The sequence below is a fragment of the Sarcophilus harrisii genome, chromosome 1, assembly GCF_902635505.1.
Source record: "Sarcophilus harrisii chromosome 1, mSarHar1.11, whole genome shotgun sequence".
Classification (NCBI taxonomy): Eukaryota; Metazoa; Chordata; class Mammalia; order Dasyuromorphia; family Dasyuridae; genus Sarcophilus; species Sarcophilus harrisii.
In genome coordinates, this window is record NC_045426.1 from 307732293 (window position 1) to 307876471 (window position 144179).

Sequence of the window (144179 nt, forward strand, 5' to 3'; positions counted from 1 at the left end):
TGAATTCCTCATTGTTCCTCATTTTCTGCCATATTGGTGGATTCCCTTCCTGGACCCTGAAGTTTCTATTTCACTGCCTTGGAGAGTGTCTGGGATCTCTAATCCTGTGGGACTTTGTGTTCTAAAATCTGAAGTGTCACTTCTCTTATCTCAAATGAATGTCTCTTCACCTCACTTACTTTATGGTGCTTGACCCAGGACTTAAAATTGCTAATTATGATCATGGTCCTCAAGAATCTTAATATCTTAGAAAGAGAGACAAGACTCATATATGGAAAGATAACTAACAGTACCAGGAATCTGAACATAAAGAAGTAGGGACAGACTCTAGAAATGCCATTGGGTACTATAAGAATTCAAATGAGAGACAGATCATCATAGGCTGGAATGATCAAGGAAAGATTCTTAAATAATCTAGGACCTTAATTATATTTTGCTCATCTGACCACCATTTTACCACAGCCTACAGAGTCACTATTGTGCTATAATAACAATAGAGGATCTCTAGCTTGAGATAGGGTATAAACTCACATGTTCTTCTTGCTTGTGGCAGATAGATTGACAAATAGATAGACAGATAAGTAGATGATTTGAGACAGACAAAGTTTTACTAAGTGCTTATTGTGACAGGTACTGGGCTAAATTCTGATCATACAAATACAAGAAAATAAGATGGTTCTTATTCTTAAGGAGATTAGATTCTAATAAATGAAGACAAAACATTAAGAGGAACTAGAAAGGAGAGGGGTGGGAAGAGGAAAACATTGTTTTTTTAATAATAGCTTTTTATTTTTCAAAATGCATGCAGATAGTTTTCAAAATTCACCCATGCAAAACCTTGTGTTCTATACTTTTCTCTCTCTCTCCCCACCTCCCCCCTTCCCTAGACAGCAAAGTTGGTAGAGAGAAAGTAGAATAGTGTAGTGTGAGATGGGATTGCTGACCTATGTTTCATCATAATAAAAGACAATGAGCTAAAGTGGGCCATATGTTGGATTAGGAGTAAAGAGACTTTCGCCTAGGTCTACAACTTCTATTTAGAAGCTGGGTACTTTTTTGCTTGTTTGCTTTTTGGAGATATTTGGAATTAAGTGATTTGCCCAGGATCACACAGTATGTGTCTGAGACTGGATTTGAATTCAGATCCTCCTGACTTCAAGGGAAATGGAGTAATCTTAAGCAAACCTTTTTGCTTTTGTGGGCATCATCTACAAATCGGGAGATGGGACTGGATAAATTCAAATCCTGACTTTGCAATTTATGACTTGTATGATGCTGACCAAGTCACTTAGTATCTTTGGCCAGCAATAAAAAGGACTAAATGCGCTCTCAGATTTTTTTCTAGCTCCAACTCTGAATTTAGGACTGTGCAGTCTCTAGTTTCCTTCAATAAAGCAAGCAAGTAATTTATCTCTCTATCATAAGCAGTTATTAAATGCTTACTAATGTGCCAGATGTTATATTAGGAGCTGAGGATACCATGACAACAGTAAACAGTAATTGCCTTTAAAGAACTTATCTTCTATTGGGGATGAAAACATAACATATATAGGTATGTAAAAATAATTACAAATTATTTATAAATACAAAATATTTTAAATATATAATATAAATATCAATTACATAGATATATAAAAATAAATATAAAAAGTATCATTTCTGGCTCTCATATTCTTGCTCTATGAATATACTATGTGACCTTAGATAAATCATTTCATTTCTTGGAGGACTGAAAAAAAGGTTAATTTAGCAGAGTGATTTCTAAAGTCTTTTTCGTCCATATAGTTCTGACCTCTAAATAATTTCAGAACAAACAAGCAAACAACAACAACGATAAAACCAATAGGGCATAAACTACATAAAGATGCAGTCTACTTTGGGTCATGATGTTATAAGAGTAAACTAGGATTTAAATTGAACACATTTGACCATCCATGTCTGGGTAAAAGAAATTAGGATGGGTCAACATAGAACACACATTCAACTTTCAGACAGGTTTGATGAGGAGGAAGAAAAGGCATTAAATCCATCAAAATAAGTAGAGTCTCTTGTTTCTTCTTGCCATTCCAGGCTAAACCTCAACCCACACATCAATTTGTTAGATGGCAAGACAGAGCAATAACAGAGGCAAGCTGCCATTAGCAGACAAGACAATTTCATCAAACAAAATCTCACAAATAATATATTGTTGTTTGTCATCAAGACACTTAATACACGAGAGGCCTTTCCAAAAGCTCCTCTAATCAATTTCTTCTAATTTACCAACTCTGTGGATCCATGAGAGCAATAGTAATTTCATATTTTACAGAGCCACAGAGGTTACGACAATTGATTCAGTTCTGGAAGGTATTGTAATGACTTTGAATGAACTTGAAGGATTTTGCATTTGTTTTCAGGGGCTGTTAGAGAAAGTGATTCAAACTCTGCCACACGGGCACAATTTGTAAAGGTTGTACATGAAAACGACGGGATTAGCTTTTTCACAGAGACAGCTATCTTCTTGTCATAACCTCACTGCTCGCGAGGCAAGCTGATCCCTGCGCTGAAACACTTGACTTCCTTTTTTATCTGTATCTCTGCGGTAGCAGAAATCATTTCTAAACATCTGAAGGGAAAAAAGGCAATTATTGAAAATCCGCCTAGAATGACTTGGTTTTCTAAATTGTGTTTCTTTAACAAGCATACCCAAAACAAGCTGGCTGAAATAGAGTGGGGGGGATTTTGCTTCTTGGTTTTAGTTCTGCTGAAAATAAATGTTTCCATTCATTTTGATTGCTCTGACATTGGCCCCGTCTTTGGAGATACAGTGAAATCTGAACTAACTGCAGTGTTGGAGGAATGAGGTCATAGATTATAGATTTAGCTTTTAGAGGGACTCTAGAAACTATTTTGTTCAACACTCTCATTTCACAGAAGAGGAAACTGAGACCCAGAGAGGTTTAAGTGAATTGCCTTGGATTGTACTGGAAATGAGAGGGTGATTCAGGAAATGAACCCAGATGCTTCAATGTTCAGTTCAATGGTCTTTTCACTATATTAAATGCTTGAATTTATTTAATTTTTCTAATTAGCTGAGGCAGCACGAAGTAATGAATAGAGAGTAGCCTACAAGGTAGGAAGATCTGGGTTCAAGTCCTGTTTGTGACATATTATGTGTGTAAGATCTTTGTGTGATCTAGGCAAGACTTTAAGATATGAAGAAGTAACTGACCTAGATTGGTAGAGAGACTTTCCTCATCTAGGAATTCCCTTTTCCAATGAAATAACAGGTCTAGTCCCTATTCCCATTCTTGCAGAGGTTTACGCAGAAAGTCTCTCTTTTTAAAAAAAATAATTAATTTGTTTTAAATACACATTGCTTTATGAATCACATTGGGAGAGAAAATTCAGGACAAAAAGGAAAAACCATGGGAGAGGAAAAAAAAAACAGAAAAAAGAAGCAAACATAGCATGCGTTGATTTACATTCAATTTCCATAGTATTTTTTCTGGATGCAGATAGCATTTTCTGTCCAAAGTATTAGGATTGCTTTTAATCACTAAAGAACCAAGAGTTTCACACTTGATCATTGCACATTTTTGCTGTTATTGTTTACAAAGTATTCCTGGTTCTGCTTGTCTTGCTCAGTATCAGTTTGTATAAATCTTTCAGGCCTTTCTAAAATCAATTTGTTCATTATTTTTTCTAGAACAATAATATTCCATAATATTCATATACCACAATTTCAGCCATTCCCCATTTGATGAGCATCTATTTATTTTCCAATTCTTTGCTATCATAAAAAGAGCTGCTAAAAATGCTTTTGCACATGTGGGTCCTTTTTCATCCTTTATGATTTCTTTGGGAGATAGATCCAGTAATGGCACTGCTGGGTCAAAAGAATATGCAGTTTGATAGCCCTTTGGGTTTTGTCCCAGATCAGAAAGTACTTGTTGAAAAAGAATGTTTTTAGTAAAAATATGTTTATTGCTCCTAATGCTTTATTGAGTATAATCTATGGAACATATGACTTTATCTTTGCATATTGAGAATCCAGCAGCACTTACATTACCATGAAGATTATAATTTCTTATTGTCTAGGAAGGTATGTAGCCCTAGATGATGTAGGCTTATAGGTGGAATCAGTATGCCAATCACTCTACTTGTTTTTATTATGACATGTTCCTTTATACTAAATATCTACTATGTAGGAGAATGTTCTAGTGAATTCAAAGTTTTGAACAATTGAAATCTTCCTCCCTCCTTGCCTCCCTCCCTTTCTTCCTTCCTTCTTTCCTTCCTCCCTTCCTCTCTTAGTTTCTTTCTTTCTTCTCACTGGGACTTGGAACAAGGGAAAATAATAACTTGGATGGTGGGTGAGCTTTAACAAAATAAAATGAAATAATGAAGTTGTTTGGAGGCCAGTTGATTGACAAAGAGTTGGTTTGAAGCTCAAGGTTTATGTAGTTGTTAAAACATAAGTCCCTCTGGTAGAAACAATATTTTTGCATACTGTAGGAGATTCATATGTGGGGTAAAGGTTACAGGATCACAAAAATCTTAGAACTGGAAAAAACCACTGAGGCCATCTAGGCTAAAAGTGTCTGAACAAGAATTCCTTGTGTAAAATACATGTGAAAAAACTGTCATTCATTTTTTTTTTACCAGAAGACTCCCAGAGAGGAAATTACATTATCTCTTGAGATAGCCCATTTCTTTAATTTTTCCTGATAGACCTCTTTCCAAATTCTAACTCATCAGAAATTTTGTTCTCTGATCCCTAGAAAAAGCAGTTAGATGGCATTATATATACATCACTGGACATGGAGCCAGGAAGATCCAAGTTCAAATACTATCTCAGACACTTACTAACTTTGTGACTTTGGGCAGACCATTTAATCTCTCTCATCCTCACTTTCTTCATCTGCAAAATGGGAATAGCAAAAATCATTTTGTGAGGATTAAAGTGCTCTGTAAATCTTAAAGATTTATAAAAATGATATCATTAGTTAGTCCTATTTTCTCCTTTTCATGGCAGTTCTTCAAATTTTTGAGAGCAGAGATCATGTCTTCCTTAAATCTTTTTTTTTCCCAAGCTAAACATTCCTATCAATTTATTCTCATACGGCATGGATTTAGGTCTTTCACCCCTTTGGTTTTTCTATTCTGTCTGTTTTCCAGAATATCAATGTCCCTCAAAAAATATGGTTCCCAGAATTAATAAACCCAATCCTCCAAATGTGGTCTAACTGTAATAGATCCAGAGGTATAATCACCTTTTTTGTTCTGGACAAGATTCCTTATTAATGCAGCCTAAATAAATAGTAAACAATAAAGCAATTGCTTTATTTTCTTGGCTGCCATATCATTGTTTCATGGTATTGAGCATAATCTTAAAGTTACTTCAAATTCTAGGATTATATGACTTTAAGTTAATCATTTAAATTTTATAGTAACAGAGTTTCAAACAATAGGTTTGTAGATTCAAAGTTGGAAGGAACTCTTGTGAGTGTCTAGTTTTATCCTCTTATTTTATAGGATTTTAGATTAGAATTTTAGAATTCATGTTGGTTAAGTGGCTGTCCCAAGATCATTAAACAGCAGAAGCAGGATCCAAATCTAGCCTCTCTGACCCCAAATTCAGAGATCACATCCTTTCCTAGGAGCAGTTTTATGGGAAGAAAGCACCCCAGTCATTCCAGGTAGACTAAATGGCACAAGGAAATCTGAGGAAAGGACAAAGAACTAACTAGGAGGCTGGTGACAACTTTACTGGTGAACCCATTTTCTATAGAATGGGTGCTGACATTTCAGAATATACGACCAATTTCTTAAAGTAGGACATCTCAGTTAAGAGTTGCATATCACCAGAGCTGCCTCTGCATTTGCTTCTTCTTCCATTTCTTCCATTTATATTCTTTATCTGCTTTTCCAAAGGAAGGAATTTTTTCTTTGACATTAATAGAGACCTTTCTCATATGTCACAACCTGACAATAAGCTTCCAAATTCTCATGACTCAGACTCACTTATTATCCATGCATTCATTCAACCAACAGATATTCATTATGTGTATTCTATAGGCATTTAGAACACAAATAGAATGAATGAAACAATTCTTACTTGCAAGGAGCTTAAAGGAAGCTTAACAGATTGAATAGGAAAAGGCAATAAGGACAATAAGACAATTCTGTGTATAATTACACAGAATAAATATAAAAAAATAAATACAAGTATTAAATGAAAGGTAGTTTGAGAGGCAGGAGAGGAGATCAGGAAAGACTTCAATATAATGCTTGAACTGCCTCTTGAAGGAAGAAAATATTCTTTTAGCCAGAATTGAGAAGGAAGCACATTTCAGGGTTGGAGAAATGCTAGTACAAAGTCATGGAAACAGGAGATGGCAAGAAAAGGGTAGTATGACTGAATTGCAGAGTGTATATATATATGCGTAGGGAGTAATGTATAATTAGGCTGGAAAGTCAGATGGGGACAAGTTGTGAAGGGTGCTAAAAGCTGAACAGAGGAGATTATATATGATGCTAGAAGCAATTGGAAGATAGTGCAGTTAGTTGATTAAGGGGATGACAATCAGTTCTAGACCTCAGGAAAATCATTTTGATAAGAATGTTGAGGATATAGTGAGGTGGTAAAGAACTTGAGATAGGGACAAATTAAGAGTTTGTTGCAATTGCATAAGTGGCAGGTGATGAGAGACTGAACTAAAATGGTGGCTGTGTGAGTAGAGAAAAGGCATCAGATGCAAGAGATGTGACTGCTGAAATGGCAAGGGTTGTTAGAATATAAAGTGAAGTAGAGTGAAGAGTTAATTATAGTGCCAGATTTATGAACTCAGGAGAGTGGCGTAATTCTGGTACTTGTAATAGAAATAAGGATTTTTGGGAAAGAGTTTTGAGGGAAAATAGTTTTGTTTTTAGATATACTTGACATGTATAATAGACAATTGGTGATGAAGACTGATGTTAAGAGTAGAAACTGGGACTGGATATATAGATTTGGAAGTCATTGACATTGCACAATAATTAAATACATAAGTGCTGATGAGGTCATCAAGAAAGAGACTTGTGAGGAGACAAGAGTAGGAGGTTTAAGAGAAAACCTTGGGGCAATAGACACACTTAGAGGGTATTATTTGGATGGTTGACCCACCAAATCTGATGAGTGCCCAGACAGGGGCAGGAGAATCAGTAGAATAGTGTCACAATCAAACGCAATAAAGAGATCCAGAAGAACTAAGAATGCAAAAAAGATGGTCAAATTTAACAATTCAAGTCAGAATTTACAATTCTGGCAATTTTGCAGAGAAATTTTAGGCCAGTTATCAGACTGCAAAGAATTGAGGTGTGAGTAAGTAAAGATTAAAATAGAATAGGGATATAAACAGGATTTTCTAGGAGTTTGGCTGAGAAATAGAGGAGACATACTGGATGTATAGAGATGGGAGAATTTTTTTTTTATAGGATGGGGACTTGGGATTATTTGGATATAGTGGGGCAGGAGTCTGTAGATGGGGAGAGGTTGAAGATTAGAGAGAAAATGATGATGGCAAATAGTTTTCTGGAGAAGTTAGGAGGAGATGGGATCAAGGAAAGGTACATAGAGGCAGGTTTGCCTTGACAAAGAGAAGGTCATTTAATATATAGTTCCTCTAAAAACTATTCCATGTGTGAGACAGCCTCCACTCAAAATCTTAACTCGTAAGCCTCCTTCCCCATGTTTATTTTATTAGACTAACTGCAATGTACATGCACACACACAAGGCCATACACATACACATACACATATATGCATCTCTCTCTCTCTCTCTGTATATATATATATATATATATATATATATATATATATACACACACACACACACACATATATGTATATATGGTAGGTTTAAAGTCAGACATTTAATTAAATAGCATGGCAAAACCCACCTGCTGAAAGAGGTGATAAACTCAAGAAGCAGAATAAACCATATATTTTTTGAAATGACCAAGGAGGGATTTTGTTGTGTTTGATCATGAACATTTGTTATAGAGATTTTGTTTTTCTTTTTTTTAAAATTGGGTATTAGTGGGAAGGAGGGGATAGGACTAGAGTTGCAAAAAAAAAAAGATAAAGTATGTTTCTTGTAGCTTTTCTTTTCCTTCTCTTCCCTTTTCTTCTATCCCTCTTTTCTCCCTCCCTCCTTCCCTTCCCTTTCCTTCCCTTCGTTCGTTCGTTCGTTCGTTTGTTCGTTCCTTCCTTCCTTCTTTCCTTCCTTCTCTCCTTCCTTCCCTCCCTCCTTCCTTTCATAGCAAAATGGATAAGGAAAAATTTCCCTATATGACTAGGGGTACATTCTTCCACACATTAGCAATATATAAAGGGAAGAAGAACATTTCCCTAATAACTGCTTCTCTGTGAAAAGTCTAAGCAGTGAACTTTTTGGCTTTAGATGAGGAAGGGTAGTCAACACCTTCAGAAACTTTGTAGGTGACAGTAATTAGCTGCTATAGGGCTGGGAAGTGGAGCAAGAACTTAGGTATAGCCATCTGAAACATAGGTGAGAGTTCTTTCTTTTGGTCCTACTAGTGTTGTACTGAGAATTTCTGCTACACTATTTGGGAGTATTAGAGAGCAATCTGTCAATCACTCGATAAACTTTTAGATTTTTACTATGTTTTATTAGGCATCTAGGCACTGGGGAGACAAACATGCATATGAATATGCATGAATACATATATACAGATATTTATATCTTTAATCACATAAATGTATGCATATAGAAAAATATACCAGATAAATACAATAACAATCATAGCTGGCATTTCCATATCACTTTAAGGTTTGCAAAGTCCTTACATGTACCATCTCACTTAATCCTAATAGCAACTTTGTGAGAGAGATGCCATTATTATTCCCATTTTACAAATGAAGAAACTGAGGTGAGAAGAGGTAAAATGATTTGACAAGGGCTATAGCTAGTAAGTTTTTAGAGCAGGATTTTAATTCATGTCTTACTGACTCTAAGTCCAGCACTCTATCTACTATGTTCTTCCTAGTTGCCTCTTACTTACTACAAAGTAATTTTTCTTTCCCCGGAGAGAAAGCAAAAACAGTTGCAGAGATAAGAAAGGTATTATGTAGAAAGTGGCCCTTGAGCTTAGCTTTGAAGGAAACTAGAGATTCCAAGAGGTAGAGATAAGGAGGGAATAAGTTACAAGTATAAAGGATAGATTGTACAAAATCATGGAAACAGAAAATTGCTGGTATATGCATTGTGTGGTGGTAGAGACGCTTTCCTGATGAGGGGCTATGGTGGCAATAGAACACTTGGGGAAGATGAATGCAGAATAATGACCTGTATAGATTGGGAATTGTAGTGTAGTGTCAGGGTACAAGAAGTTGATCTGGGGTTCCTCCCCCTGTGTTGTCACTGGGAAGTATTAATAGGTAGCTGCAGTCATGTGGGTCTATGTCTCATGCTTCCTCTGCACTTACACACAGCATGTGTCATTGGAGAATTATGTGATGATGACAGGCAGTGATAGATTGGATCTAGCCATAGCTATCTGAAGTAAACCAATTGAGCTTAGTTCCTTTTTCCTGTCTCCAGAGAATGAAGTCAACAGTGATACTGAGCTGGTGGACCCCTTCTCCCCATTAAGTTTTTATTTCCAGATGTTTCATCTTTCTGTCCTTTCAGAGTCATAAGATAATCCATCCTGGGTCCAGTGAAACTACTCTTTCCAGCTCCATCCACATCCTACTTTACTTGTTAATAACCCATAACTCAGGTATTCTATACCCTCGCCTCTGAAACCTCCACAATACATTCATTTTATAATACTGTAAATATTTTAGACATAGAATGATAAAAAGAATTTCTATTCAGTGTTAAGAGAAAGATCATTTCATCATTAGGAACAGTGGGAGCTGAAGTTTGAAAGATAACATCCTGGTTACACCCAACTGGCTCCAATGAGCCCTTCTGACCTTTTCTCACCATTGCTTCATAGCAGTTGCCTTGAGGAAACTCAGGGAAGTCTGGGCCTTGCTTCCAGGGGAGTTTCTGATGACCATGTCTTCCCACCTGCTCACTTATTTCATTATCTCTCCCTTCAGCACACCAGCAGGCTGCTGCCAGTGTCCGAAGCTAATGTTCCTGAACAACCCATTCCCAGTGAACTTGAACATGCTTTCAATTATCCACTGCAGATCTGCAGCCTCCTCCCTGCTTGGAGCCCATATCAAGGGTTGATTTCTCTCTTTTAGAACTTTCTATCAGGGGTCTGGGTGCCACTGTGAAGTAGTAATTAGGAAAGTTTGGTAATGGAAAAAGAGGTTGAAGTTGGGAGGGATGGGGGAGTTAGAGAAGGGACTGTCATGTGATTCCCGCCTAAGTTCTTGAAAGCTCATCTTCCAGGGAGAGAAAGAGCTGAGAATTAGGAGAAGGAGAGAAAGAATAATAACAACAATAATACTTAATAGATATGGATTTCATCTTAATAGTTTTAAAAGACTTTTCATAAAATTGATCTCATTTCATTTTCAAAGCAATGTCAGTTAGTCAAAAATATTTATCATGCATTTATTATGTGCCAGGCCCTGTGCTAAGTGTTAAAGTTGCAAAGAAAGGCAAAAGTTTGTTCTTACTGTCAAGGAACTCTCAAGGAGTATAATAGAGAAGTCAATATACAGAATAAATTAGCAATAATCAACAAAGAAAGGGCAAAAAGCATTAAAGGTAATACTTCTTGTAGGAGGAAGAATGTTAGTTGTGACTTGAAAGAAGCCAGGAAAACTAAAAAGTAGAGATGGGGAAGGGGAGAATTACAGGAAGGAGGAATCAGTGAAAATTCCAGGAGTCTGAAGGTGGAATGTCTGGAAGAAGAATTTCAAGGAGTCTAGTATCATTAGATCAAAGAGAATGTGGAGGGGTTGGGGACAGGCAATAAAATATAGGAAGACTGGAAAGGTGAGGGGACATGTTATTAAGGACTCTGAATATCAAGCAGAGGATTTGATATTTGATCTTGGATTAAAGAAAGCCACTCGAATTTATTAAGAATGGGAATGATACGGCCAGTGCAGCACCTTAAGAAAATCACTTTATTAGCTGAGGGGAGGATAGACTGGAGTGTTATGAGTCTTGAGGCAGATAGACCCACCAGGAAGCCATTGTAATAGTCTGAGGGTGAGGTGATAAGGTGGTAACAATGCTAGAAGAGAGATGAGAAAGAATTTTAAAGATGTTATGAGGAGAAAATTAGCAGGTCTTGTTAAGAGGTTGAATATGAGGGGTGAGAGAGAAGGAAGGGTTGAGAGTGACACTTAGGATGTGATCTTGGATGAATGGGAAAATGGAGGAAAATACTCTTGACAATATAGGGAAGTTAGGAAAAAAGAGTAGAGTTTTCGGGATTGGCAAACAGATGATGAATTTAGTTTTGGACATATTGGACTCAAGATGTTTGTGAGATATCCAGTTTGAAATGTCCAATAGACCATGGGAGATATCGGCTTGGAAATCAGCAGAGGTTAGGATTGGATAAATAGAGTGAGATTAATCAGTATGGAGATGATAATTGAATGAATGGGAATTGATAAGATTATCATAAGCAATAATACAGAGAGGGAAAAAAAAGGGATCCAGGGCAGAGCCCTGGAGAAAATCTTCAGTTATTGCATGTGATCTGGATGAAGTTCCAGCCTGAAAAGGAGCCATCATAGAGATAACAGAACCAGAATAGAATAGATACATGAAAAGCTAGAAAGAAGAGAATGTCAGTAAGAGAAAAGAGATTGACAATATCATCATCTGCAAAGAAAGATGATTGAGAAAAGACCATTAGATTTAGCAATTAAGAGATCACTGGTAACTTTAGAGATAGTAGTTTCAGTTTGAATGTTGATGCTAGAATCTGGATTGCTGGAAAGTTAAGAAGAGAGTGAGAAGAAAATGCTTTGTGTAATAGACTGGATTAGATTTGAAAACAGAGAGAAGCTGGGAAAGAGTGATCTTTTCCTTACCCCCTTACCACTAGAATGTTAGTTACAAAGCAAACATTGGGATTGGGACTGGGCAGAAAACAAGAGGCAGGAGTAGGGGATTGAGGAAGAAGGGACAGAGGAAGAGGCAATGGTCATGAGAGATCAGGGCAAAGAAAAATGAAAGAGAAATAGTTTTTCAATAGCAGGGAAACTGAAAGTTATCAATGTGTCATATATATACTTTTTAAGTATTTTGATATAGTATTTTTCCTTGTCCATTTAACACAATCATTCTTAAATGCTGATAACCAATTATTTGTTCTTAGACTATTATTTGTCTGAAGATAAGTGGTATTGTGGAGGGTTCCATAAAAAAGCAATTAGCATTGTCATCTATCTCAATGAAAGACAATAATATTAATTAATAGCCATACTAGAGAATAACACAAGTTTTTTTTTTAAAACCCTCTACATTAGAGAAATCTGCAGGGGCCAAATTTTCTCCAACTGCATCTCTGACAGGTGCCTATTTATTTTTGTAACAAGTGGATACTGTCGGCATCTTCAGTCACAGAAGGGCAATTCTTTAATTCTGTCATTGGGGCTGTGAGGAAGTATCTAGACCATGAGACTGAGGCTGAATTGGAGACTGAGAAAGCAGGAAAGGATGGTGATGGGAAAAGACAGGGTCAGGACCAGGAGTCCTTAGCCATACATGGTGCTGGGAACAAGGGATGCAAAGAAAGACAAAAACCAGTCTCTGCTTTCAAAGTGCTCACAGTCTAGTGGAGGGGAGCATGCAAAAAACTATACACAAATAAGTCATAGACAGAATAATTTTGGGGATGGTCTCAGAGGGATTAAGATTAAGGAGGATGAAGAGAAGCTTTATGATGAAGAGAAGAGGTTTATATGGGAGATGTTATGAGGTAGAAATGATAGGACTTAGAATATGATTGGATACAGAGGTAAAAGAGTCAGATTTTCATCACACAAAATCTAAAAGCTATTTCATTTTTCTTATTTATTACATTGCAATTTGGGTATTTGTCACTAAATATTTGATAATGCTCTTTTATGATACTTAATCTCAGCAAATAGACTATTCCAGATGTGAATAAAATGAGACTGGTGAGATAAAGTACCCAATTAAGTCTCTTAACCTTGTTTTTTTTTTTAAATAAAAATCTTATTAAAATAATAGAATTTGGACTATATTTGTAGAAATGTAAGTCACGTTCCAAATGCAGGCCATGTGCTTAAAATAAGATCACTTTGAAAGGCATACACACAAATATGTATATGTAGATGTTTATAACTTTTAAAATAAAAAAGTAAGGATTATAGACTGCAATTATGTTTTTTTCCAAGTTATATTTTGGACTTATATTTGGACCAGTGTTGTATTAATTAAACCAAACTCAAAAGGAAGTATCTAAAAATCCAAGATATAAGATGGAACAAGATTTAAAGAAACAAAACAGTCACAACTTGGTGGTATCTTCTCTCTAATTTCAACTATTTTTTTTCTGAGACAATTGGGGTTAAGTGACTTGCCTAGGGTCATACATCTAGGAAGTGTTAGGTGTCTGAGACCACATTTGAACTCAGGTCCTCTGGACTTCAGGGCTGGTGCACTAACCACTTCACCACCTAGCTGCCCCCTAATTTCTACAATTATCAAATTCTGCTTAATGAAGTATTTGACATTTTCCCAGATCTGAGTTACATACTTGCTCTCTCTCTTACTTTCCAGAGTCAGAAATATTCTAAGGCTTTGCTTCTCTCAAGTCTATATGGGTTTTGTGTTTCTTTACCTGAAAAATTATTTCCAAGATGGACCAACATGCCTTTTGATTTTATCAAAGCTCACCAATCAATAACTAAGCCTCCAAGGGCAATACAGGTAGACTACTCAATTGTTGCTAGAATAAGTCAGGAGGCAATCATTGCAGGGCAGTAAAAAGCACCACTTATTGTCTGACATTCTAAAGGTGACAGGAAGTCTGCACTAAGAATCTCAGGTTAAACATAAAGCAATCCTGAAGTTTTTCCATCTATTGGCAGTTTTCATATTGGTAGTGATGGTATGTATATGGTTGCATGAGGAAAGACCCTTCAACCCCTGAGATAAGTTATTTCCTAATACATAGTTCATCTTTTATTTTTCATTTGTGCATTCATTGATTCACCTAACTTTCCTTCTGGTTCCCCATTTGTGCTTTCATAAGATTCTCTCTTTTCAAGTGACAACTATTGTCTATAAAATTTCTACATGATGCATCTTCTCATAATAAAATACCTCCGGTTACTCAATTCATAAATGTTTTAAAGTACCTACTCCATGTAAATCTATTTCAAGTGCTAAGAATGAATACAAAAGCAAAAATTAAACTATGGATACCCTCTATGAGTTTATATTTTATTGCCATCTTTGACCTTTTGTGTAGCTGTTTGCCACATGATTTTGTAGGGAGATGCTGAAAGTATCTGCTCTTTGATCTTTTTTGTGAATCAATATTCTAATACACATACTATCAGGATCTGGGAATGGAGTGAAATTCAATTCTTTTCAGTTTGATTCAGTTTAATTTGATTCAACAATTAAACAAATGTTATAAACCCATTGTGTTCTTCCACCATGTACATGCTAAATTGTATAACTACTAGTTTTGTTGTGCACAAAGTTTAAATATGTGTTAGATAAGAAAAAAAGATGCATAGTGAAAAGGCATTTCATAAAGAGATTTTTTTAAACAAAATTCATATTTTAGTTAGGAAAAATCATTTTGTAAATGTCCTATTTTCATTGTCCTTTCTCTTATAATATACATATGTTCTTGGTGATGCCCTAGGGTTCTTCAAATTATTAAGTTTTGTATAGATTCAAATGGATAAGATATAGCACTTTAAAAACCTATACAGGCTATAAAAATGCTACCTATTAGGGATGCTAGCTATATAGCTTAATTCACTCATGGATACAGTGATGAATAACCAATTAGTTGAGTTTTTTTTAAATTTCTGTATCATTTTTACTTTTTATGATAATTCCTTATATTTTGATTTTATAATAATAGTCTTTTATTTTTCAAAATATATGCAAAGATAGTTTTCAACATTCATTTTTGCAAAACTTTGTGTTCCAAAATTTTCTCCTTCCTTCCCTACCTTCCCCTTCCCTAGATTGCAAATAATATAGGTTAAATATATGCAATTCTTATGAACATATGTCCACATTTGTCATGTTGCACAAGAAAAATCAGATTAAAAAGAAGAAAAACGAGAAAGAAAAAACAAACAAGTAAACAACAATAACAATGAAAAAATAAAAATATTATGCTGTAATCCACATTCATTTCCCATAGTCCTCTCTCTGGATGCAAATGGCTCTTTCCATCACAAATCTAATGGCCTAAATCATGTCATTGTTGAAAAGAGCCAAGTCCATCACAGTTGATCATCACATAATCTTGTTGCTGTATACAGTATTCTCTTGGTTCTATTCACTTAACATCAATTCATGTAAGTCTCTCCAGGCCTTTCTGAAATCATCCTGCTGATTGTTTCTTATAGAACAATAATATTCCATCATGTTCATATACCATAACTTATTCAGCTATTCCCCTATTGATGAGTATTCTCTCAGCTTCCAATTCCTTGTCCCTACAAAAAAGGGCAGCTATAAACATTTTTGCACATGTGGGTCCTTTTCTCTTTTTAATGATCTCTTTGGGTTACAGACCCAGAGAGACACTGCTGGATCAAAGGGTATGTATGTCCAGTTTGATAGCCCTTTGGGCATAGTTCCAAATTGTTCTCCAGAATGCTTGGATCAGTTCACAATTCCACCACCAATGTAGGTCCCAGTTTTCCCACATCCCCTCCAACATTTATCATTTTCTTTTCCAGTCATTTTAGCCTATTTGAAAGGAATGAAATGATATCTTAGAGTTATCTTGATTTGTATTTCTCTAATCAATAGTGATTTCAACTAGTCAGTTTTACTGATAGATTGACAATCTAATTGAAGTGACTGTTTGTGAGCCTTCAGACATTTCTGTGATTCTTCAAAAATTCCAGTTCTTAGACAGCTTTGGATTATTTTCTGGAACAGAGAATCTAGGGTTGGTGGAAATTCCCAGGGATCATCTATTTCAGGATCCTGCCTCCAAGAATGATGACCAAACATATCCAAATGAGCTTCATTCCTTTTTGTGGGGATCACTTTTATGCAATCAATCCCTAAAGCCATTTCTCCAGGCCTTGCTACTTCTTAAACTTTAGACTTTCATTTCTAACTGATCATTGTATATCTTCACCTAGGTGACCTACTGACACTTCATACATAATAATAATATTAAAAACAACAATGTCTAAAATCAACCTTATTTTCCCTTAAAACATGCTTTTCCTATTCTCTTTATTTTTGTAATGATATTTCCTTCAAAATCTTAATGTTAACCTTGACTCTTCTCAATTTCTTACCTTCTACCTCTCATCAATCAACAAATCCATTTATTTTCTGGATATAATATATTGCTTCTGTCCCATCTTATATCCATTAAAAGATTCCCAGCATAGACTGTTGTTACCATCTGTCTTAATGACTTTTCAACTACTTTTCCATTTCTACTTTTCCCTCATCCTATATTAATCTATCCTTCTAAATTAGTTGGCCAGAATTTTCTTCCTTTTACATAGGATTTGATCACTTCATTGATTTGCTTAAAATCATTAAATAACTCTTTGTTTTCACCTTCTTAAGTCTATCAGGCATTCCCCCAAAGAAAGAGATAGACATCTTTTATAATTTTATCAAACTATGATGCAATGAACTGACATTGCAATTGAATTATAGACAAGTCAACCATACTTCTGGGATTTTGGAGTTGATATTTGTCTCAGCTACCATTTCACAGATCAAGTTGTAATCACAAAGCGTCCAAGATGATGAGAAAAATTCAAGCAACAATTACTCTCCCATCCCCTTTATTGATCAGTGAACCAACAGAATACATCCTTTGTATGAAGGAACACAATATTCAGAATATTGAGATAAGATTTTCTTCTGTGCATCAGAATCTTTCTCAGTTATATCAAGTAGATGCTTAAGAACAACAATATTCTGTAGTCAGTGTTTGTATTGTATTGTAATGCAGTCTAGCACAGAGATGCTAATATGATTCCCCAGAACTCCATCTCAATTACTTTCTTCATCTATACAGTCTGGCTGCTCTGTGGTAATACATATTGGCTATCTAATAAAATCCAGAATTTTGTCTGACATTAAAAATCTTCTACAATCTCATATTAACTTTCTTTTCCAGGATTGTTTCTTACTAGTCCAGCCAAATCCATATTACAGCCAAAACAGACTACTTGCCATCTCTTATAAGTATCCCATATGCTCAAGTTTCTATATATTTGGTCATGGCATTTCTTGTGCCAAGAATGTCCTCCCTCCCATCTCTATCTGTGGAAATCCTAACCATCCTTCAACTCTGAGCTCAAATACAATCTCCTTAATGAGGTCTTATTTGGTTTCCCTATATACAGAAATAGTTTTTCACCCTCCTCAGTCAGGATCATGATTTTCTCTTTATAGGGATAACAGAAATCAAAATCTAGTCCTTCCATTTTTACAGATGAAGGAAAATGAGACCCAGAGTGGTTAAGGAACTTGCCCAACATTACGCAAATGATAAGTGGCAAAGGCTGAATTTGAGCCATTTTCTGTTACTAAATCCAATATTCTTCCCATTGGACATTGTTTTGCTTTCTACATGTGAAGTAATGGAATGTCTGAAGGGTGAACTTATTATAGGAAGGTGGCAAATCCAGAATTAAGACCTGGTTCATATGACTGTAACTTTTGTATCTTTCAACTAAAACATGCTATCTTATCCTATCCTATTTATATGAAGAGGATCACACAAACTTTCATTATAGAAAGACCTCTGGGATTATCCATTTCATCAGGCCTGAGTTGAAAATCTTCAAAATCATCCCTGACAAATCAGCATCCAGCCTCTGCCTAGACTGCCAATGTTGGGAACTTACTAACTCTAAGATAGTCCATTCCACTTTTGGACATCTTTAAGTTTTATTTGTTTTTTTTTCCTGAGGCAATTGGGGTTAAGTGACTTGCCAAGGTCACACAGCTAGGAGGTGTTAAGTGTCTGAGATCAAATTTGAACTCGGGTCCTCCTAACTTCAGGGCTGGTGCTCTATCCACTGCACTACCTCCTTGCCCCAACATCTCTAAGTTTTATATATAAAAATAGCAGTAACAAAAACATTTTTATATAGTACTTTTAGATTTGCAAATTCTTTTTAAAGCAGTGAATACTTTCTTTGCTTCTTCCTTTTCTCTTTCTCTTCCCTTTTCCTACTCTTTCTTCTTTTTCTTCTCTTACTTCCTCTTCTGCTTTCCTTTTTCCTTCTTCCAATTCTCCTTCCTCTTCCCCTTTCCTTTCTCTTCTCCTTCCTTTTCATTTTTCCCTTCCCTTCCTCTTTCTTCTTCCCTTTCCTCTTCCTTTCCCCCCTCCCTTTCTTTTCTGTCTTCTTTTCCCTTCTCTTTTCCTTTCCTTTTCCATTTCTACTTCCTTTCCCCTTTTCCCCATCTCTTCCTACCTCTATCCCTTTAGTTCCTTGGGCTAAATTTCAGTCCCCTGTGGAAATATGAACAAAAATCCTGGAAAGAATTTGGAAAACACTGAAGATTCAGGCTGTTTAGAACAGATATCTCTGAGCCCTGAAGAATCCTGGAAATATCTGTAAACATAAGAGGTTATCATCTCATCCTTCTTTTCTTCCTTTCTGGACTTATGTTATTAAGAACTGAAATAAGTAAAAATGTTCACTCAAATCATGGCTCTTCTTCCTCCTCTGAGAAGCTTGGTCTTTGAGGAGTTGGGCCCCTGGCACTTGGCATGAGGCCCTTCCTGTAGATCCTTGATTTCATTTATTTCTGTCTCATATTTCCTTCCCCCTAGGAGGCTGGCATTAGTAATTTCTCATCAGGTTGGAGAGCTCAGTCTCTTAGACTTATTTCTCTGACCAATTTCTTTATCAGAAGCATATGTTTCTAAAGGGAACAACCTGCAGCAGTCTGTGGCCTCTGACAGCCAAGTTACTAATAGAAAAAACAGTTGTTGAAGTGTGAGTTTACTTTAAAAATAAAATAAAAGAAAGGAATGGGGGGAAACAGCTTTTGCTGGCTTCCCTCTGTTTAGGCCTACTGGGCTACAACTGCTGTTTCTGCTCCTCTGGCTTCAGTTTTGGAACAGTGGTGAAATGTTTGCTTAGATCCATATCAGTCTTCCTCTCCCTTGTGCCCTCTAAACTCCTGGGCTCCAGAACTGCCTCTGGCTTTCAGGATCAAGGTTGGAGACCCTCATAGGCTTCTGATATTGCACATAGAGGGGCTCAGAGGAAGTGCATAGGAACCCACTGGCAGCCCTTCCTTATGACTTCATGCTGGGATGAAAGAACATCAGGAGGTCTGTGGACCTACCTGTCCCCCAAGGTGGTGTTTTTGATGTACACCTCTCATCTAACTCTCTTATGTAGCCTTGCTATTCAGGTGTACCTTGCTTTATGCAAAAAAAAGGTTTTACAGATTCAGAGTATTGGAAGGTACTCCAGAGATCATTTAGCCTAATACTACCATTTTTGTGGAAAAGAAAAATAAAATGTAGAAATTAAATAACTTGTTCAAGGTTACACAGTGAGTTAGAAGCAAAATTGAGACTGAAACCCAGATCTCTTGTTATAGGGAGTCCTTTCTATTATATGGTAGCAACTATCCTAGACAATTTATTTATGGAAAATGAATTTACACACAATTTCTATTTTTAATATGATAAAGGAACTCACTTCCCTAGAAAAATCTTGTGATTTATCCTTTTTCTATATTCCCCTCCTTTATCATTAGGGCAGCTAGGTGGTGCCACAGTGCACAGAATACCAGTCTGGGAGTCAGGAAAACTCATCTTTCTGAGTTCAAATGTGTCCTCAGATATACTAGCTGTGTGACTCTGGGCAAGTCACTTAACCTGTTTGCCTCAGTTTCCTCATCTGCAAAAATGAGTTGTAGAGGACATGGCAAACTATTTAAGTCAAGAAAACTCCAAATGGGGTCACAAAGAGTCAGACATGACAGAAAAATGATTAAACAACCTTATCCTTTATTTAAATCCAGTTTTCCATATATCAGCTTTTATTAAAGTGAAGTTCACCCATATGTATCTGCTGATTATTCTATCATGAGATGATACTCTGAAACCACATGAAGAAACCCTCTGGAAGAATTAAAAAACTGATGAGGCAGTTCTTTTTCACACATGATTCCAAATAAGATATGATTTTTTTCAAGAGGCAAAAATCTAAACTAGGTACCTTTTGCAGGTCCTTTGGGTACAAGGCTTTGTTCTTGGCCCTTTTCTCTCTGACAACCTTATTCACTCCCATGGTTTCAATAGTTAACAGTCACTTTGCAGACAATAGTTAGTGGCCAAATATATTTATTCAGACCTTTTATGTGATAATTGTGTCAATGTAAGTAGTCTATATTAGATTGTGAATGACCACTGAGGTTTTTCCAATTCTGGATCTACTGTCCTATAAGTAGAGTAATGAAAGAGAAATATGGTCATTGGTTTTAATGATACGTATACATACATACATATATATATATATAATACCATATATATGTGTTGTTGTGTTTTGTTGGTGAGAATAAAAACAATGGAATCCATCTGATTACCATCCCATATGATGTTTATACTTTGAAGTCATAGGAATTTGACAAAAGCACAAAATGAATGTTATTTGTGCATTGCTACCTTCTACTTCTGTAGAGATGGTGGGTAGGGTAGTGGGAAAGGATTAGAGTTCTTAACCAAATAAAGCACTGATTTATAGGCTTGGACTTTGAGACAGAGAAGAATGGAGCTTAATTCCCATACTTTATTAACTGTATTATCATAGGTAAGTCATTTTACTTTTTAGAGCTTCAGTTTCCTTTCAGGTATAAGAATAAAATTAGATCATTTATATAAAACATTTTGAAAACCTTAAAGCACTGTAATGAAATGTCAGTAATGATGATGATGATTAAATACCTTGAATTGGACTTGCATACTCTTACTATAAATGAAACAAGAAATGAAGTTACAGCTAAAAGGAAGGATAACTTATAGGTTCTCCTCAGAGAGATTAACAAAAGATTTGGTGGGGTATTCTATCCTGATTACTGGTTTCTGAGGCTGGCCAGAATCTTGCTTCTTATACCTGTTTTTGTCTTTGCTTCTATCAGGCACAGATGTGGTTTCTGCCCCAGTTTCCATGCCCTGGAGGCACCTTTGACCAAGTACGGACCCCTATAATCTATCATAGTTTTGTTCTATACAGACTGAAAGAGTCTAAATATTCTTTGACACTCTGGGGTAGTTCACATAAAACTGGGAGATGAGGGGAGAAGAATAAATGGAGCTGGGACTAGTTAGGATCCCTGGTTTGATGTCATACATTAGTTATATTTCTGGAGCTTTGATGGAACATATATATAGAAGACAGGAGGTAGAGGGACAAAGTAGGAGGATGGCAGGGTATCTAGAAGATTTAATTTAAAATTCAGGAGTGAACTTCATCCTGTTTCTGTTAGGTAAGAAACTCAGGTACCCTCCTGTTTAACCAGAATGTGGGCTGGATTCACAATCTGGCTGGGTTAAAGACAAGTGTCTCTTGCCTTGTAAAAACCTTGTGGGGTGGGTTGTGTTGTGAGAGGATCGATAAGAAGTTCCCACAATGTCATTTTTATGCTCCCCTTTTGGACTATAACCCTGTTTTAAGAGGCTTAGACAAATTCAGTCTCCTTACGCCAGGGATATCTTGGGCTGAAGGATCAATAGTAAATTTTTTTTGGTTTTGTTTTGTTTTTCTTTCCTCTGGGCAATAGCTGAGTGATAACTGGTGAGAACCTGACATCTCCAGAATTCTTGATCACTGGAGACATTGTCGGATTCTACTTCAGACGAGGGGCTTTTTCTTATATTTCATTTCCAGGTTTATACTGAACTTTACCTGGTAGCATCAACCATTCTGACCAAATCTTTTCCCCTCTCCAGTAAACCTGCTTTTAGAACCACAGACCCACAAAATGTTAGAGCAGGAAAGGTAAGACATTTTCTCATCTAACACCCTCATTTAACAAATGAAGAAACTTAGGGATAGAGGAATGAAACTAGTTTGTGGTAAAACTGGGAGTAACATAGTCATTTCTCCTTTCATTAGTTCAGGCAGCCCCCTATCTTTAAGCCCAAGGGTCAAAAGCAGCCCCTGGAAAGTTGTTAATTCACCAAAAGGAAGGAAATACATATATGTGTGTTTGTATATTCTATAAATATATAGATATATACATATAAACCTATATGTACATGTATACATATACTATAAAATATATAAATATACATACACACCCACATTTATATAAATATTCAAATAAGAGATTTTCTAACATTTTAGCTTGGGAGAACCTAGGATTCAATCTTGTCTCTGCCAGAGGAAAGGAAAGTTGATGTTTAATCATATTTCTTATTGTTGTTTAAGAAATCTTTCATTTTTGATACTTAATATATCAGTAATATATAAAGAAAATAATATAAATAATGAACATTTGTTTAATATATCATGAATTACAAAGGATTTACATATGTTCCCCTAAAAGATTCTCATAAGATACCTGTGAGGTAGACTGTACAAATGAGAGAATGAATAATATTTTAATAATATTTTGACGAAGCCTTCCTCTCTATCTCTGCTTCATAATTTGAATATTCAGGAATATACTAGCTACTTGTCATTACCTCCCTTACCCATTTTCTTTTTTTAAATAATATTTTATTTTTCCTCAATACATGTAAGAACAATTTTTGACATTCATTTTAAAAAAATGTTGAGTTCCAAATTTTCTCTTTCTTCCCCCCCCTCTCTTTTAGTAAGCAATTTAATATAGACTATGCATGTGTAGTTATACAGAATCTATTTCCACATTTGTTATGTTGTAAAAAAAACAGACAAAAAACCCTCAATAAAAAATAAATAAAGGGAGGAAAAGTATGCTTTGATCTGTATTCAGACCCTACCAGTTCTTTCTCAGAGGGTGGATAAAGTTCTTCATCATTGGATCTTTGGAATTGTCTTCATTGCTGTATGCTGACAATAGCTAAGTCATCCACAGTTGGTCATTGTACAGTGTTGCTGTTACTATATATAATATTCTCGTGATTCTGTTCACTTCATTTAGCATCAGTTCATGTAAATCTTTCCAAATTTTTCTGAAAGCTTTTTGCTCATCATTTCTTTTTTTTAATATAGCTTTTTATTGATAGAACATATGCATGAATAATTTTTCAACATTGTCCCTTGCAGTCACTTCTGTTCCAACTTTTCCCTTCCCTCCCTCCACCCCCTCCCCTAGATGGCAGGCAATCTCGTACATGCTAAACATGTTAAAGTATATTTTAATTACAATATATGGCTCATCATTTCTTATAGCACAATCATACACAACAACTTGTTTAGCTATTTCCTAATTGAAGGTATTCCCTCAATTTTGAATTCTTTGCCATCACAAAAAGAGCTGCTATAAATATTTTTGTATAAATAGGTTTTCCCTCTTTTGAAAAATCTCTTTGGGATGCAGATCTAGTAGTAGTGGTATTACTGGTCAAAGGGCATGCACAGTTTGCTAACTTTTGGGGCACAGCTCCATATTGCTCTCCAGAATGGTTGGATCAGTTCGCAATTTCACCAACAATGCATTAGTGTCTCCATTTTCCCACATCTTATCCAGAATTTATTATTTTCATTTTCTGTGATATGTGTGACATAGTACTTCAGAGTTGTTTTATTTTGTATTTCTCTAATTAATTGTGATTTAGAGCATTTTTCCCCATATGACTATAGATAGCTTTGATTTCTTCATCTGAAAACTGCCTGTTAATATCTTTTGACCATTTATCAAACCCTTATCCCATTTTTCAATGCAAAAACCCAGTTTTTTTTGGGATTCTTATCTTGGATTCTTCCTTGAGGAATGGAAACCAGACATGGTAGAAATTAATAACTAGGCTAGGAATGGGGAATAGGAGTCATAGGTAATTCTGATTTAGAGTTCCCTTAGATTCTTGTGCTACTTCTTCCCTCCTGTTATAGCCCTGTGGAGAGGACACTAGCTTTAGAGTTAGAGGGCTAAGTTTTATTGTGTTTTGGAGAAGGAGGAAGAAAAAGGAACAGGATGATGAGAATTAGGAATGGTCTTATGATTTAACTAGCATGTGGAACTCTCTGTGGAGAAACTTCCCTTTCTTACAACATTCTAAAAGCCTTGCCTTTGGGACTTCATAGTTATCAGTTAACGTCATCCAAAAGGAAATGTCACCCCTTTCAGAAGTCAATTGGTGAGTGAAAGGTAAGAGGAACGTAGTTCCACTGTACTTGGCAATGTATTGTCCTAGAGGTGTCTAGGACACTGACAAGTTAAGTGACTTGACCAGTGTCACCCAGTTAGAATGTATTTGAAATGGAACTTGAACTTAGATCTTCCTGATATTGAAGCTACCACTTCATCCATTATGCTAAAGTTGCTTCTATAATGATTTTCGTTAAAATAAACAAACACATCTGAATCCTTCCTGAGCCAAAATAGAAAGCAGGTCAGATTTAATGAGGGCCTTTTTTTAGACCTTGGGCAGGGGTGGAGGATGGAGGGGAGAAAGCTTCCTTTTGATTATTGGTTTTTGCTATAGGTACAAGAGGGACCTAGAAGATATTGCATAAAGCTCCCAGAGGGATTTCGCTTCAATTCCTGCTTCTCTCATTGCCTGAACCTTGACTAAGTCACAGCCTATTTGGGCCATGGAATCCTCAGTATAAGGGGTTAGATAACCAGCCTCTGAGGTTCCTTCCAGCTGTGTGAGCCCATGAATGATTCTCCCACAGAATACCTGATAGATGGGGAGGTGAGAGGGAATTCAGAACAGTTCATCCATGCATACTGCCTGCCTTGTGACCTTTGCAGCAAGGGTGACCCTTGAATAATGGTGGTGGGTGAGAGAAAGGTGAGGTGAAGGTCAGGTGAGGTACCTGCAAAGGCAGAGGAAGCTAAGAGAACCTGGCTGGACATGCCTGGAGAGGCCCACTGGAAAGACAGTAACTGTCATTCCATTTACTGTTTTTCTCTGGGTAACATAACCAAATATAGGGCCTGTTAGCTGTGAATGCAAGCTCTGGCTTTCCCTTTCAAGTAAATTGGTGATGCTGTATTAGAAAAATTCTCCCTGCAAAATGGAAATGCGAGCAGTGCGGTGGTGCTTAAATTTTATGTGTGTGAGATTATGACTAGATACATAAAATGGGAGGAAAAGAATCTGCAACTGTCAAGAGTTCAGTACATAATTATTTCTCCTCTTCTTTCCCTCCTGCCGCACTCCCGCCTTCCCCTCTCCAAATGGCTTCTGGATGGGGGAGACTTTTCCTTGTGAAGAAAGTTAACAATAAAACTGCTGACTGGAAGGCAAGACATAGAGGTACAGCATTAATATGACCGAACAGGAAAGGCGAGACACTAGGCTGTTCGGGCTTCTTTAGAAATGAATCAAAGAATGTCGAAAACACTGCAGCCCATTTAAAAATAGTACTTCTCCCAATAACCAAATAGAGTGTCATTTTGGATGCAGCAGGCAGGCACACATCTCCCTTTATCCTTCTTCTCCCTCCCAATCTGAGCTGCTTCTGAGGCTGAAACCCTTACTGCAGGATAGAACAGGCAGAGAGTGAGCACTGGGGGCTGAGATAGGCAAGGAGGGGGAGAAGATTCAAATACCCAGTACATACACACAAATAGGGTAGGGAGAGACAAAGAGAGACGCAGAGAGAGGGAGAAATAGAGCTCACGAAAAACCTATAATGTAGAAACTTTTGAAGGAGGGCAGGGACAAAAAAATGAGCATGAGTTAAGGAACCTTTGTAACTTTCCAGTTGTGACATCCCTGGGGGAAAGGAGACAAAAATTCACCCCTGTATTTTGGGCTTCAGTGGGTTTAAGATGGTGCTTAAAATGAAGCTTAAGGAGGGAAGATTCAGGTCACTTTATATTGTGGTATATAAATGCCACTGAAATCAGGTTCCAGGGCCATAGATAGAATTGGGGATTGCTTACTGATGAAAATTAAGTAATACTAGGAGGTCACTGCTGTCTGCTTCTTGTTCTGAATGGTGCCAAACACCCTTTCAGAGCAGACAGCTTTACAATGCAGATAACTCCTGAAGAGAAGATACAGTAACTCCATATCATTCTTGTTTCTTCCCTTTCTTCCTTCCTTCCTTCCTTCCTTCCTTCCTTCCTTCCTTCCTTCCTTCCTTCCTTCCTTCCTTCCTTCCTTCCTTCCTTCCTTCCTTCCTTCCTTCCTTCTTTCCTTCCTTTCTTTCTTTCTTCCTTCCTTCCTTTTTGTTTTCCTTCCTTCTTACCCAGATCCTCTAACTGAAAAAGCCAGTTTTCTTTCCAGAGCATCGATGCCTGGAGACACTGAGAAATGAAGTGACCTGACTATATTCAGTATGAAGATTTCAGAGACAGAGCTTTAATCCAAATCCAGCACTCTCTAAACTCTACCAGGTTTTCTCTAGATTCTCTATTATTATTCAAAGATTGTTGTTATTATTATTATTTTGATCAAGACTTATGATTTCCTTAGTGTATGAAACTTCTGATATGAATGCAGACTCTATTTATATAGTTCAGTAATTCATGAACAATGTTCAATATGAAGGAGTTTCCCAGGATGTTGAGAGCTTGAATGAGTTTCTCATGGTCAGCCAAGTAGTATATGTCAGAGGCTAACTCAAGCTTTCCTCACTCCAAGGCTGGCTGTTTATCTATCATACTATCTCCATTTCTTAAAATACAATGACTATCTTAATATATTTAATATGATGATGGTCTCAGTTATTGACATATCATTAACTTGGAGGGGGTCCCTGGAAAATTAGCCCTTCCAGAAAACAGATATGATTTTTTGTTGATGAAAAATCAAGATCTCTTTTATTTCATCCTGTATAACTGGCCTTGATTGGCCATGTCCCTGAAGGGGCAATTCCAAAATACTTGGACCAAATCTGTCTAAAGCTTTAAATTCAGAGACCATAACTATCTTAGCTAACATTTATATAGTGTTTAATATGTGCAAGGCATTGTGCTAATTTGATCCTCACAACTTTAGCAGGTAGGTGTTATTATCCCCATTTTACAGATGGGGAAACTGAAGGCAAAATAGAGATTAAGTGACTTACCCAGGGTCATACAGCTAATAAGTCTCTGAGATCAGATTTTAACCCAGGTCTTCTTGACTCCAGGCCCATTATTCTACCCACTTTTAGAAAGAAGCTTGGAATTGTAAAAAAAAAAATGTTATGAAAATATCCAAATGAGACTCCAGCCCATTCTCTTTCTTCTGTTCAATTTTGGACTTATGTCAATCAATCAATAAATCAATCAGTATTTGTTAAATACTAATTATATTCCACACATTGTGCTAAGTAATGAGAATACAAAAAAGGAGCAAGATGAGCATCTTTTTAATGGACTTATTTTAAGGGAGAGAAGAAGGGAAGAAAACATATACAGACTTGTTTCAAAGGCTTATAACTCCACTGACTTTTGGTATGCACTTCATAAGTAGAAGGATACAAGATAATTTATAGAACTTTTGTCCAAGATAAACATATTGATTTACTGGCTCCTGATTGCATGTCATTGTATGATTTACACAATAGAACTTCTTTATCCATTTGTTTTTTCTGGTTTAGAGTGTTACTCCTATCTCCATTTAGTTATAGATTTCACTCAGGAAAGCAAACCAGTAGCATTCTGGGACTTGATGTCAAGAGCACAATATCATTTACTAACTGGAGAATCTGGGGCACTCCACTACTTTTTTTTTAAATAGATAATTTCTCTTCAATTTGCATTATGTATGAGACATTATTCATGATAAACGATTTGGTGATTATGCAGTGACTTTTTTATAAGTCAATTGGTAGTGATAGGAAGAGAAGGGGGTCATTGAATAAAGTTAAATATAATTGCACCTGTTGAAAAACCATATCTTTGCATATGTACAGGAGAAAATTTGCTTGAAAAGAATATTCATAGTTACATTTTATTCTACTGAGTCAAGTATTTTTTTTAAAAAATGTTTCAGGTCATCTTTTTTTCAAATTTATATTTAATTTTCCCTCCAGCGACATTGTAAAAATTATTTACATTACAAAACTTCTGAGTTTAATAAATACAGTAAGACATCATATAAAAGATATATGATCTTTTCAATCAATTAGATGACTGTGATATGGCCTGCTATAAAAATTGTCAACAAAAGTCAGCTTGTTTCATTTACATATATTTATCAAAGATATACATATAAAGTATTTTAATCACTGCATGTTTGTATAAAATTAATATTTCCTGTAAAAGTCAATGTTCATTTCAGGTATGTATGATATATAGAGAACTTTAAAGGTGATTTTGCATCTCTGAGTTTTAGATGAAAAAATGTTCTTTGTTGCCAGTTACTGAAGATAATAATAATAATAGTAATAATACTATAGATATTCTCATCCAAGTTTTTTTTACAGTTGAAAAAACTGAGTTTTAGGGAGGTTGAAGGACTTGCTCAGTCCCATAGGGTGTATCAGGATCAGAAACTGAACCCAAGTTTTCTGGCTTCATATTTAACATTCTTCCACTATCCTGAACTGTTTGTCTTTCAAACTGGTTGCAGAAAATATATTTTAGGTAGGATTAAAATTAAGGTCTCTTTGAATGCCAGATCTAGTACTCTTTTGACTATTTCACTCAAAGCTAACTATAGGATTTATTTTAGAAATGAGTTGAGGTAGTGTACAGCCTTACTTAAGGGATTGAGATTTCCTTGCTCTGAGTTGTCCTGGTAATACAAAGTGACCTGACTCTCAAGGATAGTAACTTAATCTTAATACACCAAGAAGCATAATGTCCAGGCTGAGGGAGATGAGAGGGATGAAAATTTTATTATGCATTGTTCAGACCACATATGGAATACTAAGTTTAGTTCCAGGTGTCACATTTTTAGAGGATCATGGCATCACAGAACAAAGCTTTAGAGGTAGAATGGAGCCCAGATGTAATCAACTCTACCCTCTCCTCCCACCAAAAGATGAGCAAAATAAAATTCAGACACATTAAAAGACTCATTCAAGATCACACAGGGGACCAGGATTTCAACTCTGGCTTTCAAATTCAATGCCCTGTCCATCAGATTGCCAGAAAGACTGTTTCAAGTCAAAGTTCAAGGGAATGGCAAGCAGACTTGGGAAGATGTTTTAGGGTCTGGAAAAGGAATTAAAGATATTTAATATGGAAAAGAGAAGATTTAGGGGAAATATGGTAGTGATTGTCAAGTACTGAATAGTTATCTTATGAAGGAAGGAATGTTTTCTGTGTAACTCCAGAGAGTATAATGAGGAATAATGACTGGATATTATAGGGAGGCAGATTTCAAGTCAAACAAAGAAGATCTTTCTAACAATCTAAATTATCAATGTGATAGATTATTTTGTTTGGTAGTGAGTTTCCATCATTTCCAATTTTAAGTCAGTTATGAAGTGACCACTTATGGGGGAATGCTACAGAAAGAAGTAATGCACTGATAAGAAGGTTGAACTAGAATAAAGATTCTTAATTTTTTTTGTATTATGGACCCCTTTGACAATCTGATAAAACTTTGAGATCACTTTTTAGAATAATATTTTAAATAAGTGAAGATAATGCTAAATTTCAAATAGAGATTAATAAAAATAAAGATTTATTTCCCTCAGTTTTAAGGACCCTCAAAAGATACAAACCCTTTGGAGGATCATGCCCCCCAGAATCAGGACCCCTGGACTAGATGGTATCATTTGTGGTATATATAATCATGATAGAATATTACAATGCTCTAAAAAATGATAAGGTCCCTAATATCCTTTCTGGCTCTATATTGTATGACTCTATGGGATCAGTACTATGACAGGTCCAAGGTTGCGAGATATTAATAAGCAGGTGGAGACTAAAGTATCTTTTCTTGTCATAGGATAATAAGTTCAATTATCTCTAGAAATGAAAGGGATTTCAGAAGCTATCTCGTCCAGTTCTCTCATTTATCATATCAAATTGTACCAGCAGGCTATTCTACTTACATGTAAAGACAGTCTTATAGGAGGGAGTTCAGTTAGACTGGAGTAAGAACTTATATTCATCTCTGTCAGTCTGTCAGACTGTCATCTCTCTCTCTCTCTCTCTCTCTCTCTCTCTCTCTCTCTCTCTCTCTCTCTCCCTCCCTCCCTCCAGTGGGATAAGGAATCATAAGGGATCATAGAAAGTCGTGAATTTCCCCTCTAGGACATCATCATAGAAAATAACAGATAGAACAATGTATAAAATATATTTGATATAGCCAATTACATAAAGATCATCTATCAATTAGAGGTTTGGACAAGAGAGTTAGTATCAATGGTGCAAAAAGAACAGATCTCAGAATCATGAGACCTGGTTTCTAGTTCTAGGTCTAGCCCTGATTTATTATGTAACCACAAGCTTTACCAATAGGAGCTTTAATATTCTACTCTATCATATGAAAGGGTTAAATTAAGATAACCCCCAAAGTCTCATCCAGATTGCTGGACAACTTCATCCTTACTCTTGCTAACATCCTACTTCTGGGAGCTTCATTCTATCCTTCTTGCTAGCATCTGGACTTTATTCTTGGTGTGAGTAGCTTCATAAAAGGTAGATACAGCTGCTAGCACCTCTAAGAGTCAAATTCAATGCTGCTGAGTCCATTTGCAGCGACATTTTCATGGAACTCAGAGCATAAAAAAATCTTCCACCTGAAACAAGACTGCTGCTAGAGGTATGTGAGGGGACTTGGCAGAGGGCAAGGGAGGGGCTGCCTGTGGGGCCCTATCAGTATTGATTCCGTGTCAGAATCTCTTCCAGATAGACTAAAGATTTGATGCCTTTCCTGAGCACTGGTTTTCAGAGAATGTTAATTTGTGTTGAAACTCTCCCTGATGCTAGTTGAAGGTTGCTGTGTTCAGACATAGTATAAAGAGGTGGTACATTTCCACAGCTCACTCAGACAAAGTGGTTCTGACTTGGGAGTTGAGATGCTCACGTCAGAAGTAACACTGCAATACCTAATCAGGAGAAGGCTTTGGCTCAGTGGTGACTGCAGTGTCCTAGAGTTCTGGGATTGACCTATTCTACCCTCCCTTTCCCCTAGGAACACCAGCTGGTCTCTTTGGGAGTTCTGCAGTAAATGAACAATAAATCATTCTATTATTTTTTGAGTGCTGCTTTTGATAATCACCATTTAAAAATTCCTTTCCCCTCTGTCTCTTTCCTTTTATTCCACATTGTTTCTCTACAACAACAACAACAAAAAGCAACTAGTGCATAGCACTGCAGCATTAGCACGTTATCTCTGAACAAGACCGTTACAACCAGACAATGATGGCTTTCGTAAGGGGCAACTAGGTCCATATGGAACATTTGGTTCCAATCAGTCATACAATAATAAGCTTCACTTTGATTATTTGTGTTCAGTGACAATTCCAATTCATATCATTATTATATTTTGTTGACAAGATACCTGATCAAATCAAATGACAGATTTTGGATCTTGGGTCATTACTGAACTTCCACCTTTACGTAAAGATAATTCAGACAGTCAGAGCATCAAGTGTCAAGGTCCCACAATCTCTGACTACAAGAGTCCAGAGACTTCCAACAATAGCCATAAATATAAAAATAAATAAGGGAGGGATCAGAAGGTGTGTCAAGGACACAGCTTGTCACTGATTTTGCAACAGTCGTTGTCAAATTCTTCTGAGTTCAAGACCTTGGACAGCTCATAGCACAGCTCAGCATTCACTATTTCTCCAGCAATACAAAGCACTAGGGATCACAGAGACACATAATGAAAGCCACCCAGGAAAAATAGACCCAAGGAGTAACATTGCTCTAAAACCGAGAGGGCAAATGTGACTCACTATCTTCCTCATTTTAAGACCAACAGCTCTGCAATAGCTAAAGAAGGGGTCAGCCTAACAAACAGCATCACAATTCTCATTTTATCTGCTACCCGCAGGCAACCTAAAAGTTCGAGAGAGGCTGATGCACACTTCAGGGCTATTGCCTGCAGCTGCTGCTCACCACCCACACAGCTCAACTGCTCTGGCTTCCTTGGGATGGTAACAATATCACCATTTAAGTTGTCATCCTCCTTCCCCACTAGAGAAGGAGGATTACCTTTATTCTCTGCATGTTTCTGGAAATGGGGGTAGTTAGCATAGGCAAAAGTATTTCATGTCTGAGTTCTCAAAATACGTTTAGAGAAATGGAACAAAATCTCAGAGCAAGCCCCATATAGGGTAAAGTGGGGAAACTACTGACCCTCAAGTTAGAGGAGACTGGCTCATATTCCTCCTCTGAAACTTATTACCTGTGTGACATTGGGCAGGTCATTTAATTTCTCTGAAGCTCTCTTTCATCATCTATAAAACAAGGAGATTGGCAGTTCTAAATCTATGATAATCTAAGAAATCTCTCTGAAAAGACTTCTCATGTTGGACTCAGCCTTTACCACAACACAGACCTTTGGGAATGGGACATGGGAAGAAGTAGGGTGAGGTAATACATAGAGACATTTAGTTCCCTAAGGCCACTTTGCTGAAGCTTAGAATCCTCACATAATGGGAATTTCTTCTTGGGAAACCCAATGTATAGCATCATTCCTACACTTCAAAGAGTCAAGTAATTCTACATCTTTATAGGTAAATTCCAACTTGCCCAAAACAAACAAACAAAAGTCAACCAATTTAGTTAAGCTAAGAAATAGTTTCTTCCTTTTTAAATTTCCCTAGGAACATTATGAAAAGCTCTTACAGGAAATGGACAATGTGTTCAACCCACAGGGATTTTGCTGATTTTTTTTTAGGGTTAAATGAGGCAGCTACTCACAGGTTAACTAGTCTCATTGGCTACAGTTTTGATTGCCTCTCTAATGAAGGTTAATACTAGCTTGGCTTAACTCATACTTTGTTGCTGCTTGCAGGCTTTTTAGCTATTCTCTACAGCTACTACCATCCTGTTCTCATGACTTGGCTGCCCTAGCTTCCTTATTGCAGTAACAATAAGAATGTGGAAGAGGTGAAGCCAAGGATTCCCTACTGTAGAGCTCCCTATTCATCCTGGGGTTGTTGAATTGCATCTGATTCAGAGGATTCCTGGGATGAAGAAGATAAAAATATTGATCTAAGGGCACTCAATCTGCTTTGTGTGACAAAGATTCTTTAAGCTGGGAAAACTACTGCCTTCCAGAGAAGAGATTCAACTTCATGTTGCCTAATAAAAGGTGGTACTTCCTGAAGAATCTCTGTTGTTAAAACCTGCCTTCCAGATACCAATCAATCAACAAATATATCTACTAAGGGAATATAAAGGCAAAAAAATGAAATAGTCCCTTCCTAAAAAGCGTATATTCTTTTAGGATAAATAGTACATACTTATAAGTACAATAGAAGAAACCTAAGAATTGACTAGTGCAATTCTCAAAATTTATACGAGAAAAACTGAATTATAAAGGTATATTATGCATTTAGATGGAGATCAATGACAAGATAATGGGGATGACATTGTGAAGGGGGCATATTCCAGTCCATTTAGCCAGAAGGGTGAAGTGAAACAGATACCATTGCTGAAAGAAATCCAATATTTAGCAATGGGGGACTTCATGTGTACAAGCACCAGTTTTTTTTTTTTTTTTTGCTAATAGAAGAACTTCTGAAGAATTATTGAGTTAGCATTGTCATACTGACAACTTCATTCTTCAAAAGATGGAAGAATTGACAAATAGAAATGCTTATTTAGGGTTTGATTCTAAATATTGTGTAGAAGCTTTTTGCCAAAGTGGAGATGATGGGAAGAATAACCACATTATCTTTGAGTTTGAAATAGATAAGAAGGGGAATTCTAGCTTGTTCCTTGGCTTTAGAATAGATTTTTTTAAAAAATTGAGAATTACCTAGGTAACAAGATTCTACAAAAAAAATTGGCTTATTATACATTTTTAATAATGAAATTTGGATAATACAATTACAAATGATTATAATAAGAAAGAAAGAGAGGATAGTTTTTCAACAGTCCAATGTTGTTACATAAGAAATCTCTCACAGACAAATTTTAAAATGACATCTAAAGAAAATGGCACTAAGAGTAAGTAACTGATAATAGGAAGCATCATGGAAATTTAAGAAGGATGTCAGAAATACTAACAGCCTAGTAAGACAAAATTTTTTAATGATACTGATGCAATGACTTTATCCTACTCCCACCTCTTTTTTGTGACTACTGAATGAGGAAGAGGAGGAATGGCCAAATGTGAGTGCTAAGTGGTAGACATAGGATGAATAAAAGCATGTTTATTAAATGTAACACAATATGCTAAGTTCTGGGTTTACAAACACATGGTATCATGGAATAGAGATAGGTGATCTTTCATCTTATCTTATGTGATCTCTGGACCCACTTTCATATATTCATTGATTTATTATAAAGAACACTTTCTGGAGTCAGGAAGATCTGAATTCAAATCTGGCTTCAGACACTTATTAGCAATTTATTTAACCTATCTATTTACTATTATGTAAAGTGAGGATTACAATAATCTGTCTCTCAGGGTGTTGTGAAGATAAAATGAAATATTATTTGTAAGGCATTTTGTAAATCATAAAATTCTATGTGAATTCTAGGTATTGTTTTTTTCATCATCATTATTACTTACAAAATAAAAAGACATAGATTGAATGAGGGTGGAGTGAGGTGGGAAACTAGATGGTGCTGAGTCTGGAGTCAGAAAGATATGAATTCAGACTCAGATATTTATTACCTTCATGACCTTAGTCAAGTCACTAAACATTGTTTGCCCCAGTTTCCTCCTGTGTAAAATGAGTTATAGAAAGAAATGTCAAAACACTCTACTATTTTCCCAAGAAAACTCAAATAGGGTTATGTAGAATTAGGCAAGATTGAAATGACTAAACAGGAAAGGAGCTAGGTAGACTTAGAATTAAATGAATGATTACACTCCAAGGATAGTAAGGGTGAGACATGAGGACATCATAAAACTCTATTCTTAGAACAACTTTAGTAATTTGATTCTTAACTTAGATGAAGGTACATGGATGGAAGGTGGATGAACTGAAAGTTTTAGATGACTGGTAATTGAGGAAGAGTATTGGTTAGTGAATGTAGTTGATAGCAGAACAGGATCCAAAAGATTTTGGCAAGCCAAAAAAACTAGAATCTAATAAATATCCAATAAGATAAAGTTCTAAAATAAGCTACACAAATACTAGATGGGGAAATATGGTTAGACAACAATTCATGGGCAAAAAACCTTGGCGTTTTAGAGGATTGTAAACTCAAAATAAGTTAACAGTGTAGTGTGGCAAAAAAGACAACTCTGAAAAGCTAACAGAATAATGGGCTGTATTTAGATAAGAATTGTATCCATAACAAAAGATCCTTTTCCTAACGCCTTCTCTGGCTAAACACACCTGAAGTATTGTGTTGAGTTTTATTTTATGAAGGCAAGTAACAAATTAGAGTGAGTCCAGGGAAGGGGTGACCAGAATGATGAGGGCATAAAAAACAGGCCATTTAAAGATTAGTTAATGGAATTGGGGACGTTTATCTTGGAGAAAGACTTATGGGAAAGGCTTGCTATTTCTCTTCAGACATTTTAAAGCTTATCATGTAAAAAAGGAGTTGACTCCAGAGCACAGAACTAGGAGCCATGAAGAGGATAAAGATAAAAGATAAAACATTTATATCTGTTCAAAAGATATGCTTCCTGATAATTCAAAAATGGAGCTGAATGACATGGAAAGTAGTGAACAACACATCTCTGGAGGTCATCAAATAGAGAAGGGTTGATCATTTGTCAGGCATGGAGTCGAGGGGATTCCTATTCAGATATGTGTTGACATAAATGACCTCTAGGTCCCTTTCAAATCTGAAATTCTGTTTTTCTACAGAATGCTATTTGAAAAAAGTTAGGAGTCTTGCTTTATTCAAAGAGGTGCCTTGGGGACAATTGTGTTGTGGGTCACATTCCGAAAGTGAGTTGAGGCTGATAGGAAGGGCCACCCCCCTACCGCCCCCCATTTCAATTTCTCCTCCCTGTGTTGGCAGAGATGCTCCTCTGAGGGACATACCTCTGTTCCAAAGAGGAAGCTGAATTCAGATTCCAATTAAATTTGCAAAATGAATGAGCCACTTTCCTCCTAGGGTCCCTGGGAGATTTCTACACAAGCTCTATTTGGGAGCCACCTCTGAGCCCGCTAGGGAGGCCTCCTCAGGTTTCCTGCCAGACCCTAGAAACTTTAAAGCAAATGTAACTTGAGGAAAACCGCTCTTACCACTTAGTAATTAGGCCTTGATTGTTGTTTATATGAGTCCTCTACTGTAACTCAAATGCCTTAGGCTGGTGCTAGTGCTGGGGAAAACACAATTTTCTCGAAACTAATTTAGTTTTAAGAGGAAAATGAAAGTTTAAAGTAGTTTAATGTTTCGGTAAAACCATAATGGCTGAGGAAGATTGGACTATGTGAGCCAATAAAGAACACTAATTCTGATAATAACTCAAGTCTTAACTCTCCCCACATCATACCCAAATTCTCTTGGTGACACACGATAGAGGAGCTCTTTATAGAATTAGTTGATGGTAAACAATAACTCTTAAAAAATTCTTTCAAGTCTGAGTTTAGTACAGAAGCAACACTTTGACCATAGAGATGGCATAGTTGTGCCATTTTCATTCTCCTGTATTTATCTTAGAAAATAACAGCAGCAACCATAGTTTACATTTATAGAATGCTTTAAGATTTGCAAAGGATCATAGAAAAGCATGTGATCATGCTCATTTGATCTTCACAACAAGGCTGGGTAGTAGGTGCTATTATTATCCTTTTTTTTTTTTTTAACTTTTATGCTTTACAGATTAGTAAGCAGAGGGTGGGAGAGGTTCAGTAGCTTTCCCAAGATCACAGACAACTAACATTTTAAGGGAGGATTTGAATTTAGATCTCCATAATTTTTAAGATCAACACTCTATCTACTGAGCTATCTAGAGGAGGAATTCCACAGATGGTTTTAGGACATTTATCAGAACTTTACTCCAAGTTGGGGAATTTCCCCAGGGTTCATGGTAGGCATGAGAAGGAGCTGAAAAAAAAATAAAGCTTCTATTTATATATTTTTATAGTATCAGGATTTTTAATGCTCCAGCCAAGGCTGACAAAATTTGACTCTGTCTCTCTTGTGGTACATACTACATATTATTTTATATGTAAATATAAATGGGATGCACAAACACTTTCTTAAAACATCACATAGTGCATTTAACATAATAATTACTTATTAAATTCTTGATGAATGAATTGTAGTTGTTCTTGGATATGTCTTTCTCTTCCTTTTACTCTGTTAACTCCTAGAAATCTGAAACACTATCTCGTTTATCTTTCGGTATTCCTCATAGTGCTACATATGAACTTGGACATAGATGATGCTCTCAATAACATCTTTTTGAATGAATAAAGATTCCAAAGGACTTACTCTCTTATTAAGAAGAAACAGGGATCAGAAAAAATTAGACTCTATTTTAGATTCTAAGTTTCCCGTGGGCAAGAAGCACAGCTAAATTGCTTGACTCAGTGTTGGACAGTGTTAAACTTATGGGCAGGAGAGGGGTTCAAATTTTACTCTGGGCACTTCTGGTGTGACCATATGTAAGATTCTTAATTTCATTAAACTTCAGTTTATTTGAAAAAGTAGCAATAAAAATCTTGATCTCATAGTTGCTTTTCAAGTTTTAAAGCATTATAGAAATAAAGTTTACTATCAGTGCTTTGAAGGACCACATTCTCTTCTATTCAGGGACACTGTCCTCCTTGTAGTTCCAAAACCAAGACACTCAATTTCTCAGTTCTGAACCTTTTCTCTGGCTGTCCCTCATGCTTGAGATTTCCTCCCTCATCATCTCAGCCTATTGTTTTTCCTGGACTCCTTTATATCCCTTATCAAATCTTATCTTCTGGAGCAAAGTGTCTTAAACTCTGGGTCACAATCCCAAATGAGGTCATATAACTGAATGTGGTTTGACAACAGTGAAAGATATCAAATATTACACCAAGATTTAATGCTTTATGTTAAAAATAAACAACCACATCCATCTTATTAGTATGCAAATTTGTTTTTTTCTTTAATAAAGAGTAAAATTATGTGTGTACCAAAGAATTGTTTTAAAATAAATTTATTTTAAAGCAACTCTTTGGTATACATATAATTTTACCCCAGGTCATGTAAAAATTTATCAGATGAAAAGGAGTTGTGAATGGAAAGTTTAAGTATCCCTGATCTACAGGAAGTCTTTCCCAACTCCTCTTGATTCTAGTATTTTCCCTCTGTTATTTATTTCCCATTTATCCTGAATATAAGTTGTTTGGGTATATTTGTTAATTGTCTTTCTCATCAGATTGTCAACTCCTTAAGGGCAGGACTATCTTTCTTCTCTTTTTGTATTGCCGTTTCTTAGTGTAGTGCCTGGTTATGTAGTAATAATCACAGCAGCAGCAGCAGCACCAGCAGGAGCAGTAGCAGTAGCAATAGTAGGAATAGTAGGAATAGTCGTAGTAGTAGCAACAGAAGCAGGAATAGCAGTAACAGTAGCAGCAGCAGGAACAGTAGTAATATCAACAGCAGCAGCAGTAGTAGTAGTAGTAGCAACAACAGCAGGAGTAGCAGTAGTAGTAGTAGCAGTAGGAGCAGCAGCAGTAATAGTAGTTGTTGTTTGTTCAGTTGTTTTAGCTGTGTCCTTTTGGAGTTTTCTTGGTAAAGAAACTGGAATGGTTTGTCATTTCCTTTTCCAGCTTATTTTACAAATGAAGAAACTGAGGCAAACAAAATTGTATGTCTTACCCAGGATTACGTATCTAGAAAGCATCAAATCTGAACTCAGGAAAATAAGTCTTTCTAATTTCAGGCTCAGTACTCTATCCATTTTACCACATAGCTGCCCATGATTTATTTATTGTATTTTTAGAATAATAATTTGGCACCTATGTGGGAGATGGATTTTATAGGATAGAGGAGGCAGAAATGCAAACTCCCCCCAAAATATTTGGGTTTTAGGCTTCTCCCCCTACAGGCCACCAAATGTTGGGGAATGAGTGTTGGAGCCAAAAATATATTGGAGTTTCAGGCTGCTGTCATAAGGTATCTCAAAAGAATTTGTACATTTACACCATTTCCAAATCAAAAGGTAAATATTTTATTATGCTGCTGACAGTGGGTTAATTTCCAAAAGGGATTTTTAAACAATTAACTAGGGGAAGGATTTAAGAGTTAAATTCCCTAGCAGAACTCATAATTAAACAGAGAAAAGACACTATAGGGCAGGGCAAATTCCTAATGAACTAGCTATGAAAAGACTCCTTGAAGCAGGCAAGTTTCTAGAGAACTTGTGCCATAAGGCAGGCAATTCCTAATGAACTTGAAATGCCATAAAGCAGGCTAAATTCATAAAGTCATTAGTCATTGTAATGCTTAGTAAGTGGAGTAACAAGAGGTAGCAGGGGATTATGCCATTGATTGGTGGGCTAACCCCAAAAGAAGGCAGTTTAAATGTTTAAACTTAAACATTTATTCTTAAAATATTCTTAAAATTCTTGAATCTTTCTTTGTTGACTGGAAACCCTACAGGCCTTGTAATCATCATAGAGAATACAATCTGGGATAAGTCTTTAGAGATTCTTGAACATTTTGTGGATGTTGATTATTCATGTGCTTATTTTTATTAAATCCCCAAACTTGGCTGCTTTTCTCATTTTACCCAAAGTACCAAGAATCATTTCTAGTCTACAGAGGGTTCTACTCAGCCTACTGTTGGCTAATTGAGAATTTATTCTGACTTAAATGGAGATAAACTTGTAACAGAGAATCTAATATTCCATAGACCTCTTCGCTTCAGAAACAGAAACAAGAAAGCTTAGAGCCTCATTTATGGAACTCAATTCAAGTCACAAATACCTATTTGTTAAATACCTATTTATTTCTATATTGCTGCATTAGGCACTTGGAATGCAAAGATGAAAAACAACTGCCCTTGAAACAGTGGTAGGCAATCTACTGAGGAGGAGATAAGATATACACATATACAAGATGGTAACAAATATCATAAGAACAAAGGAGAGATCTAGCTAAAGTGTTCTAGGAAAAATTGGGGAGGGAGAAAGCATTTAGAATCTGGGCTCCAATCCTACTTTTGCCACTTATTACTACCTATATAACTTTATTCTTCCTGGGTCTCAAGTTTCCTCAACTGTGAAAATGAGGAGGTAGGACTAGGTAACCTCTTGAGATCCTTTCTAGATTTAGCTTTATGATTTTCAGCTGAAGGAGCAAGGAAATACTTCATGGAAGAGAGTACTGGAGCTATATATAAAAATGTAAAAAGCATTTCAATTGGTAGAGATGAAGTGTTCATTTCAGGAATAAGAAATGACTTAGACAAATACACAGAAGCAGAAAGAGTAGGATTGGAGAATAGCTTTAGAATATTGACCTTGCAGTCAGGGAAACCAGAATTCCAGATTCATCTCAGTTATTTACCTGTAGTTTCAGAGGTTTACAGATTTAGACCTGAAAGGGAGCTCAGAAATAATCTAGTCAAATCTCTTCATTTTGCAGATGAGAAAACTGAGGCCCAAGGGAGTTAAGTGATGATACAAGGTTTTACAGATAGTAAGTTTTCAGAATTGGGATTGGGAATTTAGTCTTCTTGCTCCAAATCTGGTGCTGTGCCATGATAATCCTGAGTAAGTCACATAATCTTTTTTAAAACCCCAGTTTCCTCTGTAAAATAGTATATTAGTTCCTGTATTTACTCCTCAAGATTGTTGTTAATATCAGATAAGGTAATGTATGTAAAGGACTTTGTAAACTTTGTACTACATAAATATCAATTACAACTATTATTGGTTTAGTTTGGCTACACTAAAGAGAAAGCATCAAAGAGGTTTGAATAGGATTGTAAAGGACTTTAAATCTCGAGAAGAATTTGTACTTTTACTCTAGAAGCAATAGGGAGCCACTGAAGAATTTTTTTGTCACATTGTGAAAAAATATTGATGTGAAAGGAAAGCTATAAAAATCAGACAAGCCAGTTAGGAGGCTAATACAAAAGTCCACGTGAAAGGTAATGAGAAGGTAAACCAGATTAGTGGTAATGTGAGAACAGAAGAATGGAGAGATTTGACAGATGTTAGAAGCAGCATCAACAAAATTCTAGTGACTGCTCATTTGAATTTCTACACAATTGCTCAAGCTTCAAGCAAATAGCCACACACACGCTCTTTCATAAAAGCTCAGCTTGCACCTGCATGGGCTCTAGACTGTATTCCAAACATTTATTATTGAGTTAATCCTTCACCCTACTTTCTACTGGTGTGCAAGGAAAAGGACTTCCCACTGAGAATGTTTTCTATCTTCTCTCTAATCTAAGTCCAACCATTTCTAAGTTGACATTAAATTATGGCAATTTCTTCCCACGATGATAATAAAAAAACATTTTTTCATATTAACAACTCAAAAGTGGCTGAGCCACTCAAAAGTGGTTTTTAGTTCAGCCCAGAAAAAAAAAACAAAAAACACTTGCCTTTGGACTGAGACCAAACATGGGGCATTTTCTGCACTAAAGAATTTTTTTCTCTTTTTCTTGTCAGAAGGCCCTGTGCTACTCTTAAAAAAAAAAGAAAGAAAAAAAAGGGATTAACCCAGAAAGCATTTGGTAGTTTACTTTTGATAGTCTGACTTCCTCAGCTTCTTCCACCATCTCAGCACTTCTTTGTAAAGGGAGGCAATTCAGTCTTGAGAGGCTGCAGAGAGAAAGAATGCATGTATATCTATCAATATTAATATAACACACAAGGTAACTTTTCAAAGCCATGCTCAGGATTTCAGCTGAGTTATACCTATTAAAATCAATGGGATTTGCTTGGCTTAATCCTTGGACATTCCACAGTGGGTGTGCAAGACTGGGACAGAGCAGGGTTTTTTGAATTACTACAGCACATGTTCTAATGAAATGTGGAGAACACTGGTTCAGGTATGAGATAAGGAACCTTGAACATTGGAGACAAGGTGTAAAAGTAAAATTAAATCCAAATGGAATCTTATGGTTAAGAGTAAGGCTAGTAGGAGCAAAGGCTTGGAAATGAAGGTTGAAAGTGAAAGCTGAAATAGGGAGAATTTTAGGGGAGGAGATATGGGGAAAAGATGTAATGAGATGGAATTCTGAACTGAGGATTGATTGAGGGCTGAGTATAAATGCTTAACAAAGGGAAAGAAGATGGAGGATTTGGAACAGGGAAGAAAGGGAAAACTTTCATTTTGGATCAATTTATAAAAAAAAAACATTTAAGTGTTTACTATGTGCCAGGCACTCCAGAAAACACTGAGGAAACAAAGAAAAAGCAAAAACAGTTCTATCTTTAAAGAAGTTAACATTCTAATGGGAGAAACAGGTACATCATGGTTATATACTAAATAAATGGAATATAAACTTAGAAGAGAATGCTCTACAAATTGGGGAGATCTGGAAAGACAAATGGTATATGGACACACTTAAGCTGAATAAGGGGAAGAAGCAAGGGATTCTAAAAGGTGGAGGAGATGAGAAGGAAAAGCACTCTAGGCATAGTGTCAGTGAAAAGGCATGGAGCTGGGAGATGAAGGATCATGTGTGGAAAAGAATAAACAGACCAATATGATTGAACTGAAGAGTTCATGGCAAGGAATATTCTTTTACTCAGTTAAGAAATATGAACTATCTACTATGTATAAATTGCTTTAGAGGCAATACAAAGATAATTCTGAATGTCCTTGCCTTTTGGCAGTTTATGAAGCATTCAATTAAAAAAAACATTTATTAACTGCCTATAATGTGCCAGGCACTGTGCTAGACCTCGGGGGGATATAAAAAAGAAGAAAAAAGAAATATTTCCTGCTCTCAAAGAATTGTACTTTTGTTAAAAGGAAAAATCTTTGTTCAGGCATTGACTAATGAGGTAAAATACAGGAAAAAGAGAATTTTAAAAGTTTATTAAAATATATATCAAAGTAGCATCACTGGAGATCAGCTGAGGATTCAAGATGGAGCCAGCTTTTTATCAACAATCTTTGTAATAAGGTAAAGACAATTCAGATTGGTCCATGTCAGCAAAAAGGGAATGGACCATTGTATTTCAGTTTCCCACAAGATCACAAATTATGATATTTAAACAGATAGGAGATGACGCTAATAAGTAGCAATATGTGCTGGGTGGCAGTAATACAAGAGCTACAGACTGGGTGATGCCTTCCCCAACACTGATTACAAAGCTGGATTGGGAACCTTGAGTTATAATTTGTATAGATTTTAATACTTTACTGAGGAAAATTTATAACAATATACACAGATAAGGAAATATAAAACAGAACATGACAGGTAAAATACAAGGAGCATAGCATTTGATGAGATCTAGAAGGCTGGTGAGTTCTTTTCTAGCTGAAAGAGTCAAGAAAGGTTGATGGAGGAGTAGGGAATAAATAATTCACATGTACACAGTGATTTAAGGTTTGAAAGTATTTTCCTCAACAATTCTGTGATGTAGATAGCATTAGTAATATTAGCAATATTTTGCAGATGAGGTATCTGAGGTTCTGAGAGATTGACCCAAGAATACATAGCTAATAAGTGTCTGAAGTTGTATTAAAGCTCAGATCTTTTGAATCCAAGTCCTTCATTCTATCTACTGTTATACTCTCTTTCAGATTGGGACTTGATGAATAGCTAGGATTTCAACAGCTAGGGATATTCATTAGAAGGCATTTTAAGTATGGGAAATTATGTGAACAAAGGCAGGAAAATATATCAGAAGTATGAATAGTTTATTTTGGGAGCCATAAAACAGATGAGAGGTAAAGTTTAAAATAAAATGGAAAAGAAAGATTAAGTGTAGAGACTTTCTGTAGAGCACTGAATGCCAGACTATAGTCTTGACTTCATTTGATAGGCAGTGAGGGGTCACTGAGGATTTTTAAGATATAGTCTAGTTTAGTGGATGGAAAACTGATCTTTCAAAAAGGCATGGGTTTAAAGGTAACTTCTGATACATATTAGCTTTGTGACTTTGACCAGGTAACTTAATTTTCTCATTAGTAATATTAACAAGTTTAGGAATATATGTCATTGAAGAAGTTTTCATGTTGGAAGTTTCCTGCCCCAAAGAGACTATAATTCTTATCTAAAAAATATAATGAACTCTAACTTAGGCATTAGGAAATGCCTAATTTCCTACCAGGATGGAGGAGAGGAAGGTCCTCTTGGAGGCAAGGAGATCAGTTTCTCACCAGTCCAGGTGAAAGGAAATGAAGCTTGAACTGAAACTCTCTACATAGCTTTACTTTACTTGTTTTATTAGTCCAGCACCAGGTACTAATATTGATAACAATAGCTAACATTTATGTTGTGCTTACTGTGTGCCAGACTCTTGTCTAAGTACTTTATAATTATCTCATTTGATCTTCACAAGGATCCTGGAAAGATAGGTGTTATTATTATCTCTATTTTACAGGTGAAGAGAGGAAGGCAAACAGAGGTTGAGACTCGGTCACACAGCTAGTGTCAGAGGCTGGCTTTGAATTCAGAGATTGGGTTTGAATTCAGGTCTTCCTGACTATAGGCTCAGAACCTTTGTACCACTTAGGCACAATGCCAGCAAAAGACCAAATGAAGGGGAGAAACTGGTTGAGAGGAGATATAGATCTCCCCAACCTCTTTTTAGCACGTGTGGCGATTACCCTGCAATAATCTGTGTGTAACCTCCAAGTCTCAAGTATCTTTTTTTCTAACTGAACTTTCTTGACCCTTTTTCTCTGGCTCTTGCTTTGAGGAATTGGGTATAAATGGGTAAGATAGGACAATCAAGATAACTTGTAGAAGTTATCTTCAAAAGGTTTTTAAGGAGAAATTATGTGTGTGTGGGTGTAAATCTCAGGCTGTGGAAGAAATATGTTTTGTGTAGGGAGGGAACCTTGTGGTTCCCCCAAATCATAACACAGATGCTTCTTATGAAAGTAACCTCCATTAAACTAAGGTGTTGAATGTTCTTCCTGGAGAAAAGTGAATGACTGTGGGTCAATGTAGTTCATCATCTTTCCACACTAACACAGACGTCAGATAAATAAAATTCAACAAATGATAGATAATATACCCAATAGACAGAAAGAGCTGGAGAGGACTGGAAAGATTATTTAATTCCTTCTAAATGTTCCCTTTGAGATTCAAACACAGATGGATTGAACTCATCAACTTCTATATTCCCAAATAGGAATGATTCAGAGATACACATGTGTATATTTACATATATATGCTTATATTTGCACATGCACATATATATATGTATACATGTATGTACATGCCTGTATTTTGACTCTTAAATTAACAAATTCAGGTTTTTGTGTCTGTTCTTTATATCCTATGTGATCTTGGAAATATCAGTTAACTTATACACATATCAGTTTATTCATCTATGAGATGAGGGGATTGAATTAGATAATTTCTAAAGTCTCTTCTGTCATTAAATCTATGATTCTCTGTTCCTAATCTTTTGGATATGGCTTGTTGGAGGTATGAGCACTTGAGTTAGAATTCATCCCATTTTATTTGAACTATTAAAGGAAAATTTAAAAATAATCTAGGGCCTATTTCCACATTTATCATGCTACACAAGGAAAAGCAGGTCAAAAAGAAAGAAAACGAGAAAAAAAGCAAGCAAGCAAACAATAACCACAACAAAAAAGGTGAAAATAGGATGTGTTATCCAAATTCAGTTCCCATAGTCCTCTCTCTGGATGCAGATGACTCTATCTCAAGTCTTTTGGAACTGTCTTGAATCACCTCATTGTTGAAAAGAACCAAGTACATCACAGTTGATCACCACATAATTTTGCTGCTATGTACAATGTTCTTTTGGTTATACTCATTTGAAACATTTTTTTAAAAAGATAAAATATACCTACCATGTGGTAGAGTGGGATAACTAATGATTCTAGAATCAGAGGTCCTGAATTTAAATTTCACTTCTGAGATTTTCTGACTTCCTATATGATCTTGGATACATCATTCAGTGTCCCCGAGTTTCAGTTTCCTTATGTATAAAAATGAGGAGATTAGATTAGGTGGTCTTTGATTTCTTCTCTAACTCTACTCCTACAATCTTGCTTATTTTCTCTAGTATCTTTTCCCTAAAGAGGACAGAAATGGTTAATCTTGCAAGCATATGTAAACACACCCAGGGCTGAGCTCAAATGAGGATATAACACAAGTTATTTAATAGTTCAGACTATTTAGGATTTAACATTTAGGAAAAAGTTTTTAACATGTAGTTATTTGAGCAATACCACCAGAAAATCAGAAAAAAATACGATCTCAGAATAATTGCTAACCTTGCTGAATTCTTTTAATTTAACAATGCCCATTGCTTTTAGAATCTCCTGAAGCTCCCCTGAACAAGGACTAGAGGGCATTGTGTACCTTATAACCAAGCTAGATTTCTTTCTGGGAGTTGGGTTTTTTTTTATTAAAAAAAAAAAAGGCCTGCTCATTGATGAGGTAACCAGTAGGTCCCTTCCTGTTCAACAGTGATAAAATGAATTTGGGGCCCTGTGGAGCCAAGAGAGAAATCCAGAGCTCAAAACTTACTTGTCTATGTGTTGTCCTGATTTTCACACTGATAGAACTTTAACAATTCATCTGCATAGTGGCAGTTGTTGGTTTTGGGAAGTGGACCAGATTCTGACAAGGGCTGATGCTGTGATGGAAAAAGAAATAAATCAGGAGACAATAGACCTGGGTACCTATCTCAGCTCTAGACCCTTTATGAATGACAATGGAAAATCCTCTTCTCCTTAGGTTTCAGTTGCCTCATCTGGAAAATAACAATGTTGGATTAGATATATAAAGACCTTTCTAGCTCTGACATTCTGTGTTGCTAAGGTGATGTAATACAGGAAAACAAATAAAACAACACAAAAACCCAACTCCTTTTTTTCAGACCCATTCCCTTTCAATCCAATAATTTGTCTCTGCTCTAGCCACAATCGCTCCTCTGTGCCTTTCCCTTTCCCTGAAGATGGGGTCATATTTGTAATCTTATTTTGTTCATTTATTTTAAATTATTCTGTTTTTTTTTAGAATGTATTTTCCAGCTTAGGGATAGGGACTGTACCTATGAGTTAAGTGCTTTAAAGTTTACAAAGTGTTTTGTAGGTATCAAACCTGTATAAAAATCAAATCAACAAAATAATCAATAAATAAAGTAAGGCATTTATTCAGGGTTAAAGAATTGCAATCTGAAACTATGTCTTGTCTTAGGGCAGTGAAAAACAAGTTAAATATACTCTGGAGGATCAGCTTGATATAATAGTGGGTGGGTAACAAATTATTTACTGCAGGAATGATAACCATTCCTAGAAAGACCACAGGATGAGTTTAGACAAGTTTAACTTTTAGTCAATAGAGGCAAGCCCATGACCTTGTCCCTAGTCAAGGTCACCTGTAGAGTCAAGAGAATAGTTGAACTGCAGGAAGGGAAGGGTTGCAAAAGTGTCCTTGGAATTATTTCTATCCCTCAATAGGGGCAGTTAGAAACTGCTGATCACAATGTAGGTTCTTAGAAATTTACCTTGGGGAAGCAGATGTTTAGAAATTCAAATATTTTTGACTTCAGATTTAATTTTCTATCCACTGATCCACCTAAATGCTTTATTCCAAATTGAAACCTTAGATTTCCTGGTCTCTTGGGGCCTTTACTTGTGCCTTAACTATGAAAAACCAATCATATTTGCCTGAGAGAGATTTTTTAATACAACAAACTTGGAGCAATCCTGATCCCAGAGGTCCCCTGAGCTTTCCTTATATGAAATGATGACCGCAGGACTCCTTAGGGAGCTGGGTCAATCCTTACCCAAGTCCTCAGCTAGCCACATCAAGGATATTTTCCTCCTTTTATGATTTGAAGAATAGCACAACTGAAATACTCTGGGTTACAATCCTATTGTCTCTTTCCTAATCTGTACTATTATAGCTTTGTAATTGTTAGTCCTAAACCCAAGGTAAGGGATTGGCCTGCCCTAGGTTGGAGATCTAAGTCTTGGGTCCTATCTGAAAGAGTGTCAGGTTGTCCTACTACCTTTCCCTTAATTGGTCCTGTTTAATCTTTTATGCTCCCTGGGGATCTCCAGTGAAACAGGCCTAATGAAAGGGCCCAATTGAACACTGTGAATTTTTCTATGAACTCCCCCCTCCCCCATGAATTTTTATAAGAATACTAGCTGCCTTGGGCTATTTTTCCATTGTTATTTGTCCTTTTTTTCTGGAAAATGATGTGAGACCATGACATGCAAATGAATTAGATTTAAGTGAGGAGGGCTGTGCAAGGTCACCTGCCCTATTTTCCCCTCCAGAGCCATCTGGTCCAGTGGCAATATATAGTTTAGAATGACTGGAGATGGCCCTGAATGAACTATTTGTCAAAAGAGAAATGGGGAAGACAATTAGGAAGAGAAATTCTATATGGTGAAATAGATTTGGAAGCAGTAGCCAGAGAAGCATGATGCTAGGTTAAACCCCTGGGTTTATGACTAGGATAAGGATAGCAACTGCATCTGTGATTTCATTGGTGTAGGGTGAGAATTCCCAGACACAAGTTAGAAACATCTATTAATGCAGGTTAACACCTTTGATGAGATATATTCTTAGAGAATTTCCTGGAAAGGTAGGGAGAAACTCAAATAGAAATAAATCCCTACTGGCTGCATAGTGATTTAGAAAAACCATAAATTATAACATTATATACATATATGTATATATATATATATATTTATAGATATATATATAGTTGTTGTATAATTTTATTTTGTTAAACATTTCCCAATTGCATTTTTATCTGTTTTGAATCATAGTTGGCAATTTTGTATTGTGTGATGCCTTCTCTATTTCAAGTAGAAGAAACTGAAAAATTGAGTCATTTGCCAAAGATCACACAAACAGTGTGTATCAGAGATGAGACTTGAACCCCGGTGGTCTTAATAGTAAAAGCACCTCTTTATCTGCCATGACACACTGCTTAATTAGTGACTAAAGAGTACACATATCTGTAGGAAAGAGTAAAGTATAGTAGCATCTCTTGGCTTATCAGGTGAATAGTGCTAACTGAAGGCCCACCTGCTTAATTCCCCAAATTCAATTTGTTTGCAAAATGTGCATTGGCTCTGGACCCTCCAATGCTCCCTCCAACTTTAAAATTTCTCCTTCTATCTCATAAATAAAATAGAAAATAAATAACACATGTGATGCAGTAGAATGAGAGCTGGATTTAGAATCAGAGGATCTAGTTTCAAATCTTGTCTTTAATAGTAGACATGTGACTTACAGTTACATGACATAGTATTTAGAGCATTGGGTCTGGGATAAGGAATTCAAATCCAGCCAGTTATTAACTAGATATACTAACTAGCTAACAAGACTGTCTGCCTCAATATTGTCTACTGTAACGTGGGGGTAATTTAACACTTTTCAGGGTTGTTGTGGCTATCAAAAGAGATGATATCTGTAAAGCATTAGCACAATGCCTGGCACATAGTAGGTACTTAATAAATGTTTGTTCCCTTCCTTTCTTCCTTATTTATAAAATAATACTTGACAACAGAGAACTTTAAAGTTTACAAATTTTATTATGAATATTTTCATTTGATAGTCTGAACAATCCTCTAAGGCTGGTGCTATTATTATTCTACGTTACGTAGATGCTTCCGTACTTGAACTAGATGATGTTCTAAGGTCTATTTCAATTTTAAATGTATGATCAGTGAGCTCAATCTCTGCTGATTGCAAAAATGTTCAATATATTCTATTTCAATACAATTGTACTTTGTGTCCAGTGCCACTATTTTTGTATCCCTGAATTAGCAGAGTTGAAATGGCTGCCACTTTCCTTTTCCATCATCCATCATCAATAGAGAGGGCTGGAGATGATCACTATATATTTCCTGCTTCTTCTCAGTGGCAATGGCCTTAGCCATAGTCTAGTAGACAGTAAATTGTCTGGGGGGTTCTTCAGATCCCACTTGTTTTGACTCCATCCCATTCCTTTTATATCCCTCTAAACACTGGGGTGTAGCAATGCCCAAAGGGAGCCTCCAGAATACATTTCTCAAAGAAAAGACAAGAGAGTAGAAATTCTAGAATGATACTAGTTAAATTTGGGACTTATGAATGCTGTTGGGAAAACAGATACCTCAGGTTTTAGTTGAAGTTTCCCAAACTGAAATTCCTCTGGTGAGAAATAATATTAGGTAAATCACAGACACAAAAAGAGCAATTCTCTGAAATCTTGTGGACTCTCTATTTGTCTCAAGGATGTTTTCCACCTGCAAGACACTTAGAATGAATAGGTTGATTGCACTGCCTTGATTGATCTAAGGGTCATGCAGAAAGTCATGTCTTTTAACCCTGGTGCAGAATGACTAATTTAAGGCACATGGATATATTAGAACATTACTATGCTATAAATTGAATATGAGAAACTCATAAAAACATTGGACTATATATGAAAAAATACAAAAGGAAGAAAGGAGAACAAGAAAAACAATTTGCAAAGGGTCTACAAAAATGTAAATGAAAAGAGCATTTATGCCTGCACATCCACTGTGAGGTCTCATCCTGGAACTTTCCTCAACATCTAGCTAGCCTTGCCCTAGACCATTCAACCATTTCTTTGGTCTTTTTAACCTGATATATCCCTCTTTATGGTCTGCTAACTTCTCTCATTGGTGAGTTCCTCCTAGATTCTCCATACTATGGAGAGATGCAGGCTGATCTTCATTCTCTCCCCTCCATTCTCATCTCCCTCCTCACCTCCTTCACTCTAATTCTATTCCTGGCTCCTTGATATCAAAACCATGCTGTCATGTTGAGTATCTTCACTTCTCCTGTCTTTTTAATCTCCCTTTTGTGTATTGTGTCTTTTCATTAGAATGTAAGCTGCTTGAGGACAGTGGTTGCTTTTCTTTTTTACTTGTGTTTGTATCCCTAGTCCTTAGTACAGTGTCTGTCATATATTAAGTGCTTAATAAATGTTTTCTTCCTTTCTTCACATATCTCATGCTATGTTTCTATCATAGTGTAGAAGATACTATAACTATACACACACATATTATGGAGATTCAATTCCTTGGCATGCAAAAGCTTTCCCATTCTGAGCTTAAATTAATAGCAGTGGACATCTCAGTAGGGCTTTGGTTGACATCTCATCTCATTTTCATCTATGGAAGCCAAAACATAATACCATACAAATATTAAAACTTTGGGGTCAGTCCTCTCAGATATGAGAGGGAAACAAGTATGTAGGAAGGGTCATATTTTCTTATTGAAATTATGTCACTATCTATAAATCAGGAAATGGCTAAGGAAATTGTGGTACATGAAAATACTAGAATATTATTGTGTGACATAAAACAATGAATATTAATAATTTGAGAAACCTAGTAAGACATGAACTAATTGCAAAGAGAAGTGATCAGAACCAGGAAAATAATAAATTCAATGACTACAACAGTGAAAATGGAAATGACAACAAAGTTGAAACTGAACTTGGACCTAAAGAAAAAATTTGAGAAGTCACTTCCTTTCCTTCTTTGCAAATGGGGAGAAGGAATTACAGGATTTGAACATTGCATGTCTGACCTGGTTGGTATTTTCATTAGTTTTGCTCAAATGTCTATTTTTTTCTTATTTATTTTAAGTCTTTTAAGAGAGGTAGAGGAAGGGATATATTTGTACAAGAAGATGATAGAAAACAAATGACAGCAATAACATTTTTTTAAAAAGAAATTTTGTGCCTGTAAGAAAGCTATCACCTCATTTTCTCACTAATGATTGATTTCACAGATTTGCAAAAAAGAAAAGAAAAGAAAAGAAAAGAATAGAGAATAAAGAGCTTAGGGGATGGGCAGAACTTCTGAAGGCACTGATTTCTGAGTAGAATTTACTCAGAGCTATAATCAGTAATTGGCAGGAAAATGATTTGATATTTACTTTCTTTCCATTACAATGAATAGAATCCCAATTATTCCCTTGATTGTGTTAAAAGCAGAATGCTACCTCTACTGCTCAAAAGTATCTATCTACTAATGATTCTAGTTGTTTATATGTCTCTGGTGAGAAATACAACTAATTGTATATTATATTTAATTCTAGGCACCACATTTTAGGAGGGTTATTGGGTAAATTGAAGCCTTTCTAGAGAAAGACACTAGGATGGTAAAGGACTTTAAGACTATGTTGCATGAGGTTTGTTTGAAGCAATTAGAGTTGTTAATCTTCAAGAAGAGAAGCCTTGAGGGATGAGACATGCAGTAGCAGCCATAACCTATTTGACGGGTTATCATATAAAAATGAAATTATGTTTATTTTGTCTGACTCCAGAGGGAATAATTAGGACCTATGGGTACACGTTATAAATAAAGAGATTTTGACCTAATTATATTGCAGAACTTCCTAACAATTAGAAAAATCCAAAAGTAGAATGCATTGTTTCAGAAGGCAATGAGTTGCCAATCACTGGAATTTTATCCATCATTGATCATTTGGAACTGAATTGGAGAAGATCCTCATATTTATCAACAGTAGACATTTTAAAAGTATTTACTATGTGCAGAAAGTCAGGCACCTAGAGACACAAATTTTTTTTTCATTACAACATAGTCCTTTCTTTAAGTAATTTATATAATCTATGGGGGAATAAAATACTACACATTTCCATGTATATTAATTAAAAAATAAAGTATGATATAAAGCTCCAAAAGAAAGTGCATCACTGACTGGGTAGGGAGAGAAGAAAATTAGGAAGATCTTCCAGGAAGTGGTATTTGAATTGAATTTTAAAGAATGAGTGGGAATTCAATAAGAGAAGAAAGGGAAGGAAGGAATTCTAGCTATTATGAAACAATATAGGAAAAGTCTGGATGTGTGAAAGAACAGTGTATTATTTATTTGAAGAAAGTTGTTGAATTTAGTTAGAATGTAAAGTACCTAGAGAATTATAATAAAACAAAATCCAGGAAAGGTAGGGTGGTAGCAGTCTGTGGAGTGTCTTAATACCATCTAGAAGAATTTGAATTTTATAGTTGAGAGCCACTGAAGAAAGCTGAGCAGAGGACTGACATGATATATAAGATTGATATATATTGATTGATATTTAAGATTGATATACAAGAAGGGTGATTTGGGCAACAAATGAAAAGAAGGATCAAAAAGAGAAATAGATGAAGTGGGAAATCTTGTAAAGAAGTGATTATGATATTCATTTATGTGGCAATGAGAGGAATGGTGGTAATAATGAAAAATAGACAGGACAAAACAGATTTGCAATATATCTCAAAGCTAGAATTGAGAGGACCTAATGACTAATTGAATATAAGAAAGAAAAGATAAAGGGTATGGATTTGGGGAACTGGCTGGATGGTAGCACTACTGACAGAAATGGTGGCCAGCAAGATCAATTGTAGTATAGTTGATTTTAGTTGTAAAATTAGTTGTAGTAAAGTTGTAAAGATGTAAAGTTGATTTTAGATATATTTATGCAAGAAATCCTAGTTCATTGTGTCATCATGACATGGAATTGGTCTGGGTTCTCAAAGACCAGGTGAATGGAATGTTTTTATTATGGTAGAATGGATTCAAGGGTAGATTTGAATCTACTCTCTAAGGATTAATCTAGTAAAATTGGGAGCTACTGCATCACCAATAGAATGGTCACTTCTTTGGCCTTGGGAAACTGATACAAAATGACATTGGGTTCTGTGTTGTCTCTTTTGCTTCTACAGTGACAATAGTGGAATAGTAGAAAAGTGATTCTAGGGGCATAGTTTGAAAGCTAGAAGGGAAAGGTTATCCAGCCCCCAAATTTTAAAAATGAGAAAATTGAGGTTTGGAGAGATTAAGTAAGTTTCCTAGGCTCACACAAGTAGAAATTATCAGAATATCAGAGCTGAAACCTGAACCCAGAATTTAGGGCTTCTCCCCCCACTTCCAGCACTGGACTGCCTCTTAATTCTGATTTTCCCCAGAGGACAATAAGACCTGTGCTTGTGGTGATACAGTAAAAAGTGTGCCATGTTGGGAGACATTGGACCTTGGTTCAAATCCCACCTTTTTAAATTTCTACCTGTATGATCTTGGGAAATCCATACGCTTTAGGCAATTTGGACCTCAGTTTCCTTATCTATAAAATGAAACAGAGTGGATAACTTCTAAGGTTCCTTCCAGCTTTAAATCTTTAATAATATCAAATTAATTAATATTACTTGTGTGTGACATTGGTCAGCTTTTTCTGGATTTTCTTTATCTGTAAAATAAGAGGATTAAACAAGGAAAATGGAATGGAATAATCATTTATTTAGCATTTATCATATTCAGAAACTGTGTTAAGTTTTTTATAAATATTATCTTTATTTGATTCTCATGATAATTCTGTGAGGTGAGTGCTATTATTATTTTCATTGTGTAGTTGAGGAAATTGAGGCAAAGAGATTTGTCCAGGCTGACACATATAGTAAATATTTGAGTCTGGAAATGAATTTAGGTATTCCTGACAGTGTTATATTATTCATTTTGCCACCAAGATGCCTATGTGAATATTTCAATATCATTCTAGCTCTGGGTTCTATTACTAAGAGACAAAAAAAATTTGGATTTGAATCCCAGTTTTTTTCCCCCTATTATGACCTTTAGAAATTGCTATATCTCTCTGGGATTCAGTTCTTATCTGTAAAATAATCTTTAAGTGTCCTTACAGATTTCAACATTATGTGAATCTGATTGAGAGACTAGAAGTGTAGTTGAGACTGCAAAATGTGGTGATCTAAAGGATGGTCCTGGATCTTCTTTTCTTGTGATGTTATTATGTTACCTGGTGTGTCTGTATTCATCTGGGACTGAAGCTTTCTGCTTCTTCAGATACTTAAGATTGTACATAAAGGTCCAGAATGAGTAAAATAAGGATTAATAAAGGCAATGGTTAAATCTATATTAAAGACATGCTTTTCTGAAGTATACCAGCAGAATAGACTCCCATTTTTCTTTTCCTTGAAATTCTGGTGATGGGTATCAGGCATGTGTAACACCTGTGTATAGGGAAAATAGGTAAGATTGTTGCACAGAATTTAAAGGAGAACTGGGAAGTTATCTTCTATCCAGTCTCTGAGGTCTAGGATACAAAATAGGCAGAAAAGGAAGTTGGGATTAACTGGAAAATTGAGATTAACCCGAGACACTGAGGAGCCTAGGAAGGGAAGGCATTAAGTAACAATATACTTAGAGTATATGACTTTCATTTTGTTAGATATAAAAACAAAACAAAACAAAACAAAAAAAAACCTTTCTATCCGTGAAGGAAAAAGAGAACAACTGGTGGTCTTCACAAAAGCTAGAAAAAATTCATCAATTGAAAAATGGTTAAATAAGCTGTGGTATCTACTATAATGAAATAGTATTATATTAATACTGTAATAAATGATGAAAAAAAAGAATTTGACTTTCTTTTTGTTGTTTTCAATCATGATCAATTCTTTGTGACTCCATTAAGTTTTTTTTTTTTTTTTTTTTTTTTTTTTTTTTTTGGCAAAAATACTGAAGTGATCTCCCATTCTTTCTGAAGCTCATTTTATAGATAAGGAAATGGAGGCTGAGTTAAGTGACTTGCTCAAGGTCACACAACTAGTAAGAGCCTGAAATCAGATTTGAACTCAAGAAGATAAGGGATATTTTATGTGCTACAATACGTGATTTTGTCAGTTGATATTGTTGTGTATGTATGTATATGTTGGGGTGGAGGGGCTGCTTTTTGTTATATCTATGAATAAGAACCTGGGCTTGGAATATTTATTTATTTTCTACACACAAAAGAATGCCTAACACATAATACTCATAATCATACATTAACAAACTTAAAAAAAACAGGCAAAATTAAAAGAAATGCTAAACACATAATATCTATACATTAACAGACAAACTTAAAACAAACTTAAAAAAAATTCCCCCAGGAGATTAATACTTAGACCTCATCAGAGCATAAAGCAGTTTGTTGAATATACATTATTATATTTCTATGGAACTCTGCTCTGTCTCCTTAAAGTTCATGTCAATTGAACCAAGTTCAGGTCCAAGTCAGAGCTCAAGCATCAATTCTTGTCAGTGATCATCTTTTCTGGAGCAGAAATTTACCTACCACCTAAAGAATCCAGGATCTCTAGATCTCTTAGACTCACTATGTAATTTTCAATCCAGGACAACATCCTTTTTGAAATCATTATTTGGTTACTTAGGGTCAGGTAAAGAAACCTTAATTCTAGGTTCAGTTTTGCCTAAACAGGACATGTGTGAAGCAACTAGATGGTTTAATGGATAGCTCAGTTTTACTCAGTTTTAGCTCAGTTTTGTCAGACGATCTACCTAAAGGGTTACTATGAGTATCAAATGAGATAATATATGCAAAATACTCTGCAAATCTCAAATACTATATAAATGCAAACTATTATTATTATGTTCTTGGCCATTCACCAATGTTTTATTGTTTATATGTCTAAGTGAGGGTGGACGGGTAGGAGTGAAGGTGGGTTAGGTTCTCGTAGGAGACCTATTTGCCACACAGAGTCCAAAGAAAAAAGATCAAGAATGGAATCACTCCTTTTAAAAATATCTAATGTTTTTCCTATTCAACAGAGGGGGGCTTTTCTTATCTCAAAATGTGAGTCCTTTAGCACTGGGAAACACAAGACTGCTTGAATTAGCACATATAGTTGGCAAGAATCAAGAACAGATTTGTATATGGTCTGTTAATCCTCAGTTACATGGGGGAAGGACTGGTGTGGTGGGAGAAGTATGTAAGGAAATGACTATGATTTTTTAAGGCATCAATTAAAAAAAACCACCCTCGAAAAACAAAACAAAAATAAGGCCATTTGAAACTGTCCACATCTGAACCAAAGCAATTAGGCCTACAAGGAAGAGCTAATTTTTTTTAATCATAGATTTGAACCTAGAGGGGACCTCCTGAGCCATGTAGTCCAAGCCCCTTAATTTTTTACAGATGGAACCTAAAGAGATTTAAATGGGATCTAGAGAGATGAAGTAACTAGATCAAAACTATACAGAGAATAAGAACCACACCAAGGATTTGAATCCAGGTCCTCAGATTCCAGAGCCTGCACATGTTTTGCTGGACTACATGGTCTCCTTACAAGGTGACAACTAATGACAATAGCTGTCCATCAGTACTATTTAGCGATGGAAGCATAGGAGCCCTTTGCTAAAGTTTAAAATGACAAACTAACTAAACTCCCCAGCTGCATAAACATTGGCTAGAAATCTTGGAGCTTTCTGGCATTCAAACAGGAGCCATCTCTCCTGGTAAAACATAATAAATGGGAATCAAATTAAAGGCCATTCTTTTCCCCATTTGCATAACTCTTATAAACACATATCCTCTAGAGTCCTATGGTGATTGAACAATTAAGAAATTCCTGAGATCCATCTTAATAGATTAGTGGTCATTAATGCTGGTAGTTATAGATTTAAAACAAATTGTTAGTTTTTAAAGTTACTTCTTTTTCCCAAAGGACAGAGAAACACACTTGCCCCCAAATCCCTTTTTTGCTTATGCAACTTCTCCATAATTGTTTAAGAGGAGAAAGTTTTTCTTCCCCCTACAGCCAAGATTTGAGGTGAGAGTGGCAGATTCAGGATTGATAATGGGTTCTGGGGAGAGATTGTAGCTTGAGAGGTAAGATCCCTGAAGTCAAACCCTTCTGTGTGACATAGTACAGTTCATCTCTCTGGTTCATGGTTTCCTTATTGATTATAATTATAATAATAACAATAATTTATATTACTATAGAGTACAGGTTTATAAATCTTGAATTGATTGCCTTCCAGTGCCTTCCAGTACAAGATTTATAAACCTGTACTCTATAGTAATGTCAATTATTGTTATTATTATAATTTCACATTTCACAAATGAGAAAACTTGCTTATAAATGACTAGTCCAAAATCACACAAGTACTAAGTAGTAGAGAAGGGATTTGAATCCATGTCTTCTGAGTATTTCAGAAGTATCTCACTAAACTCCCTTGAATTCTGGCAAATAAACAAAGTCTTCTTATTCCCTTACTAGATAACAAATTCTTGGAGTAAGACTCATAATTCAGCTAAAGCTTTTATCTCTTTTGGCAATTAACCATGTGTTCAGGATGGTGATCTCATGCGTGAATGGCATGGAAACCCTTATAAAAGCGACCTGGTGGTCCTTCTCTGCCCCCACCCAACTCTCCAGGTCTAGCCATATTGATTCTGATCTTTGTTAAGACATCCATTCCTTTTTAGTCCTATGGCAACTCAGAACTCCCCAGTTAAAGCTCTCTACCAGCTTAAGCTTTCCAAAGTAGTAGGCATCGTAGGTTTGTCCTACCAAACTTACTGAATCTGAATTCAGAGAGGTTCCAGACCTCATGTATCAGTTAAATTAAAGACACTTTTTAAAAGTATCTACTATGTTCTGTGAGATATAATTCATTATGACCCTTACTCTATTCTGATCAATATTAATCATTTCAGTGTGATTCCATAAGGAATTAGGATTATTAGTCATTATTAATGATATGCTCATCTAGTAATACATATTTAGTAAGTCATCTAACAATAGTGCAAGAATAGACGTGTACTAATACATATTTTACAGAAATCCTATAGGGATAATTAGATAAGATAGATTTTATAGGCCTTTATAATAGGCCTCAGACTTTAATCCAAGGTTCAACACTTGTTTACCAGTTCATGAAGCTTACTTGTGCAATCAAAATAATGCTGACAAAAGTATCTGCATCCTATTTTGCAGGACACCCAAACCTTGTGTATGTGTGTGTGTGTGTGCATAGTGTGGAAAATGCCCCAGTTTATTTTTGGTATCTCTGTATGGCCTGTATCATCTCCTCTTGCCCAACATGAAGAGAAATCCATCCATCTTATGATCGGTTTGTCAGAAGAGATATCCTATGCTTCCATGACCACATATAAAACTAAGTCTATTAATCAATGGAATTTTGTATTTTCATTACTCTTCAGAGTATCTGTGTATCAACTACTATAAAAATAGAGTCCATAGGACAGGGGCGCATCTCAGACTATGAGGAAGGTCTGAGGTCTACTTTATTAGAAGGAACTGGACCTCTTTAATAAAGTATTATGGGCTTGAAACTCTGTCTCAGTTTCTTTTCTTTTCTTTTTCTTTTTTTTTTTGTAGGTTGGGTATTTTGAATCCCACAGTTCAAGCATATTTTTAAGTACTGAGAAAACAGTGATAGATATGCTACTTCTTCTCTTAGAGTGAAGAAATTCACCTTAGTACAATGCAAAGGGGTTCAGATTTAGAGCTAGAAGACCAGAATTGGAAGGCCATTTCTTACATTTAATACTTACATAATCTTGAATAAAATGACTGGAGTCTCCTCCTCTCTAAAATAGAAACAACAGAGACATCAGAAATATATTGTAGAACACCTGTACAGAAAGAGAAAATAGATGAAGAATTTTAGGGAGCTGCGTCTCAAGGTTGACATAGAGGCTCTAATCTACAGTGGAAGTAGAATAGTTTATCACTTTTACTGAAACTAAGACCTCTAGATTCTAGCTAATGGCTTTGAACTTGCTGATGTACCCTAAGGACCCTTCTTTAGTATATCTTGAGCAACTCCTAAAAACTTATCTGCTAAATCACAGCTGGATTGTGATCTAAATTGATGAAGGCATTTCCTACAAAGGAAGTTCATCATACTCAGAAAATAATAAGTTATTTATGTATTTGTACATTTTCATTACCAACTTTAAATTGAAAAAGGAAGAACAAAAATGTTTAATAGAGAATTGAAACCCGAGATAAATAGAAAACTTATAAAAGAGTACCCTAAGTGCTCCTGATGAGTCCTAATCACCAGGCCCAGATGAATTACATCACATAATACTGAAAAGTTTGGCAGTTATGATTGGTGAATCCATTGGTGATCCCTGAATGAGCCTGATTTAAGACTAGGTTATTAGAAGAGCAGTTGTCTTAATTTTCCAAACATAGAAGAGAAAGGACTCTATAAATGATAAGACCATGATTTTGACTTAAATTTCTGGCAAAAATCCCAGAAGGAAACATTTAACAAAATGGTTCCTGAACAACTGGAAGAGGAAACAATGGTTAATAAGAGCCATCTTGGCTTCAATAGCAGCAGATTATTTATGTCAGACTAATTATGTTTCCTTTTTTTGACAGAATTACTAGACTTACAGTTCAGGGTAATTCTGTAGATAACTATTTTGCCTAAACTTAAATCCCCTCACTTAACAGTATTTTATTTTTTTCCAATTACATGTAAAGATAGTTTTTAACATTCACTTTTATAGGAATCTGAGTTCTAAAATGTTCTCCCTTCCTCCCCATATCCTTTCTAAGACAGCAAGCAATTTCATGGAGATTATATATGAACAATCATGTTAATCATATTTTCACATTAGTCATGTTGTAAAAGAAGAATCAGAACAAAAGGGAAAAACCATAAGAAGGAATATACCTCCAAAAGTAAAATCAATATGCTTTGATTTGCATTCAGACTCCATAGTCCTTTTTCTGAATGTGGATAACATTTCCCATCCATGAGTCCTTTGGAATTATCTTGGATCATTGTATTGCTGAGAAAAGCTAAGTCTATCATAATTGATCATTACATGAGGAGGCTGTTACTATATACAATGTTCTCTTGGTTCTGCTCACTTCTTTCAGCTTAAGTTCATGTAAGTCTCTTCAGGTTTTTCTGAAATCTGCCTGCTCATCATTTCTTCTTGCACAATAGCATTTCATTACATCCATATACCACAACTTGTTCAATCATTCCCCAATTGATGAACATCTCCTCAATTTTCAATCTTTTTTCTCTTTTTATGATCTCTTCAGAATACAGACCTAATAATGCTATTTATTTTGCTTAAATTTTTAACAAGCATTTGGCAAAATCTCTTATGCTATCCTTATGAACAACATCAAGAGAAATGAACTTCATCATAGAGGATTTAGATCTGCTTAAATGCCTGCACCTAGAAAGCAATCATTTAAGCTTTTAATGTCACTTTTGAATGAAGTGTATATTGGAATTCTCCAGGGATCTGTACTTGACCCTATGTGACTGATTATTTTTGATTGATGGCTTGGATGGAGACATAGATATCATGTTTAATAAATCTGAAGATGACATAAAGCTGTCATTGAATACTGATCTTGGCCTAGCTAACTGATTCAATGACAACATCAGTATTCAAAATGTTCTTTAATAGTCTTGAACACTGTGTTGATTTTAATGAGAAATTTAATATAGGTTAATGTAAAGTCTTACATTTGAATTCTAAAAATCAGTTTCATAAGTAAAAGATAGAAGTATGGCTTAAAATAATTAATTTGGAAAAGATCTGGAGGTTTTAGTAGACTATAAATTTAGTATAGCCTAATAGTATAGGTGAGAAAGTTGTTGGAATCTTAGGTTGAATTCAAGAGGGTATAATTTCTGGAATCAGGAAAATGAGATGTCTTTTATATTCTTTTATCTATCTATATCTTGAGAAAATTCTTCAGTTCTAGGTACCACATTTCAGGAAGGATGTTGGTAAGCTGGAGAGAGTGCAGAAGAAGGTAACCAAGATTGTGAAGAAATTTGAGCCATCAATTGAAAAAAAGTGGTTATTTTTTGCTTGGAGAAGTAATGACATGAGCAGAATATGCTAGCTATGTTCAAATATTTGAAAGGTTGTCATGTGGAAGAGAGATTAAACTTGTCCTATTTGACTGCCAATATGCAGAACTTGGAGCAATGAATTAAAATCACAAAGAAGTACATTCAGTCTTGATAGAAGGAAACATTTATTTTGTTCTTCGTTATCTCTTGCTATTTAATGAGATGAAAATGGCCATAATTTTCCATCATCATCCTCAATAAGATTTTATAAAAGTTAAAGTTCTGAACCATTGTTGCCCTTGGCTGCAATGTCCTTCTGCTTGTCAAGGAGATCAAGTGTTTGCTGGCTTAAGCAATTTTCTTAGCTTTTTTGATCTCCTAGTTGTAGGTAATGCCTTTTCTTTTATATATTTGCCATTTTCAACTATTTGTTGAAATAAGTGAGGTTGGAGGCATCTAATTGCATGTCATATCTTCTTCTCATTTTTATTCTTTCTTCTAATTTGGTATTGATTCTGATTTTTTCCCCTAACAAACCAATTGTCTAGCTGTATACAGATAGCTGATTCCTAAGTGACCATCATGTTGGTAACCAGAATCAGACAAAGGATCACAGATTTGGGAGCTGGAGGAGACCTTGTAAATTGAGACGATTTTACAGATGAGGAAAATGACTCCTCCAAAACTTAAATGACATAGTAAATAGTACAGCTGGGATTTTGACTGCAAGTTCAATGCTTTTCTACATTAAATTGAGTTTTCTTTCCTTTTTGGGGGGAGGGAGGGGACAGATGACATTATTCTAATTGCATCAAGCTTGACAAAACTGAAGAGGCCCCCAAATGAGATGCTCAATCACTCAAAAGAATTTGCTCTATCTAGTCCCAAAGAAAATACCAAGAGGATTAAGAATGCCTATTGCCCAGTTTATATATGCAGTTGAATAGACAGCTCAGGAGTTGATCCATCATGATATGTACCTTAGAAAGTTACTGTGGATAAATAACAAAGTGTGATTGAAATTGAATTAGAGGAAGAGAGCTGGTTAATGGCATTCAGGAAACTATTCAGTGTTTTAATGACCCCTAAATTCTTTTTCAACAAAGGCTCATAATGGCACTGGGCCATGATTGAGGAAGTCCTGAGTTCAATAGTAGCCTCAGACACATACTAGTTATGTGACCTAGAGCAAGTCACTTAATCATTAAAAGCCTCAGTTTCTTCAGTTGTAAATGGAGATAATAATAGCACCTACCTCATATGGTTATTATGGGGATCAAATGAGATACTTGTAAAAAAAGCTTAGCACACCTAATGCATAGTATATGAATATTTATTCCCTTCTCTTCTTCTTCCCCCTTTCCCTCTTTAATAACACCTGAATTCTCCCTGAAACAAAAGCTCAATAATCTGCCGATGGCTCTAGGGAGCTGTGATCAGTAACTCAGCTGAATCCCCATGGTTCTAGCTCAGCAGTCCAGTGGCAGAACTGTCCAGCTGTGAGACTTTTAGTCCTGGTACAGCAGGCAAACTGCCAGGTCAGGAACCTTGTTATGCAAGGCAAAACAGGAGCTACCAGACCAGGCCAATCAACACATTGGGCAAGCTGCCAGAGCTAGAAGACCCAGTACAGAAAGCCAGTTCAAGAAGTTTGCAATAGGGCCTCTTATTTTCCAGAAATGGAGCTCAACTTTTAAAAAAATACACAAAACCCCAAAAAGAACTTTGACCACAGAAAGTTATTATGGCAATAGAGAAGATCAAAACAAACTCAGAAGAGGACAAAAATGTCAAAATGCCTATGTGAGAAGCCTTAAAGGGAAAAGTGAATTCATCTGAGGCCAAAAAATCCTCTTGGAAGAACTAAAAAAATGATTTTGGATATCAAGTAACATAGAACAAAGGTTGAGAAAATAAATGAGAGTTATGCAAAAATGAAAAAAAAAAACGAGTCAACAACTTGGAAAAGGAAACACAAAAACTGAAGAAAACAACTTTTTTTTAAAAAATGGAATTGGGGGCAGCTAGGTGGCACAGTGAATAGAGCACCAGCCCTGAAGTCAGAAGGACCTGAGTTCAAATCTGGACTCAGACACTTAACACTTCCCAGCTGTGTGACCCTGGTCAAGTCACTTAACCCCAATTGTCTCAGTAAAAAAAAAAAGGAATTGGCTAGATTTTGGGTGGCAGGGTATGGGGGGCAGGAATCCACTAAATCCACAACTCTTTTAAAAGGAGAATTGGTCAAATGGAAAAGGAGCACAGAAGCTAACTAAAGAAAATAATTCCTTAAAAATTAGAATTGGGCAAGTGGAAGCTAATGACTGTATGAGACATCAAGAATTAGTCAAACACACCAATGTACTGCTGGTGGAGTTGTGAAATGATTCAACTCATTCTAGAGATCCCAAAATGAAAACTCCAAAAAATAATGTGGATAAATTCCAGAATTATCAGGTCAAGGAGAAAGTACTGCAGGCAACCAGAAAAAAAAAACAAAAAAAATTCATATATCAAGGATCTACAGTCAGGATTATATAGGACAGGACAACTAGAGGCATAGAGGATAGAGCACCAAACCCAAAGTCAGGAAGACCTAAACTCAAATCTGGCCTTAGACACTTTCTACTTTCTAGCTGTGTGACCCTGGGCAAGTTACTTAACCCCAATTGCCTCAGGGGAAAAAATGGATTAGATAGGACTACATTAAACTATAAGAAGGCTTGGAATATGATATTTCAGAAGGCAAAGGAGCTTGAATTACAACCAAGAAGCAACTACCCAGAAAAACTGAGCATAATCTTTTAGGGGAAATAATGAATATTTGATGAAGTAGGAGACTTTCAAACTTTTCTGATGAAAACATGAGAGTTGAACAAAAAATTTGAGTTTCAAATACAAGACTCAAGAAAAGGTAAACAGGCAAGAAAAGAAAACCCATTGTATTCAATAAGACTAAACTCCTTACAGTCATATAAGGAAGATGATATTTATAACTCTTAAGATTATAACTCTATTAGGGAAGTTTAATAGGGCAATATTTAAACAGAGGACATGAGTAAAAGTTGATTTTGATGTGATCCAAAAAAGTTAGAGGTTAGAAAAAAGGATAATATTGGGAGAAGATGAAAGGGGAAGGCAGAATGAGATAAACTATATCATGTGAAGAGTTATGAAAGATCTATTATACTTGAGGGAAAAAAGGGAAGGGATGAGGATTGTTTGAATCTTACTCTTAGTACATCGACTCAAAGAGGGAATAACATACACTCAATTGTGGAGAGAAATCTATCTTAACCTATAGTTAGTAGGAGGGGAAAGGGAAAAGAAAAGAGGGAGTGATAGAAAGGAGGGCAGATTGGGGGAGATAGTGGTTAAAAGCAAAACTCTCATGAGGAAGGACAAGGTGAAAGGAGAGGGAAAAGTATAAAAGTAAGGAAAATAGGATAGGAGAAAACACACAATTAGTAATCATAACTGTGAATTTGAAAAGGATGAATTAGCCCATAAAAAAGCAAATAACAAAGTGGATCAAAAACCAGTATCCTACATTATCTTGTTTGTAAGAAACACACTTGAAACAGAGACACACACACACAGAGTAAAAGTAAAAGGCTGAAGCAGAATATATTATGCCTCAACTGAAGTTAAAAAAAAAGCAGGGGTAGAAATCCTGATCTCAGAGAAAGCAAAAGAGACAAGGAAGGAAACTACATCTTCCTAAAAGATAATATAGACAATGAAGTAATATCATTACTAAACATGGGATATAGCACCCAAATTCTTAGAGGATAAGGAAGAAAGAAACAGAAAAATTATATTAAAGGGGATCTCAACCCCCCACATTCAGAACTGGATAAACTTAAACACAAAATAAATAAAAGAGAAGTTAAGAAGGTGAATAGAATTTTAGAAAAATTAGATATGATAAACCTCTGAAGAAAACTGAATGAGGGTGGAAAATATACCTTTTTTCTCAGTGATAAATGGCACCTACACAAAAATTGACTTTATTTTAGGGCATAAAAAAACCATACAATCAAATGCGGAAAGGAAGAAATGTTAAATGAGTCCTTTTCAGATAATAATGCAATAAAAATTACATGTAATAAAGGATCATTAAAATTAATTAGGAGCTAAATAATCTGATCTTATAGAATGAGGAGATCAAACAAAAATTAATTAGGAGCTAAATAATCTGATCTTAAAGAATGAGGAGATCAAACAACATATCAACATTCATCAAACAATGACAATAATGAGACAACATACCAAAATTTATTGAATATAGCTAAAGCAATACTTAGGGGAAATTTTATATCTCTAAATGTTTACATGAATATAATAGGGAAACTGTAGATGAATGAATTTGACATATAACTAAAAAATCTAGAAAAAGAACAAATTAAAAATCCCAATTAAATACCAAATTAGAAATTCTGAAAATCAAAGAAGATATTAAATAAAATTGAAACTAAGAAAACTATTAAACTAATAAATAAAACTAAGAAGTGGTTTTATGAAAAAAGCAATAAAGTAGATAAACTTTTGGTTAATTTGATTAGAAAAAGAAAAAAAGAAACCAAATTATCAGTATCAAAAATGAAAAGGGTGAATTCACCACCAATGAAGAGGAAAATTAAAGCAATAATTAGGAGCTATTTTGCCCAAATGTATGCTAATAAATCTGACAATCCAAATGAAATGGATAAATATTTATAAAAAATATAAATTGTCAAAGTTAACAGAAGAGAAAATAAAACACTTAAATAACCTCATTTTAGAAAAAAATAATTTGAACAAGCAATCAGTGTACTCCCTAAGGAAAAATCTTCAGAGCCAAATGGATTTATAAGTGAATTCTATCAAACATTTAAAGAACAATTAATTCTAACACTATATAAATTACTTGGAAAAATAAGTGGAGTTCTCCCAAGTTATTTTTATGACAAAAATAGCCTGCTGATACTTAAACCAGGAAGAGCAAAACAGAGAAAGAAGATCAGAGAATAATTTCCCTAATGAATATTGATGTAAAAATTTTGAATAAGGTATTAGCACAGAGATTACAGCAATTTATCATGAGGATAATAGACTATAACCTGATAAGATTCATACCAGGAATGTAGGATTGGTTCAGTAGTAGGAAAACTCTTAGCATAATTGACCATGTCAATAACAAAACTAACAGAAATCATCCAGTTATCTCAATAGATGCAAAGAAAAGCTTTTGATAAAATACAGCACCCATTCCTACTAAAAATACTTGAGTACAGATATAAATGGAGATTTAGTTAAAATGTTGTTTTATTTATTTAAAACTTTTTAGTAAACATTATATGTAATGAGTTATAAGCTAGAAGCTTTCCCATTAAGATCTGGAATAAATAGGGAAGCCCATTATCACCCCTATTATTCAATTTTGTACTAGAATTGTTAGGTTTATTAATAAGAGAAGTTGAAGGAATTAGAATAGGTAATGAGGAAACAGAAATATCACTCTTTGCCGATGATATGGTCCTGGAGAATCAATTAAAAAACTATTTAGAATAATAATTTTAGCAAAGTTGTAGAATATAAGATAAATGCACATAAATTATCAGCATTTCTGGATATTACCAATAAAGCTAAGCAAGAAGAGATAGAAAGAGAACTTCTATTTAAAATACTGTATACAACATAAAATATTTCAGAGTCTACTTGCTAAGGCAAATACAGGAACCATGTGAACAAAATTACAAAATACTTTTCATATAAATAATATCAGATCTAAACAAGTATCAATGGCTCAAGGACAGGCCTTGCTATTATAATAAAATGACAAATCTACCTAAATTAATTTACTGATTCAGTTCCATACCAATCAAATTATTAAAAATGTATCTTATAGTGCTAGAAAAAAATAACAAAATTCATTGGGAGAATAAAAGGTCAAGAATATAAAGGGAATTAATGAAATAATGTAAAGGAAAGTGGCGTAGAAATACCAAATTTAAAACTATATTATGAAAGAGCAATCAACAAAACCTTGATACTGGTTAAAAAATTGAGTGGTGGATCTCTCTCTCCCTCTCCCTCTCCCTCTTCTTCTCTTTCTCCCTCCCTTGTAATGTATCTCCCTTCCTCCCCCACTCTCCTCTGCACAAGTATCCTCTATTCATTCTTTCTATAATGCAAACTTTGTATCATTCCAGGTTGGAAGCATAAAATTGGAGCATTAGATACTGGCTACTCTGTTATCCTCAGATCAGGCTAGAATTATATCTATTGCTGACTTAAATATTGTTAGTTCAGGGAAAAGTTTTTAGATTCGAACTGTAAGAGAATAGCTTGTATTATTATTATTATTGTCACTGTCATCTCCTTCACCTTTTTCTTCTTATCTTTCTTTTTTCCTTTTCCACTGGTTGTTCAATGCTATTTTAATCCAATTGTCACAATTTTGCAGAATACTACCTTGGGCATGCTTTTCAGATGATTGATGGAAATGAGCCATCTAAGTTATTCATTAGGTTTTTTTCCACTTAAGGATTACAAGGTTAATTGCCAAGTTATTTCTTGGGTAGATTTTCTCCTTTCTGTAATGAAACATGAGAGACCTTCTAGCTTCACTGCCTTTGTCCAGGTATGAGTCTTTGCCCACCCTTCACTAATTTTATTCCTCCTTTTTTCCCAGATAGCTCATACTGAATTCTTTCCTGCCAGCTCAATGAGCAATATCATATGGGTCTTATGTTCTCTAACTTTTTCATCTTGCTTACCTATTTCATCTGCTACTATTAAGAAAGTGTTTTCTGAAGGGATTTAGAAAGGCATTGATCCTCATCTCACCTTGGCAAATCCAAATGAAAAATCTGAAATGCTGTAAATTTCTGCTATGTACAAAGATAAAATGATACAAATAAAATAAAAATAGACAAAAATTCATGCCTCCTTGGATAGTCCCTATTATTGAGGATAGATCTATTAGAGAAGAAGAAAAAACATCTCGAGAGGGTCTTGGTCTTTATCTGTCCTCTACTTCTTGCCTAGAATCTTTCCTCGTAATACATTTACCTTTGGGACTTAGGGTTATTTAACTCACAGACCTAAGTCATTCTAGTTTTGGAAGAAAATAGTGTTTGAGAAACATCTCTGTTGTTTGCTGATATGTTATCCCATTTTACTTCCACAGACATTTTGACCTTTCCAACTGATTTTAATGCAGTTTTATACCTGTGTAACTTAGAACCCCTTTGGATTTAGGGAAGGGAGATTAAAGAACCAGTATTGGGTTCCAGAGTTCAGAGTAGAATCTGTTGTGACTTTCCTTTCAGTCATGAATCCTTTGGTCTCATATTCTCAGGCATTCTGTGTTAGCACCCTGAGAAATAGGGTTTCTGAGTACTTTTATAATAGCTCTAGAGCTCCATTCTCTCCAGAGTTATTTGGATACAATTTTTCTGTTCTCAGACAAGTTCAATATTCTCTCCTGCTATCATTGAGCTGACTGATGGATTGAAGATGGAGGCCTTGATGACTGGCAATGACAGTGATGACATGAGACAAGTGACATGTTCATTTTGAATTTCACCATCTTTCTTCTTGCCTTTGTAAAAAGTCAGTTCTGATTTGTGTCTCCTCATTGTTCTCTGAGCTCACTACTTCATCTTATTTTTATTAACCCTTCCACCCCAAAATGTTTCTAGATGCCAACTCATGCAGCAGAAAGATAGAAAGGTTGATCTGTTTTATGAACTTCCACACCCCCAAACTGCCAGATTTACATTATCATCTTATTTGTCAAGGCCTATTTTCAGACCTTTCTCCTCAAAAAATCCTTTCTTAAAGATTCTCTTGTCTTGATCCCAAAGTTATTAGTCTTCTCCAGATAGCATTTGTAGTCTGTACAAGTCTGGCACCCAATTATATACTGTTTTTTATTCTTTTTAGTTATCCTCTGTATGTTAATTTTCTCTGCCCTTCACTAGATGGTAATCTTCATGAGGGACCATTGCTTATATTTTACATTGTGATTTATGATTAGAAAAATATTCACAGACATGCTGTCATTACATCTGAACAACTGAATATTTTCTTAATGGTATTAAAGATAAAATGTTCAGATATGGGAGATAATAGTCCCACTGTACTCTGTTATGATTAAACTACACCTAGAGTATTATACTCAGTTTTAATAATAAAAAGCACATTTTAAGAATGATACTGACAAGCTAGAAAGTCAAAAGGAGGGTGAGCACAGTGCTTAAGCATATTGAGACTATGCCCTATGATGATGAATTGAAATAAATGGAGATATTTAGTCACAGAAAAGAAGATATTGAAGTAGGTGATGTTTGTCTTTTAGTATGTGAAGGTCTAATTTGTGCAAGAGGGATTGGAATTGTTCTACTTGATTCCAAAGGGAGCTATTAGGAGCTACCCTAAGGATTTAGGCTTGTTGGAAGGAAAGACTTCTGATAATTAAGCTCCCTCAAAATGGAATAAGCTTAGTTAGAAGATTATGGAGTTCTTCTCACTGAAGATTTTTGAGTAAAAGTTGGGTAGTGTCACTTATTTGCTATGTTATAAGGGGAATTCTTGGTCTAAGACAAGGGGATGACTAGATAAAGTCCCTGCCTCTCAAATTCCATGATTCTTTGTATCTCTTTCCACTCCAAATCCCCACTATGCAATTGATAGTGCTTTGCATGAAGTAGATATTTAGGAAAGGTTATTATATTGAACTAGATGAAGTCAAGTGTATCATATTTCCTATCCTTTAAACTTTTTTGTGGAAAATATTTTAGTCTACAACATATTGATAAATTTTCCAAAATGTGCACTTCCCATTTCCTAAACAAGCTAAATTCTTCAACCACATGGTGCTTTAACCACACTAGGGCATATGAGGACGTTGATGATTTTCAGTAATTAGCAGACAATTCAGCTACATTCTTCTAATATAATATGGGAGTCAAATAGTCACTGTATTCTTGACATATGGAAATTAAATAACTCTCAATTTGATGTAGCAGCCAAAGAAAGGAACAAACGACGAAAAATATTCTCAAACTTGGGATAGACCTTTCCTTGCTTTTTGCCATTTTGTTTTTGTCTTTGCATTTCCAGTGTCTTAACTTTCCAGTATTTGGCACATAGTAAGTACTTTATAATAGTTTGTAGGCAGATAGTTTAACTTCCAAAGGATGATTCAGTGGATTTACAGATACTGTGAGGGGAGAGTTGGAGGAAGTAGAAAAGAATAGTGATTGGCGGCTGCATTCTGAGAATTATTACGGCAGCTATGTGTTGGCCTGAAAAATGACAAAAGTACTGTCTATTGTCTTATTGGGGCATGTATTCATGACATCAAAGATACTCCCAAGACTTGTCAAAATGGATGACAGCTATATACTTTTGGTAATTCACATGGACCCAAATGATGATGCCAGATGCAATATCTTGGCAAGAATGTGAACATTAGAGGAACACAGCTGGTGTTTTTATCATTGATATTAAATAAAGGACACAGAAAGGAAAGGCTATTTTGGATTACAAGATAGAATTTAGATTTCTATAGCTTTTTTTTCTAGAGATATACTTAAAAAAGTGTACTTTAACAAAGTATACTATAGAGATATACTTAACAAAGACTGGCAAAAATGTTTTTTTTTTCCTGTATCTTACAAGTCTAATTGAATATGACTTGGACTGAAAAGGAGAGATGAAAATGCCTGTCCTTAAAACACCTCTGGACTGCACAAAATTTAGGTGGTGAGTAAGGTGAAGCAAAGCTTTTAATATAAGGAAGATTGACATAGATTGAGACTTGACAGAGTGAGAATCATGACTGAAATATAGTTCTAGATCACTTTATCTTATTCCAAAGAAACAGTAGGTAAAAAGGTGTGGTGGAGGATAGCAGTATAGAATTTTATATTAAGAAAGCATACTCATGTGAGAAAATTCAGGAGACAGAGGGAAGCATAATGATGAGCATTTAGGTTACTATTATTATAGGTAAAAATAGGAATTTTGTCATCTGAGTAAATTCTATAGACTAGAAATGTGTTGGTAAATGTTTAACAATTGGACCCCTGAAAAAAAAATGCTTGAAACATTTTTATGTTTGATCCCTATTATTAACATCTTTCTCTATCACTTTCTAGAGTCTAGGAACAAACAAAATAATAAATTTAGTGATTTATAGCATTTTCCAATTTTTGAGGCAAAAATGCTCAAATTAAAAAGTTAACAATGATCTCTTAAGTCTATTTAATCTAGCTCTACTCCCTACTATAGACCATTACTGATCATAGAGCAAGAGTTGGAAGATAATTGGCATGTAATCTAGTAAAACCATCCCATTTTATAAATGAAGAAAATGAGACATTCGGAGGTTGTGTCTTGCCCAAGATTGACAGGAAAATAAGCATTAGAGACAATATTAGATGCCTGATTATTTGAGCCAAGAATCCATGCTCTTTCTTTGGTACCAGTGGGCCTCCTGGAAATAAAGAGAAAATAGATGAAGATTTTGGGAGATAGAGATAGGGTCTAGTGTAGAGATAGGATATACCATGATAGGAGATTCAGTTATCCAGACAGGAAGGAAAGAAATAGGGATTTAGTAAATAGTTAATATGTGCAAGGGATTGTGCTAAATTCTTTACAAATGTTTTCTCATTTGATCATCATAACAACCTTAATAGATAAATGCTATTATTTCCCATATTTTATAGCTGAGGAAACTGAGATTAAGTCACTTTCCTAGAGTCATACAGCTAGTAAAGATCTGAGGCTTGATTTTAACTCATTCTTCCTGATGCCAAAACCACAGCTCTAAAACACAGTGTCATCTAATTGCTTCAAAGCTGCTAGACTTGTTGCTCTGCCAAAAGTATAACACCTGATAACTTTTATACATACCTTAATTATAATTTTATCCTTCAAAAGGTAGAATGGGAGATTCTATTTTGGCTCTGATTTTTACCAACAGGGAAATACCAGTTTCTGGAGTGGAAATGACTATTCTCTCCTAGAATTTTGGGAGATCTGAGTATCTGAGTTTGACCTGTATCCTGAATTTTGGGGAGAAAAAATTTCAGAGGGCTCAGAAGAAGGTTGGAAGTTATTTCATAGAATACATTTCCATAGAAGTCAATACAAAAGGCTTGGGAAACTTTCAGGAACAAATACTGAAAACACAAAGAGAAACAATTCTGATGAGGGGGAGGAATGGGAGTTCTCTGAAGAGACTGGGAGATCACAAGAGACACAAGATCTTATCAAGTTTTAAAAGATATATATGAAGGAGAGGAGCAAAGATAGGATGAATAACTAGTATTCAAAAGTATAGTACAACTAGGACTGTAGTAACAACTAATAGTAGTAGAAAAAAATTAGCATTTTTATACTGCATAGTTTGAAAAGTTTTTACATACTTTTTCTTATTTGATTCTCAGAATAATCCTATGAGGCAGATGTTATTAATATCCTTATTTTTTATTTTTTATTGAAATGGAAATTTATTGTTACATATTTTGAATCCTCCATGATGTTCTGCTGAGGACATAACAATGTTTTGTTTTGTTTTGTTTTCCTATTTTGTTTTTTCTTGTTTTACATTTGAGTTTTAAATAAATACATTTTTAAAAATGGAAAACTGTGGATTGAAATAACAATTGAATGGCTGGTTATCAAAGGTTCAATATCAACTTGAAGAAAGTCTTTAGTTCCAGGAACTGTGCATGGTGTCATATTTAATATTTTTTTTTGCTGATGATTTTAATAAATAAAAAGAAATCATATTACATTTGCAGATCACACAAAGCTGGGAAGGATAACTAATACACTGAATGACAGTCTGGATCCAAACATGTCTTGACAGATTGGAACATTTTATTGAACTGGATTAGACAAAACTTAATAGCAATAAATGTAGTCACTTAGATCTTAAAAGTTGACTTCACTAGGATAAGATGGGAAAGGCATGCATACTAGATACTAGTATGATTAAAAAGAAGACCTTTAAAAAAACAAAGTAGACTATAAACTCAATATGAGTCTATGATATGATGTAATAACCCCAAAAAGCTAATATAAACTTGGACTTTATGAAGAGAATTGTAGTCTCCATTTATGCTGTTCTGGTCAGACCATCACATTTACAAAAAGTGTTTTATTTCATTCTTGGCACTGTGGTTTAGGAAGAATAATGATAAGTTGGAGAATATTTGAAGAAAGACAAGCAGAATGGTAAATGCCTTTGATATAATGCTATTTAAAGATTAATTGAAAAGATTAGGGATATTTAGTCTGAAGATGGGCAGATTTGGGAAAGGAGACATGATAGTTGTCTTCAAAGAAGACTATATCATATTTGTTATTCAGTCATTTCAGTTGTGTTCAACTCTTCACAATCCTATATGGGGTTTTCTTGGCAGAGATAACTATAGTAGTTTGTCATTTCCTTCTCCAGCTCATTTTATAGATGAGGATACTCAGACAAACAAGATTAAGTGATTTGACTATTATCACACAACTAATAAGTGTCTGAGGCCGGATTTGATTCAGATCATCCTGGAGTCAGGATTTCTATTGATTGTACTACCTAACTCTCCCATATCATAAAGAGGAAGGATTAAATGTGTTCTCCGGGCTTTAAAGTTCTCTTTTAGAGCCAAAGAAATTAAGTTAAATTTCAAAATAGAACTATTCCAAAAGTGGAACAGCCCACTTTGGGGAGTCATGGAATCATCAATCTAGAAGGGACTTCAGAAGACATCTAGTCCACATTTTTATTTTATAGATGAGGAAACAGAGGTTAAGAAATGTGAAATGACTTACTTAAGATCATACAACTTTGAGGTGAGATTTGAAACTAGTTCTCTGGTTCTAGAGAGAAGAATTTTTCCACTATACCATTCTGCCCACTTCATCAAGTTCCCTCTTCACTGAAGGTCCTCAAGCAAAGGTTAGCTGACTACTTGTTATGTACTAGGGATTATTTTGAGAGGTATGGGTTACCTAGGTTCCTTCTAGTTCTGAAATGTTATGATTCTATGGGTCAAGACACTCTTCAACAACAACAACAAAAAGATAATATTATCAAAAGATATGAACAAATATGTTGAGGCCTTTGAAGCAGGGGGTTAACAGGTTGTCTCAGGATGTGTGAATCTGCCCAGATCAGAAATGGAACAGACCAAAACTTCTGTGCCAATTTTATTGAACTGGTGAGTGGAAGTGTGAGCAAGCTAGGGAGATCCAATCAAAAGCAAAAAAAAAAAAAAAAGTTGTGTCTTTTCTGAATGTCCTACAAGCAATTTTTCCCTAAGTTTTTAATCCACTCTATTTTCTTTAGTATCTATCTTTCCTTTTGTTCAACTTTTACTTCTCATTTGAGAACTAAGGATTTTAGAAAATAGAGAGCCATGCCTTTCCATGCTACAGGAATATAGGGTTTTCCATGATTAAATTTAACATCATAAATACAACAGAAAAATCACAAGGGGGCGATATGATGTAGTAGGAAGAAGAGTTGACTGAGGGCCAGAAAACCTGAGCTCTTGTGTTGGTTCTGACGTTCACTGGCTGAATCACCTTGAACAAATGATTTTCCGTTTCCCAGCCTTAGTTTCCTCTTCTTCAAAATGAAGCTATTGGACGGAATGATTTCTAAGGTCACTCTAGCTTTAACATTTGATGAATCCATGATTTTCTAATTTTATAAAAGCTAGAAAGTAGCAGGGAATACTTGAAAGGTACTGATTAGTCTTAAAAAATAATGGCCAATACCATATGGAAGCAATCCACAATGCCTCCAAGGAGGCCTCTCTCACTCTCCTTGTCTCCCTCTCTATGAGTATGAGGGTTAAAGACAGCATTAAATCACGCTTCCCTCTCCTCCCTTCTCCCTATTTCTTTATGGTAACTCATTAAGATGTATTTCCCATGACTGATTGAGAGAAGGAAAGAAATACCTACAGATATGAATTAAATATACTACATTAGACACCATGTAAATTTCACCTGAATTTTTTATGTTGCACAATATAATGTAATGTAAGGGCATCTTGGGGAATTGTGAAGAGGAGACTGAGCCCTTCATAAATAATTTGAATCGAGTCCAGGTCACTTGTAACCAGAAGATGTGAACTCTACACTACTGCTCAGAAGTATGAATGAAAGAATATATTTAAATCACAGAGCTTGTTTTCCTGGGATGCAGAATGACCAAAGGTAGAAAGTACAGTTAGATGATTTGGAGCAAGGGGGCTTAGCTCTATCATTAGTTTGTGATGGGTATTATGAATTTCACACTTCACTTCTCAGAGACTCAGTCTTCTCTTCCACAAAATGGTGATAAAGAGTGAATGAATAAAGCACTATAAAGTGTTCACTAAGCACTGGGGTAAGTGCTGGAGATACCAATAGAACAACAACAAAAAAGACCCTATTCTAAGGAGCTCAAATTCTAATGGGGCAGCAATATTTACATATATATATATATATATATATATATATATATATATATATATAAACAGAGAGAGAGAGAGAGACACACACAAAGACAGAGACAGAGACAGAGACAGAAAAAGAGAGAGAAGGAGGGAAGGGAGGGAGAGAAACAGAGAGAGGGAGAGAGAAGGAGAGGGAGAGAGAAAAAGAAAGAGAAAGAAAGAAAGAGAGAGGGGGAGAGAGGTAGAAAGGGAGGGAGAAAGTCAGAAGGAGGTAGGAAGGGAAGGAGGGAGGGAAAAGGAAAGATTTAGTTGCAAGTCAGATAGAAAAGTTTCATTAGGATATAGTGGCAAAGCAAAAGGTAATATCTGACCAGGATTGTTTTGAGAATCAAGTGACATACTAGATATGAATTATTTTCTTTTAAATATATGAATGACTTTTCTTTTAAATGTAAAGGACGATACAAATCAAAAGCTTGCAGAAGAGCATAGTCAAGTTACTTGGGGTGAATCAAAGTTTTCTGTTAAGCAAAAAGCAACAATTTCCCCATCTTTTTTATACTTGAGTATTATAGTTAGCTATTTAGGTACTATGTAGACACAGTCATAAAGCTATATTGAGAAGATTCCAGAAGAGAAATAAAAGGAATCAAAATATGAGACGATTAAGAGCAACAAAATGACATCTGACTCCAATGAATTTGGAACATCAACTCTCCTGATGTTTCCCATAAACTCCTTGAGGGCAAGAACCAATTTCATTTTTCATTTTTGTTTAATTTTTTGTTTTCATTTTTATTTTTGTATCTCCATTGCCTCCTAGGATGCTGGGAACATAGTTGATTGAACCATAGCTTTTGTTATGAATCTATTATCAATCTATTGTCCATGAAATTTAATAAATCCTCACTGATTCAATTTGCATTTTTTCTGAGAATTCCATTAAAGGAATTCCATTAATTAATTCTCTATAGTATAAAATAAAAATTATGAGTTTCCTTTATCCATCTTAAAACAATCTTCTTCAAGCTTCAGAGCTATTTCCTGGAGTATTGGGAATACATTCTCCCCCTGTGTTTACTTTATTCCTTCATTTTAAGATTTCCAGCCTGATGATTCCTAATACTTGTCATTTTTATCATCACTTATAGTCACACTGTATGGGTATAGAGAGGTCAGGACTGGAGAGACTCCATGAAGGAAATAACCAAAACAGTATTCAAAATAGAATAGAATAGTCTGAATAGAAGTTGATGCTCTTCTGAGCCTCTTCCTGAACTCAGGATTGAAGATCTGGGCCTTTACTTTAAAGGGTAACCTGAGTTGGAGTCCTAGCTCAGCAACTAAATTTTCTGGGTGACTTTGGGGAAGCCATTTCATCTGTAAAATGAAGGACTAATCTCTAATGATTATAATTCTAAGACATTTGGAGGAATACTGTTCTCTCTCCAGCCATCATATACTTCTTCATAGTGAGACAAATGAAAAACTTGAGAGAGAGAATTTCTGGGTAATTAATAATCACTGTATAAATTGGGTTAGCTGATAATAAATTGATGGTCAGTGGTCTCTCTTGGTAACCAAAGACAAAACCATGGAGATCACTGAATACTTACATATTTGGAAAAGGGGATGTGTTGAACAGGTGGAAATCAACCCTGATTAGTGAACAGTTAATGAGTGGGAGTGCATATTAATGAGGAGGTTGACTAAACATTGTCAGCTCCTCCTGTAGAAACATGGTTTGATCATAAGGCTCAGCTCCCTTCAGAAATTTGGAAAAAGGAATCCATTTTCATCCAGACCACTGTGGTAAGATTTCTCTCTCATGAGTTGGATCACCATAAACTTTAATGGAGAGATCATAGATAGAGATTTGATGCTTTGGGGTTGGAATTCTCCCAAATTACATTCTAAACAGAAATAAGGTCTCCCTACATAATTTTATTCTTTTAGAATTACCTGATCATGTACAGCTTATCCCAAACTTTCCTTTCTAATTACCCAAATAATGACAGTTATAAGAATACTGCCAATATTCTGACATTTGAGAAGTAAACAATTAGATCTTATTGAATTCCTTATAATTGATTTTCAGTGTTTACTTTATATTTCTCCTGGATGTTATATGTCAAATTTTCTCTTAAGTTCTGGGCTTCTGTCACAAAACCCTCAAAGTCTTTGAGTTCATTAAATATCTATTTTCCCTCCATTCAGGATGATGCTTAACTTTGCTGGGGAAGTTACCTTTGTTCATAACCCCAGCTGTTTTGATTTACAAAATAAGTATTCCAAGACCTATGGTCCTTCAGTGTAGTAGCTGCTAGATCTTGTGTAATTCTCATTATAACTCATGATATTTAAATTGCTATTTTTTTTCCTGTTGCTTCCAAGATTTTCTCCTTAACCTAAAAATTTTGAAACTAGATTTTAAACTAAGAAACTTTGGTTATGATATTCCTGTATATTTTCCTCCTGGGATCTCTTTCTTTCTTCTTCTTTTATTTTAATTATAACTTTTTCTTGACAGAACATATGCATGGGTAATTTTTTTACATTATCTCTTGCACTCACTTCTGTTCCGACTTTTCCCTTTCCTCCCTCCACCCCCTCCCCTAGATGGCAGGCAGTCTTATACATGTTAAATACGTTATAGTTTATCCTAGATACAATATATGTGTATAGATCCGTACAGTTCTCTTGCTGCACAAGAAGAATTGGATTCAGAAGGTGAAAATAACTTGGGAAGAAAAACAAAAATGCAAGTAGTCCACATTTATTTCCCAGTGTTCCTTCTCTGGGTGTAGCTGATTCTGTCCATCATTAATCAATTGAAACTGAATTAGATCTTCTCTTTGTAGAAGATATCTGGGATCTCTTTCAAATGGCGATAGGTGATTTTTTTTCTCTTTCTACTTTGCCTTCTTCTAGAACTTCAGGGCAATTTTTTCTTGATAATTTCTTGTAATACTTATCAATATTCTTATTTTTAATTGTAAAATCAGGTAGTTCAATTATTCTTACATCATTTCTTCTCGATCTGTTGTTTTTCTGATGAGATGCTTCACTTTCTCTTCTATTTTTTCATTTTTTTTATTTTGTTTTATGATTTCTTGGTGTCTTAGAATTGTTGAAGTTATGGGTACACTTCTTTGCTTTTTATTGCTGTGACAAGACAGATAGATGGCTTGTCATGGTTGCTCCATGATATGAACTGAATCTTTATTGCTATTTTATATAATAATTTTTACAACCAATTGCTCTCCCCAAACCATTTCATATTTACCCACTCCTGGTGCCTATTTTATCTTTTCATTTTATACCTCTGCAGTAGTTATTAGTGTAATTGAATTGTAGTTCCCAGATATGGAAAATGCCTCCTCAAGCCTTGGATCTTATTTTACTGTTATTTTCTAAGGTATATTTCAGAGCCCAACTTCAGCTCTTCTGTCTACTATCATAGTTGTGGTCCCCAGCCACACTGTCCTGCAAATGATCTTGTTTCTTTGTGCTCCTTCTGCAAACTCTGTCCTCTGTGCCTTGGAAGTGAAACCTGTGATTCTACTCTTCTGCAAGTGCCCAAAAGCTAATAGGGTGGCTGTCCCTTGATACTGAACTCAGCAGGTATGTACTAATCCTCCTGGCAGCCACAGACCTGGTTAGTCAGCACAGCTGTGTTAGGCATCCCTCAAAAAGGCCTTTCTCAGATCCCCCACACTGTCTTCCAGAGGAGATGACAATTTCTAAGGCTAAGGTTGCCTCTCAACCCAGCTGCCTCCAGGACCTGTTGCTTGTTGATTCTGCAGCCTCAGCTCTGGAAACATTTGCAATTCACATAGGTCAAATCTCTGCTCCTAGACATCTTTCCTAAGTCTTATCAAATTGGTTTAGGAGGACATCCATTTCACCCTGTGATGATTTCTCCTGCTTTGAGATGATGTTCTATCTTTCTTTGTGTCAAAGGAAATTGGGAGAGCTAAGAGTTTCTGACCTATTTCCCCATCTTTCCAGAATCCTTTCCTATGAATTTATTTAAAAAAAAAAGATTTTGACAATTGTATTTAGTAAAATTCATTGCTTTTATTTAATGACAAGAAAGATTAAGGAGTGTTACTCTAGAACCAATGTTATCGCCATTGTTTTCTTCCATTTCCATAGTTTGTTAATGTGATAAAATCTGACAAAGGGAGTAAAACGAGTCAATTTAATAGATAAAAGAAATAATACCATAGGAAATATAGGGGGGATATAAGTGGCTCATGTTGTTGAAGGAGGATAAAAGGAAGAAGGACAAACTGATGAGATTAGATTCAGGGGACCAAAATGATGAGATTAGGGTTCCTGGTTGTCAGGGAGTTAAATGATGAGCTTAGTGGCAGGTTTGAGGTTTAGGGAACCAAATGAAGAGATTTGGCTCCCCTAAATCTCCTTTAGGACTGGCACAAGGTAGGGGAATTGTGGGAACCCCCTTTCTGGCGATGCAGAGATCCTTTGTAAAGAAATTTATGAATCCGAAAAGGTAGACTGATAAAAATAAGTTTATTATTGGCATTGGGAAGTCAGCCTTTGCTATGCATGAATAGAAAGGCTGAATTCCAAAGTCCCAGCAGAGAAGTAAAGTTTCTAATAGAGAAATCTTGACAGAGAGATATAAAGTCTCATTAGAGAAATAGATGAGGATAGAGAGAGAGAGTAACGCTGAAAGAGAATATTCCAGTGGGCATAAGGTTTCCTTGGCATAGCATGGCATGTTAGGTCCTCTGCAAGGAGAGGATTTAAAATTGGTTCATTTTATAATAGAAGCCTTAGCTACAAGCTGAGGCTTGCTCCCCCTCCTGATGGGGGCTGGTGGGTGAAGTTTGAGCTGGAATTGAATAGAAAATCTTCAACTGAATAGGGTTGGAATTCTCCAGCTCAAGATTAAACCAGCCCCACCTAGATAACAGAACAAAACTGTTTGCCCATAGGCAGGGTCTTTAAAGTGGCAGGATTAAAGGAGAAAGTCTCCTTGTAGGAGCTTCTCAAGTGCTCTACCTCATGCCTCATTCCCAAAGTCAGAGAGAGAGAAAGAGAAACAGTTTTGGGGCTCCCCTCGTCAAAACAAAGTCAATGATGAGGGGAGGTTAGAGAGGAAACAGAAGTTTTAGTTCTGGAGACTGTTTCCCCCACACCCACATTTCTGCCCTTTGCCAGCTGAGTGGCTTGGCAGAAAATCCTGCTAGAAAATCTGCTTTGTACTCCTTAAAGACAAGATGGGGATGTGGTGGATGAGTTTATTTTCCAAGGGCGACTCTAGACTTCTTTCTGTTTGGTCTTTGGAGAGGAATGAAAATATTGTTTACCAAACTTAATGAAGTCTAAGTCCCAGGGGACTGCCTGGCAGTCCAGTTCTCGCCAGGAAAAGCCTTTCACAACAGTCCTAGGGGATGCCAACAAAAGTTTCTCTAGGTATTTTTCAGACCCACCACATAATCTGGAATTGTAAGTTTTGTTATTATTACTGTTGTTGTTTCATTAAATTTAGAGCTCTGTGGACTTGGGCTGTGGGAGTTGCTGGCTGTAAGAGTGTATGTGTATGTGTGTTTTTAACACTGCTTTGGTTTGCAAAACATGTTGTCGATATCCTCTTTAATTAATGCCAGTCTTAATGTAAAGTTACATTAATAGGCTATTGTATCTTTGCGCCCCAGGCAATGTACCCCTCAGCAGAGGCTATTTATAACCAAAGTATTTTAAACAGCTTCCCCTCCACCCCTCCCTTCCTTTAAAAAAAATCAATTTATACTAAATGTTGTTGCAAAATCAGATTTATCACCCAAGGGATTAAGAAAAACGAAGGGCCAATTTAATGACAAGGTTTAGTTCATTATTTATCTTCCAGCATGTAAATTATAGATTGTCATGAATTTTTCATTCTTTGGGTGCCCACTACCTAATTCAGGCAACCCCCCCCCCCAATTCTGTGTTACAAGCAAGTGCCTCAGCTCTGGGCACAGGAGCCATCTCCTCTGCCTTCTGACATGAGATAATCTGTCAAAATGAAAAATTAATGGGCATTCCCTTAATTCATCATCTCCTGCTTCTATTCTATTAATGGCTTCCCCCCTTCTGTCCCCCTCTTCCCCCTGTTGGCTCTCCCTCCTACCCCACAATGCCATGTCTCTCCTTACTCAAACAGTAGCACAGAATCAGGAGAATTTGGGGAGGGGGTATGAGAAAGAGAAACAGATCATCTGACTGCTTGGTCTTATGGCATGCCCAGTGGTTTAGCTGATAGATGGATGGCATGTTTTATTTATTAAATGCATCCAGGAGTCCATGCAGGCTCCAAAATTACTTTGTATAAATGATAATAAATAAGTTGCCTAGACTTTGTTTTTGATGTTACACAAGAGATCCTATTTCAAAAATGCTATTCAACCAACCATTCAAATGTGGCAATAGAAATGGGGTTGGGGGATGGGGGTGGTGGTGACTGTCACCATCTAGTAAAGATTTCTTGTTGATTTTAATTGAACAATCTAAGATTATTTTATTTTTAAAACTGCAAAACACCTAAGGGATCAGCAAATCCAAATTTAATTTTACAAATAAGGAAAACTGAGGTCCAGAGAGTTGAAATTATTTGCTTAAAATATTAGGATTTTGTAACTTCTGACTTCCAAGTGTTGAGGTTGGAAAAGGACCCCAAAAGGTTGGGGTTGCAGACCAGTGTCGCAAGGTGTCTCAAAAGAACTTGCGCGGTTGAAACCATACCCAAATCAAGGGACGAAGTTTATTGTAATTGTAACGCCAATTGAAGCAGCCTAAATTCCAAAAGAATTTTTAGCAAAGAATCTGGAGAAAGGAGACACATTTATCTAGTTCTTCATATTATTAACATGCTAATTTTGTGGCCTAGAGATTGAACTGAGGAGTGGTCTCAGGAATTTGGTTATCACTAGCCAGAGGACCTAGGACTATCCCAAAGCCAGAAGACTTTAGAATCACTGACAGATTGTTAAAACAGAAGCCCTCTAATTTCAGGGGACCTTAAAATTATTGCTGTCTCCCCTAGAAGTTTTACTCCTTCACAAGCACTAAAGATATCTAATGCAAGAAAATTGGAATGAGTTTATGAAGCTTTGTTGAGGGCATTTTGTTGTGGACATTGTGACAGATGATAATCACTGCCCAGCACTTTGACATTCTCAGTACCTAAAACCTCAGATCTGTATAAGACTTGTAGTCCAGCCTGAAATCCCCCCATACACTTCCATAGCACAGTGGAATGTAAATTCAGACTAGAGAAGATTAGATTCCTCTAGTACATTGTTCTGTAGTAAGGTATCTAACCTGACTAGTTTGCTCTCCCTTTTGTCAATTCAAGACAATTAAACAAATATTAAGTATATATTATGAAAAAAAAGTATATATTATGAGCTATCTAGAGTAAATAGAGAACTGGTCTAGATACCAAAAACCTCCAAGGATTCTAGTCTTCTCTCTGACACATATTGACCTGGACAAATTGTTTAATCTTAGCAATTCTCTAATACTATGAAATACAGGAATGCTGACCTGCCTTGATGGTGGGAGTTCTCTTGTTTATACCAGTGAAAGTATAGGTTCTGTTCATATCCCTGTTCCTATCTTATGAGGAGGTATTGGGACTAGATGCTGGGTCTAGAAAGACAAAATTGAAAAAGTCTTTGCATATATTGCATATATTCAACACTGTAACTAGTGGCATAGTGTGAAAATCAGTTAAGTAAAACTATTTTTTGCTTGCATTAAAATAAAAAAATAGTATTTGTGTACGTATCATTTTGCATACATTAATATAAGAAATAGATTACTAAATATGTGTGCATATGTTGGATTTAACATATATTGGATTATTTGCCATCTGGAGGGAGTGGGGGGGAGGGGAAAATTGGAAAACAAGGTTTTGCAAGGGTCAATACTGAAAAATCCATGCATATGTTTTGAAAATAAAAATAAAAATAAAAAGGTTTAATTAAAAAAAAACCCACATACAAAAGAAATAGAATACTTAGGCAGTAATAGGAACATGATTCACTTTTGTGTCCCTACCTGTCTCTGTTGTCAAAAAATGCCTTTAGTTCTACAGAAAGGCTAACTGAAGGCTATTAACATCAGACATTGTCTTCCTGCTATGATAGCTCCACAAGCCTGCTTGTCATGATATGAGGTCACATGCAATTACCGTGGCAAGACAAGAACTCAGGTCTCCTCAGCATAGTCCATTCAATGGTCTCTCTATACTTAATGCTTATTTTTCAGCAATCCTAGCTGGGACCATATATTTGGTGTATTTGGTGCTAGAGTAGAGTTCTGATCAAACTAGAACAGACAGTAACTTTTTATGTGTATATGTCAAGGTTTCTTTTGGCTATCTGGGAAAACTTCAGCATCACATTCCCTCCCTTCCCCTCCACCCCTTTCCCTTTTCCCTCTCTTCTTCCTTCTCTTCCCCTCTCCTACTCTCTCCTTCCCTCTCCTTCTCTTCCCTCCCCTCCCCTTCCCTGCTCTCTCATTTTTTCACCTTTCCTCTCCATTCCTCCCTTCCCTTCTCTTCTCCTTTTCTCTCTTCTCCTTCCTTCCCCTTTCCTCTCCTTCCCTTTTCTCCCCTCCCCTTTCCTGCCCTCATCTTTTCCCCCTTCCTTTTCCTCTTCTCCCCTCCCCTCCTCTCCTCTTTTCTCCTTTACTTTCTTTCCTTTTTGAAAATATGTGTTATTCTATAGCTTACTCCATCATTTCTTTATGATCTTAATTATTAACTGATCTTAATTATTGCACAAGATTGTTTATTTTTATATCATTGCCATATAAATCATTCTACTTATTCCATTCTTTGTCAGTTTATAAAAATCCTTAAAATTGTACATTTTACAATTTTAATGTATGGTATAAATTACTCTTCTGAGTTTGCTCATTTCATCTTGTATACATTCATATGTCTTTTGGAAACCATCACTTCTTAAAGCACAATAGTACTATGTCATATCCACATACTACATTGTATAAATGGGCATTTTACTTCTCAGCATAGTGTTTTTAATGCATAAAACAATATATATCATTTTACAGAGAACCAATTACATAGAAATATAGTTATCTATATATGTACCACATATGCAGGTGTACAGACATTTATATACATCAAATTGATTACAAACCAAGTATACTTGATAAATAAATATACATATATCGATTGTTGTCCTTGTTTCTCAGAGAGGACCAAAATGACATCACTATGCTAGAGTCAAGTTAGGATGTCTGACTGGGGCTAATCAAAGCAATATGAGCTCAGAGTGCTCTCCCACAGGTCAGACACAAAAAATCCTTATGAACATTTGGAGTGGCTTCTCTAATTTTGCATCTCGCATTTCTTCTGAGCTAATTCAGTTCTGCTTTGCTCATAGGACATAGCACCTTCTCTGATGAAGGCACCCCATGCTGAGCGATCCTGTGCCAGTGTCTCCCATGTTGTACAATCAATTCTAAAGTTCTCGAGGGAGACTTTAAGAGTGTCCTTGTATCCCTTCTTCTGATTACCTTGTGATCCCTTGCCCTGGGTGAGTTCTCCATGAAATAGTCTTTTTGGCAAGTGTACATTTGGCATTCAAAGAATATGGCCAGCCCATCAGACTTATGCTCTCTGCAATAAAGTTGGAATGCTTGGCAGTTTAGGTCAAGAAAGGACCTCAGTGTGTGGTACCTTATCCTGCCAAGAGATCTTCAGAATCTTCCCAAGACAATTCAAAGGGAAATTATTCCATTTCCTGGCATGGAGCTGGTAGACTGGACAAGTTTCACAAGCATACAACCATGAGGTCAGCACAACGGCTCTGTAGACCTTCAGTTTGGCAGTCAGTCTAAACATTAATAGAGCGAAACAAGGCTTTGTGCTTGCTCCTGTACTTTTTAGCATGATGTTTTCAGTCATGATGTCAAACACCTTTAAAGATGAGGAACACAGCATCAAGGTCAGCTACTGTACTGATGGTAAAGTCCTTAGCTTGTGAAGGCTACAAGCCAAAACCAAAGTGGAAGGAGTATTAGTGCATCATTTTTTGTTTGCAGATGATCATGCATTCAATGCAGCCTCTAAAAATGAAATGCAATAAAGTATGGATTGATTTTGTGCTGCTTGTGCTAATTTTGGCCTAATAATCAACACTAAGATAACACAGGTACTCTATCAACCCATATGTAGAATTATTGTTACAGCAAACGAAGAAGCATTGAATGCTGTGGATAATGTCATTTACTTTGGCAGTATATTTTCCAGGTATTAATTGATAATGAGGTTGACGTGTGCATTGCTAGAGCTAGTTCAGTATTTGGGAGCTCTGAAGGAAAGTGTGGAAGAGAAGTCTTTAGAGCATCCAGGACAATAGCCAGGATTCTCACAGACAGGTACACCTACTCCCTACTCCTACTTCCTATCATTATCATAGAGTTATAAAGTTCAATCAGTCCTTAGCAACCATCCTGTATCACTACCTTGTTTTATAGATGAAGGGCACTGAGCTCCAGAGAGATCAAGTCACTTGACCATGATTGTACAAAAGCTGAATTTTGGAAGAATTATGAGCCTATGCTTTGTAGAGCACTATAGACAGAAAAAAACCAACCACATTTCTTGGTATCATCTTACAACCCCAAGGCCAGCAGGCATCCATTTTAAAGTCTATAACAATGTCTACAAATACACTTGAAAATGGGTTAAGACAACAGAAATTGAATTATGATATCCTTGTGGTGGGGTAATGGGAACAGGTGTGGTGAATCATTCTCTTATTACTAGTGCCTGAATATTCTATTTCTTATGCTAATGTATGTTAAATGATAACTATTTAATGGGAGTTAATTGGTAATGGAATAACATGCCTCTGTGGCCCCTCCAGAAGTGACAAAATGATTTTGGCTTTTAATGAGCAATAAATCAAAGATGTGAGGCAGAGAGTGGAGGACAATTAGAGAATGAGAGGTTTTGAGATTAGTGGAGGTTGGACACCAGATGATACTTTTCAGAGAACAAAGAGATATCAGTTTATAGATTAATCTGGACAAAGAATAGGCTGTCAGCTTGAAAACAGACTTCTTAAAAGGCCAGAAAAGATCAGACTTGGAGACTGGTTGGACTCATGAGGATGATTAGAGAGCCAGACCAAAAAAAATCTCAAAATAAGGCTATTCTAGTAAACAAAGTCTGCATTTTGCCTGTTGTATATTGTGTGCTTGTTGATAAACTCTTATGCTTGTAGTAAAATAGGTCTGCCAATGTGTTTCTATTGACATCTTACTATAAGGCAGGGATAGTAGGAAAAAAGATCAATCATGAAAAGGAACCCCAATATCTTAGATGGTTGTACTGAAGATGTCAGCAGAGCCTGCTGTGTTGGGACATGACTGGGAACTCTATCAGACTGAAACAGATGAAAATACTCTCTCATTATTGTTATTACAAACAAGGAGGCAGGGCAATCGATCTATAGGTCAGAAAGGCAGCAGCTTCAATCAGTTACTCAGATGAAAGTTGTAGCCTTTCATTTGCTTGTACTCAGTTTATAAAAGCAAAGTTTTCCTGGGCTTCTGGGCCAGTGTTTTTTAAACTGGCCCTCATTTTATAGAGTTGACTAGAAGGAAGAATAGATCTATCTGAGACTACTGTGGGGCAAAGTGGTAGAGCAGTTAATTAGATTGGGTCTTAGGATCATAGATCAAGAATTGGAAGAGACCTTAGAGACCATGTCATCCAAGTCCTTTGTGTGACATCTGAATACACAAGGGCCCAGAGATTTCAAATGAGTTGTCCTAAATCATGGAGCAGGTAAATGTCAAAAGCTGAATTGAGAATTTGTTTACCCTAGTGACTTTTCCTATGTGCCTATACTCAAATTGATCTGTTTTATAGGTGCCTCAATGTTGGAGTTTATAGATGTATTAAGGCAAAGTGTGTTCACTAAAGAAATGGGTAATGATGAAATTATTTCAAATTACTATCCTTAAAAATCACCTCTGAGTTCTTTCCTATTCTCTCTGACATCCTCATGCTATAGGTTGCATGACTTTGACAACTGTACATCTTGGCACTAAAAGTTCAGGTTCTCAGAGCATTGAAACCAAATTCACAATCAATAAAGTGAACAAGCAACTGTTGTGCAGTATTAGCCCAAGTTTTAGGTGTGGGTCAAAATATTTTTCCAACTATTGCTCACAGATTGTATCTTTTCCCAAAACTCACATGTCCTTCCAAATTCACAATTTCCTCGCCTATTTTCACAAACCTTCCAGACTTCCATGTTCACAATATTGGAATCATCCTTAACTCTTGTCTTCTCCTCAATGATCATATTCAATTAGTTGCCAAATTTTGTTGAGCTGATTCCACGATGGTTTTGCATCTATCCCCCTTTCCAACTCACAGAGGATCTATGACCTATTTTAGTGGTCTTCTAATTGGTCTTCCTGGCTTCACTCTGTCTTCTTTTCCATCCTTTACATGGCTACAAATTTAGTATTCTGAAGACACAAAGGTGTTTTTACAGTAGGATTTTGTAATGTATATAATCTTTCCTATCTAATCTCTCTTTCTACAGTAAAATTTCTTCTACTGTAAAATTCTTTTGCACCTCTTTTATGTGAGATAATTTACCCCATTCTACCTCTTTTTCCCCTTCTCCTAGTTCATCCTTCTTTCTTATCCCTTATTTTTTAAAAATATCATTCCATCAGAGTCAATTCACACCTATGCCTTCTGTCTATTTCTTCTAACTTCCTTTATAATGATAAAGTTTTTAGGCATTTCAAGTTGATCATTCCTCCATTTCCCCCATCCCCTCTCTTAGATGGCAGGTAATCCAATATATGTTAAACATATGTAATTCTTCTATATATGTGTCCACAATTATCATGCTGCACAAAAAAGATAAGACCAAAAAAGGAAAAAAAAATGAGAAAAAAATGCAAGCAAACAACAAAAAAGTGAAAATACTATGTTGTGATCCACACTCAGTCCCCACAGTTCTCTCTCTGGGTGCAGATGGCTCTCTCCATCACGAAACTATTGAAACTGTCCAATTCTACTTTTTAAAGAGTTCTTGTTCTCATTAAATTTTTGTATACCTTTTCCCATCTGACCGATTCTGCTTTTTAAGTTCTTCTCTTAAGTAGATTTTTGCACCTCTTTTACCAAGCTATTGACTTTTTCCCCCACCATGATTTTCTTGCATCATAGTCATTTCTGTATTTTTTTCCTCTATCATTTTTTATTTTTTAAAAAATGAGCTCTTTCAGAAATTAATTTTTGGGCCTGAGACTAATTTACATTATTTTTTGAGGCTTAGCATATACCCATTTGGACTTTGTAATCTTCTGAGCTTGTATTTGATCATCCTTATCAACACGATAACTTTCTATGGTCAGTTTCTTCTTTGTTGTTGTAGCTGTTTGCTCATTTCCTCAATCTATGTCTTGATTTTTAATTTTATGTTCTGCTCCTGGAGGAGAAGGCACTTTTCCAACCTTCAGGTTTTTCATGATCCTATTTTTGGAGCTAATTATGGGAGGGTCTTGCAAGGTGGTATTTTTTTTTGATAATTTTTTCTCAATAGTATTTTATTTTTCTAAATACATGTAAAGATGGTTTCCAATATTAATTTTTTAAAAATTTTCTGTTCCAAATTTTTCTCCCATCTTCTTTCATCCTCCCTCCCCAACACAGCAGCAATCTGATATATGTTAAATGTGTGCTGTCCTTTTAAATATATTTCCATAAAAACCACAAGAAAGAAAAAAAACAAATAAAAAGGTAAAAATACTATGCTTTGATGCATATTCAGTCTCCATAGTTCTCTCACTGGATATAATTGGTATTTTTCATTCCAAGTCTATTGGAATTGCCGTGAATTGTTAAGATTAATTGTTAAGAAGAACCAAGTGAAGGGTGTATGATCTAAGGAGGTATGTGCTGACTACTCTCTTAATATGGGTTCTGTTCTGTGAGAAATGATTAGCATTCTTTTCTATTCTGAACCTGTGACTAGGATCCCCATTTCCCTATGATTGCATGCTCAAATAAGCTGGTATTCTTTGTTCTTGGACTGCTACCCAAAACCATGTATGGGCAATGCAATAATAGAGTTCTGCACCCAGTGTCAGTAAAATGGTCCTTTGAAGTCTCTTTCTGTCCAGTTGTTTGATCCCCTTACTATCTGTAGGTTGAGAGCTCTAAAAGCCATCACTGCTGATTAAATTGTCCCCAAGCTTACAGCTGGCTGTCTGGTACACAACCTGCACTGGATCACACTCCACTGTCACCCTAGTGAGACAGAAATTTCCTTCTAACCTAAGTTATTTTGAGCTGGAAAATTGTTCATCCCCTCCTTTTGTTGGTACTGCCACTTCAAAATTTGTGTGAGTAGTTATTTTAAAAGTATTTGGAGGGGAATTTGGAAGAGCTCATATAGATCCCTGTCTTTATTTTAGCATCTTGGCTCTGCCTCTCTCTCAGCATTTTCTTTTTTAAATGCAATGACCAATGAGCATCCTGTCATTAGTATAGATTCAGTCTAATCTTTTATACCTTCTTTATCTGCAGACATGGACAATGTGAATGAAAGTTCATAATAAATGCCTCAGAGATATTGTCAGGTGCTGAAATGACTTTTGAATGATAGGTTAAACCAAATTGACAAGTTTTCTCTTCCTTCTTTTCTTCTTCTTCCTCTTCTTCTGCCTCTTCCTCTACCTTTTTCCTCCTTATTCTCCTCATCCCCCACCTCTGTCCCCAGATCTGGTATTAAATCCTTCATCTACCTCAAATTATTATGCTGATACGCTTGCTAAGGTCAAAGTTTAAAGTATAATGTAGCGCTTTCATGAGATTGCAGTGATTGATGTAAGCCATCAGGCACTTACCTTGAACAGGGTATTATTCAGCTGCCTCCCTTGGAAGATTAAAAGTAGGGAAAGAAAGGAGTTGCTGCACTGGTTAAATGAAGGGTGGTTGGTCTCAATGGCTGCAGTTGCAATGGAATTACTGTAAAAAATAGCAGCCGATATTGAACTTGCCCGAAACATCTCCCACTCCTTCTAATGCATGTCCTCCAGGCAGCAATCCACTCCTCACCTCAATAACCCTGCTACACTCGCTGATTTCAAATATTAGCAATTTTCAGAATCACCTTTGAAAACTGCTTTCCATAGCCAGGGCCAAAACCTGTGATGGTCTGATGAGGCTTCTCCAATATGAGAAGATTACCTCTGTGGGGTTTGCTGTAGGTGGAACGTGCAGTGCTTTTGAAGGCTTTTGAACCATAGTGTTGCATGATAGAACTGGGCTGGGAATTTCCAAATGAGGCCATGTGTGAGGAGGCCACAATCTAAATCCTCTTCTCCAGCCCCTCCTTCCTTATTCCTCATAAGATGAAATAAAGTAAATTTTGGTCTCAGCCAAAATTAAAGGAAAAAAGAAAATTTGTACTTTTTATGGCCTTAAATGTCTGCCTGAAACAAAAATGGAAACGATGGCTCATCTTTTGAACATTAAGTATTCTTCCATTGATGACTGCCAGAAGAATTAAAATTTTAGGTCACCAAAACGGGGTAGAACAGTACAAAGTGGACATAAATAGGCTGCAACACATTTCCAATTGAGAATTATTTGATAGCAGTGTTTAAAGGATTTTATAAAGATACAAGGCCAGAAAAGAAGTCTGACTGTAATGGAAAGGATAACCCCATATATTGCAAAGTTATCCAACAATATCAAGAGACTAGGGAGAGACCTCAGTCAAGGTAGGTAGACAACCTGTGAAGTATTTATAGAAGCACATGGACAGGAGCACTATATGATGGGAGGGCAAAGAGGGGATGTCATCTGCAACTTTGAAAAGAATAGTCATATCAGTGAGAAAATAGATCCATCTAGAACAGTAGTTCTTAATGCTTTTTATATCATGGATTCCTTGGACCATCTGATGAAACCTAGGAACCCTTTCTCAGAATAATACTTTTAAATGAATACAATAAAATATATGTGATTACAGCTGAAATCCTTAATGTCAAATCACAATAATCAAAATACTTTTTTTTTCAAAAGCATGTTTATGGATCCTAGTTAAATACTCTTCATCTACATGTTAAAGTAGTATTATAAAGTATGTAAAGATGATCTCGTTCACTTTCATAGAATTTTTTTCATTATCCCTCCTGTATTCCCTAAGGCCACTAGGCCCCTTTTGCTTTGTTTTATTCTTTCTTTCCAAGTCTTGCTCTCACCTGGTTTCAAGTAAGCCTTGCTAACTTTGTTGTCAGGTTGAGGATGGTTTGAACATCATCCAGTTGTGAATAACCTGAACATTTTAATAGAGGACTTTTAAACAAGGAACTGCTTTTCAGATAAAGTAAGAGCAAGGAATGGTGGAGATTTCAGGCACTGAAGAAATAGGCTAAGAGGAACTTTATTAGAGGAACTTTTTGTCTCCCATCCCCACAAATCATATCACATAGGTAGCAGCTACCTATTCATAAGGCAGGCTTTTTGTATTGTCATTTGTCTTAACTGAACATTATTATTAGTTAGTATTTACTTAGCCTGTGACTGAACCAGAAGTGGGCAAAACCATCAGCTAATGCCATTACTATATAATTACTGATGTATAGTAGGGGATCAAAAAATATTTATTGACTGAATGCCATTTGAAAAAACAAACAAGATAACAAATGGCTACTTTGTGTTGCCCAGACAATGAATTTTCCTATAATTCTTTGCTCCCTTACCTCTGCCTCTGAGAATCCTTAGTTTCCTTGAAAGATCAGCTCAGCAGTACCTTCTATAGAATTCTTCATTCCTCTACCTGCTAGAATCTCTCTCCTCCAGGTACATTGTATTTCCTTTAATCATATTTTGTATATACTTATATGTATGCAGAAAAACAATAGTCTATAGTAAATAAAAATCTGTCCCAGAAGCCAGAAAGATTTGGATTCAAGATGCTCCTTTGACATGTATCATCAAGGCATTAGATCTCAATTCTCTAGGCAATATTTTAAGAATAAAAGTTTCAAAGAACTTGTGAACTTCTTGTTGGTTGAGGGAGTTTCCTCTCGTAGGCATTCCTAATACTAATGAATTCAGAGATCCAGTCCCTATCCCTGGGGTATATGTACATGTAAGCCCCAATAGGGAGAGGCGGTTAGGAACTATTTCATTTTTGTCTTTATATTCCTAGTACTTAGCCTAGTTCCTAGCACATAGTAAATGCTTAATAAATGCTATCTGGTTGGATCATGTCTACATTCTGTGGATCTGAAAGAAAAACAAGCTATTATGGTGAGCTGCAGTTCCATCATTACTCTTTCTTATGGGTGAATTGTTTTGATTCCCTGGGCTTTTGGTCTAAAGGGCTCAGAGACAAGTAGTTTGGTCTTTTCTATTTGTGTTTCAAAGAGACAGGAACCCAAAGTTGAGGATATATTTATCTTGTCTGTCTGTGAACAATAGGAACAAAATGGGAATATTGTATGACTTTCTTAAACAGAGAGGCAACAAACCTGTGGTAAATCTGGCCCTTTCTTAAACAGACAAAAAAAATTTCAATTTGCATGTAGCCTTTCCTTTCATTATCATTAAAGGCAAATTGTAAAAAAGTACTTCATGGAAAACCTTTCTCACTCTATTCAAGCCATATCAATGTTTGGAAATTGATCTGAACCTGAAAGTAACTAAAATTCCTTCTTGTGGGTGGAGTTATCAATTTAGTCCAACTATTCTGAAGAACAATTTAGAACTTAGTCTAAAAGGTTATAAAACTATACGTAGCTTTTCACTCAGTAATACCACAGTTATGTCTATATTCCAAAGAGATCAAAGAAAAAAGAAAAGAACGTATATGAAAAAAAAATTGTAGCAGCTTTTTTATGGTGGAAAAAATTGGAAATTGAGGGCATACCCATTAATTGGGAAATTGACTGAACAAATTATAGTATGTTATTGTGGTAGAATACTATTATAGTGTAAGAAATGAAAAAAAAGGATGATTTAGAAAAACCTTGGAAGACTTATATGCACTGCTACAAAGTGTTGAGGCAGGAGAACATTATATGTAGCAATAGTAATATTATAATAATAAATAACTGTGAAAGGCATAGCTCAAGTTCTATCATAGTAATATAGTTGCTGAGGGTCTGAATTCAACTTTGTAGATGTAGCCAATATATACCTACTCACAATGCAGGTTCTTGATATTGCCATTTTTTTAAACTGATGATCATGGATATTTTTTTACATACCATATTCTCTCCTATGCTTAAATGATTCTCAGGAATTAACTTAGATATTTTTAAAAACTTCATTTACTTCCTGAGGTCCAAATTAGCTATTAGAATGTGATTACTTCAGAAAAAAAAAAGAGCTGATTTACTCCTAGCTCTAAAGAATCACTGAAACTTTCAAAAAGATTCCAGGGGAAAATGTGGTGCCAGCTCCAAGAAGGACAACCCTATATAGTAGAAAACTAGAGTTTTAATACAGACATCGATGATTGAAAAATGCTTTACTCTTGCTTAAGAGTTCAGTCAATTTATGTGTGAGCTAAAAACAACAACAACAAAAATAATATGAACAACTTAAGTTTTCTAATAAATTATCTTTATGAAAGAATCCTTTGCTTTGCATGCTATAATATTCACAGGAAATTAATGAGATTGCTGAATGAATACAATGAAGATTTATGTGCTGATCTAAGGAGGTTTTCTTTTTTTTTTTAAAGTAATAATAAGGATTAAAAAACACACCCAGAAATAAGCAGGGAAAGTTAATTTGAAATAAATCTTTAATCAGGTTTCATCTATTTGAGGCAAATATCTCCTTTGTTAAGAAGCCCTTACAAAGGCAGAGCCTGGAGACAACATTTTGTAAAAGTATTCTCAAAGTCAAAGTAATTCTGACAGAAATCAAACCAGAAATAATTTCTCCCTGAAGGAATTCTGTTTTAGTTTAATGATGTCTGGAGTGTTTCCATTTAAATGGTGTAATGGGGGGTTTTAATTATGATTCACACTGTCCAGTTTACCCGTGATACTTATATTTTTTCCCATAAGCTTGGAAACTCATTTGTCAAGCCCACACTGGAATGGAGAAAACATCCATTAAGGAGAAGCCATTAGGAACCTGATGTGCTCATGTCTTTTAGTACAAGGTTTCTATCTACTGAATTTTGAATATCGGCTCAAAAGTTGGTACTCTTGCTAACTTGTTTTTATGGATTGCTGAGGAGGACTGTTATGGTCAGGACCATGTAATCTCTAGACCTACTGAATGATTTCAAGGATGTGGAGAATAACAACAATATAAGTGAGAACTAGCATTTAGAAAGCTCTTAAAGGTTGCAAAATGTTTTAAACATATTACTTCATTTTATTCTCACAAAAATTTTAGAAGGTTGGTACTATTATTATCTTCATAGAACAGATAAGAAAACTTTGTCAAAAAAGGTTAAATTACTTGCTCAGTATCACCTAACTCCTAACTATCTGAGACTGAACTGGAACTCAGGTCTTACTGATTTCAGGGTCCAATGCTCTATCCATTTGTACCACTAGCTGCCTGTCTGTCACAATTCTCTCCCACCTTCTCTGTTGCTAAAAATTTCATTAATAGGAAACAAAGATTTTCATTTTACCATTAGAGATCAGTTTTATATTTTAATTAGTAGTGAAAAAAGAACATAATGTCATATTCATAACAAAGTATTACCAACTGATATTGAATGATATTGAGAGATGGATCATAGAATAAATGAATGAAAAATATTTATTAAATACATTATATCTGTTGGCAGTTCCCAAACTGAATGGGTAAAATTCACTAGAATATATATATATATATATATATATATATATAGTCTCAGACAGTTTGATTGTGCAGACAATGTAGTTACAGGAAGGGTAGTAAGGAAATAGCTAGACTTTATAAATAATCTAGTCCATCTAACCTGTTCAGTTTATAGTTGAGGAAACCAGGGATCAGAGGGATTTGCTTAAAGACATATAAATATTAAGCACCAAGGACTTGAGCCCAATTCTATGTCTATAGAACCTGGCACTCTTTTTAAAAAAGTACTGTTATATGGCTTAGGTATGCCTGTTGAGTTGCTTCAAAGAGACTTCCTCAAATTTAAAGCTACAAATAGAAATATTGGTGCTGAGATCAGGAAACATGAAATATGCCTGGAATAAGAACAAAAATAACCTGTGCTAACATCACAAATCAACTTAGTATTTCATAAAATAATTATTCCAAATTTAATTGAATGGGACTTAGTTACAATAATGACACATATCTGTTGAAGAAGTGTGCATGCTAGATTATGCACCCTTTAAATTTCAGTTCTTTGGGGTAAATCTCTGTTCACTCCTACCTTAGTTTTAATTTGGGTACTGAATGTAATTTGAAAGGAAGGAAATAGCTACTAATTGTCTGGGAGGGTATGTCCGTCCAATCACCTTAGTTTCATTATTTGCAATTTCTTATCAAATGAAAGATAATGATTCTTGACCATGATAGGGGTAGTATGAAGATTAAAAGTGAAGAGGGTATAAAGGAAAGTACTTTGGGAGATATCAAATGTTGGACAAATGCAAAATTTTATTTTTCTAGGAAATGCTGATCTGCCAGGTGCTGTACTCATGCAGGTGAGGCTATTAGGTGCAGAACCCATCATGGGTTGTAATTATATTACACACTAGAAATATACTGTAATGGCACAGGGAAATAACTGGACTAATTCTACACCAGATAATGAATAGGGACCCTTAGTATCCACTTACAACAAACAAATATTTGGTCCAATCATAGCCCTGTCTTACCTACTTAATTTCCCTTGTCCCTTCTCCCTTCCTCCTCTTCCTTTCCTTAATTCTCTATTCCTTTTCTTTCTCTTTCTTCCATGCATTTTCTTTTTCTTTTCTCCTTTATACCTTTCATTCTTCTCTTTCTTCCTTTGTTTTCCTTTTCTTTCTTTCTTCCTTCCCTTTCTTACTTCTCTCTCTCTTCTTTCCTTCTTGTTCTCTTTCTCTATGTATCCTTAATGCCTTCCCTCCCTTTCTTTCTTTCATCCTTCCAGCTCTCCTTTTGTTCTAATCTCCCTCACTTCTTTCCTGACTCCTTTTTCTCCCTTCTTCCCTTCCTCCTGACTCCACAATTAATTATAGCCAACTATTACTAATAATATATTTTACCAAAGATCTTCTGCATTTATTACCTTTTGGGACCAACCCTGCAGGTATCATATGTATATTCCACAGATAAGGAAAGTGAAGCTTAATGAGGTTGAGTGACTTGTGTAAGATGAAAAACTTTATTACTGATGGAGATGACAATAAAAGCCAGCTCTCCTAATTCAGTATTTTTCTCACACCTCTGGAGGCATAAGTGGGAAATTTGTTGACCAATGGCAAACAACACAGGCAAAGAGAAAATCCTAAAAAAAACTTGCAACACATTGTGTACAGAGGACCTCATGTGATCTGGATAACTAGAAATCAATTTGGAGAATTCTCTTAGTAACTTACTGATATTAGAAGTTGATTTGTCCCCTTGCTTGTCAAGAAGAATAGTTTGGAAAATAGAGGAGAGCGGATGGGAGAAAAAGATTAGGGAATTTCAAAGTACATTCACATATACTTTAAAAGGCTAGAACTATGGGACAGATTTAATAAAATGACATTTCAAAGAAATACATGTAAAATTTTACATGGGTCCAATTAGTAAATTTCATTGATATAAGATGGAGGAATGTGGTTAGATAACAATTCATATGGGGAAAACAACAGGGGGTTTTAATAGACTTAATATGAGTCAAATTCAATATTAGTGTTTTATGATAGCCAAAAAATCTTTAATTTTGAGGTTATCTTGAGCAGAATAGCATCTAAAATTAGAGAAGTGATTAACAATTTCTCCATACTTTGCTTTTATCAGACCATATCTGGAATAATAAATTGAATTAGGGATGCCATTAATTTAGGAATGTTATATTTGGTGGAGGACATAGATAATTCAGGAACATTAAGGGGAAGATGCTAATGATGGTGAAGAGACTTTAGAGAGTTCAATATAAGAATCAATTGAAAAAGTCAGGAGTCAAAGGCTATAAAATCATGCTTATCTTTTGACCTATCGCTACCATGAGTAGGCATGAATCTCCAAAGAAATTTTTTTAAAAAGGAAAAGGACTTATATGTACAAAAATATTTATAGCAGCTCTCTTTTTGGGGCAAAGAATTGGAAATTGAGGAGATGCCTTGACAGGCATTGGGGAATGGCTAAATAAATTGTGGCATGTGATTATGAATGTTACTGTTTCTATGAAAAATGATGAGCAGGGTGCTCTGAGAAAAACATGGAAAATTTTCCATGCACTCAAACAAAGGTAGATGTACTGTGTACAAAGTAATAGCAATGTTGTGGGAGGATCAGCTGTGAATGACTTTGCTATTCTCAGCAATAAAATCATCCAAGACTACTCTAAAGGACTTATGATGAAAAATGCCATCCATACCTAGAGAAAAAAAAACTCATTGTGCCTAAATGCAGACTAAAGCATACTCTTTTTTTATTATAGTAACTTTTTTTATTGAAGAATCCATCCAAGTAATTTTTTAAACATTATCCTTCATACTTCTGTTCCAATTTTCCCTCCCCCTTCACCCCCCCCTGATGGCAAAGTCCTATATGTTGAATTGTCAATATCCTAGATACAATGTTGTCAGATCCAAACAGTTTCTTTTGCACAGGAAATTGGTTGGGTAAAAATAACCCAGGAAGAAAAACAAAAATAAAACGTTTACATTCATTTCCCATGTTTTCTTTAGGTTGCTCTTCTTCCATCATTGATCAACGAAACTGAATTATTCTCTTCAAAAAATCCACTTCCATCAGATTACATCTTCATATATCGTTGTTGACATATAAATGATCTCTTGGTTCTCTCATTTCATTAGCATCAGTTCTAATTCTCTCAAACCTCTCTGTATTCATCCTCTGTAAATTTCTTACAGAACAATAATTTCCTCTTCTTCCACAATTTTCAATATTCTCAAGTGGGATCATTCATTTTCAGTAAAACTCTCTTTAAAAACCTTTATTTCTACGAAGGTTTTGAAATGGGGGTGGGCAGGAGACCTATGTTTTCTTTCACAGCACGATTTTTATGGAAATGTTTTGCATAACCTCACATGTGCCTTCTTAAGGATGAGTGAGAGTGGGAAGGAAGAAAGAAAATATGGAGCTCAAAGTTTTTTTTTTTAATTGCTTTACATATAATTGGGGAAAATAAAAATTATTCAATATTAAAAAAAGAAAAAGTCAGGGACCTTTATTTCATGTGGCAGAAGCAGAAGCAGAAACATTGGGTACAAAGTATTGAGAAGCAGGCTTAGACTTGATTTAAGGAAAGGCTTCCTTACATGTGGTTATTCAAAGATGAAATAAGTTCTTTTAAGAATGTATAAGTTTTTCCTCACTAGAGAGCTTTAAACAAAGATTGAGTTACTTCTTATTTAGTATGTTGCAGACATGAATCTTACTGAGATATGGATTAGATTTGTTGACATCTGAATTCTCTTTTTTTTATTTATTTATTTATTTATTTATTTATTTTTTTAAAATTTAATAGCCTTTTATTTACAGGATATATCATGGTACTTTACAGCATTAACAATTGCCAAACCTCTTGTTCAATTTTCCCTCTTACCCCCCACCCTCCCTAAATGCAGGATACCAGTAGATTTAATTATTAAAATATAACTTAGATCATAATAAGTATACATTAAAAACATTTATTTTGCTGTACAAAAATCAGACTCTGAATTTTGTACAATTAGCTTGTGAAATCAAAAATGCGGTGTGCATAAATATAGGGATTAGAAATTCAATGTAATGGTTTTAGTCACTCCCAGAGTTCTTTTTCTGGTATAGCTGTTCATTATTACTTCATTAAAATTGATTTGGTTGATCTTGTTGCTGTAGATGGCCTGATCCATCAGAACTGGTATCATCTAAGTATTGTTAAAGTTATAATCTACGGTCAATCTTTCACTCAGCATCAGTTCATTAAGTCTCTCAGGCCTTTCTGAAATCATCCTTTGGTCATTTCTTACAGAACAGTAATATTCCATAATTTATATCCACAAATTTATTCAGCCATTCTCAACTGATGGACATCCATTCAGTTTCAAGTTTCTAACCACTACAAAGAGGCCCAAACATTCGATACATGGGTCCTTTCCCTTCTTTATAATCTCTTTGGATTTCCCAGTAGTAACCTCTGATCCAAAGGGTATGCCAAGTTTGATAACTTTTGAAAAGTTCAAACTACTCTCCAAAATGTTATTGTTCACAACTCCACCACATGAATAATGTCCAGTTTTTCCCACATCCCTCAACAATCATCATTATTTTTCCTGTCATCTTGAATCTGACAAGGTGTGTATATCTTAGAGTTGTCTTAATTTGCATTTCTCTGATTAATAATGCTTGGAGCATCTTTTTCTTGCTAGAATAGTTTCAATTTCTTCATCTGAGAATTGTCTTTCATATCCTTTTGACCATTTTCAATTGGAAATGGCTGATTTTATAAATTAGGTTAATTCTCTATATATTTTAAATAGGCCTTTATCAAGAACCTTGACTGAAAAATATTTTCCCAGTTTATTGCTTTCCCTTCTAATCTTGTCTGCATTATCTTGTTTGTACAAAAACTTTCAGTTTGGTATAATCAAAATTTTCTATTTTGTATCAGTAATGATCTCTAGTTCTAACTTTAGTATAAGACCTTCCCCTTACAGGTCTGAGATGAAACTATCCTATGTTCCTCTAATTTTTAATGATTTCATTCTTTTTTTTTTTTTTAATTTATTTAATAGCCTTTAATTTACAGGATATATCATGGTAACTTACAGCATTAACAATTCCAAACCTCTTGTTCAATTTTTCATCTTCCCCCCCCTCCCTAAATGGCAGGATGACCAGTAGATGTTAAATATATTAAAATATAACAATTTACAATAAGTATACATTGACAAAACATTTTTTGCTGTACAAAAAAGAATCAGACTCTGAATTATTGTACATTACTTTGAAGGAATAAAGATGCAGGTTTATAAATATAGGACTAGAATTCAATTAATGGTTTTTAGTCATTCCCAAGTTCTTTTCTGGGTATAGCTGTTTCAGTTCATTACTGCTCCATTAGAAATTTTGGTTGATCCGTTGCTGAGGATGGCCTGATCCATCAGGACTGGTATCATCTATATTTGTTAAGTATATAATGATTCCTGGTCCTGCTCATTTCACTTACATCAGTTCATTAAGTCTCTCAAGGCCTTTCGAAATCATCCTGTTGGTCATTTCTTACAGAACAGTAATATTCCATAATTTTCATATACCACAATTTATTTCCATCTCCTATGGACATCCATTCAGTTTCAGTTTCTAACCACTACAAAAGCTAACAAACATTCTATACAGATCCTTTCCTTCTTTTAATCTCTTTGGGATATAATCCAGTAGTACATCTGGATCAAAGGTATCACAGTTTGATAACTTTTGAGCATAGTTCCAAACTACTCTCAAAATGGTTGGATTCGTTCCCTCACCAACAATCATCAATGTCCCAGTTTTCCCCATCCCCTCCAACAATCATCTTTATTTTCCTGTATCTTAGCCAATCACAGGTGTGTAGTAATCTTAGAGTTGTCTTTTGCATTTCTCCTGATTAATTGACTTGGAACATCTTTTCATATGACAGAATAGTTTCAATTTCTTCATCTGAAATTGTCTGTTTCATATCCTTTGACCATTTTCAATTGGAGATGGCGATTTTTTATAAATTAGGTTAATTCTCTTATATTTTGGAAATAGGCCTTTATCAGAACCTTTGACTGTAAAAATATTTTCCCAGTTTATTGCTTCCTTCTAATCTTGTCTGCATTAATTTGTTGTACAAAAACTTTTCATTTGTTAATCAAATTTTCTATTTTGTGGTCAGTAATGATCTCTAATTCTGCTTGGTCTAAGACCTTCCCCTTCCACAAGTCTGAGATGTAACTTATCCTATGTTCCTCCTAATTTATTATGATTTCATTCTTTATCCTAGGTCATGAACCATTTTGACTTATCTTGGTTCTGCGTTAAGTATGGATCAATACTAGTTTCTGCCAATTAGTTTCCAATTTTTAAATTTTTTCAAACAGTAATTCTTTAAAGCTGGGATTTGGGTTTGTCAAAGAAGTTTGCTATTTTTGATTTTTATCCTTGAACCTACTCTATTCACTGATCAACTAATCTATTCCTTAGAATCAAATAGTTTTGGTACTGCTCTATAATATAATTTTAGATCTGGTACAGTAACCACCATCATTTGTTTTTCATTAATTCCATTGAAATTCTTGACCTTTTGTTTTCCATATGAACTTTTTGTTATTTTTCTAGGTCATTAAAATAGTTTTTTGGGAGTCTGTTGGTATAGGTAATAAATAGATTAGTTTAGGTAATATTGTCATCTTATTATTTTTCGCCTATCAAAGGCATTTAATATTTCAATTGGTTAGAATAGACTTAATTTGTGTGAAGTGGTCTGTAATTTTGCTCATAAAGTTTCGGTTTTCCCTTGAATAGTTCCTAAATTTTATATTTCAGTATTACTTTTAATGGAATTTCTCTTTTGTAACTCTTGATGTTGGATTTTTTGTGATATATAAGAATGTGATGACTTATGTGGGTTTATTTTATAACCAACAACTTTGCTAAAGTTGTTGGTTATTTCCTAATAACTTTTTGCGAATCTTAAGGTTCTCTAAGTAACCATATGCATCGCAAGGTGATAATTTGGCTTCCTTTGCCTAATTCTTTTTTTAAATCTCTTTTCTCAGCTCTTATTGCTGTAGCTAGCGTTTCTAATACAATATTAAATGTAACGTGTGAAATTGGGCAACCTTTTTCACTCGGAATCTTATTGGAATGTTGTTTGCTCCATTACATATGATGTCCGTGGTTTAAATGATGCTGCTGATTATTTTAAGAGGAAAAGTCCATTTTTCCTTCTCTCAAGGTGTTTTAATAGGGTGGATTTGGTTTTATCAAATGCTTTTTCTTGCATCTATTGAGATGATCATATGGTTTTTGTTAATTTGGTTTAATATATATTGATAGTTTTCTAATATTGAACCAGCCTGCATTCCTGGTATAAATCCTACTTGATCATGGTATTATCTTGGAGATGATTTTCTGTAGTCTTTTTGCTAATATCTTATTTAGATTTTAGCATCAATATTCATTGGGAGATTGGTCTATAATTTTTCTTTCTTGTTTTCAGCCACCTGGTTTGGTATCGTTACCATGTCTGTGTCATAGAAGGAATTTGGTAGGATCCTTCATTTCCCTATTTTATCAAATAATTTATATAGCATTGGCATTGTTCTTTAAATGTTTTGGTAAATTCACATTAAATCCATCTGGTCTGGGATTTTTTCTTGGGAGTTGTTTGTTCCTGTTCTATTTCTTTTTTCTGAAATGGGACTATTCAAACAATTTACTTCCTCCTCTGTTAGTCTGGGAAGTCATATTTTTGGGAAGTCATCCATTTCACTTAGGTTTAATTTATTGGCAAAGTTGAGCAAATTATTATTTCTTAATTTCCTCTTCCTTGGTGGAAGGTTTCTCCTTTTCATTTTAAGACTACTAATTTATTTTCCTTCTTTTTCTAATCAAGTTTTACAAGCATCTATTTTTTGGCTTTTCATAGCCAACTCAGTTTATTAATTAGTTCATGATTTTATTTCAATATTTTTTTTTTCTCCTTTTAATTTTAGAATTTCAATTTAGTATTTGATTGGGGTTTAATTTGGTCTTTTTTTGTTCAAGCCCAGTTCATTAATCTTTTCTTCCTGTTTTATTCAAGTAGGCCTCTAAGGATATAAATTCCCTCTTATTACCTTTGGCTGCATCCCAAAATTTGGTTGATGTCTATCATTGTCATTATCTTAGTGAAATTATTATTGTATCTATATTTGTTTCACCAATCATTCTTAAGATAGTTTTTAGTTCAATTTTTTGTCTTTTCCTATTTTTTTGTTATGTAGTTTTATTGATCATGATCTAGAAAGAAAGCATTTACTTTTCTGCTTTCTTGCATTTTATTTGAGGTCTTTTGTCCAATATTGGTCAATTTTGGAAGGGTTCCATGGAACTGAGAAGAAATTATATTCCTTCTATCTCATTCAATTTTCTGAAGATCAACTTTCTAATTTTTCTAATATTCTGTTTACTTTTTAATTTTTTCTTAATTTGTTTGTGGTTGGTTTGTCTAATTCTGGAAATTTAGGTTGAGATTCCTCTATTACATTTTGTTGTCTATTTCTTCTTTGCCTTCTTATACTCTTTTGGAAGCTGGTATACCATTGGTGCATATATTTTTAATATTATGTTACTTCTTTGTTTATCTACCTTTAGAGGATGTAGTTTCCTTCTTATCTTTTTTTAAGTCAATTTTACTTTTTGGATCTGAGATAAGGATGCTACCCTCTTTTCCACCTAGCATAATAGATTTTGTAGCCTTTTACCTTTCTCTATATGTCCCCTGCTTTAAATTGTTTCTTGTAAACAACTATGTGAGGGTTCTGACTTTTATCCATCTGCTATCTGCCTCCTCTTATGGGGGTTCATCCATTCACATTTCAGTTAGAATTCTAATCTTATTTCTGCATCCTAATAACCCAGATTGTGCTTTACTTATTCTTTGCCTCCCCAACCTCTTTCCCCTTTTTAACTTTGTACCCTTTGTTCCGATCTTATCTTTTATAATCCTCCTCCCCCTTTAGGTCTTTCCCCTTCCTTCCTTATTTTTTCTTTTTCCTTTTTCCTCTCCCGTTTTAATGGGCAGGAGAATTTTTCTCTAAAACAATGTCAATTTTTTCTTTGACAATCTGATGAGTAAGTTCCCAAATGTTCTCCCCTCTCTGAATTCCCTCAGATATGATAAGTTTCCTTAGCCTCTTTGTGGGATTGTTTTCCTCTTTTTTTCCTTCCACCTTATTCTGCCATTCCCTTTTCCTATCTCTTCCCTTTTTTTTTATGTTATATCAAGTTCTATCAATTTTCATGTTTTTTTTTGTATATCCAACATACAATTCTAAAGAGTTATTTTACCTTTTTTCTGCATCTCTTTGAGTTCTATGTTTGGAATCAAATTTTGTTTAGTTCTGGTTTTTCTTCAGAAAAAATGGAATTCATTTGTTGCATTAAATTCCATCTTTTTTCCCTGGAGAAATTCAGCTTGCTGGTAGTTTATTCTTGCTCATCCAAGTTCTTGTTGCCTTTCAGTATATCATATTTAGGCCTTCTTTCCTTTAATGTAGAGGCAGCCAGATCTTGGGTGATCCTTATTGTGGCACCTCTGTTTTAAATGGTTTTGGCTCTTTAAAATTTTTTCCTTAATCTGATAGTTCTGAAATTTGCCCAATTTCCTTGGGGTTTTATTTTGGGTTTCTTTCAGAAGGTGTTCGATGAATTCTTTATGCCTATTTACCTTCTATTCCTATTCATCTGGCATTCTCTTTGGGTTCTTGAAAATAGTAATCTGGCTCTTTTTTCATCATAGTTTTCGGAAGAGTCAATAATCCTCAGATTATCTCTCTGAATCTATTTTAAGTCTTCATTTCAAATGATAATTCATGGTTTCAGTTGTCATTTTTGGTTTTGCTTGACATTCTTCCTGTCTCAATGCATCATTAGTTTCAATTGTTCATTCTAATTTTTAAAATTATTTTCTTATTAAAGCTTTTATTCTTTCCATAGTCCAATGGGTTTTAAGATTTTTTGGTCTGTGGAATTTTTCCATTTCACTAATTTTTTTTAGTGATTATTTTCTTTTCAATTCCCACAGATCCTACTTTCTTCGTGTTCTTTGTCTTTTCAATTCACGGATCCTACTTTCTAGGTGAATTCTTTATTTTTTCAATTCCACAATTCTTACTTTCCTGTGATTTTTATTTTTCCAATTCACCAATTTGCACTTCCTGGAATTTTTAACTTTTCAATTCATTCGGGAGTTTTGCCTCTTGTAAGGCTTCTCTTTCCTTTCCCATTTATCTTCTAACTCTCTTTTGAGGACTTTAATGATCTCTTCTTGAGAGATTTAAAGGGGACAGTCTGATGCATTTTGCTGTTGAGGTCTCTTCGGTTTGCTACCTGCTCTTTTCTCATGAAGCTTCCGATGTTCTTTTCATCTTTTTATTCATGTTTTAAAGCCTTTAGGGTGGGTCTCCCCTAGGCGGGTTTCCACTTCTCTTGAACGGGAAAGATTCAGATTTCGCTCCATGTAGGAGTGCTCAGTGAGAGTTTTCCCTTCCCAACAGGAAGTGGATTCAGCACTGGCGACTATCAAACGCAGTAGGGGAGTGGATTATCGTTCCCTAGGCTGAACAAGTGGTGAAAGTGTCACTTGCCCCAGGCCTAGCCTCTTGTGGGACTGTGAGTTTGCAGCTGGGCGAGACCTGAACCGCCCGGAACTCTGCCCCAGTGTCTCTGCCATGCAAATCAGGCCCTGGAAAAGCTCCTATGGCCCTGGGGAGCTCCCCTGTGCAGTTGGAGGCTAACCGGGCTCGTCCTCCTGCAGGATCACACTCCCAAGGAAAAGCCCTTACGGTTGGGCTGCGCTTGTGCTGAGATCTGTGCTTTCACCCTCAGTTTGAGACTTCCTGGAACCTAATTTCTCTCTTCTGAGTCCCCCTGGCCCCGGAACCAACCTTTTTGGCGAGACTGCAGATTTTTCTTCGCGGTGGGTTGTTCTACTTTTATCTTTACAATTGTAGATCAAGACTTTTTGAGGTCGAATAATATTGATAAAGGGTAAGAAAGGAAGCTTAGAAAGTCGCGTGTGTCTTCTCCGCCATCTTGGCTCCGCCCCCGACATCTGAATTCTCTTTCAACTTTAAGATTTTGTAAATCCTAGCTGTCTTAAATCAATGATATGTGACTTTGGGCAAATTACTTCACTTCTCTGGTCCTCAGTTTCCTAATCTGTAAAACATAGTTGTTGCTCTAATTAATTTCTAAGGTCTTATCCACCTCTAAATTCTATGAACTTAAACTATGGCCACCACACTTAGAGTGACATGAAAACCATCCTACTGTTCCTCTGTTGAGCCTGTCTCCCTTGAGGGACAATGGGACTGTCTTGGCTTTCTTTCTTAGAAGGTATCATTTTTATTATAGAAAATGCCTAGTAAGTTGAAGGTAACAAAATATAGCTCCTGTCCTAGTACATGAATGCACTCTCATTTTCCAGCAAACATAAATACTAAGGAGCAACTTGTCACTTTAAAAGGGTAAACAGAAAAATCATATAAATTAAGTGGCATTTAAGAAGTTCAAGGTTTATATCACTGCCACAAGGGAAATCAGAGAGAGAAAAAAAATGGTTCTTTAAAGCTTCGGTGTAATCAAGTTTTCCTGGGGGTGTGGAGGGTAATGGGAAGATGCTTTTGAACAGTTGTCCATTTAATTTACACGGATAATTTTGGAGAGAGAATGTCATGAGAAATTAATGTTTTCCTTTCCCTCTGAGGTCTAAGTTGTGAATTCATGTTTAGCCGGGTACCTAAAAATTAGTTTTCATGAACTTTTATTTTTTTTCTGGTCCTATCCAAACATGGGTATGCTCTGCTTTTGTGGTTTGATTTGAAGGATACCACCAAAAGATTCTATTGCTCCCTAAAATACCTGATTGGCATATCATTGGGCCTTGAAATTTTATGTTTATTGTCATATACGTTATTGGATTTAAAATGTTATCTGCATAATAGGGCCTTTGTTAAAATGTAAATAATATATTTGAGCAGTCAAAAAGAAGCTAGTCCCTTACCATTAAAACAGGAGCAACCATCAATAAGTGACTCAATCAACAAATCAATCAGTGACTCAATCAACAAACATTTATTAAACATTTCTATGTGGCAGGCACCTTCTCACATTCTAGTAAAGGAGACAAACATGCAAATAACTATATGCATTCAATATATCTATACTATGTAAATGGATATGAATCTCAGAGGAAAGGCACAAAGGATAGGTTTGGTGAGAATGGGAAAGGCTCTCTACAGAAAGTGGGCTTGAGCTGAGTCCTGAAAGAAGACATGAAAAGTAAGAGGCAAGGGTGAGAGGGAGATGAATTTGGGTTCAAATTCATCCTTTAAAACTTTTTAACTTTGTGATCATTGGCAAATCACAAGCCTCAGTTTTCTCAACTGTAAAAAGAATAAAATGTTGATAGCTTCTATGCATGGTAAACAGTTAGTAAAAAGGCAGAGAATTGGGACATAGGACATAAATATGGAACAGCAGATGGGACAGATCAGTTTAATCATAATAACTAATAATAATATTATTAGTTTAATTAGTTTAAAGTAGGGGCTTGAGAAAATGGAACACAGAATGGATAAGTTTTGATAGTACCATGGCAGGCAAACTGATATAATGACTGAATGATGAAACAATTATAAAGTGTGTTAAGCACACATTTTCAGGGCAGAGACTGTGGGCCTGGATAACTATAGACCTGGCAGAGGGAATAAGAATGGGATCATAGACTACCTATTGGTAGAAGATCATTTCTGCCTTATTCATAAGCTGGCCTTCAAGAAAGACCTAGTAAATATTTTAAAAGATCCAAAAAGTTTTAGTAATATTGTGTTATCCATATACTAACAAAGATGTTATCACATAATTAAATATGTTTAATTATTTATTAAATATGCAGAGTGAGATACATTTTTTGACATGGTTAGTGTGTGCATTTGTTTTTCTTGACTTTGATATAATGTTTTTTCCACTAGTGCAGGGATCTAAATGTGAGAGGGAGAGAAAAATTCTTGTTAATTAAAAAAAATGAAAAGATGTCTTAGTTTACATATGGCCACAGGAATTTCCTGACATATAAAATGCTAGGTTGAAGTTTGGAGAAGAAAGAAAAAGTGACGCAAGATATAATAGAGGAAAAGGAAAGAAAAAAAAGAGATTCTTGTAATAGCCTGGACAGCTGAGGTACAAACACAGTCTTGTCCTCAGAAATGCATAGATATGACAATGTGGTCAACTCTACTCCAACAGTAGCCCTTTGGTGCTCATTTACTCCCCATATAAACATAGCATATTAGTATTTTTATAACCTAGTCCTTATACTATTGATTACAGGATCATGTTGACAGAAAGAAGAAAGCCAGATAATAGCTCTTTGTGGAAGAACACTGCAGTTGGGTTGGTAGTGGTGATGGTAGGATGTGTGTGATGCTTTTAGGGAGCTCTCTCCATTATTGTATGTGTCCCTGTAAAAGTCTTATGCTTTAAATTATGCTGTAAGATATATAAAGTCCTAGACACAGAAAACTTGAAAAGTCATGTTCTTTGTCACAGGATCAGGAATGTTTGACAAAATCTCCTGAGTTCTATGCTCTTGTCTGTGACTATAGAAGATATCTCAGGAGTCTGACACAATTTTGTTTTCTTCCAAAGGATACGATGTCACTTATCAGAGTAGAAGTGGCTGAAGTAAACTGGATTTTTCAACTTTGAAAGTAGAAGATGTGAAGAAGGAATGTGTGTGTCCATGCATGTGTGCATGCATGCATATGTGTGTGTATATGTTTGAGATAGAGAGAGAGAGGGAGAAAGGGAAAGAGAGAGAAAGAGAGAGAGACAGAGAGACAGAAACAGACAGATAAGAGATAGATTATGTAGAATTTGATATAATATAATACTTTAGATTATTATGCTTAGTTTGTGAAATTGATCCCATAAATCATTCCCAGTATGCTTCTTCAATAGTTGCCTTAATGGGGAATAATGTTCACTTGTTTTCTATTGGGGGTATCAATCTTAAATTTAGTTGGAATAGGCTAAGATAGCATCGTCCAAGTTTGAATCATGTCCCTAAAAGCATGGACATGAATTTGCTTTGAGCTCCTAGAATTCTCTCACTGAGTCCCTCTTGTGACAAGGGAAACACATTTCTGTACAGTCTGGTCTAGTGTAAGGGCACAGATTTCATCTATCAATGGCCCCTCTACATGCTGAATATACAACTTTGACTTCACCTCATTGCTATTGCTTCCAGGGAATGAATTTCAGGCTGTGTTTGCATGTAGAGCCAAGTCTTGGAAAAACTGTGAACTAGATAATGTCTACCTTTGAACCTCCAGCTTCTTCTTTTCCAACTTTGTGTAATTGTACTCATTTTCTGCTCACTCTTGGTTGACCACTGACACTCTTCTCATCCCCTCTCCCTTAAAAAACTCATTCTTAAGAAACTGTATGACATCCATAATATGTAACATTTGCAAAAATAGGTCTAAACATTCTTTCTTTTGGGGGGAATTTTCATTTTAAAACTCATGTGTATTTGAAAAAGGAAATGTTTTGCTATTTGTTAATATCATGTGGAGTATGAAGTAGTGGTGTTTCTATGGGTTTCTCCAGATTTACTACTATTTAAATTTCTATGGGTTGAGTCTGATCCTAGGATTAGCTTTAGTGGAATGGAAAGGAAAGGGCAACTTAATCTTTTCATGCTTCCTCCCCTTCTTCATACAAAACAAAGGGACTTTCAACTAATACAAAATTTTGATGAAATGCATAATATAGTAGGTTTGTTTTTAGGAACAGTTGGGTCCAAATTCATCCTTTGAAACTTTCTAACTTTGTGATGATTGGCAAATCACATGCCTCAGTTTTCTCAACTGTAAAATGAGAATAAATATGTTGATAGCTTTCACCTCACTAGGTTATTGTAATATTATAATGTAAGGAAAGCACTTTGTAAAATGCAAAGTTCTATGTAAAATGTTATTGTTATTATTATGTCAAAGAGCCATTCATCTGGGGCATAAGAAACTTTCTTGTTTAGGAAGAGCATGTAATTTTTACTTCATAATTTTAATGAAATGAAAATGATTTATTTCTCCTCTTAGCAACAATTTATAAATGGGCCAAATTAATTTTCCTTTCTGCTAATACCACCCAGTCCTTGTGAAATCTAATTCTAAGATGAGAAAGTTGCCTGCCCTCTTGATTTTCATTGCTTCCAGGGCTAGACATCACACTTACCTCATTTCCATTTTAGCTGCATTATACTTGAGCTACAGGTGAACTCATAAAGTGGCCCATAAAGAAGCCCTTCAAAGTTCCTGCGAGCTCTTTTCAGTTTCTAAAGAGCCGAGACGATGAAAAATCAGCAAAGAGTTCTGAGCCTTCAGGGGACAGCACTAATAGAACCAAGTGATCAACTACCTCAGTACCTTGGACAGCAGAGAAATTAGAGGCAGCATGGATACAGAATTCTGATCAGGAGCCTCACTGCTCTCTCTTTATTGAAACTCAGCTAAAGAAATGAGACCCCAAGAGAAATGGGAGAGACTGAGGGGACTTCCTAAGCAGGCTGCCTGGGGCAAAGGCAGCCTAGGGGTGTGAGTACAGCATTATTTCTAGGATTCACTGAAGGGGATCTTGAACCCATTAGTGATCACAGGATAATGGGATTTAGAGCTGGAAGGGATCTCAGCCATAATTTAACTCAACCCCTTAATTTTAAAGGTAAGTTAAATGAGTCCCAGAGAGGTAAAGTACCTTGCTTAAGGTCACTCAGTAAATTAATGACAGGGCCAAGACTAGAACTTGAATCTCCTGACCTCTAGTTCTGTTCCCTTGATAAATTGGCTAGGTATCAAAGAAAAGAACCTATTTCATGATTCTGTTATATGTAGCCTTAGATATGTACTTTTTAGGCACACTTGTTATGAGTCGTCAACCCATACCTTAGCATCTCCAACAAGAAACCTGTGCAGGGAGGACACCTGCTTTAATTATCAGTTAAAAAGAGCTCAAGTAGATTCAACACTCTGCAACACTGCATAGGAAATCACTCTTAAGACTTTTGAGGAGTCCATTCCAAGAGACATAAAAGGAATCTCTGCAGAGATAAAGTTTAAGAAATCTGAGAACTAATGTGGGATCTTCTCATTCTGCATGCTTTATAGGATCATAGATTTAAAGTTCGAAGGGCCCTGGTAAATCACCTAGCCCAATCCATTGTTTTACACATGAAGAAACAGTCTAAAGTGGATAAATTTACTAACTTAAGGTCACATAGAACTCAAGGGGCAGATCAGGGATTTGAACTCATGTCCTGTGATTCCAGTTCAGTACTCTTTCTTTCCATTGGATTAAAAAGCCTTCAATAAGGTTAAAAGTCTATCAAGTATCAGATGTTGCCTAAAAAGATCACATAGCTAGATTAGGTAGTTGCTTCTGAAAATTAGGACCTCAGAAAGTTCTCCTATTCATAGGGGGTGGAGTGGGGGTGAAAAGGAAGCAATCCTCAAAGAGACTTATTCAACTTCTAGTCAGAAATTGAGTCAGCTGGAGAGCTGAATACTTCTTAGTTTCAGCTGCCCCCATGTCTGTGTTATTTTAGCTAAGATGGGTTTTTAGCTGCAAATCTTTGGTGTCTCATTTGGTGTTCAATTCCTTTGAAATTTCCCTTTGTAAAGTGACTCAGCAGGCCTGGAGAGCAAGGAGGAAAATGTCTCCTGTTCTCTTACAAGCTGTCTAGAGACATCCTTCTTGCCCCTACAGGGATGAGACCCCACTGGGGATGAAAGGGCACCTTCACTGTGATTTGTCACCTTGAACATATCAAGGTTCCTTCATGTGGTTTCTTCATTTGGCAGCAACTGAACTAGTCACTGAAGTTAAAGTAGTTGCAAAATTTGGGTCTAGAAGGAGAGTCCTTGGTTTACATTATACCATTCCCAGAAAGGCAGGGGCCAGTCCTCTCAGTTCAGAACTACCCACTGCATTAGGCACAATTAGACATTTAAAGTTACTTTGCCCAACAATAATGATTATTATTTTGGTTTGGACCTGTGATTTCATTGGCATGGGAAATTTCTGGTGTGAAAATTTCCTCTACTAAGATAGAGTTACACTTACTCTGTCTCTTATCTCTGAAAATTGCTAGGGTGAAATAAGAGTTTAAATGATTTAACCAGGGACAGATAAAATGAGAGTCAGTATACATTAGGATCAGGACCTGAACTTAATGTCTTCCTTGACTCTAATGTCTGCTTTCTCACCATTGCTACTTCTGATAATGTGTATATTCTGTGATGAAATATGGCCTAATTGGACCCCACATTAAATACTTCCAGATCTCTGGTTGATTCTGATCCCAGGACTTAGGGATGAAGAAATAAATAACTGAGTGGAGGAGGAAGTGTATAAGGGGAAATTAGGTGTAATTTGGTTTGCCTTCCAGTCATAGAATTTTTGATCTGGAGTCCTTCAGTTGCCATAGTTCAATCCCTTTATTTTATAGATGAGGAAACTGTTTCAGGGAAATTAAATGATTTACCTAAGAGTTCAGATTCAATAAGCATTGGACTTAGAATTTGAATCTGAACCTCTAGTTCCAGAGCTAGTACTTTTTCCATTGTACTATGCTGTCTCCTTCAACAGTATGCTTAACAAACAGAACAACACAACAACAACAACAAAAAAAAAAAAAACAACAAATAAACCTGAGCTTAGCATCTAGCTAACAAGAATAAATAACTGAAACAAGAAGGTACTGACTGGTATATACAGACATACTTTCTTTCCTGACGATGGTAACCCAGATAAGTTCTGTAGCCTGTCTTGTCCTGGCCTATCTTGTTCTGGCTGGCTGGTAGCTCATACATACAATAGATTAAAAATGTTTTGGTATTTCCAACCATGGAGATTACACTCCCTTTTCAACATTTGAAGACCCATTTTTTTTAGCTTGATGATCTTAGAAAAACATGAACAAAGTTACCCAAAATAATGAAGAGCAAAATGAACAGAACCAAGAGAACATTGTATACAGTAATAAAAATATTGTTTTAAAAACAATTTTGAGTGACTAAGTCATTTAGACTATTCTAAATACCCAAAGCACATACAAAGAACACATAAAGGAAAATGCAATCTGTATCCAGAGAAAGAAATGTTAAATAAAAGTATGTGTAAGAAAGTTTTTTATATATATGTATACACACATATGTATACATACACGTGTACATATATATGTATATCTATATATACACACATATGTGTATATATCTGCATATTTGTGATTGATGGTAGTCCTAGGATGTGGTGGTGGTGGTGGTGGTGGTGAAGGGACTAAAAGGGAAAAAAAAGAAAGTAACATGATGATTTTATTATATATTTAAAAGGAATGTCAAGTTGTACATAATAGATTTACAATTTCATATACAATCAATTTCCTCCCTCTAATTCTACCATATTATGGAAATGTTTGCTTTATTTCTTATGTCTGGAATAAAGTAAATATTTTTTTTAAAATGATGCTTGTCTGGGACACATTTTTTGCCACTTGTGGCCTAGGATAATGTTATATTTGATTCTTCCTATAGCTCCGGGGGAGAGAGAGGATTTCTCTCCCATTAGGATATGTAATCTTTTCCTTTATCTCTTCTCCTCAGGTACCTGTCCCTGACAATATTCTCATACTAAAAATGCATGAATTCTTATGCTATAGTAGGAAGGAATCTCAGGGTACAAACAAGGTGTAGAATCAATAAATTATAGGCATACAATGTTATGCTATTCAGTTCAAATACACATAGTTTAAAGCAGTATTTGATTTTCATCTGGCACCTTCTATTTAATTTTTTACCTGCCTTAAAAACTCTTGAAGGTACCTAATTCCATGGGCCAATGTTTTTCCTTGCTAGTCACCCTTTCTTGCTCTCTTACAACCAAGATCAAAATTGCTTTTCTTGATGGTGTAGTGAATAGAGTATTAAACTTAACATCTGAATGAACTTGATGAAATTCTGCCAGATGCAACTATAACTTTACTTATCTCAGCCTCAGTTTCCTTATCTGTAAAATAGAGATAATAATTACATTTTCTTCAGAAGGTAGTTGTGAATATTAAATGAGATAATTGATTTGAGATTTACATAATATAAATATGAGCTTCTACTTTTATTATCATTATTACTTACTATATTCATCTTATGTCTTTCTAGGCATTTGGTGGGGGCTAAATTTCTGAAGCTATCAATGATGAATTACAGTTTCTACTGTTTCATTGTACAATCTGCAAAAGTCAATAAGCCACAGCTAAATCACTACATAAAGTCCTTGTTTCTAAAAAGAAATTCACACAATTTAACTATTTACCCATTTTTTTTGGTTAACATGCAGTGGGTCGAGTTCATGGAAATGTCATGCCTATAGTGATCTCTTTTATTTTACTCTTGATTATTAGCTAATTCATAGGTTCCATCCAGATGGAACCTTTTTTTACATGTGACTTATCAAATGACATATAATTAGTTTCTACTATTAATTAGGGAAGGGAAGCCTGATTATTTCCCAAAAATATATATGTATTTTTTAATTCATTTAGCATGTGCTCTGAGAATATCTAGCAATATATCTCGCTTGGTTTTTTTTGATGCAAGTTGTTATTAATCTCCTTTTCCTATTTTTTTTGCTCTTATCCTTCCATATTTAACAATTTGTGGAGGCAGAGCCAAGATGGCAGAGTAAAAGCAGGAATTCGCTCAACCTCTCCTCCAAACTCCTTCAAATTTCTTTAAATAATTATTCTAAACAATTTTTAGAGCACCAGAACATCCAAAAAGATGAAGTGGAATATTTTCCAGTGAAAGACATCTTAAAAAATCAGCAGAAAAGGTCTGTGACACCAGGGTGATAGCCCAGAAAGCAGTCCCAGTGCAAGCTGTGCCAGCACTGCCCCAAACCCAGCCCCAGCCCTGGTTCCAGCATCAGAAAAGCAGGATTCTACTTTATCACATGAGATCTTACAGTTACATTGAAGTGGGGACATTCCTAACAATTCCAGGACAGAAAAGAGGGCTTGTGGCCAGGTTCCCAGAAGGGTCTATGAAAACAGCTGCACAAAATTCCTGAACTTTGGGACAGGGCATCCTCCACCTTGGAATCAGAGCTCTACTTTAACAAAAGAGTTAAAAGCTAAGTAACAGGTTAGGAAAATGAGCAGACAACACAACAAAAAATGTTTTTACTAAAGTTGCTATGGTGACAAGGAAGATCAAAACACATATTCAGAAGAAGATAAAGTCAAAGTTCCTACATCCAGAGCTTCCAAGAAAAATAATAATTGGGCTCAGACCATGGAAAAGCTAAAAACTCATGTATATTCTTTGGCTAACAATACTGCTAGACATAAATACCAAAAAAGTAAAAAAAAAAAAAAAAAAGGAAAAGGATTTATATGTAGAAAAATATTTGTAGCAGCTCTCTTTTCAGGACAAAAAAATTGAAAATTGAATGGATGCCCATTAATTGGGGGATGACTGAGTAAATTGTGGTATGTAATTGTTATGGAATATTATTGTTCTATGGGAAATGATGAGCAGGGTGCTCTCAGAAAAAACCTGGAAAGTCCTCCATAAACTCAAGCAAAGTGAAATATACTGTATACAAAGTAATGTTCTGGAATGACCAGTGTAAATGACTTTGCTATTCTCAACAGTACAATGATCCATGACTACTATGAAGGACTTCTGATAAAAAATCCTATCTATACCCAGAGAAGAAACTGATTGCATCTGATAAAGATTGGAACATACTTCTTCTTCTTCTTTTTCTTCTTCTTCTTTCTTCTTTCTTCTTCTTCTTTCTTCTTCTTCTTCTTCTTCTTCTTCTTCTTTCCTCTTCTTCTTCTTCTTTCTTCTTCTTATTCTTTCTTCTTCTTCTTCTTCTTCTTTCCTCTTCTTCTTCTTTCTTCTTCTTTCTTCTTCTTCTTCTTCTTTCTTCTTCTTCTTCTTCTTTCTTCTTCTTCTTTCTTCTTCTTCTTCTTCTTCTTCTTCTTCTTCTTCTTCTTCTTCTTCTTCTTTCTTCTTCTTCTTTCTTCTTCTTCTTCTTCTTCTTCTTTCTTCTTCTTCTTCTTCTTCTTCTTCTTCTTCTTCTTCTTCTTCTTCTTCTTCTTCTTCTTCTCTCTCTCTTTCTCTCTCTTTCACACATACACATTTTATTTTTCTTGAGGGTTTTTTATTAGGGTGGGAAAACTATGTTTTCTTTTATAACATGGCATTTATGCATTTATAGAAATGTTTTGCATGACTTAACATGTGGTTTCTCAATGGGGGTTGGGTGTGGGAATAAGGGAGAGAATTTGGAACTCAAAAGTTTTAAAAACAAATGTAGAAAAATGTTTAAAATATAACTGGAGGGAAATATTAAATAAATAAGTAAATGAAACCAGTTTCATTTGAATAAAATTCAAATTTTATTTGAATTATCTGGTATAACTGAATAAAATTTGCTTTTGATAATTGATAAAAATATGGAGTTGTAGGCTCATCTTCATGAAATTATTTCTGGGATAATGAGCAAAATATTGGTTTATGAAGATGACATTATCTTATTCCCACATGACTTTGATTTTTTCTACTATGTCTGTTTTGAAAGCTTTTCATTCATTAATTTGGAGATTATCAGTACTTGTTATGACAACTTCCTCTAAAATTAGAGTATGAGTTCTTGACATGGTAACTGATACTTAAAACACTGCTTTTTAGTATTTGTAGATTAATTTTATGCCAAAGTAATTAAAGGCAAAAATGTCTTTGATTATAGTTTATTTCCAGTGTACTATACCACATTGAATTCTTAAGGAATTTTGGCTTCTATATTTGTGGCATGAGGATTTGTTATCTGCAGATTTATGAAAGAAAACATACTTCTCACACATGAGAGTAGTTATCAGGTTGCATTTTGGCCCGATGGTCTTCTATATAGAAATCGTGAAGAAGAGTAATGTGCAATAAACCTGGAAGGAAGACTGGAGTCATATTATGGAAGAATTTGTATTTTATTCTAGAAGCAAAAGGGAATTACTGAAGTTTCTTGAGCAGAGGAGGGGAACTATCAGACGTGTATTTCATTAATATCAACTTAGTAACTAAGAAGAAGATGGATTAGGCAAGGCAGAAATAGAATATAAGGAGATGAATTAGGGGGCTACTTTTTGTAGTGGCTAAAAACTGGAAACTGAATGGATGTCCATCAGTTGGAGAATGGCTGAATAAATTGTGGTATATGAATATTATGGAATATTACTGTTCTGTAAGAAATGACCAACAGGATAATTTCAGAAAGGCCTGGAGAGACTTACACGAACTGATGCTGAGTGAAATGAGCAGGACCAGGAGATCATTATATACTTCAACAACAATACTATATGATGACCAGTTCTGATGGACCAGGCCATCCTCAGCAACGAGATCAACCAAATCATTTCCAATGGAGCAGTAATGAACTGAACCAGCTATGCCCAGAAAAAGAACTCTGGGAGATGACTAAAAACCATTACATTGAATTCCCAATCCCTATATTTATGCCCACCTGCATTTTTGATTTCCTTCACAAGCTAATTGTACAATATTTCAGAGTCTGATTCTTTTTGTACAGCAAAATAACGTTTGGTCATGTATACTTATTGTGTATCTAATTTATATTTTAATATATTTAACATCTACTGATCATCTTGCCATCTAGGGGAGGGGGTGGGAGGGTAAGAGGTGAAAAATTGGAACAAGAGGTTTGGCAATTGTTAATGCTGTAAAGTTACCCATGCATATATCCTGTAAATAAAAGGCTATTAAAAAAAAAGAATTAGGGGGCTAGATCAAAAAGACAAAACCCTTTCTGAGCTTAGTCTCTTCTGTCTTCTTTGTGAAAAGTTAAATCATAAAAAATTATGATTTAATGATGACTCTGGATTCTGCCCAAGGAATTTTTCTAAAATCCCCTCATCTTTTTTTTTTTTTTTCCTGAGCATCTACCTTTCTTCAATTGTCCTTATTTTCTAAGTTGTTTATTTTTGCCCTCATGGGTTCTCTTCAAGCCCTTAAACTTTTTTTCTTTGTATTTGCAGGTAGAAAAGATGGAAAGGTACCAAAGACAGCTTTAACAATTTCATAGTATTGTCCAGGGTTGATGCTGACTGGTGTAAGGTAAGAAGTGATACACAGTGAGTTAAAATATGCTGATTCTTGTTCTTAGAAAACTGATATTGAATTAGAATTGAATTTTTCATTTACCCAAGATCATTTAAAAAGCTAGAAGGATATCACATATGGGAGGGAGCATTTTATTTTAATTTTTTGCTATTATTTTTAAATGGAAGACAATATATTTTAATCCAGATCTTCCTGAAATGGAGCCTAGCATACCATATGATAATATAACATCCTGGCCAGGATTAAATAAGTACATTGCTTTTGTTTATGTACTCTATGGTCCAGATAACGTTTTGTCTCCTATCTCTGTATCTTGGTACAATCTGTCCCCACCTATTTTGTATGAAATACATATTCTCCTTACCTCCATATCTTAGAATATCTAATTTATTTTAAAATTCAGCTAAAGTTCTACTTTCTTTTTCTTTTTATTAAAGCTTTTTATTTACAAAGCATATGCATGAGTAATTTTTCCAACATTGACCTTTGTATAACCTTCTGTTCCAAATTTTCCCCTGCTTCCCTCCAGCCTCTCCCCTAGCTGGCAGGTAGTCCAATACATGTTAAATATGTTGAAATACATGTTAGATTCAATATATGTACACATATTTATACAGTTATATTGTTGCACAAGAAAAATCAGATCAGAACAAAAAGAAAAACCAAGAAAGAAAACAATGCAAGCAAATAACAACAGAGAGAGTGAGAATGCTATGCAGTGTTCCACCCTCTGTTCCCATGGTTCTCTCTCTGGGTGTATATGGCTCTCTTCATCACTGAACAATTGGAACTGGTTTGAATCATCTCATTGTTGAAGAGAGCCAAGTCCTTCGGAACTGATCATTGTATAGTCTTGTTGTTGCTGTGTACAATGATCTCTTAGTTCTGCTCATTTCATTTAGCATCAGTTCATGTCAGTCTCTTCAGACCTTTCTGAAATCATCCTGCGGTCATTTCTTATAGAACAATAATATTTCATAACATTCATATACCATAATTGATTTAGCCATTCTTCAATTGATGGACATTCACTCAGTTTCCAGTTTTTAGCCACTACAAAGAGGGCTGCCACAAAAATTTTTGCACATGTGGGTCTCTTTGGGGGGGAGCATTTTAGAGCAGAAATTAAGTTGACCCAAATTCAAATTCTGCCTCTGATGCTTTCTACCTTTATGATATTGAGCAAGTCACTTAATCTCTCTTGGTTCTCAGTTTTCTCATCTATAAAAATGAGTGAGTTGTTCCAGATAACTTTAATCTTTTCTAACTCTAAGCCTATGATTCTATGAACTGTAAGTAACCCCAGTGAATTAGTGACTGGCTATTCCTTGAGGCTCTGGGGCCAGTGACTTCTAGCAGGAATGGTCCTTTCATACTTGATATTTATGTTTTCTTTCCAGGTCACCAGGAGCCCAACCTCAAGCAGCTCACAGATACAGGGAACAAGCTGAATTTGTAACAGCAAGTCAAATTGGACTGACTCCCTCTCTCTTAGCCCTGCTGATTCATTTTCCTATTGACTCAACCATTATTTGAATACTTTTATTTCCCTCATTCAAGTACCAACACATGCTTGTCACCTAAAGAGAAGTTAGCAGGTGGAAAACCAGCTGTGACTGGGCCTGAGATAAATTTGATTCTCAATAAAATATTAAAAATGTCTGTCTTCAAGTTTCCCTTTAATTTACAACCCATATTAATAACAACATGCTCACTATATGCAAATATTCAAAGTCCTTTCAGAATGTTTCTCTGACTCTTATCTCCTTCCTGTAAAGTCTATTAAAACAAGATAAATTGGCTGTTTTTAATCATTCTCTAGAATATTTCCAGGATCTGTGGAGTTTGACTATTTGGCCTCCACAGAGTTGTTCAGCTACTTTCGCTCTTCCTTTCTCCTAACACAGAATTCAAAAGCCTTGATGCTGACCTGATTGAAACTATGGAATAATGGGTAAAATCTTTCTTTACACTCAAAGGACACCTTGGATTCAGTACCCATATGTCTTATCAACCAGGAATTAAATTGTTAATTGGATGGGATATAGTTCTCAAAGTGGATTGTGTTGAGAGCTTGGGACCCAAGTATTCAAATGAGAGTATTCCTCTGACCTGAGAAAATACACAGAAAACTTTCCTCCCCAACACCCACCTCTCAAACTACACCTCCATCCCCTTTCTCCAAACAATACCCAGGAACACAACAGAATTTTAGAGCTATAAGAAACCTCAATGATCATCCAGTACGATCTTCTCAATTCACAGAGTAGAGAACTGAGACCTAAAGATCTGTCGAGTTTCCATGGTGAACCATATAATCAATTATGCAAGTATGAAAGGACCATTCCTGCTGGAAGTCACTGGTCCCAGAGCCTTAATGAATAGCCAGTCATTGAATCACTGGAATTACTAATAACAGTTCATAAGATCATAGTTCTAGAGTCAGAGGGAATTTCAGAAGTCTTCTAGTCCAACCCACTTGTTTTTATAAATGAGAAAATTAAGGTCTAGAGGAGGTTAAGTGACTTACCCAATGTCATATAGATAGGAAACATCAAAAATAGGATTTGAATCTGGGTCTACAAAATTTCTATCTAAAACACTTTCTTCCTTTAGCTCTTCTAGATGAAACTCATAAACTGAACACAGCTCTATGAGAATTTTAGTGATAGAACTAGGACTAGAAACAAGATTTTCAAATTTTCATTCCAATAATCTTTCCACTCTTAACACCCTATTCTTGTTGCTATCTGGAGGGATCTAACATTCTCTGCACTTTGGGAAAAGACGAGTAAATTAGGTTTAGAATTCTTTGAATTTTGCTGAGCAACTTCTATCTGGTGGTAGGGAGAAGAGGAAATCCTTGTGGAAGTCTTTTCTCTGTTGTGTTTTAAGTTGCTCAACAATCAACATGCATTTATTAAGTACTTAGAAGTGCTTGGTATTGTGCTAAGCAGCAGAAATCCAAATACAACTAGAAAGAAGTCTTTACTCTTAAGAAGCTTCCATTCTACTTGAAAAGGAGCTTGTTATTTGTCTTGTGCTCTTGAAGAGGACCATGACATCAGGGAGATAATGACATGACATACAAGTGAGTTGGATTTAAATGAGGGAGGGCTGTGCAAAAATCACCAGCCTCACTTTTTCCTTCAATACTATTTGGGTCCAATGGCAAAATATAGATCAGGAAGACTGGAGGTGGTCCAGAATGCAGTGAAAGGCCTTGGCCTTTTTAAGCTAATGGCTTTAACAGGTCTCAGTCTGGCTGAGGCAATGCTTATTCAGTAATTAAAGTTGGATAAGAAATGCCATGAAGAATGGCCTCTTTTACCTAGTCAAAAATAAAAATTGAATCAGGTAGGGGAAAATCCTCAGGATTTTTGACCCAAACAAAATTAATTGCTCTTTATATTTACTCCGATTCAACCAGGGCTCAAACAGTGACCAGTTGGGGTTTGGCCTGGAACCTATTGTGAACCAATCAGTAAGAGCCAGAGTAGTTTGAGTTTCAACCATGGTCCTTAAGAAAAATCTAGCCAGTACATAAAAGAAAGCTGAAAGGCTGAGGAAGCTTAGTAGGGGAAGTCAAGAATTCTAGGCTGCAGAGAAAGAAGACTAGACAGACTTGGGAGCCCTCCTTAAATAGAGATTCTGGAAAGAGTTGTCCAATTAGAGGAAGAGGCCCTAGGATGGAAGGGACTTTCAGTGTGTGAATTCCAAGAATGCAGAGAGATTTTAGGATGAACTACTGGAGCTTAGTAGAGCTGGCTTCATAAAAAGTAGATATGAGTCTCTAAATTTAGAGGATGTACTAGTGCTAGTATTGAGATTATTTGTAATGAAGAAGATTTGCTAGAAGATCAAAGTAAGGCAGGGACATGATCTCATTGTACATGTTATTTCCCTTAATGTGGTGGAAGTTTTCTAAACCCAGGAAGAAGAGTTTGATTTTTGCTTCTGTATCCCCAGCACCTAGTCTTTAAGCATCATCCTAGTCACAGAATCTTAAATATGGAAGGGATCTCAGAAGTCACTCTATCTAATCCATTCCTAGACAAGAATCCCAAGAATACCCAACAAGTGATCATCTAATTTCCTTGAAGACCTCTAGCAAAGAAAAACCCACTACTTCAAGTCCACATCATATTAATAATTAGTTCCATGATGCTATCCCAGGAGTTAGTGATAGAATTATAACCTTAACCTTTAATCCTGATTCTTCAGCCTCTGTTCTAATATCAAATTATATACAACTTTAAGAGTTAGGTGAGAGTTCAGAGATATTAATTCATCCCCATTCTGAAGCACATATGAATTTTCTATGTTATTTATAATTTACCCATAAATTTCTATGACATCTCCATAAGTGCTAATTATATCTATTGACAGGAAATTCATTACCTCTAAAGCAGTCTTTCCATTTATGGTAGGATTAATTAGCAGGATTTTCTTTAAAATTAAAGTCATTGTGGTATGGCTTATAGAGAATTAGCTTTAAGGCTAGGAAGATCTAGTCTCAAATCATACATATAGAACCTACTGACAGGGTGATCCTGGGGAATGTATATAACTTTTCAATTCTGTAGGTAACCCTCCTAAAACTAAGTTTCAGAGAAGATTCTGCCCTTTCCCAGAAGTTCCTGGTACCAGTGGGATCATAGCTTCATTCTTTAACATCCCCTCTTCCCCTTTTTAAAATGCATGTAAGAAAACCAGAGAGGCTTCTGATAGTCAGAATGTAGAACCTAAAAATATTTTTTAAAAAGCCATCCATGGAGGCAGCTAAGTGGCACAGTGGATAGAGTACCAGCCCTGAAGTCAGGAGGACCTGGATTCAAATTAGTCCTGAAACACTTAAGACAACTCAGTCACTTAACCCTTTGCCTTGGGGGAAAAAAAGAAAGAAAAAAAAAAGAGGAAAAAAAAGTCATTCATTCCTAGCAGATATGCAATAGTAAAGACAAGAATGTGAAACAGACCAGAGAGCACACTTCATCTAGTTGTTTGTTCTTGCCCCAGGTTCATTTTTGTACTAATCAAGGAGCATCATATGATGAGAGGTCTTGTCACTCTAGCCTCAACAAAACTTGTATGAGATTGTGTTGAGTGCATCCATGAAATGAGTTTTTGGGTTGCAAATATACCATCAAGGAATTAATAGGAGTATAAATGAATTTTCTAACACCAAATTAGAAAGTTTTCTGTGGTTGGGAATCTTAAACAGGTACAGGAATGAAGTGATCAAATTCTGATGGCTTTTGTTGGCATCCTGGATTGATATGGGGCTCTAATTAGGGTTTCTCTAACCAGGGAGACATTCAGATAGGATCCCTAGCAGAAAGCAGCACGATGTCATCACAGGTGCCCTTGCTATTCATGTGTGTCCCAGACACAAAGATTCCTTGCATAAGTAAGTTTTCATGAATAGTCCCTGTTTGTGCCATTTAGACATATTCCCTGTCTAGGTATCTTTCATAACACCCTATCAGATATCCTACTCCATGAGTGGATAGGGGAATCTTTCCTCATCACTTAGTTTGTAATACTCTTTGATCAGTCTTCTGCTTTGAAATATTGTATTTACTTATTAAAAGTAAATTTAGGGGAAGGTGATGCATAATCCATGTTCTTGAAACACAAAATACTTTGAATTGGGGTTAGCTTTCAAGGGGCCCCTGTGTGAGGCAGGACCATGAATCTGACAAGCACACTGAACTAAAGATGTAAGCATTTTGTAATTTTTACTTATTGGTCCTGATTTTGCCCTCCAGGGCCAATCAGAACAAATATGTTCCCTCTTTCCCATTTTAGCCTCTCAGATAATTAAAAATGGGAATTTTTTACTTGTAAATTTTCTTATCTTATCTCTCAACTGATTCAAATACTATGGTTTCTACTCCCAGGGCCATGATGTCCTCCTTCCTCTATCTGTTCTAATTGGTAATATTCTTCCTAAAACATTCCCAGAAATAAGACACAGTTTTCCTATTGTGGTTTAGACAGAGAATAGCAAAAGTAATATTTCCCTTATTTTGGATACTATATTTCTATTAATATGATCTAAAAGTACATTTATCTGACTGCAACCCCCTATTTTTCCCTTTCTCCCTGTGTGTCAATCAATCTCTCCTCTGACATTTACTATAAGTCATTTCATCTTTTGAGGCCTCAATTTCCTTATCTGTAAAATTAGGGAGTTTGATTAAATAACCTCTGATTTCCTTCAATCCCTGAATCCTACCTTTCTTCCTAACTTCTACTTTTGTGTCTAGATTATCACTAACCTCTAGTTACCTAGATTTGTAACCTTGGAGTTATTTTTCACTCTCTCTTACCCTATATGTAAACTTAGTTTCCAGTCTTATAGATTTTTATCTCCACAATATCTCTGCCACCTATTTTTTTTCTCTACTCACAGCCAACACCCTGGTTTGTGCCATTATCACTCCTTTCTTGAAGAACACAATAGCAATAGCTTCCCCTTTGTTCTATTCTCAATTTCTTTATTCTCCATTCCAAACCCCACATAAATGCAAAGTTGCTTTCCTTAACACATATATCTGAGCAGGTCCCTTCTCTTGATCAAGAAATATCTAGTGGCTCCCTTATGATCCTAAGGTAAAAATACAAATTGCTTTATTTGGGCATTTAAAATCATTCACAATCTGTTCTCAACCTTATTTTTCCAGACTGATAATAAGTTATCCTCATTTCCCCTTTCTCCAGACAAACTGAACTAATTAAAATTCCTCATACTTGGAATTCTACTGACTACCTCCGTGCCTTTGGACAGGCTTTTTTGCCTGCCTGTGATCCTTTTTCTCCTCACCTTTGTCCTTGGAATAATTTGTTTTTTTCAAGGATCAAGCCAAGTCCTACCTTTCTTCACAAGATCTTTCCCAGTATCCCCAATCATTTGGCTCTCACTCCCACTTCAATAAAAAGTACTTTTTTGCACATTTGTATCTTTCCTTACCTGTGCCTTTGTTGGCATATATTATTTCTCTAATAGAATGAAAGTTCCTTGAATGAAGGATCTGATTTTGTTTTATTGTTGCATCCCTGTGCCTAGCCCAGTGCCCAGCAGATAGATTTAATTAGATTTTTAATTAATTTATTATTTATTTAATAGATACTTGTTGAATTGAGGTAGATATTGATTGTTTTGAACTATCACATCATTAGTGACTCATTGAGCTTGTAGTTCATTAAAAGCCTAATGCATCACATGTTAATTGCTCAGTAATCCTTAAGAGTTGGTCTTTTTGTTATTGTTATTGCTATTTGTTTTGTTAAGGAGCTGAATTTTTTGAAACCAAATGCAAGACTCCACATTAATCTCTATTATAATTCCTTTGATTAGATTTTGTTATTTTTCATAATTGAGGAGTCATAATGCTACTTAAGGCATGAAGATATCCCTGAGGCCAAAGGACATCATGAGTATAATCTGATGAAACTGATGTTATAGAAGATTAATCTGGAAGTTGAGTGCAGAATGTATTAGAAGAAGACACATCAAGAGAGACCATCTAACAGGGGTCCTCAAACTATGGCCCATGGGCCAGATGCAGCAGCTGAGGACGATTATCCCTCTCACCCAGGGCTATGAAGTTTCTTTATTTAAAGGCCTACAAAACAAAGTTTTTTGTTTTTATTATGGTCCGGCCCTCCAACAGTCTGAGGGACAGTGAACTGGCCCCTTATTTAAAAAGTTTGAGGACCCCTGAATTCTAGAAAGTTGTTGAAGTTATTTGGGCATGAGGTGATAAGAGTATATATGAGATTAATGGCATTGGGAACAGAAAATGAAGAAAGACTATAGGTAAAGGAGAGAGATGAGTCAAGGGTGACTCAAAGGTCTCAAAGTCTCAAAAAAAAGACTCAAGTCTGAGTGGATGAGTGATGATGTTATCATCATTAGCAGTATTAGGGAAAGAGCCAATTTTGGGGTAGAAGCTTCATTTTGAATAGGTTGAATTTGAATTGGGTATGATATTTAAGTATGACAGCTTGAAAATAGAAGATGTAATACTGAATATGTAGATTTGAAAGTCCTCTACATCATAGGGTAGTATTAGTCCCAAAAATGAATGTGGGCTGGAAGATAACAGAGCAAAGAGCATTAGATCAAGGAATGAGTCATAGGGAATAGCCATGAGGGGCAAAAGGAGGAAGTAGAATAAAATTAAGTAAGAGGAGAAGATAATATTGTAGTGTCGTGGAAGGTAGGAAAGGAGACAATTTCAAGGAAGGGATGGTCAATTATGTCAATGCCCTGGAAAAATCCAGGAGAGTGAGTAGAGAAAATCCTGAATAATCTGGCAACAAATAGTTGAATTAAATGGTATTGTGGGTAGGATGCTGGACTTAGTGTCAGGGACTCCTGGATTCAAATTCTGCTCAGATATTCATTTAGTGTATGATCTTGGATTAGTCATTTAGTCACTCTATGGTCCTTTTCAGTTCTAATTATATGACATGATTGTAGTTTAATAGAATGGTGGAGCTTTAAGTCAGATCATAAGAAGTTAGAAGAAGACTACTGATATAAAAGAAATGAAAATGGTAGGTGTAGACAATTCTTTTTTATTATAGCTTTTTATTTACAAGATATATGCATGGATAATTTTTCAGCATTGACCTTTGCAAAACCTTCTGTTCCAACTTTTCTCCTCCTTCCTGCACCCCTCCCCCAGACAGCAAGTAGACCCATACATGTTAAATATTTTAAAGTACATATTACATACAATATATGTATACATATCCATACAGTTATTTTGCTGCACAAGAAGAATCAGTCTTTGAAATACTGTAAAATTAACCTAAAAAGGGAATCAAAAATTCAAGCAGACAAAAACAGAGGGATTGGAAATGCTATGTAGTGATTCACACTCATTTCCCAGAGTTCTTTTGCTGGGTGTAGTTGGGTGTTGTTCTATTCATTACTGAACAAACGGAACAGATTTGGATCATCTTATTGTTGAAGACAGCCATATCTATCAGAATTGATCATCATATAGTATGTTGTTGAAGTACATAATGATCTCCTGATCCTATTCATTTCACTCAGCATCAGTTCATGTAAGTCTCTCCAGGTCTTTCTGAAATCTTCCTGCTGGTCATTTATTACAGAATAATAATAATCCATAACATTCATATGCCACAATTTATTCAGCCATTCTCCAATTGATGGTCATCCATTCATTTTCCAGTTTTTAGCCACTACAAAGAGGGCTGCCACAAACATTTTTGCACATACAGATCCCTTTACCTTCTTTAAGATCTCTTTGGGATGTAAGCCCAATAGTAACACTGCTGGATCAAAGGTTATATACAGTTTGATAACTTTTAGAGCATAATTCCAAATTGCTCTCCAGAATGGCTGGATGTATTCACAGTTCCACCAACAATGTATCAGTGTCCCACTTTTCCCACATCCCCTCCAAAATTCGGCATTATCTTAGTGGTATCTCAGAGTTGTCTTAATTTGCATTTTTCTGATTAATAATGACTTGGAGCATGTTTTCATATGGCTAGAAAGTTTCAATTTCTTCATCTGAAAATTTTCTGTTCATATACTTTGACCATTTATCATTTGGAGAATGGCTTGATTTCTTATAAATTAGAGTCAATTCTCTATATATTTTGGAAATGAGGCCTTTATCAGAACCTTTGATTTTAAAAAATGTTTTCCCAGTTTATTGTTTCCCTTCTAATCTTGTCTGCATTAGTTTTATTTGTACAAAAGCTTTTTCATTTAATATAATCAAAATTTTCTATTTTGTGATCAATAATGATCTCTAATTCTTCTTTGGTCGCAAATTCCTTCCTCCTCCACAGGTCTGAGAGGTAAACTATCCTATGTTGTTGGAATCCTTACAAAGTGATGTCAGTTGCCTGATTTAGCATAGTACTTTGCAAATCCTCTAGCTCCTGGTATAAATCCTACTTGGTCTTGGTATATTATCCTGGGGATGATTTTCTATAATCTTTTTGCTAATATTTTATTTAAGATTTTAGCATCAATATTCATTAGGAAGATTGGTCTATAATTTTCTTTCTCTGTTTTCAACCTACCTGGGTTTAGGTGTCAGTACCATGTCTGTGTTATGACATGGTATATATATAACAAAAGGAATTTGGTAGGAGTCCTGCATTCTCTATTTTTAAAAATACTTTATATAACATTGGAGTTAATTGTTCTTTAAATGTTTGGTAAAATTCACAAGTAAATCTATCTGGTCCTGGGGTTTTTTCTTAGGGAGTTGATTAATAGCTTGTTCTATTTCTTTTTCTTAAATGGGACTATTTTTAAGCAATTTACTTCTTCCTCTGTTAATCTGGGAAGCCTATATTTTTGAAGGTAGTCATCCATTTCACTTGGGTTATCAAATTTATTGGCATAAAGTTGAGCAAAGTAACTCCTAATTATTACTCTAAATTCCTTTTCATTGGTAGAAAGTTCTCCCTTTTCATTTTTAAGACTAACAATTTATTTTCTTCCTTCCTTTTTCTTATCAGATTTACCAAAGGTTTATCTATTTTATTGTTTTTTTTTCATAAAACCAACTCAGTTTTATTTATTAATTCAATAGTTTTTTACTTTCAATTTTATCAATTTCTCCTTTTAATTTTAGAATTTCAAGTTTAGTATTTGATTGGGGGATTTTAATTTGATTTTTTTTCTAGCTTTTTAAGTTGCAAGTCCAATTCATTGATCTTCTCTTTCTCTATTTTATTCAAGTAATCCTCCAGAGATATAAAATTTCCCCTTATTACTGCTTTGGCTGCATCCCACAAATTTTGATATGTTGTCTCATTGTTGTCATTCTCTTGGGTGAAATTATTAATTGTATCTATGATTTGCTGTTTCAACCAATCATTTTTTAGTATGAGATTATTTAGTTTCCAATTACTTTTTGGTCTATTTACCCCTAGCTTTTTGTTGAGTGTAGTTTTTAATTGCATCACAATCTGAAAAGAATGCATTTACTATTTCTGCCTTTCTGCATTTAATTTTGAGGTCTTTATATCCTAATATATGGTCAAATTTTGTATAGGTTACATGAACTGCTGAGAAGAAAGTGTATTACTTTCTGTCTCCATTCAGTTTTCTCCAAAGATCTATCATACCTAACTTTTCTAATATTCTATTTACATCTTTAACTTTTTTCTTATTTGTTTTGTGGTTTGATTTATCTAATTCTGAGAGTGCAAGGTTGAGATCTCCCACTATTATAGTTTTGCTGTCTATTTCTTCTTGCAACTCTCTTAACTTCTCCTTTAGGAAGTTAGATGCCATACCACTTGGTGCATATATGTTTAATACTGATATTGCTTCATTGTCTATGCTACCTTTTAGCAAGATATAGTTTCCTTCCTTATCTCTTTTAATTAGATCAGTTTTTGCTTTTGCTTGATTTGAGATAAGGATGGCAATCTCTGCTTTTTTGACTTCACCTGAAGCATAATAGGTTTTGCTCCAACCTTTTACCTTTACTCTGTATGTATCACCCTGCTTTAAATGTGTTTCCTGTAAACAACATATTGTAGGGTTCTGGCTTTTGATCCAGTCTGTTATCTGCCTCTGTTTCATGGGAGAGTTCATCCCATTCATATTTATGGTTAAAATTACTAATTCTGTATTTCCTGCAATCTTATTATCCCCAGATTATGCTTTTCTTTTTCTTGCCCTCCTTACCTCCTCCCCAATATTAAATTTATGGGCACCACTTGCCTCATGCAGCTCTCCCTCTTTAGAATCCCTCCTACCCCCTTTAAATCTCTTTCCTTTTCTTATACCTTTCTTTTACTACTCCTTTCCTTTTCCCTTTTCCTCTCCCACTTTTTAATGATGTCAGAGAAGTTTCTCTGTAAACCAAATATGTCAATTGTTTTCTCTTTGAGCCAAATCTTATGAGAGTAAGATTCACATAATGTTCCTCCCCCTCCCTAAATTCCCTCAGATATGATAGGTTTCCTTTGCCTCTTTGTGGAATGTAGTTTCCCTCTTTTTATCTCCCCTTTTCATTTTTTTTTCTGACATTAAACCCTTTCTATTTCTACTTCCCTTTTTTATATTATATCAGTAAAATCAAATTATACATGCACTCTTTATATACTTTCATAAAAGAAATATAGTTCTCAAGAGTTCATTTTACCTTTTTCTGCTTCTCTTGAGTTTTATAGTTGGAGGTCAATTTTTTTTTTTGTTTGTTTAGTTCTGGTTTTTTTCATTAGAAACAAGTGGAATTTACCTGTTTCATTAAATGTACAACTTCTTCCCTGAAAGAAAATGCTCAGGTTAGCTGGGTAGTTTATTCTTGGCTGCATTCCAAGTTCTTTTATGCCTTTCAGAATATCAGATTCCAGGTCCTTTGATCCTTTAATGTGGAAGCTGCTAGATCCTGAGTGATCCTTATTGTGGCTCCTAGGTATATGAATTGTTTTTTTCCGGATGTTTGTAATATTTTTTCCTTAGTCTTGTAGTTCTGAAATTTAGCCACAATATTCCTTGGAATTTTTATTTTAGTATCTTTTTCAGAAGGTGTTCAAAGAATTCTTTCAATTCCTATTTTACCTTCTGATTCCATTACATTTGGGCAAGTTCTCTTTGATGATTTCCTGTAAAATAGTGCCTAGGCTCTTTTTTTCATCATAATTTTCAGAAAGTCCAATAATCCTCAGATTATCTCTCCTAGATCTATTTTCCAGGTCTGTTGTTTTTCCAGGTAGATATTTAACATTTTTTCTATGTTTTCTTTTCTTTCTTTCTTTCCTTCTTTCTTTCTTTCTTTCTTTTTGGTTTTGCTTGATTGATGTCTCAATGAATCATTCATTTCTATTTCTTCCGTTCTGATTTTTAATGAGTTATTTTCTTCATTAGCTTTTTTTTTATTATTTCTTTTTATATATGTTCAATTGAGTTTTAAAGGAGTTGTTTTGCTCTATGGAATTTTTTTCCATTTCATTGATTTTTTTTTTACTAAGTTATTTTCTTTTTCCAATTCACAAATCCTACTTTCCTGGGAATTCTTTATCTTTTCCAAAAAGATAAGATATAAGATATAAGATAAGATAAAATATAAGAATTCACAAATTCTGTTTCCCTGAGAGTTCTTTACCTTTTCCAATTCACATTTCAGGAAGTTGTTTTCTTTTTCCACTTTATCAAAATTTTCTTTTAGTGAGTTATATGCCTTTTCTGTACTCTCTTTCCTTTTCCCCATTTTTCTTCTAGCTCTCTTTTAAGATCTTTTATAATTTCTTCAAGGAGAGCCTTATGTGATGGGGACTAGTTACATCCTCCTTTGGGGTTTTGTCTAGAGTCTATCTTCTATTAGTCTCCTCAGGGTTGGAAATCTGCTCTCTTTCCATATAGAAGCTATCTATAGTTAGAGCTCGGTTGGCTTTTTTACTCATTTTTTTTAAGCCCTTAGGGTCTGCCTCTAGAGCAAGGAGATTACTAGCTTCCTCTACAGAACAGAGATAGATGGATGGACCATAGCTGTCCTGCAAATGGGCTGCAAAGAGTGGCTGAGCTGTGAAAGTGCCCTGGGAAGAGCCCCACAGCGGAAATGTCTCTGCCCTGTGATATATGGCCCCCTGCAGAAGTTTCACTTCCCTGAGCAGAGCCCTCCCACAAACCCTGCAGAATTGTGGCTGCCTTGGGCAAAGCGCCTCCTCTCTCCCCTGCTATACAGAGTTGTGGCTACCCCAGGAAGGCGTAGCCTGTGCAGAAGTGTGGCTATCCTGGGCAAAAGCCCCAGGCTGTAGAATGTGGCTGCACAGCTGTGCTGTGGTCCATGCCGAGTCACTTCCAGTGCTGGGTAGATGTGGCCAGGTCCTGTTGAACTCTGGTGTTTTGTGGTGCACTTTACCTTTGGCATTTGTGTAACTTCTCTGCTGATCTACTGCTTTGCAACCAAAGCAGAACAGCCAACCTGTAGTAGAGTCCTCCATGCAAATTCTCCACCTGAGGAGACCACCCCTGGCCCCCGATCTGCTCAGCATGTGCTAGCCTCCATGTTCTGCCTCCCTGCCTGTGTTGTCCTCCTCCAGCCAATTAGGACAAACCTTTTCTGGTGATCTTCCAGATTATCTTCGCTGGTAATTTGTTGTACTACCAATAATCATGAATTTTATTAGTCAGGGACTATTTCTGAGGCTGAATTTGGTAATTAGTAATGAGGGTAGAAGGAGAGCTTAGAATGAGGCATGTGTGCTTTCTACCATCTTGGCTCTGCCAGTGTAGACAATTCTTTCATGTTATTTAATCATGAAAGGAAAAAAAGAGAAATTTAAAAAGAAGGTAAAGAAGAGTACAGAATATATTAAATGAAAGTTTTGTTTTTGTTGTTCTTGTTGTTGAGATTGGGGAAAACTGAGCTGAGTCTTTGATAAAGCTGGAAACTATGGGGGTACTATCTATTGAAAAATGGCTGCACAAATTGTCATATGTGAATATAATGGAATGTTATTGTGTTAGAAAAAAAATGAGATGCCTGGGAAGACTTGTATAAGCTGATGAAAAGTGAGAGAAGAAGAACTAGGAGGAAAACATATAGAATAACAGAAATGGGGGGGGGGAAGGAAGCAACTTTTTAAGGCTTAAGAATTCAGACTAAGGAAATGACTTAGCATAATTCCAGAGGAACAATGAAGTGTTACCTATTCAAGATGCAAACTGAAACATTTAGTTTTGGACAAGGTTGATGTGGAAATTATTTTTGTTTGTATATATTTATTACAAGTTTTTTTTTTCAATAAATGGAAGAAAAGACGGGAGAAAATAGTAAAAGCTTGTTTATAGAAAAAAAAATGAATTTTATTTTTAAAAATAGTGCTGAGGTAGACTAGAGTCTGAACTGAATAGGGAATAAATATGAAAATGAAATACTGGAGGATGAAGGAGAAAATAAGTCAATTACCATGGAAGGGTTAACATTAAAGGGGCATTAAGGATACTTTTTCTCACTGAAGCAGAAAACAAAATTATTTGAGAAGGGAACCTGGGAAAAGGCAAGTGTGTACCTCAGGATAGCTTGAATCTTTTCAGTACAGGAGGAGGGTAAGTTATTGATTGGGAGTAAGGTTGGGACTCTGCAGGTGGAATTGTGAGCTCAAAGAAGAAAGAGGGGAAGGTCTCTAACAGCTGCTGTAGGGAGTTTTCTAGAGAAATAAGAGATGAATAAAAGGATTGGAGTCCAGGTGGGGTTGGAGTGCAAGAATCTGTAGTGGGCAGGAAAGAGCAAAGCTCACTGGTGAAACGCATTCAGTAGAGCTGGAGGGATTATCTCTGCCTCTCTTGATGGGATCTGAGGCTTCACCTGTCAGATGGTGAAGACTCATTAGGAATGGCCTATGTGCTTGGAGGAGACTGCTCCATATGGCTGTTCAGGCCTGCTTGCTCACTGTGCTTGGATGGGCAAGTTGAAGTAAAGGAGAAAATGTAATAATGACTTTCCGGTTCCTGAAGGCATATGCAAGCAGGTGCAATCAGAAGACTCTTGCAATAGTGAAAGTTGCCCCCTCCTGCTCTGCCTTTCTCTCCCCCAGTGGTTTCAAGTTTGGATCTGCACTCTACATATTGATCCTGTAATTGGAAGCCCGCAGGTACAAGCCCTCATTAAAGCAAAGGTAGATGAATCATTTTTTAATGACACTTTCTTGAATTCAGTAGCTTTGCATGTGCCCTGGTTTCACTGGATGCTCTGTAATTCAGGAAATCTGTCAGTGGAGTTCTCCCAGTCCTCTGACCATATGTTTTCATAAAAAATTACCAGGCACTGGGCAGTGCTGCCCTTGATTTTGGAAGCAGGGGAGCTTCCTGTTGCTTACTCATCATTTTTGACACAATCGAGGAAGATACAGAAAATTTACTCTTGTTTTTTAATTTAAGTTGTTTATTGGTGTTTTCTGTTTCTTAAATAGCTATAGTTATTCCAAATATCTCTCCCTTTCTTGTGTGACATATAGGATTCTTTTAGACGAAAAAAAAATCAGCACAATGATAGATTGAGAAAGTTTCAAAATGTACAGCATGTAACATTTGTGGACCTCTCACTTTCAAGAAAGAGTGAAGGGGGAAAGGGAAAGAAGGAAGTAGGGAGGAAATCACATCTCTGGAATAATGTCTTATAAATGTATCTATGCATTCAGATTCACTTATATTAATCACTTTACCACAATAGGTGATATCAAGGTCTAAGATTCTTCAAGGCTGCTTCCCCAGGGCTATAAATATTAAGAGGAGACTGAGCCTTTGTCCCAAGGCATTAATAGACAGGAAGGATACTCTTAGTCCCTATTGTAACTCTTATACCTGTGTTCTTGTCTCATAGTTCACAATATCTTGACACACTTTGGCCTGACCATTACAGGATATCCCAGAGTTCTATCACTGTGGTATCTCTATCCCAAGGTTCATCCTTTTCCTCCTACTGTTACCCATGGAGAGATGGGTAAGAATGGCCTTGATTCTCTCATGCATTCTCTGCTGACTTCTTGGGATGACTGTGCTCATGGTTAGACAATCTGTCCCTTCTGTCACTGTTGCCATCATGCCTCTTACTTCCCTCCCTATTTTCCCATAAATAAAGTTATTCTAGAGACAATGATTCCTTGTTACAACTCTGCTTACCAACTAAAGAACATGTTGATCTTGTTACCAAATAGTGACTTGTTCCAATGGGGTGCCATCTTTAAAATCTCCAAGTAGCTTCAAACAGTGATTCTATATACCTTTGGTTTCCAGATATTCCTTTTCATCTCTTTCCTAGTCACTTTTTAAAATTTCATGATTATTCTTAGAATTACCATAATTGGACTCTGATAATTATTTTGGTTGTTTTCCCTTGTAAATGACACTCATATCCTAGATTTTTGGAAAGAGTCTCCAATACTTCTGTGCCCAAATTGGTGATTTTTTTCACATTTCAGGCCTATATTGTTTGGCTAAAAGGCAGTCAAGTGCTCCTTCCTGTTATGGTTTTAAAAGCAAATTCCTAAATCTAACATTTGAGGGTCTCCACTATGTCTCCAAAAAACTCATTTCATACTGCTCTCTCTAATAATTCTACATTCTAGCTTAAATGGACTAGGTGTTTCCTATATTCAATGTTCCATCTCTTTTGTGATTTTACAAAAGTCACACTCTCACCCCCACTTCATACTCTCTCTTGGATTGCTTATTAGATCAAATGAGATAATGCCTTATAAAGCATTTTATAAACTTTATAGCTTTAGAGAAATGTCAGCTATTATTGTCTACCTTTGAAGCTCAGATCAGGCCCTACTTTCTCTATGAGGCCTTTCCTGATATCCTTATTATTTTAAAATGCTTTTATTGGGTTTTTTTAGGGCATGGATTAGCATACCTTTTCTAGAAGTGGTTAGGCTAATTTGACATCTTTTTCCTGAGAAAAGGATAGAAAAATGGAGGAGTACCTAGTTGTGGCAAGATGAAAGGTAGTGGTCAGGATAAAGAAGCACTTTCTTAGGGAGTTCAGTGCTGGAAAATGATATTCTCAAATAGTAAGTTCCTTCTAGGGAGTATAGATACATGAGATAACAATCTTAGTAAAATATAGATGTAATTTTATTAAAAAAATTTTCTCATCATAGAAAAATTAAAGACTTATTAGGATTCTGTGGGTGGGAACCTCAAATAGTCGACAAGACCGTGGAATGGTTTATGGGAAAGATGGTTTCAGTTTATACCTTTTGGGGGTCCACTAGTGAAGGAATCAAATGAAATTTGATTCAGATCATTTTCTAAGGAAAGATGACAATATTTTAGCATAAAACCTGTCCAGCTGCAGTCACAGCAAGATTCTGTATGGAGTAACTGACAGTTAGAAATTGCCAATACAAAGTAATTAATACAGAGTAATGATGACTGATAAGAGATTAAGATCTAAAATGTGTTATTAAATGACAATATCATTTTCTTGTCTTCTTCCCTTAACTGTGCTGACAGGGAGAGTGTTGACATGATAATTCTATAAAATTCTCTGACACTCTGTGTTAACTCTCCTCCATTAGCCTAGATTGATAATTGGCAAGAACAGACACAGAGAAATAGGAAATGCATGAAATGTGGAGAGTATCTTCCAAATGGAACATGGTAATTTGTAATTCCTCTAGGATCCCTTATTCAAACAAAAGAGTTGAAACACAAAATATTCTCTCTACCAAATCTTGCCATTTTGTCTTCTAAAATATAGTTGCCCATTTCATAGATTTACTCTGGTACTTTCCTCCATATTTTCACTCATTTGCCACCTTTTCTCCTCCTCTCCATGCAAATACTATTTACTTCTGAACACTCAATATAAGAATCTAGACTAGATTCTCTGTGAATCTTTTCCTAATTCCTCTAAATCATCCATCCATCTCCATCTATCCATCCATTCACTCAATAAGCATTGAGCACTATACTAGATGTTGGAAACAGTATATTAAACACTCCCTGCCTTCAAGAAATTTATATTCTACTGAAAGGAATTAACATTCCTTTCAAAATATATTAAACAAAATATATTAAAAATAAAAAGAAATTAATTCTCTTTTCCCAACATTGTCAGAATCAGAATTTATGATTTACTTGTATTCTGTTTTTTTCAGATGTATTTGCCTCATGCTACTTGAGGTAGAAACCATATTTTATACTTTTAAAAATAGTTAGAAGCATTGTCTCAAGGAAAAAATATTAAAATGAATAATCTGCTTTGCATTTTTTTTGTGCATAAGTCTGCCAGAAACAATTCTATTGAATTTAACATGAATCTACATCTAAGTTATTTCTGGCTTTGAAAGATGTCCAAACTGGCATTGTCCTTCATGCCCTCCAACATGCTGTCCCCAGAAGATTTCAAGTAACATTTATAGGAATCCTAAACAAGGAAAAGTCATGTTAAAATACAGTTTGGTGTTAACACTAAATGGTTACTACTCAGTTGCTTTTTGGATTATTCCCTCTTAAGAGTCTGTTCCTGTGACCAATTTCTTAACCTTGAATTTCAGAAGAAAAGACTTTGTCTCTAAGTGGGTTAAGGCACCCATCACATCAGGACACAGTGAGGCAATCATCCCATCAAAACTAGAATTAAATTGGTTATCACATTAACTACATGTCATAGTAAAACCTCATTGTTCTTCTTTTCCTAAGGGAGAAGTGTGGAATGGGTTTTAGGCTAGAGAGATAGTATTTCTCAAAATTTCTAGAGAAAATTAAAGTGGTGTTTTTTTTTCTTAATAGGAAATGGACAACTACTACTTAGAACATGTAAATATCATAATGGATAGAGTGCTTAGCCCAATATTGGTATGTAATAGTTACTTAATATAAATTCTATTCCTATTCCCTTTCCTATCTGTTGTCTGATTGGTAAATTTACTTTACAGGAATTTCTTGCAGAAATCTTAAGGATTCCTTTGGTTGAAAATTCTCAACATGGGAAACAAAGAACAGTTTTAATTAATTATCTTTCAACCAACATGAGAAGTATATGATCCTAAGTTTCCAGTGCATTCTCTTTTGACTTAGAAACAACTTCCTCTGGCAATTGGCAAATTCTGACTAAGATTTCTTATCACCCAATAGCTCTGAGAGAATCTATTGAATAACATTAAAATCCACAAACTCTCCAAATTGCCCATTTGTTTTATCCTAATAGAAAATAATCAAGAGTTTGAAATTCATCTTGGAACTCACAATCTAAAAATGATTTGATTTTGTTCTCAGGTTAACTAATTGATGTTTCTCCTACTTTTTTTCTCCAAGACTGAGACTTGAGTATGAGATGAGAAAATGCATCTATCTCCTTGGAGAGTTAGACTATGAATTTGGAATAAAGTATATCCTTATTCAGTTTATGTGTTAGTTGTGTGGAACTTCTTTTTAAATATCTTCTTTTTTCTCTTTATTACAGGCATACATTAACTCCTTTGATTCGAAGAAGAAAGGGGAAAAGCTAAAAAGGTAGTAATTTTGATTTCATTTTTTTCCCCAAATAATTTGTCATTTCCTTCTCCAGCTCATTTTACAGATTAGGAAACTGAGACAAACATGGTTAAGTGACTTTTCCATAGTCATACAACTAGTAAGTATCTTAGGTTGGATTTGAATTCAGGAAGATGAGTCTGTATCACTGTTTTCCTTCTCACTATCAATTCCCACTCATTTCTCTATACCATGCAATCTATCTCTTTTTTTCTCCATCATTTGACTGATATTATTCTTTCCAAGATCACTCATGATCTCTATTAAGTCCAATGACCTTTTTTCAGGTCTTTTTCTTGACCTCTCTATAGTATCTGCCATTCTTGATTACCTGTTTCTGAAAATTCTATACTCCCTGGGTTTTTGTGACACTCCTCTCTCAAGATTCTTCTCTCATCCAACCACTTTTTCTCAGACTCTTTTGCAAGTTCATTTTCTATCCATCCTTTATGTGAGGGTCTACCTTGGATCCTGTTCTTTCTATGCACAATATCTCTCAGTGATCTCATTAGTGTATCTGTGTTCAAGGGTTATCTTAATGCAGATTCCCCATCCACACTCCTAGCCTTATCACTCTCAGGAGCTCTGGTCCTACATCTACAACTGCCTGCTGTACATTTCTACCTACATGTCCCCAAAGCATTTCAGATTGAACATATCAAAAACACATTATCTTTTACAATAAATGCATGTATTTCTTGCTGTTATTTAGAGTTCTAGCATTTTTTCAGTCACTCACTTTTGCAAGTTGAGAGATCACCCTCAACTCTTCACTCTCACTGCCTATATCCTATTAACCAAATTGCCAAGTCTTGTTAATTCTACCTTTATAGCATCTTTCAGGTCTGTATTCTTCTTTAAACTTAAGCTATAGCCACTCTGATTCAAGCCCTCATCACCTTTCATATTGACTACTGCAATGACTTCTAACTGGTTTCCCTACATCTATTCTCTTGACTTTCCAATGTCTTACCCACGGCTACATAATTTATAATCTTACAGCAAAATTTGGACCATGTCACAGTCCAAATCAAGAAGCTTCACTGGCTTCTACTTGCTTCTAAGATAAAATAAAACTTTTTTTGACATTTAAAGCTTTTTACATTCTGGCCTATTTTTTCCAGACTGATTACACATTAGTTCTTCCTTTGTTCCCTTTAGCCCCCAACCTCACATTCCTTGCTCTAGACAAATTGGCATAGATTTTCTTTATTTTTCCTTGATTTTGTCTACATATGACATTGTGTTTCTTGTCTCTATTCTTCATCCCTACAATTCTTTCTCTTTCTTCACCACCACTTAGAATTCTTAGTTCTGGGTCAGCTTAATTATTACCTCCTATAAGAGATCTCTTCTGGATCTTCCAATTATCAGGCTCTTCCCCTGATGAAATTGTTTTGTATATATCTTGTTTGTATGTATTTAGCCAATTAATGTGTACACAGGGTATCCTAAAAGTCTCAGTGCAGTTTTAAACTTTAATAACTAAGGGACATACAAAGATGTCTCATCATCTTTGTATATAATTTGTTCTCTCCCTTTCCCCACTTGCCAAAGAATATAAATAAGCTCACTGAGTTCAGGAATTGTTTCATTAAGATATTTGTACCCCCAATGTTTAGCACATTGATCAGGAGGTGTTAGGTAATTGTTAAATTAAGCTGAATTGACCTTCACCTGTTTCATAATTATTTAGAAGAACCAGTCCTAGAAATTGACTACTGCCTTGCACTGTTATCATTGATTAGGAGGGCAATAGGCAGTATTGCTTACGGAGAGAGAGCTGACTTTGAAGTCAAGAAGACCAGGTTCAAATCATCCTTCTAATCCATACTTTCTATAAGATCCTGGAAGGCACTTAATCTCCCACTTGTTCAGGCAATCCTATAAGACTGTGAGTTGCAAAGAAGGTACTGGGCTTCGCTGATAGAGGAAGTCCAGTGAAATTCCAGGTTCGATTAGTATAATAATAATTTTAAAAACATATGAACCCATTTAATGCTTTAAGTATCACAAAGCTTTCTGCATACAACAATTCAGTGAAATAGACAATATCTTTCTTCCCATTTTATAGATGGGGAAACTGAAGCTAAGATTTTAAAAAATGATAAGGATGAAGCATTTATTAAACATTATGCTAAGCAATGAAGATATAGTAAGAGAAGCTAAGTTACTTGCCCTAGATGTGAATAACAAATTTAAGATTCATACCCAAGTCTCTGGATTTTAAATCTATGAGTTTTCAGTATGCCATGTATTAGAATCTCTGCCCTAAACCTTTCCTTTCAATACTCTCCTATGTATTAGGACCAGGAAATAGCAACACAAGTCATGTTATCAAAGGGTATCTGCTCCTTGGAGCAGCCCCAAGTTTCTCTGTTGTTAGAAACAGAACTTTCATCAATGCTGAAGGCACCCAAAGTGACCTCCCTGGGAATGAGTGACAGAAGGCCCTTCCCGATTCATCACAAGGCAAGGCGGGATGCAGGCCTCTATTTGGGGGAAAAGAATAAGATGGGACAAAAGGCATATCTGTAATGGGATAGTTTGACATTTGAGAGAGCACAGAGATTGAATCTTGCTTGAGAACACTTCAATTACTGTTCAGTGAAGCTCATTGGCCCCAACTGTAGAACAATCACAGACTCATAGAATCACAGAGTCAGCAGGGTCCTTAGAGATCAGCTAATCCAATCTTTTCATTTTATAGATGAGGAAACTGAGGCTAGAGAGGCTAAATAACTTGCCCAAGATCATATAGCTTATTCGTGATAGAACCAAGACTGGAACTCAGGTATCCAGTCTAGTGATCTTTCTACTATGTAACTTTATCCAAACCAGCTTCCTGTATTTTCCTCCTTCCTCCCCCCTCTTCTCCTCAAACAAAAAAGCAAAAAACAAAACCAAAAACCAAAACAAAAAAATAAACAAAAAAATCCCAGAACCATCAAATATTAGACATATAACTATAGAACAAGTTGCAATGATAAGGAGAGGTCATGACTAGTTTTGATATAAATATTTCATTATTATTAGTATTACTAATCAGACTTCCTCAACATTTTCTGTTTTTTGTTTGTTTATTATTTTTTTTTTAGTGAGGCAATCGGGGTTAAGTGACTTTCCCAGAGTCACACAGCTCACAACTACCAAGTATCTGAGGTCCTCAGATCCTCTGAACTCCAGGACTATCTGTCCTCAACATTTTCTAAAGCCCTCCTCTTATTATGCATTTTAGGTCCCTTGCAATGAGGGGGAAAAGAGATTTGAAAAATGAAAGCTTTGGGGAAAGAAAAATCCCCCTGAATTTCAAAATTGCTTTAAAGGAATGCTTTGACCTTAATAAACATTTAAATATCTTATATTTTGGTAATTATCTAGCATTAAATTGCCCAGGCTTTGTTGAATTATCTTATTTGAGCCTTAATAACACTCCTAAAAATTAGCTAGGTTCTACTGTTGTTATTATCCCATTTTATAGATGAGGAATAAGGACCCAATGTCACACAGACAGTGTCAGTCAGTTAGCATGCATTTATTATAACATTGACAAAAAGAAGCAGAAAGAAAAAGTTTCCACCCTCAAGAAGCTTACTTTGTAATTAATGTAAGTTGAATTGTAAAAAGAACTAAACTAAAGGGAGGCGGGATGTGCAGAGAGGTGAAGGTACTGGGACATGCTAAGTAAAGCCCTTGGACAAGTCAGCAGTGTAGCCTGGAGAGGGCTGAGCCTGTTGTTATATGGGTCATTCTGGCAGAAGGTGGGACTTCAGGGGGTGAGTGCTCCCAGTGTCAGAAGCAGCACAGGAGCACTAGGATGCTCCAGGAGGCACTGGGGTGAGAAAGTTTCCATGGTTTGGCAGAGAAACTTGTGTGGAGATGAGTCAGGAAACACACCCAAGGCGGGGCGATGGGGAGGAGTGGGATGATAGCAAGTAGCACAATTTGAACCAAAGTCTATGTAATTCTAAATTGTGAATGTTATTCATGCATCTTCCTGCCTCCATAAAGACAATATTTTTAGTCATTTTCTATCACAACTTAATATTGGACATATAATGCTGCAGAGGACCTCAGGGGCCATCAGATCCAACCTGACCACTTGACAGATGACAAAACTGAGGTCTAGGAAGTTTAAAGTGAATTGCCCAAAGTCATAGTTAGGAAGCATCAGAGGTGGAATTTGAAACCAGGTTTTTGATTCAGAGCTACTGCTCTCAGCACCTTACCATGATGCATTAGTGATAAAGATGAAAGGCATATAACATAGATATATAATGCCTCCTATATGTCAGGCCCTATGCTAAGCATGTTATAAGTATTTTCTCATTTGATCCTCACAACATCCATACAAGGTAGGTACCAATATCCCCATTTCATAGTTAGGGAAACTGAGACAAACATGTTAAGTAACTTGCCTAAATTACCCAGCCAGTAAGTATCTGAGGACAGATTTGAATTCAGGTTATCTTGACTGTAAACCTAGCACTGTATCTTCTGCACCAAAGTGACATCAACCCCAGAGAGGATATCTCACCAACATATCTAGT